This window comes from Betta splendens, chromosome 6 (genome assembly GCF_900634795.4).
Source record: "Betta splendens chromosome 6, fBetSpl5.4, whole genome shotgun sequence".
NCBI lineage: Eukaryota > Metazoa > Chordata > Actinopteri > Anabantiformes > Osphronemidae > Betta > Betta splendens.
Window position 1 is genome coordinate 19113134 of NC_040886.2, and position 127458 is coordinate 19240591.

General features: G+C 49.6%; 17 protein-coding genes and 3 non-coding genes across 45 annotated transcripts in view; 7 read left to right on the forward strand and 13 right to left on the reverse strand.

Annotated features, from left to right (window-relative positions):
- Positions 1 to 9880: 9880 nt before the first annotated feature.
- On the forward strand, positions 9881 to 11562 carry rxfp3.3b (relaxin family peptide receptor 3.3b). Its single transcript, XM_029154866.3, has one exon. It carries the CDS (start codon positions 10028 to 10030, stop codon positions 11249 to 11251), a length of 1224 nt encoding a protein of 407 aa, XP_029010699.1. The 5' UTR covers positions 9881 to 10027; the 3' UTR covers positions 11252 to 11562.
- A 2012-nt stretch (positions 11563 to 13574) lies between these two features.
- Positions 13575 to 22330, reverse strand: calml4b (calmodulin-like 4b). The gene is given in 8 exon segments (XM_041071356.2): positions 13575 to 13742; positions 13745 to 13783; positions 13968 to 14156; positions 15538 to 15681; positions 16101 to 16131; positions 16212 to 20090; positions 20271 to 20561; positions 22190 to 22330. Coding segments are annotated over 6 exon segments (462 nt in total). The 5' UTR covers positions 16215 to 20090; positions 20271 to 20561; positions 22190 to 22330; the 3' UTR covers positions 13575 to 13686.
- fem1b (fem-1 homolog b) lies at positions 22320 to 26069 on the forward strand. Its single transcript, XM_029153952.3, has 2 exons — positions 22320 to 23004; positions 23276 to 26069. Exons 1-2 carry the CDS (start codon positions 22757 to 22759, stop codon positions 24909 to 24911), a joined length of 1884 nt encoding a protein of 627 aa, XP_029009785.1. The 5' UTR covers positions 22320 to 22756; the 3' UTR covers positions 24912 to 26069.
- A 414-nt stretch (positions 26070 to 26483) lies between these two features.
- itga11b (integrin, alpha 11b) lies at positions 26484 to 41084 on the reverse strand. Of its 4 annotated transcripts, none has more exons than XM_029153948.3 (30): positions 39994 to 41084; positions 38017 to 38128; positions 36476 to 36585; positions 36251 to 36342; positions 36019 to 36133; positions 35395 to 35522; positions 34849 to 34997; positions 34630 to 34774; positions 34384 to 34549; positions 34051 to 34121; positions 32570 to 32714; positions 32344 to 32492; positions 32128 to 32271; positions 31808 to 32011; positions 31581 to 31711; positions 31339 to 31511; positions 30357 to 30496; positions 30162 to 30272; positions 29498 to 29583; positions 29224 to 29428; positions 29052 to 29150; positions 28864 to 28940; positions 28593 to 28676; positions 28441 to 28519; positions 28144 to 28257; positions 27974 to 28057; positions 27781 to 27891; positions 27594 to 27689; positions 27206 to 27319; positions 26484 to 27038 (listed from the first exon to the last, which is right to left on the reverse strand). In XM_029153948.3, the coding sequence occupies exons 1-30, from the start codon at positions 40040 to 40042 to the stop codon at positions 26961 to 26963; spliced, it is 3561 nt and encodes a 1186-aa protein (XP_029009781.1). In that variant the 5' UTR covers positions 40043 to 41084; the 3' UTR covers positions 26484 to 26960. The 4 variants fall into 4 exon arrangements, with proteins under 4 accessions (XP_029009781.1, XP_029009779.1, XP_055365963.1 ...); XM_029153946.3 differs by having other exon boundaries at positions 27974 to 28060; XM_055509988.1 differs by lacking the exon at positions 38017 to 38128 and having other exon boundaries at positions 27974 to 28060.
- Positions 41085 to 41217: 133 nt separating this feature from the next.
- si:ch211-284k5.2 (uncharacterized protein CFAP97D2) lies at positions 41218 to 42881 on the reverse strand. The gene is made up of 5 exons (XM_029153953.3): positions 42694 to 42881; positions 42371 to 42451; positions 42182 to 42300; positions 41495 to 41678; positions 41218 to 41423 (listed from the first exon to the last, which is right to left on the reverse strand). Exons 1-5 carry the CDS (start codon positions 42784 to 42786, stop codon positions 41352 to 41354), a joined length of 549 nt encoding a protein of 182 aa, XP_029009786.1. The 5' UTR covers positions 42787 to 42881; the 3' UTR covers positions 41218 to 41351.
- A 6182-nt stretch (positions 42882 to 49063) lies between these two features.
- On the forward strand, positions 49064 to 67195 carry znf609a (zinc finger protein 609a). 4 transcript variants are annotated; one of them, XM_029152455.3, is made up of 11 exons: positions 49064 to 49440; positions 50735 to 50786; positions 50861 to 51104; positions 58311 to 59141; positions 61321 to 61534; positions 62074 to 62161; positions 62452 to 64597; positions 64832 to 65207; positions 65402 to 65734; positions 65816 to 65894; positions 66463 to 67195. In XM_029152455.3, exons 4-10 carry the CDS (start codon positions 58431 to 58433, stop codon positions 65887 to 65889), a joined length of 3942 nt encoding a protein of 1313 aa, XP_029008288.1. In that variant the 5' UTR covers positions 49064 to 49440; positions 50735 to 50786; positions 50861 to 51104; positions 58311 to 58430; the 3' UTR covers positions 65890 to 65894; positions 66463 to 67195. The 4 variants fall into 4 exon arrangements, with proteins under 4 accessions (XP_029008288.1, XP_029008286.1, XP_029008289.1 ...); XM_029152453.3 differs by having other exon boundaries at positions 49064 to 50786; positions 50861 to 51009; XM_029152456.3 differs by lacking the exon at positions 50735 to 50786.
- Positions 67196 to 67340: 145 nt separating this feature from the next.
- On the forward strand, positions 67341 to 78093 carry LOC114856765 (GRAM domain-containing protein 2A). 6 transcript variants are annotated; one of them, XM_041071055.2, is made up of 12 exons: positions 67341 to 67938; positions 68834 to 68932; positions 72955 to 73012; positions 73648 to 73720; positions 73792 to 73895; positions 74091 to 74189; positions 74265 to 74336; positions 74411 to 74470; positions 75688 to 75823; positions 75890 to 75983; positions 76488 to 76613; positions 76692 to 78093. In XM_041071055.2, exons 2-12 carry the CDS (start codon positions 68844 to 68846, stop codon positions 76738 to 76740), a joined length of 960 nt encoding a protein of 319 aa, XP_040926989.1. In that variant the 5' UTR covers positions 67341 to 67938; positions 68834 to 68843; the 3' UTR covers positions 76741 to 78093. The 6 variants fall into 6 exon arrangements, with proteins under 6 accessions (XP_040926989.1, XP_029008294.1, XP_029008292.1 ...); XM_029152461.3 differs by having other exon boundaries at positions 67341 to 67934; XM_029152459.3 differs by having other exon boundaries at positions 67341 to 67638.
- A 1-nt stretch (position 78094) lies between these two features.
- On the reverse strand, positions 78095 to 87066 carry LOC114856767 (proline-rich protein 5-like). Of its 6 annotated transcripts, none has more exons than XM_029152463.2 (9): positions 86572 to 87066; positions 83826 to 83956; positions 81901 to 81981; positions 80480 to 80528; positions 79913 to 79967; positions 79680 to 79774; positions 79391 to 79528; positions 79121 to 79238; positions 78095 to 78631 (listed from the first exon to the last, which is right to left on the reverse strand). In XM_029152463.2, exons 2-9 carry the CDS (start codon positions 83945 to 83947, stop codon positions 78270 to 78272), a joined length of 1020 nt encoding a protein of 339 aa, XP_029008296.1. In that variant the 5' UTR covers positions 83948 to 83956; positions 86572 to 87066; the 3' UTR covers positions 78095 to 78269. The 6 variants fall into 6 exon arrangements, with proteins under 6 accessions (XP_029008296.1, XP_029008295.1, XP_029008297.1 ...); XM_029152462.2 differs by having other exon boundaries at positions 83826 to 83959; XM_029152464.3 differs by having other exon boundaries at positions 79680 to 79771; positions 83826 to 83959; positions 86572 to 87065.
- Positions 87067 to 88735: 1669 nt separating this feature from the next.
- On the reverse strand, positions 88736 to 94179 carry glsl (glutaminase like). Of its 2 annotated transcripts, XM_029152565.1 has the most exons (22): positions 94035 to 94179; positions 93506 to 93676; positions 92816 to 92916; positions 92454 to 92503; positions 92286 to 92370; positions 92081 to 92213; positions 91923 to 91989; positions 91740 to 91852; positions 91492 to 91621; positions 91192 to 91259; positions 90959 to 91122; positions 90833 to 90891; positions 90714 to 90755; positions 90578 to 90636; positions 90451 to 90508; positions 90314 to 90364; positions 90070 to 90246; positions 89870 to 90001; positions 89601 to 89693; positions 89471 to 89532; positions 89224 to 89364; positions 88736 to 89106 (listed from the first exon to the last, which is right to left on the reverse strand). In XM_029152565.1, the coding sequence occupies exons 2-22, from the start codon at positions 93544 to 93546 to the stop codon at positions 89034 to 89036; spliced, it is 1899 nt and encodes a 632-aa protein (XP_029008398.1). In that variant the 5' UTR covers positions 93547 to 93676; positions 94035 to 94179; the 3' UTR covers positions 88736 to 89033. The 2 variants fall into 2 exon arrangements, 1 of the variants encoding a protein (XP_029008398.1); XR_003786135.3 differs by lacking the exons at positions 88736 to 89106; positions 89224 to 89364 and having other exon boundaries at positions 89493 to 89532; positions 89785 to 90001.
- c6h15orf40 (chromosome 6 C15orf40 homolog) lies at positions 93951 to 95361 on the forward strand. The gene is made up of 4 exons (XM_029152573.3): positions 93951 to 94195; positions 94360 to 94492; positions 94587 to 94714; positions 95066 to 95361. The coding sequence occupies exons 1-4, from the start codon at positions 94019 to 94021 to the stop codon at positions 95162 to 95164; spliced, it is 537 nt and encodes a 178-aa protein (XP_029008406.1). The 5' UTR covers positions 93951 to 94018; the 3' UTR covers positions 95165 to 95361.
- Positions 95362 to 98321: 2960 nt separating this feature from the next.
- Positions 98322 to 101043, reverse strand: zgc:114188 (40S ribosomal protein S17-like). 2 transcript variants are annotated; one of them, XM_029152575.3, is made up of 5 exons: positions 100928 to 101043; positions 100139 to 100290; positions 99762 to 99867; positions 99183 to 99248; positions 98322 to 98530 (listed from the first exon to the last, which is right to left on the reverse strand). In XM_029152575.3, the coding sequence occupies exons 1-5, from the start codon at positions 100928 to 100930 to the stop codon at positions 98453 to 98455; spliced, it is 405 nt and encodes a 134-aa protein (XP_029008408.1). In that variant the 5' UTR covers positions 100931 to 101043; the 3' UTR covers positions 98322 to 98452. The 2 variants fall into 2 exon arrangements, with proteins under 2 accessions (XP_029008408.1, XP_029008407.1); XM_029152574.3 differs by lacking the exon at positions 100928 to 101043 and adding an exon at positions 100437 to 100502.
- On the reverse strand, positions 98606 to 98725 carry LOC114858016 (small nucleolar RNA SNORA71). Its single transcript, XR_003786316.1, has one exon. It is a non-coding gene; the product is annotated as a small nucleolar RNA SNORA71 (small nucleolar RNA).
- Positions 99513 to 99640, reverse strand: LOC114858015 (small nucleolar RNA SNORA71). Its single transcript, XR_003786315.1, has one exon. It is a non-coding gene; the product is annotated as a small nucleolar RNA SNORA71 (small nucleolar RNA).
- Positions 99984 to 100108, reverse strand: LOC114858014 (small nucleolar RNA SNORA71). The gene has a single exon (XR_003786314.1). It is a non-coding gene; the product is annotated as a small nucleolar RNA SNORA71 (small nucleolar RNA).
- Positions 100157 to 104846, reverse strand: sh3gl3b (SH3-domain GRB2-like 3b). Of its 5 annotated transcripts, none has more exons than XR_005897786.2 (12): positions 104712 to 104846; positions 104149 to 104217; positions 103997 to 104069; positions 103757 to 103900; positions 103560 to 103693; positions 103332 to 103490; positions 102895 to 103010; positions 102556 to 102671; positions 102430 to 102468; positions 101968 to 102105; positions 100928 to 101043; positions 100157 to 100290 (listed from the first exon to the last, which is right to left on the reverse strand). XR_005897786.2 is itself a non-coding variant. In XM_029152569.3 (10 exons), the coding sequence occupies exons 1-10, from the start codon at positions 104754 to 104756 to the stop codon at positions 101894 to 101896; spliced, it is 1095 nt and encodes a 364-aa protein (XP_029008402.1). In that variant the 5' UTR covers positions 104757 to 104846; the 3' UTR covers positions 101241 to 101893. The 5 variants fall into 5 exon arrangements, 2 of the variants coding, with proteins under 2 accessions (XP_029008402.1, XP_029008400.1); XR_008694895.1 differs by having other exon boundaries at positions 100882 to 101043; positions 101886 to 102105; XM_029152569.3 differs by lacking the exons at positions 100157 to 100290; positions 100928 to 101043 and having other exon boundaries at positions 101241 to 102105; positions 102895 to 102998.
- Positions 104701 to 106725, forward strand: commd9 (COMM domain containing 9). 2 transcript variants are annotated; one of them, XM_029152571.3, is made up of 8 exons: positions 104701 to 104840; positions 105130 to 105256; positions 105371 to 105487; positions 105665 to 105804; positions 105913 to 105947; positions 106116 to 106219; positions 106303 to 106390; positions 106475 to 106725. In XM_029152571.3, exons 2-8 carry the CDS (start codon positions 105203 to 105205, stop codon positions 106504 to 106506), a joined length of 570 nt encoding a protein of 189 aa, XP_029008404.1. In that variant the 5' UTR covers positions 104701 to 104840; positions 105130 to 105202; the 3' UTR covers positions 106507 to 106725. The 2 variants fall into 2 exon arrangements, with proteins under 2 accessions (XP_029008404.1, XP_029008403.1); XM_029152570.3 differs by lacking the exon at positions 106303 to 106390.
- Positions 106726 to 106771: 46 nt separating this feature from the next.
- LOC114856805 (L-fucose kinase) lies at positions 106772 to 112291 on the reverse strand. 2 transcript variants are annotated; one of them, XM_055509433.1, is made up of 23 exons: positions 112009 to 112291; positions 111786 to 111937; positions 111671 to 111721; positions 111476 to 111601; positions 111276 to 111348; positions 111086 to 111183; positions 110907 to 110987; positions 110717 to 110836; positions 110442 to 110613; positions 110255 to 110361; positions 110081 to 110182; positions 109838 to 110011; positions 109678 to 109751; positions 109210 to 109565; positions 108892 to 109120; positions 108645 to 108811; positions 108226 to 108500; positions 108055 to 108142; positions 107864 to 107983; positions 107599 to 107786; positions 107420 to 107519; positions 107119 to 107342; positions 106772 to 107027 (listed from the first exon to the last, which is right to left on the reverse strand). In XM_055509433.1, exons 1-23 carry the CDS (start codon positions 112082 to 112084, stop codon positions 106956 to 106958), a joined length of 3225 nt encoding a protein of 1074 aa, XP_055365408.1. In that variant the 5' UTR covers positions 112085 to 112291; the 3' UTR covers positions 106772 to 106955. The 2 variants fall into 2 exon arrangements, with proteins under 2 accessions (XP_055365408.1, XP_029008395.1); XM_029152562.3 differs by having other exon boundaries at positions 108055 to 108198; positions 108273 to 108500; positions 112009 to 112282.
- Positions 112292 to 112676: 385 nt separating this feature from the next.
- On the reverse strand, positions 112677 to 114477 carry pclaf (PCNA clamp associated factor). The gene is made up of 4 exons (XM_029152576.3): positions 114270 to 114477; positions 113613 to 113696; positions 113340 to 113520; positions 112677 to 112838 (listed from the first exon to the last, which is right to left on the reverse strand). Exons 1-4 carry the CDS (start codon positions 114313 to 114315, stop codon positions 112799 to 112801), a joined length of 351 nt encoding a protein of 116 aa, XP_029008409.1. The 5' UTR covers positions 114316 to 114477; the 3' UTR covers positions 112677 to 112798.
- Positions 114478 to 115060: 583 nt separating this feature from the next.
- Positions 115061 to 121683, forward strand: nedd1 (NEDD1 gamma-tubulin ring complex targeting factor). Its single transcript, XM_029152564.3, has 16 exons — positions 115061 to 115274; positions 115733 to 115876; positions 116279 to 116373; positions 116777 to 116893; positions 117231 to 117371; positions 117573 to 117802; positions 118126 to 118327; positions 118694 to 118817; positions 118934 to 119062; positions 119505 to 119555; positions 119635 to 119724; positions 119852 to 120018; positions 120163 to 120358; positions 120792 to 120933; positions 121005 to 121071; positions 121150 to 121683. The coding sequence occupies exons 2-16, from the start codon at positions 115741 to 115743 to the stop codon at positions 121252 to 121254; spliced, it is 1992 nt and encodes a 663-aa protein (XP_029008397.1). The 5' UTR covers positions 115061 to 115274; positions 115733 to 115740; the 3' UTR covers positions 121255 to 121683.
- Positions 121684 to 124150: 2467 nt separating this feature from the next.
- Positions 124151 to 127458, reverse strand: part of si:ch211-59o9.10 (uncharacterized protein LOC561841 homolog) — a 3949-nt gene continuing 641 nt past the window's right edge. The window contains exons 2-11 of one of the 2 annotated variants that reach the window (XM_029154026.3): positions 127313 to 127449; positions 127062 to 127119; positions 126595 to 126979; positions 126265 to 126353; positions 126101 to 126190; positions 125875 to 125950; positions 125471 to 125562; positions 124945 to 125063; positions 124744 to 124843; positions 124151 to 124369 (exon numbers count right to left, since the gene is read on the reverse strand). In XM_029154026.3, the coding sequence (XP_029009859.1) occupies positions 124298 to 124369; positions 124744 to 124843; positions 124945 to 125063; positions 125471 to 125562; positions 125875 to 125950; positions 126101 to 126190; positions 126265 to 126353; positions 126595 to 126979; positions 127062 to 127119; positions 127313 to 127449 (1218 nt within the window). In that variant the 3' untranslated portion in view covers positions 124151 to 124297. Of the gene's footprint in view, positions 124370 to 124743; positions 124844 to 124944; positions 125064 to 125470; positions 125563 to 125874; positions 125951 to 126100; positions 126191 to 126264; positions 126357 to 126594; positions 126980 to 127061; positions 127120 to 127312; positions 127450 to 127458 lie in introns of both variants that reach the window. The other variant, XM_029154025.3, reaches the window with a different exon arrangement.

Genomic DNA, 127458 nt, shown 5'->3' on the forward strand with positions numbered 1-127458 from the left:
CTCTATGAAGCTGTTCAGTCAGTCTTGAAAAGAGACTGTGGTTAAAGCTACCTTGAAATTAACTTTTCTCCTACAAACAAAGATGCAATTAACTGAAAAGATGCTGAAGCTGCAGGGATTAAGTTTGAAGCTGATTGTTCACAGAAAACCATGCAGTGACAAGGTCAGTACAGTGATACGAAGCAACTGCAGGTTTTCAGACTTAATGTGATAAAGCTTGCTTTTTACCTACAGAAGATCTAATGTACTTTAAAAGCGTGATTGTCCCAAATGAGTCGTTTGCATTTTCACCCTTGTCACAAAGCTAATTAAAAGTAGCATCAACTATTGGCTGGTTTATTGTTCCTTCTGGGAAATGACTGGAGCTAAATAAGTGTCACAACCTCCGTAAACACACTGCTCCTGTAACGAGTCATTTCCTCCGCTCCGCTTCATTTCCCTCCAGCTTTATCACCTGGACACTAAGAAAGGAAACCAGCAGGTGTGTCGACAGCGTCTGCGTCAGTCTGCATGTTTTCTAATCACTTCATGAGTCCAACATCCAGGTGGATGTTTGTGTCAGGTGTCCCAACTCTGAACTCCAGGTCCGTGAGGCTGCATTGATGGTGTCCTTTGTGTTTCAGGTCCTGTGAACCATTTTGAATGGATTAAAACTAGGATTAATAACTTGCGTACACAGGGCATCTGAATCTGACAGACTGAAGGATTATGATGAACGTAGCTCTGAGTGCCTTTGTCTGAGGCTGTCTCCAGCGTTAGTTAAAGCTCCGCTGTGTGAACCTGTGTGGTCACAAGCATAAAAACGTGAAGGCGCGTAACCGTCACTGGGAGCAGCTCCTCATAAACCCAACAACAATAAACAGAACTAATTTAAACCCAGGCTGCCCTAGATTTACCTTCATGCTCATAAAATGCCCTCAGTGCCAAAAATAACAACGAGGCCCTGACAGAACACAGAGTCTGTGCAGGAAGGACTGAGCTGAACTTTATCTGACCCATTCGTTTCACCTTCAGGGCAGACGCGACGTCCGCATCCACCCCCAAGTCAGAGAAAGTGGATTTCACAGAATGGAATAGAATAGAATGTTATTGTCATTTTACAAGTACAACGAAACGAAACAGTTCACAGTAGAGAAATATAGAATAAATAAAAAGAAAAAGGAAAAATACACACATCTCCATACAACACCATATGTGAGGTCTAGGCCCAGCCTCAGGTCAGCTATGTAAATGCACAGTGAAACGAAGCGCACACACGGCTGAATGAGCTATTGAAATTGCACATATATTGCATATCTGAATGAGGTAGTGACTGAAATGTGGGGACAGCTTTCATCCGTTCTCTGTTTATGATGAGTGGGGCATGGACCTGTCCATGTTTCCTGAAGTCCATGTTCAGTCCTTTAGTTTTATGGAAATTCCGTGACAGATTGTTCTGTGAGCACCAGGCAGGCAGGTTCTCTACCTCAGCCCTGCATGCTGCCTCCTCCCCTCCAGATAATAGTCCCTTTAAAAGCCGGTGGAACCTCTTAGGAAGGAAACATCAGTGACATTGAAATGATGATGGTCCACTGATGATACTCAGAACTTTCACTAACGGACTTTGGATTTTTAAAAATCTTTACAGTGATATAAGTCACGCTTCCTCTGTCATCTGATAAAACCACTGGAGCTGGATGGAGTCCAACCTCAGCATGTTAGATATTCAGGTGCAGGTTATGGGCCTGGGGCAAACTGTCTGCTGGTCTGTGTGTTTCAGTTCAAGTCACAGCAAATCTCATCCCAGTCAAAGCAGATGTGAGACCAGATAACGATGGGACGTAGAAGGTTTGTGCTGGGATGCTGACTGGACCAGCCCAGCAACGGACTGGCTGAACCCAGGTCAACGCAGTGAACGTGTCTGAAGGTAAACAGGACGTACCAGAGCTGGAGCAGCTCAGCGTTGTCCTAGTAACGGCCGCTGTTTCTGCTGTGAGGAGCTGGAAATGCTGGTGAATGTTCCCGTTGCAGACGGTAATGCTCTGTTAGCTACGAGAAAGATCCAAATCCGACCCTGTTCAGGCTGGTTCTAAGGACAAACCACGCTTCTGGTCATGTGAGCGGGTTGTGACTTTGACCACGTTGGGACACGTCCAGGTTTTGGAACCGGTTTTGGTTCTGATACACAGAACGATGCTGCTCTATTCTCCAGTTCAAAGCCAGAAGCCGCTTTGAGTTCTTGCAAAGTTCTTGGCAGCATGAGTGAAAAACTCCCCCTGCAGCAGAACAGCGCTGACGGTAATACAGTGTAAGTCAGCACTGAACAGTGTGGGATCGGTTCTGACCCATGCTGCTCCTTCCTTTCATTTCATTATCTGTTGTGAACCACTGTCTTCCACACACAGAGCCTTGGCAAGATGAGGATGGTGGCGTTCGGGTCGAGAAATCGATGGACCTGATTCAATTCGTGTCCCTCAGATCTGCCTGGCCCATATTAACAGAGCTGCATCACAGACAGATGGTTCAGTGTAACACAGAACCGTGGTGGTAACTGTCAGGTCCAGTGGAGTAAAGTACTGCTGGGCCTGGGTGTTGGTGGACAGTGTTTCTCCACCTCCACCTGAAGCAGCTTCATGTGAAGCATTTAACAGCAGATTTAGAATTCAAGATTCAAAAAACGTTATTAATCCGAGAGGGAAATTGCTTTAAGGGAAATTTGAAAATAGTAAAAAGTATCAGTACAGACATGTGATTAATGTATACACATATACCCACATACACAAACAGTATTAAATCTGGTTACTTTGTATACACATACAACTCCTATAGACTGCTGCAGACAAACATGTGTATGAACTCTGCTGCACAGATACAGGTGGGCCCTTGCAGAGGGAGGAGGAGTTGTCCAGGCTGATGGCACCGGAAGGAAGGATCTCTGGTGGCGTTCTGTGGAGCACGTTGGCTCCACGTTGGGTCCTGAGCAGAGTGTTCTGATCCGGCTCCATTCTCAGTACTTCATCTTCTTTAAACATCACACTGAGGCTCAGTAAATACGTTATTTAACGGCTGTGCTGTTGTCTGTTTGAGCTGCACACAAACACACTCAGGAAGAAAGATGAATCAAGTCTGATGCTGCACAGACGCGATGTTCTGCTCATCGTAGACCAGAACCCGGATTCTCGGTTTAGCTTTGATGGTTGCTACTGAAAGAAGGAAGAAAACATCACCCCGACAGGAGCGTATTGATCCACACCCACCACTTCTCCAGAGATTAATGCCACTCAGCAATTAGTCATTCAGCCATGGCTGCAGGTGCTTAGATGTGGATTGAACCGGTAGCCACCACAAGCTTCCTGTGCTGAACGGATCAGAGGTGGATCAGGACAGAATCCTGTGCTGTACTTTGTTCAATGCTTCATGAATAAAAGCTGTGTCTGTGGACCAACTGTGTCTGTCACAGATGTGTCCACTTTGTGTCCCTCTGTCTCATTATGTCTAATGCTGCAGACAAACCGTGAACTTCACTAAAAAGCCTTCATTATTCAGAAGACGAAGAAGCAAGCAGCGACTCCTCAGACAGACACAAATCTCCAGCTGAGTTTGATTCATGTACAGGTGTAGTCATGCTCTACAGTAGCTCTGTGTTCAGGTGTAGTCATGCTCTAGTTCTGTGTTCAGTTGTAGCCATGCTCTACAGTAGCTCTGTGTTCAGGTGTAGTTATGCTCTACAGTAACTCTGTGTTCAGGTGTAGTTATGCTCTAGTTCTGTGTTCAGTTGTAGCCATGCTCTACAGTAGCTCTGTGTTCAGGTGTAGTCATGCTCTAGTTCCGTGTTCAGGTGTAGTCATGCTCTAGTTCCGTGTTCAGGTGTAGTCATGCTCTAGTTCCGTGTTCAGGTGTAGTCATGCTCTAGTTCCGTGTTCAGTTGTAGCCATGCTCTAGTTCTGTGTTCAGTTGTAGCCATGCTCTACAGTAGCTCTGTGTTCAGGTGTAGTCATGCTCTAGTTCCGTGTTCAGGTGTAGTCATGCTCTAGTTCCGTGTTCAGGTGTAGTTATGCTCGTCTCTAGCCTCAAAACGTCGTGCCAACACATTATACAGGAAATGTAATAAAAATCCAATCAAAGACACTCTCCCAGGGAATGAATCTCATTAAGCGAGTCCCAGCATGAGATTGATGCTGGCAGCTGCACACGCCTGAACCCGATTGGCGCTGGTTCTGCCTGCCTCTTTTGGTTTGGGTCAAGATTGAGTGCAGTGGTGGCACCATCATTCCGACCAGCTCAAGCTCTTCTCAGATGAAGCGGTTCTGTGAATAGTTTGTTTGTGGTGGTTGCCATGGCAACATTTGTTGAAATGCAATGGTCTGACTTGGCTAATACGTAACAGGTCCATGCACCGTTTTGTCCGATCAGCTCTGTCGCTGCTGCTGTTCAATCGCCTGCTCTAATGAGCAGCAGCTGGAGATTTGAGTTCACGTTTCTGGAGCTTCAGAAAAGCTCTGAGAAGAGCTGAGCACAGGTGGTTTAACGTGTGGAAGCAGGTGAACAGATGCAAAAGGCTTATGACATATAATCACGTCCAAAAAACAAAAAGGATCCGGTGCTTATAATTGACTTCAGATTAGGAAAATAAATACATGTGTCCAGTAGAGAAGACGCAGGTTTGGCACTGTGTGATAGTGAGCGATAATCCGGCCTGAAGCAACAATCTCTTTTCTTTTCAGAGCCGGTCAATAAGACTCCTAGAATCATAGCTGCACGACTCCACCAATGACTTGTGACTTTGAGAGCAGCTTCCATTAGTGCAGCTGGAACCGGACCCAGACATCAGGCAGACAGAAACTAACATCAACCCACACACCTCCAAAGACCAACAGGAGCATGTCCGACCCCTGACCCCCGAGGAGGAGCTCAGCCGGTGCTCCTGTTTTTTTACTTTTCATTGATGTTAAGCGTCAGTTTGTCTTTGCTGATCCTAGTTCACAGTGATCAGCTAAAGCTTAACCTGCTTGACCTCAGCTACAGTTTGCTTTTCCATCTATCTTTGGCAACTCAGGGTTTTTCCTGAACAAGAAAGCCGGTGTAATCAGCAGCTGTTGGAGCAACGGGGAGTCACAGGCTCGTGTTTGTTGAATGTGGGTGGAAGCTCAGAGCCTGAACAAAGAGCACGACAGGAAAAAGGTCGATTTCATCTTCGGCTCGTGCATCATTCCAGAACAGAATAATCTGGACCTGCTGAGGTCATCACTTGTGCTGTCCTGACCTTCAGACCCTTTTTCCCGTTGGCTGTATGAGCCTTTAATTGGCTACATCAAGATTCAAGATTCAAGATCCAAAAAACTTTATTAATCCAAGAGGGAAATTATTTTGCACACTTTGCTGTCGCAATTAGAGGTACACACAAGACACACAAGTACCAGTGCCACGTTGTGACCGATTCTTTTCTTTCTGAAAATAGCAGGTCACAAGTAATGGACTCGTCCTAACTCTCTTCCTGTTTGTTCCAGCTCACACAAAACCTGTACAGTAGTTAGTTTTTCTAGTGTATGAGGTCCAGAAACAGGAAGTGACATCACCGTCAGTGAGGGAACATGTGTGTGCCTCGCCGGCCAGACTGTCACGGCCTGTTCTGCTGCTGGGTCCAGTTCAGTTCGTTCAGGTCCGCAGTAGCTCAGTAGTGATGGCAGAAGCATCTGTTGTGGAGCAGCGGTTCTGGTTGCTCTGTTCTTACTGAGATCTTCATGTCGGATCCGGTTGTTGGACATGTTGGACCCTGACAGGCTGCAGCCTGGGTGGACCAGAACAGACCCGCTCCACTGTTCCATGCGTTAAGCATCTGCTGTAAATATGACATTAGTCATGTAGTGTGAAGCAGTGACAGAGGAACCAGCGAAGGACACACACAGGCACACACACACACACACACACACACACACACACACACACACACACACACACACACACACACACACACACACACACACACACACACACACACACGAATGTGTCTGATAACGAACCCCGCTCACGCTTCAGTGACAGCAGCCTGAGGAGGATCTTCGTCTCATCACATACGGCCTTTGCCCCGAAGCAGACGACTGTTAAAGTCACAACAAACAGGTCACAAACAAGGAAGCAAGTCGACAACACGCCGGTGACAGAACCAACAGAACCAAGCTCCTAAAGCAGCTCCATTCTGTTTGTTCTGATTCACAGAACTTAAGTTGACGTACAAGTTTGTTTCTTCACACTCCTGATGACATCACTTCCTGTTTGTCTGGGAATAATCACATAACACACCATCCTTTACTCAAAGACACCTGCAGGAATGTTTGTGGGTACGTTCCAGGCTTTGTCACTCGGTCGGAACCGGACCAAAGCACATCAGTCCTCATTTTTCTGGGCCCGGCCTCTTCAACTGAAGCTAACAATACATCAGAACCGTTTTGAAACTGGACCTGCAGCTCCTCCAGGCAGAAAACTCGTTGGAGTTTCCATGGTGTCCATCATCCATCATGTTGGTTTTCTTTATTTCAGCGCTGAGCTTGACTCAGACGCCGCGGCTCCGTCAGCTGGCGTGTGTTTGTCTTTAATAACTCAACATGTTTTGCCTTTATCGTCCCACAGTTGTATGACACAAGCTGCCACTTTATTGTTTTACCACGTTATTACTCTAAAAATCGTATCTGACCTAGAATGGGTGGAATGGGCTGCTCATCAATCTCTGCTCTCGGCCCTGCTGCGTTCATGGTCCTGCTGGGTTTTACTGTGGTCCTGCTGGGTTTCACTGTGGTCCTGCTGCGTTCATGGTCCTGCTGGGTTTTACTGTGGTCCTGCTGGGTTTCACTGTGGTCCTGCTGCGTTCATGGTCCTGCTGGGTTTCACTGTGGTCCTGCTGCGTTCATGGTCCTGCTTGGGTTCATGGTCCTGCTGGGTTCATGGTCCTGCTGGGTTCATGGTCCTGCTGGGTTTCACTGTGGTCCTGCTGGGTTTCACTGTGGTCCTGCTGCGTTCATGGTCCTGCTGGGTTTTGCTGTGGTCCTGCTGGGTTTGCTGTGGTCCTGCTGCGTTCATGGTCCTGCTGGGTTCATGGTCCTGCTGGGTTTCACTGTGGTCCTGCTGGGTTTCACTGTGGTCCTGCTGGGTTTCACTGTGGTCCTGCTGCGTTCATGGTCCTGCTGAGTTTTGCTGTGGTCCTGCTGGGTTTCACTGTGGTCCTGCTGCGTTCATGGTCCTGCTGGGTTTTGCTGTGGTCCTGCTGGGTTTGCTGTGGTCCTGCTGCGTTCATGGTCCTGCTGGGTTCATGGTCCTGCTGGGTTTCACTGTGGTCCTGCTGGGTTTCACTGTGGTCCTGCTGCGTTCATGGTCCTGCTGGGTTTTGCTGTGGTCCTGCTGGGTTTGCTGTGGTCCTGCTGCGTTCATGGTCCTGCTGGGTTTCACTGTGGTCCTGCTGCGTTCATGGTCCTGCTGGGTTTTGCTGTGGTCCTGCTGGGTTTCGCTGTGGTCCTGCTGGGTTCATGGTCCTGCTGGGTTTCGCTGTGGTCCTGCTGCGTTCATGATCCTGCTGGATTTCGCTGTGGTCCTGCTGGGTTTCGCTGTGGTCCTGCTGCGTTCATGGTCCTGCTGGGTTTCGCTGTGGTCCTGCTGGGTTTCGCTGTGGTCCTGCTGCGTTCATGGTCCTGCTGGTTTCGCTGTGGTCCTGCTGGTTTCGCTGTGGTCCTGCTGGGTTTTGCTGTGGCCCTGCTGGGTTTCACTGTGGTCCTGCCGGGTTTCACTGTGGTCCTGCTGCGTTCATGGTCCTGCTGGGTTCATGGTCCTGCTGGGTTTCGCTGTGGTCCTGGTGGGTTTCGCTGTGGTCCTGCTGGGTTTCACTGTGGTCCTGCTGCGTTCATGGTCCTGCTGGGTTTCGCTGTGGTCCTGCTGGTTTCGCTGTGGTCCTGCTGGGTTTCGCTGTGGCCCTGCTGGGTTTCACTGTGGTCCTGCTGCGTTCATGGTCCTGCTGGTTTCGCTGTGGTCCTGCTGGTTTCGCTGTGGTCCTGCTGGGTTTCGCTGTGGCCCTGCTGGGTTTCGCTGTGGCCCTGCTGGGTTTCACTGTGGTCCTGCTGCGTTCATGGTCCTGCTGGGTTTCACTGTGGTCCTGCCGGGTTTCACTGTGGTCCTGCTGCGTTCATGGTCCTGCTGGGTTCATGGTCCTGCTGGGTTTCGCTGTGGTCCTGGTGGGTTTCGCTGTGGTCCTGCTGGGTTTCACTGTGGTCCTGCTGCGTTCATGGTCCTGCTGGGTTTCGCTGTGGTCCAGTTGTCCCGTCAATGCTGCACCTGTTGGGCTCTGATTTGTGTGACTCTGTTATTTTACTTCTGCTTTGCATTATGTTTCATTATTTCAGTTGTCATTATTTGGGTCTATGGTTGTTGGATGTTCGTATTGTCACAGGACAGAAGCTGCAGCTCGAAGAGAAAATGACAAGACGAGCAGATGTCGTTACTGTCTCTGTGGTCTTTATTTCTCTGTTGGTTTCACATCCATTCAGCTCGTCTTTATTCAGCTGAAGGGCGTCAGAGTCGTGGATGGTGAACATGTGCTGGAGATTTGGTGCTTGGTGCAATGTTCTGCTTTTGTCTGTCTGGACTGAGCAGAACCTCTCCTTACGTGTGAAGACAGAATTTCAGCAGAACCTCACGGCCTCTCGTTGGGAGACGCTTGTCCGACACACTTGTCCTTGTTGCTTTAAGGGCCTGGACTTCTGCAGGGACCATCAGGCTCTGACTCGGTGTCGTATCAGAGACTTTCTGATCATCAGAACCGCAGCGTTGGCATTAACCTCATTTAAAGCTGCCTCCCTGATCCGTTGCTGAGTCAGATGCCTCCAGCGCTGCACTGTCCTCAGGTTCCCTTCACTGTGAATCTTTAACTCCTTTATAAAATTAAATGTTTGTTCAGATGTTAGATGGGAAATGAAATAAGATTCTTTGGATTTACATTCAAAAGCCTTTAATTATGCCATAATTCAGACACAATGACTTTATCCCTGCGGCCGTGTTGTAAGGATTCACGACGTGTCACGGTGTTAAAATCCTGTACAGCAAGTTGAACAGAAAGCGCTGGACTGAGACCAGAGACCAGAGGAGCCATGGATCACCCTCAGGGGACCGTGAACCACCAGCCAACAGACTTGAAGAGGTAAAGAAGCGTCACGAGAAGCAGCGTCCAGATGATCCCTGTTGGTCACGTGCTCCGAGTCTGGAGGCGCGGCTCCAGGTCAGTGACTTGCTTTGCTCTGATATTAAAACAGCTGTTTTGTATCAACCTGCTCACAGACGCAGCAGCTCGTCAGATTAAAGACTGTTCTACAGATCCACAGGCACAAGCTTCTGATCTGAGGCTCTGAGACGCTGACTCTGTGACGTCAGATTCAATAAGTCAAAGTTCATTTAATTAACAATTATTAACAATTATTGAGTGAAAGTCGGCCTAAATGGAGCTGTGTGTCCTCTCATGACTGAATGTCAGTCTGGAAGGAGCAAACAGCTGACGGGTTCTGACCTGCTTTCCCTGAACAGTGAAGTATGTAACTCTGTTTGCAGACTGGTGCCCAGTAACTGACACATACTGGTTATAGCGGAAGCACTGCTGCCATTTTAATGCCTTCTGCCTAAAGAGCAAACGGTCCTGAACGGCAGCTCTTCTCCAAGAGTCTGAGCATCTGCTTTTATAGCGTTGCAGACAGATGCATTTTTTATTCATTCCTGTGTGAATAAGTCACTTTGAACGCCTCGGTTGCTGCTGCATGTTGAACTCGCAGAGGTTCCTCTGCTGCTTCACTGTGGCCCTGAAAGCTCTGGCACCGGCCCTGCACAGTCGTTCTGATACGTCGGCCGCGCGCTTTCGCGGGCACCAGCAGGACATAACGCGAGCTGCACGCGCACAGGGCTCAGTGGTGACGAGCAGCTCCGGTTGCCGGACACAAAGTGCACAGGTTAATATGAGCAATAATATGGGCTTCGCGCACCAGTCCGCGCTACGAGCTTTTGTCCGCGCGCGCAGGAGGTGATGCGCCCCGCAGGACTCCCCCTGGCTCTGTTCCCGGAGAGGATGGCGCAGCTGTGGACGCACAACAGCACGTCTTCCTGCAACCGGTCCGCTCAGCACGAGGACCGGTTCAGCACCCTGGACGACATCGAGCTGTCGGCGGACGGCTCCCCGAGCCTGCGCGTCCTCATCTCCGTCGTGTACGCAGTGGTTTGCGCCGCCGGGCTGCTCGGGAACCTGCTGGTGCTCGTCCTGATGAAGGCGCGCGGGGGCACAAGGAAACGCTCCAGCATCAACCTGTTCGTTCTCAACCTGGCCGTGACGGACTTCCAGTTCGTGCTGACCCTCCCGTTTTGGGCGGTGGACATGGCTCTGGACTTCAGCTGGCCGTTTGGAAGCGCCATGTGCAAAATCGTCCTCTCCGCAACGGTGATGAACATGTACGCCAGCGTCTTTTTCCTCACCGCCATGAGCGTCACGCGCTACTGGTCCGTGGCCTCCGCGCTGAAGGACCGGACGCGGAGGCGCGTGTGCCCCGTGCGCTGGGTGGTCGTCGGGCTGTGGCTCTCGGCCACGGCGGCTTCTCTGCCCACCGCCGTCTTCTCCACGGTGAAGGACGTGGCCGGAGAGAGGCTGTGCCTGCTGAGCTTCCCGGACGGCCCGTCGTGGCTGGCGCTGTACCACCTGCAGAAGATCCTGGTGGCCTTCGTGCTCCCCATGCTCATCGTCACCGTGTGTTACCTGCTGCTGCTGCGCTTTGTGCGCCGGCGCAGCATGAACCACCAGCAGGTGAAGCGGAGGTCCCGCGTGACCCGCTCGGTCACCATCGTCGTCCTGTCGTTCTTCATCTGCTGGATGCCCAACCAAGCCATCACCTTCTGGGGCGTGTTGGTGAAGTTCAACGTGGTCAACTGGGATCAGACGTACTACATGGCGCACACGTTCGTTTACCCGGTGACTGTGTGCCTGGCGCACACCAACAGCTGCCTCAACCCGGTTCTGTACTGCCTGATGCGCCGGGAGTTCAGGAAGAAGATAAAGGACCTGTTCTGGAGGATGTCCTCGCCCACGGGGGCGAACGCGTGCCACCTGAGGCCGTTTTCCGGGACGGGGAGAGCGGAGCCGGACGACACGCAGATTGCGCTGCGGATGAACAACGTGGAGACGGAGAACTGCAGACTGTCCTTCTTAACGGACCAGTGCGACACGGACGCTCCGCGGGAGCAGAGGACGGGGCTCTGCTGAACCCAACAAGGAGGGGACGAGGTGCACTGCACATAAATCACACACCATGACGCGTCGTGCGTAAAACCGTCCTGACTGCGTTCCAGCGTCACGCTTTACAGCGACACTGCGTTCGCTCTCTGCGCACATATTTTGCTCCCAGCAGAAGAATTACAGCCTGCTGCAGCTTCAAGCATCATCCTGTGGAGTGTTGGACATTTGTTGTTAGTTGAACGTGAAAACTTTAGTAACTGAACGTAAAAAAGGCCAAATGAACCCTAGAACCATGTTTTGAGAACCAAGAGAATAAAATACTTCAGGCGTCGTCATCAGTTTAAGCGTCATCGCTGTTTGAGCTGCTTCTGAGCTCTGGGGAGAGTTTAAAGCCAGCGGTTGTTGTAAAGACGGAACAAGGGGGAGTTTTATTTGGAAAAATCCAGCATTAAATATTTTAAGACATGTTTCTAACTGCAGCAGAGCTTTTCAGGGCAAATGGAAACGTCTGTGTTTAACTTAGCCATTTTATAGATTGGATTTTGTTTGGCAGGTTGACTTTAAAAACACATTTTGCTTTTTTTGTGCACGCAAAGAAGACTCTGACTAGAAACCTGCCAGTTTCACTAAACCTTCACCTGTTTCACTTCATATCAATGGATACATTTGGTCCATTAATGAAATAATCAGCATCCGACGCTACTATAAAGTTTATTAATAAGCTGTTCTGCTTTTAATCATCACATCTTATTTATTTAGAAAAAGCCTTCTAGCTCATGTTTGAGGCAGGAACTGTTTAAGGGTCATTCTTCTTGACCAGATGAGTGAACAACAAACAAGGTCACTTGTTCATCTGTCAGTTCTTTTAAATGAAGCCATGTGAATCTGATGTCAGACGAATCAGTTACTATTCTGGATGTAAGAAAAATCAATAGATTCTTGTGCAAATAAACACAAAACCAAAGGTTCTGACTGCAAAGATGATAATAACCAGGCTGCAGATTCTCTGAATGCACTGAAAGAACTGAAGATGAAACAGCTGATGGGACTAGGTTTTTAAACTTCTGACTCACTACTCGTCTAATGTAATGAGAACCAGGCGGAAACACTGGAAGTAAAAGAGGACCACAGGAACAGGCCCGCGGCGCATGCGGCCCATAAACAGCTGGACTTTGCTCCTCAGAGCTGGAGGCTCCTTCAAGCTCAGAAACAAATCCAACAGATTTCTGTGGGGAGACGTTCAAGGTTCAGTAGTTTAACGAGGGGCCGAGCTTTGACTTTACAGCCGGCGTCAGCAGGAGCTGCTCCGTTTGCTGATAAACAGCCATGGAGCCATGTTTTTATCTGTGGGAAGGGTTTCCTCTGTCCCACCAGCCACCAGGCCTCTGGGAGGCAGTGTTCAGTAGGGGAGCCCATGAATGGATGAATTATTGATCCTTCTGCCTTATTGATTATTCTTCATTTGACAGAGTTGGCACTCATTAATAACAAGCATAGCCCCACCCCCGTCCAACTCTGGCAGCTGGTGGCACCAGTGAGGACGTTGCATCATTAGCACAGAGACTGACTGCTTCATGGACGACGTTAGTCCTGGCATTAAATGCGCGTGGGGTTTTAGTTTCTTTTCAGTCACTGTGAGGAGACACACGAGGCTGAAAATAGACCAACAATCGCTGATGTTTGTGCAAAAACAGCGTGGTGTCGCCCCCCGGTGGCTGTACTGGTACTGCAGCTCAGACTGGCCCTCATGCGCTGGAAGGAGGCGTGAGCATGTAATGGGTGGGAAAGTGGGCCACGTTCTCGTCCATCACTAGAACCAAAGCTCTCACTGGAGCTCGTCGTTCATTCATACTGTCAGATTTTATGTTAAGTGATGCAGGAGTGTGGACAGAGATAATGGGGAGCAAAGTCCCAGAGGGTGAACTGGGCCCAGGGTGGGGGGCCGTCTGCCTCCACCGGTCAGTCGCCACATTTTCATTTCATTCTTTATGTTTTGTCCATTATTTATCTTCTTCCCTTCGAGCTTCTCGAAGATGAAAAGCTCAGTTCCAGGCGTTAAACCTCTCTCATCCCTCTGCTTCCTCACATCCTGCGGCGCCGGTTCAAGTCCTCCTCCACCAGCAGCTCTCTGTTGCCACCTGTGAATTTGTCTGCTTCATTTATCTCACCTCACGTCCATGCATTGTGCTCCTCTCTCACTCCCTCTCGCTCTCTCTCGCTCTCTCTCTTTACTATTGCAGAGTCTGCGTCATTTTTTCATTGTCTTCTTCCTTCACTCTTGTAAACGTATAAACATTCAACATTCAGTCTTTAATGATGCATTTTCTTCAGGAGGTCTTTTTTTGTCTTTTTTATTTGAGTGAATGAAATGGCAGAGGCTCAATCACGTCACTGTGCTTTTATTGTGCTGCTATAGCTTTGGTTTATAGCAGAGGGCCCAAAGTGCTGGACCTGGAGCCGGGTCAGCACTTGGCACCAGAACGTGTTACAGCTTTAGCGAAATGCTCACAGTGGACCGGCCATCGGCTCCGACACCAGTCTCCTTCAACAGCTCGTCCACTGGAAACAGATGCAGCCTCGACTTAATGAAGCGACGCTACATGAGCTGCGTTCACTCAACACTCACATGTATTAGGGATTAAACTGTGTGGTAATAATGTCTGAAGATGTTTCTTACAGAAAGCATGTAAAACGTGTCAAACATCAAAACGGTGATGACTGCTGGGGCTGAAGCTGCTCTCACCCTCCTTGTCGGTCAGTTTCTCTCCGAGCCGAGTGAGCTTGGCTCGCAGCTCCGAGGCCGTGATGAAGCCTTTGTGCTCCTTGTCAGCCATGCGCATGGCCTCCAGGATCTCCACCTCCGGCGCCTCCTGCTGGAGCTGCTGGTGCATGATGCTCAGGAAGGTGGAGAAGTCGAGCTCTCCACCCGGACCTGCAGGAGACAAAGAGTCTAACAGGGAGCCGGTCTCTCAGAACCAGAATCTACATGTAGACAAGACATGTGGACACATGAACAAACAGACAGACAGAAACATGTACAGACAGACAGACCGACAGACAGACAGACAGACAGACACATGTACAAACAGACAGACATATGTATAGACTCAGACAGACACGTAGACACATGTACAGACAGACAGACAGACATGTAGACACATGTACAGACAGACAGACATGTAGACACATGTACAGACAGACAGACATATGTATAGACTCAGACAGACATGTAGACACATGTACAGTACAGACAGACAGACAGACAGACATGTAGACACATGTACAGACAGACAGACATATGTATAGACTCAGACAGACATGTAGACACATGTACAGTACAGACAGACACACGAACAGACAGACAGACATGTAGACACAGACAGACAGACAGACAGACACATGAACAGACAGACAGGCAGACATATGTATAGACTCAGACAGACATGTAGACACATGTACAGACAGACATGTAGACAGACAGACACGTAGACACATGTACAGACAGACAGACAGACATGTAGACACATGTACAGACAGACAGACATGTAGACACATGTACAGACAGACAGACATATGTATAGACTCAGACAGACATGTAGACACATGTACAGTACAGACAGACAGACAGACATGTAGACACATGTACAGACAGACAGACATATGTATAGACTCAGACAGACATGTAGACACATGTACAGTACAGACAGACACACGAACAGACAGACAGACATGTAGACACAGACAGACAGACACATGAACAGACAGACAGACAGACATGTAGACAGACAGACATGTAGACACATGTACAGACAGACAGACAGACATGTAGACACATGTACAGACAGACATGTAGACACATGTACAGACAGACAGACAGACATGTAGACACATGTAAAGTACAGACAGACAGACATGTAGACACATGTACAGACAGACAGACAGACATGTAGACACAAGTACAGACAGACATGTAGACAGAGAGACATGTAGACACATGTACAGGCAGACAGACAGACATGTAGACACATGTACAGTACAGACAGACAGACATGTAGACACATGTACAGACAGACATGTAGACACATGTACAAACAGACAGACAGACATGTAGACACATGTACAGACAGACATATGTACAGACAGACATTTAGACACATGTACAGTACAGACAGACAGACATGTAGACACATGTACAGACAGACAGACAGACATGTAGACACATGTACAGACAGACAGACATATGTTTAGACTTAGACAGACAGACATGTAAACACATGTACAGACACACAGACAGACAAACAGACAGGTCCTACCTTTCACGCTGTGGCTCAGCAGGTGCCTCTGAACCTCGGAGGGGGTGGGATTGGACCCGAGGCATCGCATCACCACTATCAGGTCCTGGGCTTTGATCTTTGCCTTCCTCTTACGGTCGTACAGAGAGAAACATTCCTTAAACTCTGAAACACACAGTCGTACTTGCATCATTCAAACCATGGGACCTGCCTCTTCACAGTTGAGATTTGTTCAATAAAGTTAAATCAGCTTTCACCGTTGACCTTCAGGTCAAATGCAGGCATATTATCTGGTTGCATTATACATTTTGTGCTCTTAATCACTTTAACTCACTGTAGAACTCTGTGCTGCCAAATTAGAGACTAACTGGAGCAAGTGTTGATCACATCAGGCAATAATGCGAACGCTCATTAAAATAGCAGCAAAGCCTCAGTAGCTGCCAACACACAACGTGCTGAACTCAACGAGTCCTCTGTTCTGTCACGCAGACTCTGGATGTCATGTCTCCTCGCTCTAACAGTACCAAACCTTTGTACTCGGTCCCATTAGAGGTGAGCAGGTCACTGTTCTGGAAAAGACTTACCGCTGATCTGCTCCTGTGTCAGGAACTTAGCCTGCAATGAAAGAGAGAACAGTGTGAGTGAAGCTGGAAACGCAGGACACGACTGAATCTGGATAAGCGTCGTTCCCTCACCATCAGGGCTCAGTGTGTGAAACCGATACAGGCCAGTGTAAGACGAGCAACGGGCTGGAAGTGGATGGAGGCAGGACACATTATCTCATGGCTGCTGGGATTGGACACGCGTAGTTCGGGGGCAGGGCTGATTTTGCTTTTTCCAATCCAAACTATGAACATTTTGAGGTAAATGTTGTTTCTGCCATGGAGGAAACAATGGTTGTGGCTGTTGTGGTGATGTGATGCCATATGAACAGCAGCTTGGTGCCACTAATTCACACGCCATCCACATGACCTTCACTCTCAGCTGTATCACGCCTTACGTTTAGGCCACTGAGTGGACATGGGTTAGAGTTAGTGCTGTGGGAGGCTTTACGACGCGTCCAACAATGACAACCTTTCACCTTGGACTGAGCTCCGGCTGCTGCAGGTCGGTCTGTTTCCACTGCTCTGACTCCACCTCCTTCACACCTGATCCTTATTGTCCAGTGCTCCATCTTATAGGAATCGTCCTTGGGTTTACTTTACTTCACATTTTAAAAAACTTCATTAGTTTGTGGTTTTTGCTGAAGAAACTTAGGCGGTTTTGAAGCGAAGGCAACAAACAAGCTGGATGGAGGAAAAACTGAGCAGCTACAGATTTTCAGTCGTTGTTCAGAAGCTGTTTATAGATTCTGATTCGTAGGAATCAAATATTTCACATTAAAATAAAACATAGAAACACACTGTCATTTTTACGGCGCATTATTATTGCTCTGTCTGAACTAATTCCAGACCGATCAGGTGAGAGCCATTTGTTTCCCATCATTCCCTGGGGTTTTGTAGCTCCACGCACTGACTAAACTGAAAACTAGGTCTCCTCTGCTTCACTCAGCAGCAACAGAATGTGGTCAGAACATGCTAACACCATAGAATAGAATAGAATAGAATAGAATAGAATAGAATAGAATAGAATAGAATAGAATAGCTATTGATCCTCAAGGGTAAATTACTTTTGTCCCAGATGTTCCATGCAAGATAAGAAAGAGATAAGAAATTGCATCAATATGGTTATGAATGAATGAATTGACGAACTCCATCCCTACCAGTTTGCTGGCTCTTCTGATGAGTTTGTTTAGTCTATTCCTGTCTGCAGCTCTCAGGCCACTGCTCCAGATCACAACAGCAAACTGAATCGCACCGGCGACCACACACTCATAAAACAACCTCAGCATGGTTGGACAGATATTGAAGGACCTGTGCCTCCTCAGAAAAAGGAGGCTGCTCTGGGCCTTCTTATACAGCACTTCAGTGTTCTTAGCCCAGTTTAATTGATTATCAATAAATACTCCCAGATATTTATAGTCCTCCACAACCTCCACCCTGTGTCCCTGGCTAGAAACTGGAGCCACTGGTGCCTTGGTCCTCCTCAGGTCCACTACTAATTCCTTTGTCTTCACCACATTAAGCTGTATGTGGTTCTGTTCACACCAACTGACAAAGACAACTGACATCAACCACAGCCCTGTATTCAGACTCATCACCCTAACTAATACATCCAACTATAGCAGAATCATCAGTAAACTTCTGAAGGGGGCAAAAGTCTGTCAAGTAACTAAAGTCCATGGTATAAAGGGTGGAGCGAAAAGGAGAGAGGACTGTCCGAGCCCCAGAGTTAAACACAACACAACTGAGACCGTACGAAGTGTGGTCTGCCGGTCAGACAGTCGACAATACAGGACACATGCATCGACATCAGTTTCTTGCCCAGAAGGGCTGGCCTGATAGTATTAAAAGCACTGCAGGAGTCAGAGAACATTATCCTCACAGTGCTCACTGGCGTTTCCAGATTCAACAAGTAAATGATGGCATCCTCAGCTCCCAACCGTTGGTGGTAGGCAAACTGGAGACAGTTCAGCTGGGACCTAACAATAGGTCGGAGCTGCTCCAGGATCAGTCTCCCAAAGGTCTTCATAATATGTGTTGTAAGTGCCACGGTCGGTAATCCGAGGATCCCCTGGGACGTGATGTCTTTGGCAAAGAAACTAGGCACGATGTTTTCCAAAGCACTGGCAGCCTCGTGAGACTCAGACTCAGGCCAAATAAACGGGGAAACACTCCACAAAGCTGGGCAGCACAGACTTTGAGAACCTGTGGACTGACGCCATCAGGGTCAGCAGCCTTATTTTTGGGGAATTTACTCAGCTGTCTTCTTACACGAAGGGGTGTAAAAAGTGCGGATTGGGAGGGGGGGAAGCTGGGATCATAACTCCCATTCCGAAAAACGCTGGAAGAGCTATCAGGAGAGAGAGATGGAGGACCCCTACAGTTGCTGGAAGCATTATCTGGAGGTAGAAGCAGGGGAAGTGATCGCAGGCAGGAGTCAGGAGAACCGTTAGATGTTCCAACATGAAACCTGTTAAAAAACAGGTTCAACTCATTGTTCTCACATTGCTAACTCACTGTTAGCTGGTCTGAAACGAGTGATGGTCTTCATACCCTCCAGACCTCTTTCATTTTGTTCTGCTGAAATTTCAACTCCAGCTTCTTCCTGTAGCAGCCCTTAGCCTCACAGATATTCACCTTCAAGTCCTTCTGGATAGCTATCAGCTCCCCTTTATTTCCACCTCCAAAAGCCCTCTTCTTTTCATTCAGGATTCTTTTGATGTCCTTTGTAACCCAAGGCTTATTGTTTGAAAAATGTGAGAACCCACGGGGTAAATAATAAGGACTAAGACCCACAGCTACAGATACAGTCCTTGACTATAATGTGGCCAAAGTATAGATATCGACACACAGCTGGGATTCACAATCGTCCAGTTTGTTCTGATAAAAAGAACAAAACACAACCCACACCACAGTAAAATCTGCCCTCTCTCCTATACTCTCCAACCGGAGTCATGACAGAAAGGGACAAGACAGCATCATACTGCAACGTGAATTACAAAAATGCATAAAATAAATTAAACACGTTCACAAACCAGTCTGCAAACCCCAGTCAATACAAAGATTCAGAGTTAATGCAAAGATCCAGAGTCAACGCAAAGATCCAGAGTCAACGCAAAGATCCAGAGTCAATGCAAAGATCCAGAGTCAAGCAAAGATCCAAAGTCAACGCAAAGATCCAGAGTCAACGCAAAGATCCAGATTCAATGCAAAGATCCAGAGTCAGCAGAAAGACCCAGAGTCAACGCAAAGATCCAGAGTCAACGCAAAGATCCAGATTCAACGCAAAGATCCAGAGTCAACGCAAAGAAGATACAGATTGTTGTCTTGCTTTTGATCCTGTTGGGTTTCCTTTGCTGAGTAATGTAATTAGTTACCTGAGAAGTCTGCTGATCAATTATTAGCAACACTCATACGTGCACGCACACACACGCACACTTGGTGCTGGTGTGTTGTTGCTGCCTGCTGAGGAAAACATAGGTTTGTTTCAGCTCTGCAGACGATGGCTGCTCTCGTCTGGATGCAGCTGAATGAACATTGCTTCCTGTTATTCAGACCGAGTCTAGATTCATGCACCTGTAGCTACTGATGGTGTTGGTCATGTTTCCCTCTGTGACTTTGTTGATGACATAGCATCAAACACAATACGTGTTAGTGAACATCAACTCTGAAAAGCACAGAACCAGGTCAGTTCTGGACAGTTTAGACCGGGTCGACAGTGCTACAATCTGACCAGTGTGTCAGAGTGTAGCAGAGCAGTATCCAGGCTGCTGATGGCGTCGTCTCCTGTTGATTCCTTTGGCAGAAACAGCCACTAAAGAAGAAGAGGAGCATGAGGAAGAGAGGACCGTACCTGCAGCAGACAGAGCCGTAAACATGAAACCTCATCAGTGTTCAGTCATGTAAAGCTTCTTATCACATCAGATGACCAAGAGTGTTGTTATAGTAAAACAGAAGCTCCACTGCATCGATCTGCAAAAGGAAATGACTTTCATTACTGTCACGGGCCTCCAAAGACACACGTGACACAAAGACAGTTGCTTTCAAGTGTGGAGCATTCGTCAACACACATACATGACATACAAATAAACACTTTCAGTTAAAACAGGGCAAAACCGAACCAGTACGAGCAGGTTCTGATCCGGTAGCTACCAGCTCTGGTGGCTCAGGTTCCTCATGACTGCATTCTGTCTGACTGGCAGGTGGTGCTGGTAGCCAATCAGCATCAGCCGTCAGGTGGAGACTGGTTCCCATGACGTGGCGTCCCAGGTGGACGGCAGAGCGCGGCAGCATCCTGAGGTCGCTGGGATCTGAAACGCCACCTTGAGTTTCTTGCTCTGAGTGTGTGAGTTACTCCGAGCAGGAAGAGCGGAGCCGTGATGTAGTACAGCACTCTGCAGCACCTTCTGGGTTCAGGGGAAACCAGTCCACAGGGAGGGCGAGCTGCAAAAAGGGGGAGCAGAGAGAAACATTCCTGCTTCAAAACAGTCCGTCCTCATTCAAATCATTTTAATTGACATCAGCATGAAACTGATTCTGTCAGGAAGACTCATCGTCTGACTCAGTCTGAGCAGAGACGTTGCCCCAGAAAAGTCAGTTCAATAAATCAGATTCAAATGAAGAAGTCAAACCTAAACCAACGTTTGCATATGTGACAAACAAACTTATTAATATTAATATTCAGTTTGAAAATATCAACTGTAATCAAACATAAACGGGAATTCTCAGGTTTACTTTCATCCTTCTTAACCTAAAATACTGTATGTCCATAATGCTGCAGCACTAGGCCCCACTGAATGATCCTGTTACCATGACAACAGTTCGGTCCACATCCAGGATCCGGTTCTGAGCAGTGAAGCTGAGCCAGATGTGACCTGTGACAGGCGGCCTCTGTCTTTGCCGAACAGGCCAAGCAGCTGCAGAGGGCACAAAGTGTCTTTCCTGATTTTGTTCTGGTTCACTGAAGCTGCTATTAGTTGGACCCTTGGCGGTTCTGACTGCCTTTACGAGGGTTTGTGAAGTCAAAGAGCCTTTAGGGCGTAAAATGATGGGAAGCCTGAGAACAAACCCAGTGAAAGAAGAAAGCACTTAGTGAACATTAAGGTTCTGCTGTGTGGTTTTGATGCTGATGTGCTTGTCTGTCATTTCAGCTTCATGTTTCAACCAGCTGCTGCCACCAGGCGAGCGCCGACTCCCTCCCGCCCAGGTAAACACGTCTCACGTTCAGCCAACACTTCTCTTTTTTTACATTTCAACGTTTTAAACTTTTACATGTTTCTAACTTTAGGTCTGTATTTTTTGTGATTCTGTGACAGAAAACCCAACCCACCCAGTGAGCAGCACCAGAGGGCGAAGCCTGCAGCAGAACCTGAAAAAAAGTTTGAAATGAGGAACACTGGGTGAAACGCTGTCAAACTTCAAGCCTCCAGATCAGAGAGTGAGTTAAACAGACGAAAGGTAACAGAAATAAAATCGGCTCCTCGCACTGAGTGTGACAACAATATGAAGGGCGAAACTGTTTTCCACACAGAATCCTGACGACGCTGTGTCTTCATCCTCTTCATCCAGGTTCAACTATGAGACATTTCTGACTCACTACCTAACTCTGACAATCACAAGAGGTGCGATGTTCTGCCACACAAGACAACATGGGTCATCCTAGAATCAATCCAGGACCTTCTTGCTGTGGGGCAAACGGTCCAATCACCACATGTTCTCATGAAAAACATGTCTCTGCCGTTAGAGAGCCTTAAGGGAGTCTCACACAGCAGCTGGGTGAAAACAACAGGACAGGACATCTGAAAGCTGTGATCTCAGGCAGGAGAGATGAAACCTGCAGCTCCATTAACACAGATAGAAGCACTCCTGAGTCACCGTGTTCCTGTAGCTCCACCACTTAGAGACCCTTCAGCCTCTTTCCTAACAGGCTAAACTCATTTTCTAAGTGGAGGCTGCCTTTAACCAAACTGCAATGGATCAATAAATAAGCAGAGTTTGATTTTTGTGTCATTCACCATCATTGAAATTCCTCATAACAGATCATATTAAACATTAGAGAAAACATTTCTTACCGTGCAACAGGTACGCATCATATATGTTATGCTGGAAATGCTTTTTTTCGTTTTCTTTTATCCACTGTTGACACCAGGAACGTTTATCCCTTGCAGAAGGTTCCGGACGGAGGGATTTCATGGTTGAACCGCAACTTCCGGCAGTGACTAACTAGCCAAAGGTGAAAGTGCTTGTGCTTGTTTGGGAACTCTTTCTCGCTCTGTTGTATTTTTAGTAAGACGCTCCACCAGGAGGCATTTTTTACAGCAAACAACATAAACACTGAGTTAAGTTTTAAAGAGTTTGGCGCAGAGCAGCACTTCGCGACCGTTAGCAGAGCAGCTAGCCGGCTAGCTCTTCACCTACTGGTGCTCAGCGTCCGGAGTCAGACTCCAGAATCTAGACGCTCATGTTCGGTTCCCCTGAAAATGCAGCGTTTCTCTCGCGGTCTTGGGGGATGGAGCCTTTTCGAGTGAGCGCGGGGCTTGCGGCGACATTTTAATGGGAGGCGGCTTGCGGTGCCGGACTGGACATTGCGGGCGACACTTGCGAAAAAAGCGGAGGTCCTGGCGAGCTGTCGGGGTCAGATGGAGTCTCTGGCCGGATACGTTTACAAGGCAGCCAGCGAGGGCCGAGTCCTGACCCTGGCCGCGCTGCTGCTCAACCACTCCGAGGCGGAGACCCAGTATCTGCTGAGCTACGTGACCCAGCTGGCCGGACAGAGGTCCACTCCGCTGATCATCGCAGCCCGCAACGGACACGACAAAGTGGTCCGGTTACTCCTGGACCATTACAGAGTGGACACGGAACAGACCGGCACGGTTAGGTTCGACGGGTAAGACCTGGAGTCTGTAGATGGCTTAGCATTGTGGTCTACGAGAGCTGAGCAGAGGCTGCCTGGACCCAGTCCTACACAACCCTATGAGGCATCTGGGTCCCACTGGGGCCACAAGTGGAGTTTTGTCACCACATTTATTTGCAGACTATTCACTAAAGCCAGTTTTTGGGTCTTTCTGTGGTTATTTATATGTAAATACTGATAGCTGGTTTTGGGTTCCTGAGTTCTGAGCCTGTCTGTGGACTAATGGCGTGTCTCCACCCTGCAGCTACGTCATCGATGGGGCCACGGCGCTGTGGTGTGCAGCAGGAGCTGGGCACTTCGAGGTGGTGCGTCTGCTGGTGAGTCACCAGGCCAACGTCAACCACACCACCATCACCAACTCCACTCCTCTGCGAGCCGCCTGCTTCGATGGCCGTCTGGACATCGTTCAATACCTGGTGGAACATAAGGCTGACATCAGCATCACCAACAAGTACAACAACACCTGTCTGATGATCGCTGCTTACAAGGGCCACACAGACGTAGTCACATTCCTGCTGGGGCAGGGTGCAGACCCCAACGCCAAGGCCCACTGCGGTGCCACTGCCCTGCACTTCGCAGCAGAGGCAGGGCATCTGGAGATTGTAAAAGAGCTGGTGCGCTGTCAGGCGGCGATGGTGGTGAACGGACATGGGATGACGCCTCTGAAGGTGGCTGCGGAGAGCTGTAAAGCTGAGGTGGTGGAGCTGCTGCTGACACACGCTGACTGTGACCCTCGCAGCCGCATCGAGGCCCTGGAACTGTTGGGCGCCTCGTTCGCCAACGACCGAGAGAACTACGACATCCAGAGAACGTACCAGTACCTGCACACGGCCATGACGGAGCGCTATCGAGATGCGGAGAGCGTCATCTCCAAGGAGCTGCTGCCGCCCATCGAGGCCTACGGGGGGCGCTGCGAGTGTCGGACGCTTCAAGATTTGGAGGCCATACGGGTGGACAGAGATGCTCTGCACATGGAGGGACTAATGATCCGAGAGCGGATCCTGGGCTCGGACAACATTGACGTATCACACCCCATCATCTACCGCGGTGCTGTGTACGCTGATAACATGGAGTTTGAGCAGTGCATCAAACTGTGGCTTCATGCACTTCACCTGCGGCAGAAAGGAAACAGGAACACGCACAAGGACCTGCTGCGTTTCGCTCAGGTGTTCTCGCAGATGGTTCACCTGAAGGAACAGGTGTTGGCCTCAGCTGTGGAACAGGTGCTGAGCTGCAGCGTGTTGGAGATTCAGCGCAGCCTGGCTCGAGTTGAGGCGGCGACTGAATCTGAGCTACAGCAGGCCATGGACAATTACGAGTCCAATATTTTTACTTTTCTGTACCTGGGCTGCATCTCCACCAAAACCACGTGCAGCGACGAGGAGCGCGCCCTCATCAACAAGCACATCTACCACCTGATCCAGCTGGACCCGCGGTCACGCGACGGCTCCTCTCTGCTCCACCTGGCCATCAGCTCCACGACCCCGGTCGATGACTTCCACACAAACGATGTCTGTAGCTTCCCCAACGCCCAGGTCACCAAGCTGCTGCTGGACTGCGGCGCGCAGGTCAATGCCGTCGACCACGAGGGCAACACCCCTCTACATGTCATTGTCCAGTACAACCGGCCCATCAGCGACTTCCTCACGCTGCACGCAATCATTATCAACCTGGTGGAGGCCGGGGCCCACACGGACATGACCAACAAGCAGAAGAAGACGCCGCTGGACAAGAGCACAACAGGAGTGTCGGAGATCCTGCTGAAGACGCAGATGAAGATGAGCCTCAAGTGCCTGGCTGCGCGTGCCGTCCGGCAGCACCAGATCACCTACCGCAACCAGATCCCCAAAACTCTGGAGGAGTTTGTGGAGTTTCACTAACAGATTGAACACAACTGGTTTTAATGAATTCCTTCATGTGGTGCTGAGGACGATGGCGATCCAGTACTAAATGTTGTTGAGCATTTTTATAAAAAAGTGGGTTTTTCTATTTAAGTATTTAAACTGCTAATTCCCAGCAGCCTTGTCTGATCACAGATGCTGCTCGTTTGTGCAGCAGGCTTGTGTTGTGATGTCGCCACGATGCTTCTTGTTTTGCCTTATGTTCACGTTACTGTGACTCTGAAACCTGTGAGACGCAAAACAGAAGGAATGTAGGAGCCATCAAACGACCAAGCTTACCCACAGTCTGCATCCATACATGAAGACTAACACTGATGACAGGTTCAAACTGCTGAAGATGATTCTAATCAGGTTATTACTTGTGTTTTAAGGGAGGTCATTTTAAAGGTTTTTTTTGTTCAATTGTGTTTTTTGCCTTGTTTCTGTAAAACTGCTGCAGAGTTGAACCACTCACGATCGTACAGTTAAACCCTTTATTGATCTGACACTACATGCTGAGCTGTTTGTTAGGTTTTTTAAAGCTCAGGAACCATCAAACCCAACAATTAAATGTAGACAGATATTTTCTCTAATGATATCAATCATGGTGACACTTTAAATATTGCTTTTTAACATTTGGACCTGTCAGAGATTAGCGCTCCACGACAAATTTCTATTTCTAAACGTATTCAGCCAGTTGGAAATCAAAGCTTCTGTTTGATACGTTCCACAACAGTGTCCGCACTCTTTAGCACTGTTGGTAGATTTACCCAGAACCTGGTACCGAGACTTGAGTGTCTGCAGATGCTTGTAGATGAGTTTTATTGTCAGAGTTTGGCTTCCCACGATTCTACTGCAGCGCTGCCGCCACTCTTTTGTTCAGATAATCTGTAAAACAAACATTAGATGAGAATAAGTTCAGCCGCGTTGAAATGTTCTTTGTGCAGCTCCCAGCAGAGCTGAGTCGTCGTGTGATGGGACTTTTAAGATGGTTCTGGTTCCCTCGTGTGTGTGTGAAAGGTGCCAAACAGGAAGCTCAGCTGCTTTTGTTTAAAGAGAGCTGACAACCAACAGCTTTTTGTGGATGAAGCCAAAGAGTCAGCTGTGTTGTACTTCCTGCTGATTGAATGCTGTCAAATTAAAAGTCTCTGCACTCACTGCAGTTGTCCAGTTTTTCCTTAGCTGGAAGTTTCTGGTTCAGGACTGCATAAGAATCTGAACAATGACGTATCTTTTTAGTTTTTATACGTTTACTTGTTTGTTTTAAATATTTATTGTAAGTTTTGTTCTGACTTTTACTCAAGCATTAGTTGTCCTTTTATTTTAAGTCGATAGGAGACATCTGTTTATGCCTCTGACCGTGATGATCTGACCTGTCAATTTATCATCTACAAAGACAAATCCAATCTTAAATCCAAAGACAAACCTCCTGGTTCACTGTGTAATAAATCTATGGTGAATAAGTCTGTCAACTGTGTCAAGTAAAAGAAACATGAGACTCTGCTTTTGAACTCTACTTCAGCTCCAACACAAACTCTGCTCAGTGCTGCATCAACCAGTGGCACCATCGTCCTCAGTCGCACACTTTATTTACACTTCAAGTTTGACTTTATACAACAAAAGTGCATCAGCTATAAATCAGAAAGTGACGTATCCGTGGATACGCTGGTGTGAAAGGAAAGTCGAGCAGCCATCACAACTGAACTCAGCTCATCAGACGGGTTTCCTGAACCGCTCACAGGTGCCTTCTGGGTTTCCGGTAGGTGCAGCCTGGTTCTGTGGTGGGCAGAACCCCAGGCTGAGCAGTGACCCTGATTGAGCCTCTGCTGTGTGCTTTTCCATCATCCCTCATTTAATTTTGCTGCATTCAAACAGTGAAAACCCACTTCATGTCTGTAATGGGATTTAACTTCCACACGTGACATCTGAAGATGGAAACAGGTTGTGTGGTAGCAAAGACAAAGCTGATGGCTGAACATGGCCGGACCAGGTTTGTCAGGGTCCCTGAGTGACAGGTTCAGCCCGTCTACGTTCCAGCAAGATAAGCAGTCACAGCTCCTCTGCTGCTGCTCCATTGGCTACTGGCTCCTCCTCCTCCCGTCGCCTCCGTCTGTTGAAGAAGCCAAGCTGACAGACAAACGGTCAGCAACTATAGCCTGGTGGTTGTTCATGGATTAAACTTTAAATTACTTTACTTACATTACTTCAACTAAGATAAGTGTGTGAGCTAATATTATGTTTCTTTTGTAATAATTTCAGGCCCCTGATGATCAGTGACGTTAAACATTGCTTACCTTCCACAGGGCCAGCACCAGTAAGGCCAGGAGCAGCAGGCCTCCCAGCGAGCTTCCCAGTATGATCCAGACGGGGATGCTGAGATCATCCTGCTTCCTCAGCTCTAGTACGATCTGCACACAGTCAACACACTGAATGAGCTCATGATGACGGCGCTGACCCGTAATGTGCAGGAACCACACAGCGACGTTCATGGTAACAACCTGAGTGTAGTGACGGTGTTTAACAGCAGAGAGCAGCACCGACCTGAGTGAGACTCAACAAATACGCTGGAGTCAAATCTGCCGAAGTGATTCGGACCTCATTTTAGATTTGTATCATTTATGATGCTATGAAATCCAATAAAAGATGCGGATGTTGTGCCCATCAGCGACAGCAGGGACCCACCTGGCGGACGGGCCGGTTCTCCTGCAGGAACAGAGGACTGACAGCGTCCAGCTGGATGGAGGCAGCGCTGAGTAGCTGCAGAGACCGGAAGCTCACCTGAAACACGGCGGAACCTGTTAGGTTCTGTTGAGGAGCAAAGCCCTTCGGGCCGTAAGGGCTTGAGACCTGCGGTGCCTGGTGGACTCACTGTGTGCAGAGTCGGCAGGTGAAGTTCTCCCTTCAGGACCAGCCTGAGTTCTGTGCTGCCCGGTAGCTCCAGTCTGCACTGGACTGCTACGCTAACGCTGTTACTCTGGTTCTACACACACAGAACATAAAAACCGGGTTACGCAGCCTACCGGACACCCGCAGGCCTCTGGACGAAACACACAGCGTCTTACCAGCTGTGACAGGTGAGACAGGTCCTCAGCTGTGACCCGGCTGCTGGTTCTGGGGTGAGGCCGTGTGCAGCGAGATCCAACTGTCTGCTGAGAGGACAGAGGACGGATCACGTGGCCTTTGTGGACTGGCACGGACAGTTGAATACATTCAGTCTAGTTTGGCCCGATACCTGTTCGATACAGAAGTCTGTGATGTTCACCAGCTGGTTCTGCTGCACGGTCACGGCCCAGAGATCAGCCCTGAACAGAAGGTCGTGCACAGAGAAGAGGCCCAGGTTCTGGATCTGCATGCAGAGTAAAGACAGAATTAGAAGGCGTGGAATGTCTCACTTTCCTGCAGCTTTTGGGTTTATGGCTTGGGGACGGGTCCAGCAGGTTCTGTTTACCCCGCTGACCTGCTGTGTGTTCAGTTGGAGCAGAATGTCTGGACCTTCAGACACAGGACACCTGGTGTCTCTGAAACTCACGTCATAAGTGAGGTTGAAGGCGGTTGGTTCCCAGGATGAGGAAGAAGAGCTGATGTCAAAGCGATGAATGTTCGGATCCCTGAGATGAGGAAAGCGCTTTGGGTTTAGAAGTGCCCTAGTTCCTTAAAGTGCTGGTGATGGAACAGACTCACCTGGTGAACAGGAGGTCAGTTTGGTACCTCAGCGGGAGGAAGATGTTGTTGACGTTGTCGTCAGGGTAACCTTCCTCTCCCTCGCTGATGAGCACACAGACAGACTCCATCAGACTCAACCCGGGTCTAAACCCTAAAATCCTCCATGACCCGGTTCTGTGAGAAGCTGTGATTCATTTACTGCAGCACCTGTGTAATATTCAGGTACCGTGATCGGTACTGAATATAAAATAAGAAAAAAAAGGGCTGCCACAAACAACAGTAGTCTCACCTGGTGGTTGCCATGACGATCCTTATGTGATCCAGAAGGACAGAGCGGTTAAACTCAAACTCCAGCCTGAAAGATACCTGGAGGGAACACGTGTGAAGGTGAATGAGCCGATCCGCAAACTGCAGCTTGTTGTGGTTCCTCTGGACCTGAAGCAGACTGACCCGTACGAAGCTGGAGGTTCCACCTACCTGGGACAAGGACTTCATGAACGGGGAGCTGATGTTACAGAGCCTCTGATTGGCCGGCGGCTCCTCGTTGTAGCACTCAATCTGCACGTCTGATTGGTCCTGTGGCGAAGGACACGCGCGGATCACATCAAGTGACTTGGTGACGCAGGCAAAAACCAGGTGCACTTCTCACTTTGACTATGAGGCTGGAGAAGAGCAGGTTGGGGGAGGTGGAGATGTGGATGGAGGCTCCATACGCGTTCTCGCCCTGGTTCTCCAGGCGCGAGGACACCACCACCCTTCTCCTCCAGGCCTCCACCACGTAGATGGAGCCGTCCGACGGCCCCCGGCGGCTGCACAGCGACCAGGCGGCCCGGTTCTCCGCGCTGCAGAACTGCCTGCGGTTGAAGCAGAGGAACCTGTCAGCTCCAGCAGCACCGGTGCGTGTCTGAAGGGCGGCTACTCACTGAGCGTCCATGAGGTCGGCCTGACTGTGGAGGACGAGGTCGGGGACGCAGGCGTCCTCCTGCTCACAGCCGTTCCAGAACGGGAGCTGCAGGAAACGGGAGCGTTCACACAGACGCAGAGAGAGAGAGCTGCCGCCGCTCACGTCAGTGGCCTGAGTCTGGACATCGACGACTTCCTCTGCTGCTTCAAAGTGGTGTTCGCTAAAACCTCTTTTTGCTCCGTGCTCTTTTGGGCTTTTCATCTACCGGTCAATGGAATCATCAAATATTTCACTATTGAGCTGCTTCGGCTCCGTTTTACTCTCCCTCCCGTCTGATGCCACTGTTTCACACTCTACATCCTGGCCCCTTCTCACCTCCATGTTACCATGCCAACCACATCCAGGATACTCACTGTCCCTTCTGCCCGACACTCCACCATGGACCTCCGTAAGGTAAACTCTCCTGCTCCTCATGAGGAGACGCCCAACAAACAAACTATTTTGTTTTTATTTGGTAATGTATATGATATTTGTTGTATTTTATGTATGTTTCACATGTACGGTGACCTTGAGTGCCATGAAAGGCACCTATAAATCAAATGTATTATTATTATTATTATTATTATTATTATTATTATTATTATTATTATTATTATTATTATTATTATTAGGCCTTCTTTCACCTCGGCCCTCAGGACGCTCGGCCAGTCAGGGTCCAGCGCTGGCCCCTCATTTGGGTTCTGCATCCCTACCTCCAGAACCACAGCGATTGGGCGCCCATAATCTGTGGTCTCCTGCTCAGAGGAGCGAGAGAAACACAACGTGACTTGCTGGTTTTCCAACTTTAGCATTAGTGCGTTTAAAGTATGAGGTCTGACCTGAACAGAGAAGCCGAGACGCTGGCACCTCTGACCTCCAGTCTGCAGAACCAGGCTCCTGGGCTGCTGTCGGTCTGCTTCATCCAGGACGACCCGAGAGGGAACCCGTCTCTCATCCAGCACCAACGTGTACCAAACAGCTGGCAGGAGGAAAAGAGCAAGAAGAAGTGATGAGAGTAGCTGACTGTCGCCGTTGGAAGCCTGAACATGACGTGCAGCCTCCTGGTGACTCAGAAACACACCAGAACCAGAACCACAGACAGTTAGGTATGTTATATCAATATAATGCAAATTAAACTGAGCTGAACTTCCTAAACCACCTCCTCAGTCTCTTCTCGTCCAACACTCATCATCTATGGAGATGACAAGTCTCGGTCCAGCTTCCTGCTGGTTCTGTTCTCCTGGACTCTTCTGCCACAGATTTCTTCTGCCGTGTCGATCTGATGACCAGCTGTGTCCCTAACGGGTTTAGATGAGGTAACAACTTCTGTCCTTATTAATTACTGCTCATTTTCAACTGGAGATTTGAACAGAGTCCGGCTGAGCTGACCCACATCCGGCTGATGTGGGTCTGTGAATGTGAGTCAGTGAATGTGAGTCTGTGAATGTGAGTCTGTGAATGTGAGTCAGTGAATGTGAGTCTGTGAATGTGAGTCAGTGAATGTGAGTCTGTGAATGTGAGTCAGTGAATGTGAGTCTGTGAATGTGAGTCTGTGAATGTGAGTCAGTGAATGTGAGTCTGTGAATGTGAGTCTGTGAATGTGAGTCAGTGAATGTGAGTCTGTGAATGTGAGTCTGTGAATGTGAGTCAGTGAATGTGAGTCTGTGAATGTGAGTCTGTGAATGTGGGTCTGTGAATGTGAGTCAGTGAATGTGAGTCTGTGAATGTGGGTCGGTGAATGTGAGTCTGTGAATGTGGGTCGTGAATGTGAGTCTGTGAATGTGGGTCTGTGAATGTGAGTCTCTGAGGACGCATACAAACCTGCGTCCGTCCTGCTCTTTGTGCTGCTGCTGGTCCTGGAGTCCAGGCTCAGACACACAGTCACAGACATGCAGGCGACCTCCTTCCCCCCTCGCCTGCAGTCTTTATTAAAGACATTGACCTTCTCTGGCTCAAAAATGAGTTTGGCCTGAATCTGCACCACAGCCCGAGACCTGGAAGGAGGCAGAAGATGAAGCGTTGCACAAGCTTTGTCAGGTTAGACTCACAGTGAAGCGTCTGACCAGATGATGACGGCGGCTCCCAGAGCTCCCACTGCGAGGTCAACCAGCCCGTCTGCGTTGGCGTCCAGAGCACCGTGAAGACTCTGTCCAAAATACTGCAGACCTGGAGCGAGAGCAGCTGCAGACAGACGCTGCAGAGACGAGGCCACACAAAAGCAGAGTGTTTCTGTTTCTGTTTCTGTTTCTGTTTCTGCGTTGATTCAGTGGCGGAAGCTCCGCATCGTTACCTGTCTGTACTGCTGCTGGAGCCTTTTGTGCCAACCAAAGAAGACGTAGATGGCCCCCCTGTGGTCGTCTTCCAGCGGGGCCCCGACCACCAGCTCCCTGAACCCGTCTCCATTCATGTCAGATATCTGGGCTAACGACGAACCGAGCCTGGAGTTCTGAGAGCGGTCGGAGAGCTCAAGCGCCCCCTGCAGGATGAGTGGAGTCTGGCAGCAAGAAGTTCAGTTCAGTTTAGTTTTCCCTGAAGCTGAAATTACATGTAAGCAGATTTAGTGGATACGAGCATTAAAGGCTTGAGCCCGGCGCTGCAGACGTAACGGACCTGTGGAGTGACGGAGTACATGTACACTCTGCCTGTCTCCCAGCCGCGGCTGTAGTACATGGGTGCAGCCACCAGCAGGACGTCGGATCGTCCATCAGCATCAATGTCCATGGACAACAACTCACTGCCGAAATACGACCCAATCTGAGACAGAACGAGCAAAAGTCTGGTCATTGTTTCCCTGAGGCCTGTAGGTTCTGCCGGGTCGGGCGTCACCTGCTCTCCCAGCAGCGCCTGCAGGATGGTCAGCTTTCCACTGTTCTTCAGCGTGAACACGATGACTTTGCCCGTGTGGTTGAACCTCGGCGCTCCGGCCACGTACAGCTGGGAGCTGTGGGTCGGAACCAGCGAACCCACAGAGTAGCCTGAAGCAGAAACAAGCCACCATCACATCCTGGTCCAGAAGGAGCCCAGCATGGTGCCGTTCCCTGTTTACTGTTACCCAGATAGGCTCCGTGGTTCTTTAGCTCCTCTGGAAACTCGTCCTTATAGGAGGATTTGTGGGGGACCACTTTCCCGTGTTTGGTTTCCTTCAGTACGGCCCCGTTCCAGTCGTAGGCGCCGACCGCTCCGAGCAGGACGCCGTCCTGAAGGAACAGTGTAGTAGGTAGCGCATGAGGAGCAGCGGCCTGGTGCCGTAGCAGCTTTACCCGCCTTCCTCGACCTGTGGATCCAGACCTCGACACGTGGGAGGACGCTGATGTGAACGTTAGGAAAGCATTAAGTCACAGACTGGACTGACTCCAGATCTGTTAAATGTCAGAAGCAGGGAGGAGGAGGAGGAGGAGGAGGCCGTGACTGTTGTGACTCGGCTTCCACGCCACCAGGGGCAGCCTGGTTTCACCCTTTTGGTTTTGTGTCCTTGTTTCCTGTCTTGTGTTTCCTGTATTAGTTTGATTGGGTTTACCTGTCTTGTCTGGTATTTAAGGTCTCAGTTTGTGCACAGTCTTTGTTGGTGCATTACTTGTTATTTGTTACTTGTTACTCGTTACCGTGCCATCGTGTTCTGTCCAGGTTTGTGTGTTTGTTTGCTGATTACGTTTGATACTGTTGTTTGCATGTTTTGTGTTTAGGATAGTTATTTAGTTTCCTGCTCTGCAGCGATTTTGAGTTTACCTGTGAGTTTTAGGTGTTAGTTTGCATGTTTTGTTTTTCTGGTTTATCCTGCATACGCAGCGTCCTTAGTTTGTATTGTCCTTTCTGTATGTTTTATTATTAAACCATTTGTCGTCAGTCCTGTCTGTGGGTCGTTGCATTTGGGTCCTCCCAGTTCAGTTTGGTGGCCATTGTAGCCTGTTTCCCACTCGTGGTGAGTGTGTGTTGGAGTATTGTTCAGTCCAGTTTGACCCTCGTCCGTAACAGTGACTCTGTTTTTCACATCAAACTGACGGCGATCTGGTTTCACTTGTTTACCTTTAAAACCTTAAAAACCTGAAACCGAAGAGAAAAGCCATTTTTTGTGTGTGTGTGTGTGTGTGTGTGTGTGTGTGTGTGTGTGTGTGTGTGTGTGTGTGTGTGTGTGTGTGTGTGTGTGTGTGTGTGTGTGTGTGTGTGTGTGTGTGTGTGTGTGTGTGTGTGCGCAGCCTGACACTCAGTAAAACCATCTGCTCTGTGTTACACATGCAAAGCTTCCGCGACACTCTTTCCACTCCAGTTGAATATGATTTTCTCTGGATGAGAAAGAACAGAACTATTTCTGGAAGCTATTTTTTGTTAGCGTCTGACACCAGTCAGAACCAGAACCAGTAGGACAGGAGGAAAGGTGAGCAGAGCTCTGCAGAATTACAACGTGGCAGTTCATGACACACGCTGACGCCAAGCGGCTCCAGACAGAACCCGATTGAGCCCTGGAACTGGAGCATCACCGCTACCAGCACAAAGAGATGTCCAGGTAAACAGCAAGAACGTGGGTCAACTACTTACTTTAACTTGATGTGAGGAGAACCCAGCCTGAGCCATCTGCAGGCCGAAGCCTCGACCCTGGCTGCTGGTTCCTGTGAAAGCAGGAAGAACTTGGCTGAGATCCTTTAAACACAAGTTGTTGTAGCTTCATGACCTTCCCTGCAGCACGTCAGTGTTACTGCTCTGTTCTGTTCTCGCTTCTCTTCCTTCTCACTCTTGGTTAAGGCAGATGGCCGCCCACCCTTAGCCTGGTTCTGCCACTTGTCTCCTGGTAGCTAACTAGCTACTAGCTAAACCCACATCTGTGCACCAGTAGAGTACATAGATGTATATGTGAACATATAACATCTAAACCTTCCAGAGTGAAAATCCTTTCTCCCAAAGCGTCAACGATGTCCTTCAGCGCCGACTCGTCAGTCACATTGAAGAAGTGCTTCTCATCTGGGTCACTGGCGATAAACTTGATTTCTTTGAGGAAGGCCTCAGGGTTGATGCCTCGTCGGTTGTAGTAACCCAGAACCTGCAGGAAGCAGGACATACAGAATGCAGAACCAGGACACAGAGTCCAACTGGACTGAAGGTGCAGATGAATGGACTCACAGCAATAGCGTACATAGTGATGTTGTCAGACTCGCTCTCAGCCACAGCCTGCACCAGCTGAGGACTGTCATGAGATTCACCGTCTGTGATCACGATCATCACCTTTTGAGCTCCGGGCCGTCCACCACGCAGGAACGCCTCCGACCTGCACAGCAACACAACCTGAGTTTGGGTCCCTGTTTCGGTTTGTTGCTCTAGAGCGAGGAGCTCAGGTCGTACCGAGCCACATTGATCCCCAGCGCCGTCCTCGTCTCCTCCCCCCCTCGTTGGTCGATGGACCTGGCAGCCTCCACCACCTCCTCCACCGACTGGTACTCGCTCAGACTGAACTCATGGACCACTGTGGTACCGTACTGAATCACACCCACCTGCAGCAGAGAGCCCAACGTGGCTGAAGCTGACTCACGTTAAAGCAAACCAAAGATCCCACATGGAATGAGATTCAGTGAGGCCATGAAGGCAGCAGCAGTAAATGAGACATGACAACCAGATTGGACCTTTGCCTTTAGTGGCTGTTACACGTCTGGTCTTGGTCGTGCTGTGGGTCACATTCTACCAGTGACCCAACGCTGCCAGTAGCTGAATGACTGACTGTCGTTAGGAACCTGAGAGGACAACACTCAAAATCACTTCAACACCACAGTTTTACCAAACTAAGGATGGGACACAACAACCTCCTCCTTCACAAATACCTAATAATACAAATGTCTTCCTAAAGGAAGAAACGTTAATATAATGTGTCTTTACTGCTCCTGATGAACCAACCTGTGTCTGACCTGGGCCGATGTAAAACTTCTGCAGGATGTTGATAAGAAAATCCTGGACATCGTACCACGGGTAGATAGAGTTAGAACCGTCTAGAACAATTACAATGTCCATGAACGTCTCACACCCTGCAAGATAGGAATAGTGGATAAAGAGGTGGATGGACGGATGAATAGACCGACGTGTAGACAGATGGACGGACGGACGGACGGACGGACGGACGGGCGGGCGGGCGGGCGGGCGGATGGATGGATGGATGGATGGGTGGGTGGGTCGATGGATGGATGGATGGATGGATGGATGGATGGATGGATGGACGGATGGATGGATGGATGAATTAACGCATGGATGGATGGATGGATGGATGGATGGATGGATGGATGGATGGATGGATGGATGGATGGATAGGTGGGTGGGTGGATGGATGGATGGATGGATAGGTGGGTGGGTGGGTGGATGGATGGACGGACGGACGGATGGATAGGTAAAGGTCCGTACGGACGGACGGACGGACGGACGGACGGACGGACGGGTGGATGGGTGGGTGGGTGGATGGATGGATGGATGGATGGATTAACGCATGGATGGACGGACGGACGGACGGACGGACGGATGGATGATTACTCTGCAGAGCGGGGGAGATGGCTTGGGAGAGCTTGAAGTTGCGTCCGACTCTGGAGCAGATTCCAGTGCTGTACAGGGAGCTTCCACACTGGTGGGACCAGAGAGGACCACAGGCCTGAGGACAAAAATAAACTGTTAGTTAACTCCAGGCCTGGTAGAAATAGTCTAACATGCTAACGCTAAGGCTCTGCGCCCCATTAGGATGACCTGACCTCAGCATCGTGTGACTCACCACAAAGCTGCTGTCTCTGGGGCTTGAGGTCAGAGACATTCCCAGTTTCATCCCATCTTTCCTCTCCGACACGTTGTCCAGAGACACCTTCCCTGCTCACAGCAAAATACAGCAGTTAAAGGAGAAGCTTCTTCAGTCTGTGAACACGATGCAGATTGGAATCTTTACAATGGAATTCAGGTGTAACAGTAATATGAAGGGGTTCTGTTCAGTTCTGGCTCTCACCCAGGTTGAGTCGACTGCAGTTCGCTGAGTTCCTGTCGTCCAGAGGACATCTGTACACGTCGCCTGTCTGCTGCTTCCCCGTGGCTTCGAAGGGGGCTCCAACCAGCAACCTGCAACACACAGAGGAGTCACTGGCCCTTTGAGAAGCCCAGATGGAACCAACTGGGCCTCACCCAAGGGGTTCTGTCAGAGTGGCCCGGAACCAGCTGCTTCTCTCAGTTTATCTTTGGTCTGTGTCTCAGGTCAGTTCTGGTTCCTGCAGCAGCAGCTGCTGTAGCGGTTGGGGGGTGCGAGCGGGTCATTACTGTCAACCAGAGTAAACAGCACCACATGTGGCTTGGACGGTGGTTCTGGGAACAAGGCTGAGTCACATTCCAGAGCAGATGCCATAGTAGAGCTCTAACCCTCCATGTGCCCCACATCAAACGGGACAAACCACAACCAGCGGCAGGCGGAGCCGAGTGGGTCCAGATCCGGCAGCCTGACAGCAGCTAGTTACTGACCAAAATGAAACCCAGCAGGTGAGCTGTTGAATTCACATATTAACATGGTACCAAAGGCTGTTGGTTCTGAGCTGGACCAGAACCACAGACGCATTATGGTTATGGTTATGTCCGTGGCATGTGTGCTACCTGAAGGAACTGTCAGCAGGGTAACGACAGGAACCCCTTATAAACAGGCTGAGGGGCTGCATCATAATTAACCACAACGCATAGTTTCCAGGTCCGACTCACTGCCTCGGGAGGAAGCAGAACCGAACGCGAGACACATTCTTTCCACTTATTTACCTGAGACTTCAAACGCTGAGATTTAGTAATGCTGGAAAACTGTGAGGTATTCAGCTCAGGTTCCAAAGGGAATAACGCAGAGCTGGAGCACCTGCATCTTCAGACACACGTCTGGACTCCGGGACCAACAGGCTCCGGTGTCTGATTCTGGTTCTGTCACACGTTGTGCGGTCTGAACAGATGATTCCTGAAGTTTATGACCAAGATTCAGTCAAAATGAGATTAACATCTCTAGGTTTTTCTGTCTCGCTGATTGCATCACAAACCATAAAGCTGTGAGGCTGACCCTGATTTACAGCAGATCAAGCCTGAGATGTTCCATCAGACACCTTAATGGAAAAAAGCTGTTCATCACGGAGCCTCTGCACTGGGAGGACAGGAACCAACAGCCAACTTTCCTGGAAGAGGTTTTTCAACTCGTTTTCCCAGGATGTGAAATGTGACGGTCTGATCTCTGTTCACGTGTGTGGTATGTATAACTGGTCCACAGATTTCACGGGTTCACAGCCATCAATGGACCTCCTGGGCCAAATTAGGAAAAAGCCAGTGTGCACTGGTATCATTCTCCAGAACCTAAATTCCAAACACTGGTAACAAATTGAAATATAATGCTCAGAAAATAGATACAAAGGTTTCTGGGTTCTACAGGTGGGAGCAGACCAGTACAGTATGGACCAGTACAGACCAGCATGGAGCACTACAGCCCAGTACGGACCAGTATGGACTGGTTCCTTCACTCGGCAGGTCTCTCACCACTGGCGTCCTCCTGCCTCGTGCTGTTGGACCGTGTATCCAAACTGAGTTGCTTTGGATCCGGAGAAGATTTTGAAGTTCTTTACGTCAAAGTTGAAGCCGAGGATCAGATCTAAAACAGAGAGTTCAGACAGAGTTCTGGTTAAGCTGCATGTGTGTGATGAACTGCTTTCAGGATTTGTGCTCCTTGACTCAACACTGTCTCTGCACACCAGAACCAGTACCAGAAGCTGATTCCTTCTCCAGCCTCCTCTGGAGTTTCCTCTGGTTTCTATCAGGCCTCATTTGGCAGATGGTGGTGGTGGGACTGAACGAATGATAAAGAATGATGAATGAGGCCAGGAGAAGACATGACATCACCCTGTGTCAGAACCATCAGAGGCATCTGAGCTCTTGGTCCTCTACTGGATCTGATTTTGACCCAATATCCAGCAACCGTCTTCAGGTTTGCCTCCAGGGACCTTCCGACTGTTTCAGCTCCTTTTCATTTCGGCAGATTCCTGCTGGAAAAACAGACGACGCGTCTCCTTCTGACATTCAGGAGGTTCAGTGGCAGAGTCTGACCCGGGAAGGAACCCACCCTCACTGAGCCTGGTTGTCGTGGTAAGCATGGGGACCTGTAAGGTCAAAGTTTGCTTCATCTCTCCGTGTCCTCTTCAGTGTTTCTTTCATCGTTTTGACGGTAGCTTGAATCATCTGTGATCTACTTTATGTCACTTTTCCATCTCTGCTCTGTTTTAATCTTCTTTCTACTCGCTACTGAACTAAACTAAACTGATCCAGGGACCACGATCTGCTTCAGCCTTAGTGTCTTGGAGCCTGGTGTTCTTCTCTGACCCTGCCGTGACCTTTGCGTTCGGTGGTCTTTGCCTGGGGTGAAGATCCTCCAGATGTGGAGCTGTGCAGCTGTGCTGGTTTCCTCCCCGGCTGCTGGACCGAGCCAAGCATCGGCTCTATTTATCTGATTACTTGGCTCATGACAGAAAAAGAACGAGCTCCAAGTTTTGGCTCCTTGTCTCTGCCACTGGATGATCTGACAGATGTGAAAGATTGTCTCTGGAACCAGTGGCACATTTTTACCATTTCTCAGACTTTGTGACTGCTCGTGTGTCCACGTGTTCATATTCAGGCCACTTTTCCAGATGTGTCTTAGCTGCTCTCAAAATTGAAAACAGATAATGATTCAGCTGCAGTGTCTGCAGCTACAGGGAACTTTTTTTTTTGCTAAACCTCTAGTCTTCAAATCCACAGCAGCGGGCGAAAGGTTTAATCAGGTCAAACCTGGAACTGATTTAGTGAAGTGCGGAGCCAGATGTGGTCAGAGCCGCCGTCACCCTAGACATGGCACACACCTACAGTCCATCAGATTAGCTCAGCTCACGCCAATGAATTGATGATTCTGAGGCCTCTTCTTGAAATGCAAACTGAGAAGCTGGTTCTGAATTATCATCATGTGTCCGTTGTCAAACTGAGGCGTGGAGGAAACGTTTAGGATAGAAGACGACACAGAGTCAGTTGTGTGTAAGTCTGTGGCCAAAGCCAGAGGATCATCAGACATCGGTTCTTGGTTTCAGCAGTCAGAACCCCAGAACTGAACCAGGTCTGGTCAGTTTGGGATTTAAAGCAAAATAAACCTTTTTTCTCCTCCATATTTTAGATGGGTCAATAAATCATGTGAAAGAATAAAAAGTCATAGAAATAGCATTTGTTACCGACAGCCGTTGCTTGGACTCATCCCATCCCACATCCCATCACTATAGGTGAAGTCTGAACCTCGTCCCACAGAGGCTCAGCTGACGATCCACCCACATACCCTTATTAAAAACAGTTCACCGGATGAAACAAACGTGACCTGATGTGAGCGACCAGGCTCAAAACACAGTACCTTTGTTCCGTTACTAAGCTTCACTTGCTGACACGTGAACATCTAAACTATCATCAGCGTGTCTCCATGGCAACGCATGTGCTGCTACTCACCTGACAGGAGGCTGCAGGTCCACAGCAGCAGGATGTGGTGAGAATCCATGGCTGCAGGTGAGACGGGTCCAGGTGGAGTGTGTTGGTAGAGTTGACTCCTCACTCTGCTGCTGTCATGTGTGAAGGAGACGAAGAGAGAGGAGGAGGGGGAGGAGGAGGAGGAGGAGCAGTGCAGGAAAAACACACCTCCTCCACCTCGTGTGTTGGCTCCAGCGCACACACCTTGTCAGAAGCAGAGCTTTAATGTCGTGCACAAACAGGAAATGCCTTCATTCTTGTCTGTGATCACACACACGGTGCTAAAAGCCAGATGTGAGCATCTGTCCAGTAATCTTGGAGAAAGGCTGACTGGGAAGCACCAGGAACGTTGGCTTTGGGTGTGGATGACTGGGCCATATCTGACCCGCATAGCTAACACAAAGTAAACTAGTCAGAAGAGACTGAATTAACACACTTCTTCCCTTTGGCACAGTCACATGGACTCCTCTCATTGATGTTTGTTGTAAACGTCATTTGGGTAGAATCACAATCAGTGTAGCAGAGTTCCTGCAGCCTGTTGGCAAGGAGCTGCAGAAACTCTGCTAGGAACAAGTGGAAAGTCGGCGTCAGTGAACACCTCACACTGCTACTGTGTGTTCAAGGTCACAGGTCACAGCTCAGCTTCCATCAGATCAGGTCTAGTCCCAACATTCAGACAGGACCACCAAAGTCCAATAATCAGGCAATTTATTTCTCTGAGATCCACAGTTTGTGGCCTTTCCCACCAGCCAATGTGACGTTAGTGGATCATAACCTTCTGTTTCTTTGTTGTTGTGAAAGTGTGGACACTGAGAAAAACCCAGACTTCAGCTGGGATAGTTCTGGGTGTTGGATGGGACGCACACCATGAAACTCACCAACACTGTTTTCTGACTTTGATGAGTCTCTGCTGCATCACGTGTTATATAAGCTCCTTCTGTAACGTCACAGAAATGGACCCGGTACCACAGTCAAAGCCCACTGGTCCTTCTGTGTGCTGCCCCCTGGTGGAGACTAACGCTACCCTATTCACTGTTCCTGTGGCTTTGACTGTTGTGTCTCAGCAAAGTTAATGATTCCAAACTACACTTTTCTTTCACAGCTTTAGTTTCTAACTGCACCAGAGTTCATGGTTCCATAGGATGTACCAGTACACGCGTTACCTTTAATGATTAGAACTGCTGGTGGGAGTGAATCAGAGCAGACCTAGGTCATGGTGTTTAATGGAAGACAGGTTATATGCACGTGCACAAACAAAGCAGCGCAGCTTCTAACTCCGCCTCAGAGCTGGGGTTCGCCTGGTGTGGGTCTATGGGCCTGGACCTGGGCCGTCTGTGGACTCAGGGCCGGTCAGCGCTGCTCGCCCGCTCCTTGTCCTCCACGGCGGCAAACTTCACCTTCCTGTGCGACCTCTGCGGACACAGACAGCGTCACTGGAACCTCCCGCTCTGCGCGAACGCCAGGTCTTACGTCTTTCTTTCACCTGTTTCTCCGCGGGCCTTCTGGGACGGCGGGAGACGTCTTCCCGCCGGCGCTCCGCCCGTTCCCAGTCATCCCACCACAGCTGGCGGCGGTACTCTGATTGACGGGCCGTGAGCCGCTGGTACAGGGCCTGGTTCTGACGGCTGACCCACAGAAGTTCCTCCCTTCTTTTGTCAGCGTTTAGACTGAGCAAAGGGGTTAGGTTATTAGGCTTAAAGGGTGAGGTTAATGAGGCGAGCAGAAGCAGTCCAGTCACCGCTGAAAGCACAGGTAAGCGTGAGTGTGTTTAACCCAACGTCTGATAGAACGGTGCTCCTCTGACGGATCTACTTCTGTATTTCATGCTATAAAGACCAGCTCAGCTAGTTTCAGAGACGCTTACAGCTCGTGCAGATCAGACCCAGAGACGTCATCAGCATCTCACCCACATCAATAATTCAGCACCATAACAGAGCTGCTCACATCTATTATTTACAGGATCATCTACATAAAGTTTGAAGCAGCATCATCACCGACAGCCTGGCTTCAGCTCTGGTACTGGTTGTGCTGATCACTACTGGTATGTTATTGGGCAGATTAATACATTTTCAACCCACTGTGACCTCAATAATAAATATTTCGCCTTTCTGACAGCTTCAACTTGAACAATTCTAAAAGAAGAAAAGATACCACCCTCCGTCCAGCTCACCTCCTCAGGTGGTACTGGTTCCAGTGGTCCACCAGGCCCTTAGAGCCAACGATGTCAGCCAGCTTGGAGGCCAGGAGCCGGTTGTCTCTGTCGATGATCGACAGCCTCTCATCCTGCAGCTGTTTGCAGAAACCAGGAGTTAAGGCCGACCTCGGGTCGTCACGTGAAAGCTGAGCACTGTGCTCTGACCTGCAGCTTCTTGAGTTTGAGCTGAACATGAGCTGGTGTCCTGGTTCCCTTCGTGTCCACTACAGGCAGGGCAGAGCTCACCTGACGTAAACACAGGTGAGCGCAGTGAGCCTTGCTCGGCTCACAGCCCTGTGGAGCCCCTCGTCCCAGGCTGCTTCTCTTCACACTGTTGTTATACTTACTTTAATGTTTAGCATACCTGCAACCTGCCACCCTAATGTGAGCTGCATTGTGACTGTGGTGCTAGTCTGCCATTACCAGGAGCATCTCTGAACCACCTGAACCTCCGCCCAGCGTCCCCCCCTCGCGCTCCCACCTCCTACCTTCCTGCGGTGGTGTTCGTAGTCGTCCTGGTCCCATCGCTGCTGCAGGTAGCGGTTGGTGACGGGCTTTAGCGGCTGGAATGATCTGTGCATGCTGCACGTCTGAGCGCCAACACACAGCCTCAGTGTGTTGTGTTGTGTTGTGTTGTGTTGTGTTTGCAGCCCTGGGGGTCGTCACCATGGTGACGTACCCCTATTTATCTCATTGCAGCCAGCTAAGGTTCCTTTCAATTATTACTGAGATGAATGTGTGACGACACACATCGACGTTCATTTATTCCTTTATTTATATAACATTTCTACGCTAAACACATTCAACGATTTACTACAGAAACATCTTTCTTCTAGAAAGAAGCATAAGAATGGTGTTATTATTTATTTGTTGTCACAGTGGTTGGTTCTGATGGATTCACCACATTAATTAGATGTTTCTTGTCAGGCTTGGGGCAGGCGGCGGACCCACATGCACAGCACGGAGGCAGGATAGTGGTTAAACAGAGGTTTATTTCCCACGGCAGGGTCAGACGGTCCAGGTCATACACGAAAGGTTCACGGCAGAAATACAGGCAGGGATCAGGCAAAACTCACGGTCAGTTAGTTAGTCCAGGTTCGGTAACAGATGGCGGTTACAGAGGATCAGGCATAGGTGCACGAAACAAAGAACACGAACGAAACTCGAGGAGCACGAAACACGGGAAGCACGGAACTCTGAAGAAACACGCGACACTGATGAAACACGACAATCTGGCAACTGGAGTCTGTGAGAGGTGGAGGTTATATACTGATACTAATTACTGATTGGCAACAGGTGTGGGTAATGAGAACCGGAGAGTGACAGGAAGTTAACAAAATAAAACAGGATGTGCCAGATGACATGAATCATGACAAACAGGACATGGCGTGAAACATGACAGTACCCCCCCCCCCTATGGCGCCTTCCACGGCGCCCACGGAAGCCCCCCCCCCAAACCAGGGCGGGCGGAGGGTGGCCCCAGGAGGAGGGACCGAACCCCTACCCCACAAGGCACACGAGCAGGGTGGGTGGAGGGAGGACCGGAGGAGGGTCAAGGCAAGAGTCCATATAACAAAGTCCACGAACGGGGAAGAACACGAAGTCCAGGGATTCCGTCACGGAGGGTGACGGCGTGGCGAGATCCTGCTCAGCAGCCGCTGAGCCAGGGTGGCACTCTTAGTGCCCTTGAACTGGGCCGATGTCCCCGGGGGCCACCCCGAATGGCAACGTCCTCCAGGCGGACGCTGATCCGATGGGCTGAGGAGTCGAGGCGGGCGTCGCCGCAGGAGGCAGCGCCATCCAGGCAGCAGGAGGCGCCGAGGGCGAGGCCACCAGTCCGGCAGCCGAGACAAGGACGAGGCAGGAACCAGCGGCGTCCTCCTTGGACCACCGCGACGAGAGACGGGAACCAGCGGCGTCCTCCTTGGACCACCGCGACGAGAGACGGGAACCAGCGGCGTCCTCCTTGGACCACCGCGACGAGAGACGGGAACCAGCGGCGTCCTCCTTGGACCACCGCGACGAGACACGGGAACCAGCGGCGTCCTCCTTGGACCACCGCGACGAGACACGGGAACCAGCGGCGTCCTCCTTGGACCACCGCGACGAGACACGGGAACCAGCGGCGTCCTCCTTGGACCACCGCGACGAGACACGGGTGCAGGAGCGGCCGGAGCCGGGCCGCCAGGAACCGATGCAGGAGCGGCCGGAGCCGGGCCGCCAGGAACCGATGCAGGAGCGGCCGGAGCCGCGACGGGAACGACACCCTCCTGGGGGTCGGCAGGAACTATGACGGGCGCGACCCCCTCCAGGGAGTCCGCCGGGACTGCGACGGGCGCGACCCCCTCCAGGGAGTCCGCCGGGACTGCGACGGGCGCGACCCCCTCCAGGGAGTCCGCCGGGACTGCGACGGGCGCGACCCCCTCCAGGGAGTCCGCCGGGACTGCGGCGGGCGCGACCCCCTCCAGGGAGTCCGCCGGACCTGCGGCGGGCGCGACCCCCTCCAGGGAGTCCGCCGGACCTGCGGCTGGCGCGACCCCCTCCTGGAGGTCCGCCGGACCTGCGGCTGGCGCGACCCCCTCCTGGAGGTCCGCCGGACCTGCGGCTGGCGCGACCTCCTCCTGGAGGTGCGCAGGAACTGCGGCTGGCGCGGCCTCCTCCTGGAGGTGCGCAGGAACTGCGGCTGGCGCGGCCTCCTCCTGGAGGCCGGCGGGCGCTGCGGCTCCGAGGGTGACAGGGACTGGAACGACCGCTACAGGGCCGACAGGAGCGGGGCCTGGGGCGACCTCTACTTGGCCGACGGGAACGCCCTCTACTTGGCCGACGGGAACGCCCTCTACTTGGCCGACGGGAACGCCCTCTACTTGGCCGACGGGAACGCCCTCTACTTGGCCGACGGGAACGCCCTCAACTTGGCCGACAGGGACAGGAGCAGGAACTGGAACGACCTCAACTTGGCCGACAGGGACTGGAACGACCTCAACTTGGCCGACAGGGACTGGAACGACCTCTACTTGGCCGACAGGGACTGGAACGACCTCTACTTGGCCGACAGGGACTGGAACGACCTCTACTTGGCCGACAGGGACTGGAACGACCTCTACTTGGCCGACAGGGACAGGGACAGGAACTGGAACGACCTCAACATGGCCGACAGGGACAGGAACGGCATCTACTTGGCCGACAGGGACAGGAACGGCATCTACTTGGCCGACAGGGACAGGAACGGCATCTACTTGGCCGACAGGGACAGGAACGGCATCTACTTGGCCGACAGGGACAGGAACGGCATCTACTTGGCCGACAGGAACAGGAACGGCATCTACTTGGCCGACAGGAACAGGAACGGCATCTACTTGGCCGACAGGAACAGGAGCGACCTCAACATGGCCGACAGGAACTGGAGCGACCTCAACATGGCCGACAGGAACTGGAGCGACCTCAACATGGCCGACAGGAACTGGAGCGACCTCAACATGGCCGACAGGAACTGGAGCGACCTCAACATGGCCGACAGGGACAGGAACGGCATCTACTTGGCCGACAGGGACAGGAACGGGGACTGGAACGGCCGCAACATGGCCGACAGGAACGGCCGCAACATGGCCGACAGGAACGGCCGCAACATGGCCGACAGGAACAAGAACGACCCCTAACGGATCGACAGGAACTGGAACGGCGTCCCCTCCGGAGCTGGCATGACAGCTTACAGCTGCCGAGCTCGACGGGGGAGACGTCGGGCCTGATTGGGTGGAACTAACAGTTGTCAGACGGACGGTGCCCTCTGACTGAGACAAGGACTGAGCGTGACTCGACTGGACTGGAACATGGGCTAGACTCGGCTGGACCAGGGCGTGACTCGACTGAACTGGGACCTGGACTGGGCTCGACTGGACTGGGACCTGGACTGGGCTCGACTGGACTGGGACCTGGGCTGGGCTCGACTGGACTGAGACCTGGGCTGGGCTCGACTGGGCTGAGACCGGGGCTGGGCTCGACTGGGCTGAGACCGGGGCTGGGCTCGGCTGGACTGGAGGCTGAACAGGGCTCGGCTGGACTGGAGGCTGAACAGGGCTCGGCTGGACTGGAGGCTGAACAGGGCTCGGCTGGACTGGAGGCTGAACAGGGCTCGGCTGGACTGGGCAACACACGGCTGAACTGGGGACTGGGCAACACACGGCTGAACTGGGGACTGGGCAACACACGGCTGAACTGGGGACTGGGCAACACACGGCTGAACTGGGGACTGGGCAACACACGGCTGAACTGGGGACTGGGCAACACACGGCTGAACTGGGGACTGGGCAACACACGGCTGAACTGGGGACTGGGCAACACACGGCTGAGCTGGGGACTGGGCAACACACGGCTGAGCTGGAGACTGGGCAACACACGGCTGAGCTGGAGACTGGGCAACACACGGCTGAGCTGGGGACTGGGCAACACACGGCTGAGCTGGAGACTGGGCAACACACGACTGAGCTGGAGACTGGGCAACACACGACTGAGCTGGAGACTGGGCAACACACGACTGAGCTGGAGACTGGGCAAAACACGACTGAGCTGGAGACTGGGCAAAACACGACTGAGCTGGAGACTGGGCAAAACACGACTGAGCTGGAGACTGGGCAAAACACGACTGAGCTGGAGACTGGGCAAAACACGACTGAGCTGGAGACTGGGCAAAACACGACTGAGCTGGAGACTGGGCAAAACACGACTGAGCTGGAGACTGGGCAACACACGACTGAGCTGGAGACTGGGCAACACACGACTGAGCTGGAGACTGAACAGCGCGCGGCTGAACTGGAGACTGGGAACCGCGTGAGTGCAGGAAATCCTCCCAGCGGAACAACCATGGAGCTGGGCAGGTTGGTGCAGACACGACGGTCCGACGGGGCTGGGAGGAGGAAACCGAAACCATCGGCGGTGCGACCGGCGCTGGCGTGGTGCGGAGCGCGTCGCTTAACTCCTCGTACCTCGCGCACAGCCGCTCATAGAGGCGACGAACGCTGGGGCGCTCTAACGCGCTGTCATCGTCCTCCAGCGTCAATATCGCCACCTCAACGGCGCTACGCTGGTTCTCCGGGTTAATCGCCCGTCGGTAATCCTCCGCGAGGATCTTGAAATAATCACGTAGGTCGCTGGGTAGCTCGGCGCAGGTGAATTCCATGCTCCCTCGGGAGAAGAATATTCGCCGTACGAACACAAGGGAAAAAAAAAACAGTCACTGACCTGACCGGAGGCTAAGTGCTGGCTGGGTCCAAGTGTGGCCAGATTGTTCTGTCAGGCTTGGGGCAGGCGGCGGACCCACATGCACAGCACGGAGGCAGGATAGTGGTTAAACAGAGGTTTATTTCCCACGGCAGGGTCAGACGGTCCAGGTCATACACGAAAGGTTCACGGCAGAAATACAGGCAGGGATCAGGCAAAACTCACGGTCAGTTAGTTAGTCCAGGTTCGGTAACAGATGGCGGTTACAGAGGATCAGGCATAGGTGCACGAAACAAAGAACACGAACGAAACTCGAGGAGCACGAAACACGGGAAGCACGGAACTCTGAAGAAACACGCGACACTGATGAAACACGACAATCTGGCAACTGGAGTCTGTGAGAGGTGGAGGTTATATACTGATACTAATTACTGATTGGCAACAGGTGTGGGTAATGAGAACCGGAGAGTGACAGGAAGTTAACAAAATAAAACAGGATGTGCCAGATGACATGAATCATGACAAACAGGACATGGCGTGAAACATGACATTTCTAAGCAGATGCCATTACCAAGTTTATGTATCACTAGACCTTCATGAGGATCCAGTGGTTCTGGACAGCCAAGGTTAATTTTATCATAATTCCTTCCAGGGTTTTGGCATCTGGGGGAATTTATGACACCAGACTATGAATCATATGAGAAATAATTCTCCCCAAGAATGAGTACAGTAAAAATAACAGTCGATTAATGAGAGTTTTCTTCTTTACTGCTTCTAAATGGCAGAATGGACTTTCACACGGTAAACAGTGACGTGTTACAGCCCCACTGCAACACTCTAGTTCTGAACCACAAAGAGCAGAGCTGAGGCAAACTGTCTGAGGACAGAGCGTGTTAAACAGGATGACGACAACAGACAAGCTCACCCCAACCGCTCTGTACGTTATGAAGCATCAGCTGTAGTTAAACCAAGGAGGAACTGAGTGGTGAGCTGGGCCTCTGTGGCAGATGTAGCTCCTGTGAAAGCAGAACTTCAGTCACTTAGTCAGTGAAGCTCAAATCAAAAGAGAGATACGAACTGGGGCAGGACATCTGCACATCCAACACTGACAGGCTGGTTCAACCCCATGAACCAAGTGGATTTAACAACGTTTAATTAGACCAAACCATCAAACGGACAGATTCTGGTGCATCTCTGATTTCCTCCACGTGCTCTGATTACACCATGTGTGTTTGTCCAGGGGCACAGTAAACACAGAGTGCTGCACGTCTGCCCTGCTACAGTATCTCAACACGTTAGTATGATGCAATGGCAGCCGTGCGCCCCAGACAGGCAGAGTGGTGGAAATGTGCACCGTGTTAGAGGTTTAAAGTCTGACAGCAGCAGGAAGGAAAGACGCGTGGGATCTCTCAGTCAGATGCAGGAAATGCACCGGGGACATTCCCAGGCTGATGCTACCAGGCCACAGTCTAATACAGTAGTGCAGTAAAACATTTCCACTTTAATCTACACCCAGGCTTCTGATCCAGATCCAGTGAGTCCGTGGATCCAGGCTCCACACCAACCAGTCGCGTCCAGATCCAGTGAGTCCGTGGATCCAGGCTCCACACCAGCCAGTCGCGTCCAGATCCAGTGAGTCCGTGGATCCAGGCTCCAGGCTTTGCTGCCTTGTACCCAACAGCCATTTAGCCCTCGGTGCTGTTTATCTGTCTGTCGCCGTCCGTGCCCCTGTTGTCGGGGACAACGCGGATCCGGAATATCTGGGAGTACTACGCGCAGTCATGGAATACCTGGTATTAGGCGTTCTTTGGTCCAGGCCCGAGCAGTGACTCCGGAATGCCGGAGATCCCCGCTGTTCTGTTTTCTGCGGGATGTGAGCGTGTGATGGCTGCGGTCCAGTGAGCTGGGAGCACGTTGACTGGTCTCTGCCTGCTCGGTTTAGGAGCCTTGGCTGTTTTACTGGGATTACTGGAACCTATGGAGTGCACATGAACCTTGGTCGGATAGGGATTCTAGACGGGGTAAGTGGACTCGAGGAACTCGGCCTTGTTTGCGAGTTTTGGATTCAATTTGTGAAACGCGGGCTCGCCTGCTGCTATCCCTGGGTTAGCTCAGTAGGCTAGCTGCCGTCTTTGTCTGGAGAGACCGGGGAGCTAAGAGGCGTGGGTCCATCATCGGACACGTCCCCGTCTGACCTGTGGTTTTTGGTCGCCTGCAGAGACTGGTCGACCGCGTCCGCGCCGTTTAACCGATTTAAAGCCCGTTGGCCGACGCGCTTCGTCGGTTCTGTGGCGCTGATCTCGTGACGTGTAGTCGTGTTAGCCGTTACATGTCCGTTTAAACGGGCGCTGGTTCGTTCAGTGTGTTTTTAGGACGTTTCGGCGTATTTTAATATTCCCTGGCCGTTATTTCCATAAATCCTCGGGGTCTCTTGTGGTGTAATGTCTGGTATTGTGTAAAAAGCAGAAAAGGTACACAAACAACCACAAAAGAAGAATAGAACCCCTGTCCGATAATGGATGTATGCCGTTGACAGGAGGTTGGAGAGCGCCGCATCGTTAATTGTCCACACGACATGTAGGACGTCGGGTCAGCATCGGTAAAAGCCCCCTATGAGCCGCGGTACTGGGGCGTTTAGCTCGGTGTTGACGTCTGTAGCCTCTCCCCTAAATGTCACTGCGTCTGTCGTGGAGCTGATCGCTTTTTCTCCGTTTAACTGTGGGTTCTTCAAAATACTAGCAGGACGACTAAGCAGCGTAGCGTCCGATAATGGGTCTCGCTAGCCTTGTAGCGGGCCCCGCTGGGCCTCGGCGTAGCCACACAAGTTCCGCTCAGCAGTTACATTTTCCTCGTTGTTGATGTTTTGTTTCTTTGAAACAAATGTTGTGCGTGTAAAGTAACTGCTCGACTTTATTTGTGTGTGTTAGCTTGCGCTAAAGGGCAGCTAACGAGCTAGCCACAAGCAGCTAGCCTACCGTAGATTGTGCTAACGGTAGCTAGGCTAGTTAGCTTCGAGGAACCGGTGCGTTCAAGGCAGATTTCTGCTCCTGAGCGCTTAGTTAGTGTGTAACTCTCACTAGCAGCACTAGCACCTTCACTAATCTCACCTAAACAGGCGAAGGCCTGGTGGTCAGGATCCAGGCTAATGGCAATGCTATCTAATCACGTCCTGTAAGATAGGCTTCGAAGTTGCCTTTAATTTGTAATTGGTACCACAACGTTTGAAAGTGGAGAAAAGAAGATTCAGTTAATAAACCAATGCACTATAAATCTGACCTAATATAACGCTGCTGTGGTTGCATAACGCTCAATGAGGCACTGAAGGCCTCCAACGGTAGTAACTGGGACCAGAAGTTCCTTCATGAAGGTAAGTGATAGCCATCCAGCAGCTAACTGGTTGGACTGGGATGAAGACCACAGACCATTGTGTTCTCTTGACAGTAAACCTGGTGGTGATCCGGGAGCAGCTGTTTAGTGTGTCCTGCTCGCTGAGTAACCTGAAAACAAGCTGATCAGTGCCTGCCAAGGTGGACAGTTCCCAGACGGTGGCTGCCGGTGTCTGAGTCTGAGAGGAGCTCGGGTACCAGCAGGTAGATGAGGCGAAGCTGCTGAGGACAGGAGGAATTCCTTTGACAGTCATGTGAGCAGGCGACTGCTTGAGACAAGGGCACCTGTTGAGAAGTTGGTGAGAGAAAGGACACAAACTTCCAACTGTTGATATGGAAGAGTAGTGACTCTGCCGTATCAACACAATACACTACAGATGAGTAACTTTCTTGTGTCAGCGTGTGCACATGCTGCTGTGTTTTATCTGATCCATCTCTCTCAGCTGATCGTGATGTGGTGAGTCTATGCAGCACAGGGCTGATTCCGGTTTGGACACATTCATTTTGTTCATCTGTTCGTTGCATTTCCTCCTGGTTGTACATTAGTAGTCACAGCTCTTCCAAATAATATCAGACATGTGCTAGATTTAATTTAGTTTATTACAAATATTTTTCATGACTCTTCTTACTACTAACAGTAGTGAGGTGTGCCTTAGTTGAACTTAGCAGCACATTCTCATTAGATCAAGGTCTGTGCTCTACAATAGAAACATTGTTGGCCTTAATTAATGTATTTGTAAAAAGAAAAGAAAAAAGACTTAATTTTTGTAGACTCTCTGAAGCCTTGTTTTGGCAGGTGAGGGGGGATCATTCCTGGTAACCCTCAGCAACTATGTTGAGCAGAACCCAGACAGATCTGTTATGTTGGGTCTGGAGAAATCGCGTTGCTGGTTCAATGCACTGTCGCCTGTAGGAGCTGGGCTATCAGCGCTTAGTCCTTTGCTCATTCACACACTCAACAAACACGCAAATAAACAAATTGATATTCTAATGTTATAATTAAATGTTTAAATATCTTAATATTTGGGTCCAGCCCCACACTCATCTGTCAGCTCGGTACTGATCAATAGCGCCCCCTGTTGGTCACCGACGTGATTGTGTCATACGAGCAAACAAACAACTCTCATCAACCATGTTATAGTTTACACTTGGGCTTCAGTTTATATATTGTAAGTACCAATGTTATCGCACATCAGAGCAGTTCTACGTAACGTCTTGTGCTGTGATCACCAACCCAGTCTGCCCTGGGGGAGGACACCTTCAGGAGGGCCAAAAGGGCCAATCTGTCTGCTCATCTGGGGAGGCCAGCCAAAAGGCAGATGGATACCTATTTCACAGTTTAACAGTATTAATGCATATTGAGATGTTGCAGGCTGCCAGATAAATAAGTGTCAATGTGTCTGATCCCAGAGCAGTTTCTCCTGGAGTTGCTACAACGCAGATGCTTTGTAGATGCTGTGATGGATAAGGTGGAGCGTCCTAGTGTATGTGGCTACTGATACAGGTTCTAGTCACTCCTCATTATTCACGTTTACATTTTTTACTGCTCTATAAAACAATTCATTGAAAGCTCGAGAGTGATTGGCTTCGTATCTCTCCACAGCTTTAAACACATGTAATACACGTTTATTACCAGTGTTTTAGAAACTTGCCCTGCCTGCTTGAGCTGCTGAGGTACAGTGAACAAAGGGCTGCTGTGTTTGCAACAGTACAATCTTTACAGCTTTACTCCATTCAGGTTCACCAGTTCAGCCCTAATGACTCATTTGTCATATCACATATTTCCATCTGTGGTTAATACTACTTCTGTTTATTAATGAAATAATTTCTGAGTTATGCTTTTTTTCATTCTGTGTTGGAAGCTTTAGCATTTAGGATATAGCAGTATTTTGCACCTACATAACATGTCATGGTGCTAGGAAAGAGATGCGTGACCCAAGTGTGCGTGGATGTGAGGCCCGGCCGGTGTCCTTCCAGAGGGCCTCTGGGTGAGACACATAGACCATTTCTTATTTCTGACAACACTTACGCCAACTCTGGTATTTTCTTATTCCACACAAATTCAGTCTATGGGAAATAAATATAGAATAGAATGCCTTTATTAGTCCCACAGCAAGGAAAATATGGTAGAGTTTCTTTGCTGTTTAGTGGATAATGGTCATCTCTCATTGTGTTGCTACGACTGTTACCTGTACAGGTGTGCCTAATTTTAGAATCAGCTTTATTGCAAAGTTCATACAGGACAAGCCCGGAATTTGAGTTGGTCCAGCTCTGTCAGTTCGTACTCTCTACTTATTAATGTGTACTATGTGTAATGTGTAATTATTTACACTATATCACATTCACAGTTTTTGGACATTTATGGTTAGTGCACTGACTCATTGTTCTGTTTCCCCACAGTCTGGGGGAAGATGATGAATCTGTGTCTGGTGCTCCTGGTGGCTATAGCTCTGTGAAATCTGCCACAGGGGAGGAGCTTAAATAGTTTGTGTGTGGGGTCAGAAGTGATGCTTACTTTCTGAGCCTGGATCTGTACAGGTGTTGGATGGAAGGAAGCTCAGTCCCTATTGTTTCACACTCCTGTAAGCGTTGCTCTGTACATATTGGATTAGAGTTGTCACTGTTGACAAATGACATGAGTAGCTGAACAGGTCAACAGGCTGACCCAGCAGAGACGGGGCGACACCAAACACTGGCATGCAAAGGTTCTGTGCTTTGGTTGTGCCCCATGCCTTTTACTAAAGGTCTTGTGGTGCTTTTTTGCCTACTAAGGGTTGTTTCTGTGAAGTAGAAAGTAACAACATGATCACATGGACGTTTTCAGCGTGAAGCCACATTTGAACAGCACCGTTGTTGTTGGCTGTTTTTGTGGAAATGTGTATTGAACATTCACAAAACTAGGCTTCTGATCATTGTCATAGGCGCTAATCACGTTTCCAGTCTTGTGTGAGGACACGTGTACTTCTCACATTTGTGCTGAAACAGGATGCGGGTTTTTCCCACCACTGGCAGAATCAGTTGCATGAGACAATTCTGCAGGTGATTGTTTTGCGCCCACAACATGGAGGACGTCCCCTTTTGTTCAAAGCCTGAACAATGTGATTCATGTGCTCAGATGTTGAGGTTTAACTTTCACTTCCTCCAGTCCTCAAGTGTCATGTTGTAAACAAATAGCTGTAAGTGTTAATAAGGTGTTTGGAGATCATCCAGCTCTGAAAAAACAGTTATACCTTAATTAACGTTATGAGGTTAACTTGATGCTGAATCTGGTCTTAATCACCTTGTGTTTAAGTCTGTAAACATGGATGGTACTAATCAATGTTGGATCGTTCAATAATCTGCCTGCTGTCACTGAGCTACTGTTCGTATCCTGAGCGTGGCAGACATCATGAATGTGGTCCAGTGTATCCTTGGGTTCACAGACCACCTTGCTGTGGTTGAGATGCTGCAGCAGAAGTTCCAACAGCGAGTTAATGGGAGGAAACCACTTCATGTGGCTGTTCTTCAATTTTTTTAGTTGAGAGACTGATACGAACTGTGTATTCACTGGTTTGTGTGTGAAGTTGCAGTGTTGCTCAGGTGTCGGCCTCCATCAGACTGACACTGTAGTAGTGTAGCAGTAGTGTAGTTTGGCTGACAGGTCTTCCTCTAACTGACTCCCGTTTAGACAAGCAGCTAATCCTCTGCAGGCACATCAAGGAGTCGTTGTGGTCTTAGACCCAAAGTGTGGCTTTGAGAGCTCTGCCTCGTCACATTCGTCTAAACCATGGCCTGGTTTCCTTTTAATCGGTACAATACATGTAGCATTTATAGAGATTGGTCCTTTCTCCTCGACGAGTGCTTCAGCCGTTTTTGATCTTGTACTTGGTGCGTTGGCAGCCTCTATCAAAGTTAAACAGCAGTGAGTAAACATCCAAGCTGACACTTGGGTGGACTGGGCCTTTTAAAACCAAACCAAACTGACGCTGTGTCAGTGTCCTGAGTTAGTTTGTGCCATTGCTGAATGAAGTATATTGTCCCAGCATGCCTTTCCAGTTTCAGTCTACAGCAGAGGGCTGGTGGCATGTAACAACCAATCCGCTTTACTGGGGTCTTTCCATTAACCTTGAATTTCAACTCATGGCGGCAAACCGGTATGACATGGGCATTCTAAAACTGCCACAGCCTCTTCAAAGATGCATTGAATGAAATGGCGATTATGTAGGAGAATGAATAATATGCCTACCTTTTTAAAATGATGTAAATATCATACATAATGATTGTTTTTTTGTATTTCTAAACCTTAAGTTTGGGATTGCCCTCATAAGCAAATTTATTGGAAACTCTACCAAAGCAAATGGAATAAGATGAAGCAGCTCTATAATTGTGTTGTTCAGAGTCATAATTTTCCATTCAAGCCAGGAGCTCCTGATATTTGACACAACACACTAGCAGAACAGGGTAAACAGAACCTTTGTGTGTTTCAGTGGACTTATTATCTTGAGATTGTCAAAGTGCTGATTAGTCTGTGCAACTGTCATTCACAGTGAAGTTGTGTCATCTGCTGCAAAATTAAATAATGCTGGAGTCAACCACCGCCTTTTCTCAGTGTCAGTTTTCTCATGATGTTGGCTTTAAAATGATGGCATGACATTTAGAAGTGTTTGTTTTCAGGCCACTTACTGGCATTAAGTTACATTCAGTTACAGGAGTGGGACCTACAGACATGTTTATCATTCAGAACGTAGGTGGTTTAATGTTACTTTGACATCGGTTGTTTCCACTTTGTGGTTGTTTTGCAGTAAATACAGACACATCCTGTGAGTAGCTACCTAAAGAACTGACGTGTATACTGGGGCTTTATCTGTGTAGAGACTTTAAGGCACAATATAGTGAGAATCAATAAGTGAATCCAGATACCGTTTCCTGGGATTTTTTATTATTAGTTAGTTGCATAAACAAATGTACATTCTAATAATTGACCAGTTTTACCAAAAACCGGTTTACCAGAGGTGCATGCGGAGCCAGGGCAGCAGGACCTACTCAGCCAGAGCTGGCGTTGTCGCAGAACTATAGTCTCCCTGTAGCGAAGCAAAGCCTGGTGTAAATCATGGGCAGCCAGACAGCCTGTTAATATCTGGCCCTGTCTGGATGCGTGGTTTATAGCCCAGTCAGAAGATGCTCACTAGCGTTCAGACTCATCTGCATTGAGTTGTGGAGTGGTCCCAGCCAAGTTTCCATCAGAGCAGCCTGGATGATTTGTCTTGCTGTGGGTGAGGCCTGGCTGGATCGCCGGGCCGCAGTGTCTCAGGCTCATTTCCATATAAAGAGGCAGTTCTCCGGCCGGTGTTAGAGGCAGTTGAGCAGGAAGGCTGATCTGAGAACAGCTCGGCAGTCTGAATGCCACAAGCTAATCCACTCAGTCATTTTACCACAAGCAGCTTAGGAGGTAATGTGCAGGTCTGCACCCAGCAGCTCAGCACAGGAGAAGCAGCGGCCTGCACTACGTCTGTAGACCTGTGCTGTCGTTGTCTGGTCATCAGCATTGGAGCTGTCTGTCATAGAATGTCGCCCTACAATAATAATCTAAACGTTCCAATTTTTTGTGTTGTCATCTGTTGTTTTCTCTACTGAATGGGTGAATAGGCATCAACATGCCTTTCTGTGCTCCCAGTGGTCTGCAGACGTCTAAGCAACAGAGGATTAGTGTTTCACCTCCTGTCTGACCATCTGCTCCTCAGCTGCTCAGGTGCAGTTGAAGGAGACTCCAGTGCCTGATTGGTAGCATGTTATGTACTTATATTAACAACGGGTTTACAAGGATGTTGATCTCGATGAGGAGCAGGAAGTACGAACAACCCAACTCATACTGTGCCTTTATTTGAGCTTTGTCGTCCTACACTTTACTGCAGAGTAAAGGATAAAATGGGAGCCTCCATCTTGGCTAAATTCCACCCCTGCAGACATGGAACAGATCCCCAGCTCGCTGATGGGCCTGAATGCGTCATTAGAGTCACTTCATTTTAGAAAAAGAGCTGTTGTCTCTGTAAGTGTCCCCTTAGAAGTACAACCAGCTTCTAAAAACAAATAATCAATGAAGCAAAACAAAATATAAATAGGCCCAAAAAAATAAAGATACACCTTTTGTAACCAATTAACACATTACTAAGTAAATAATTGCAGTATTGTTGTTAATGGTTAAATTAATAGGAATCCTACTAAGAATGTTAAGGTGTGTGCGTACATAAATACATTCATATACATGAATGCGCGAGTCACCCACATAGAACCTCCCAGGCAGAACCACAGCACCCGCAGAGACAACACCTAAGGTCAGAACGGACCACTGTTGGGTCAACGCCGTCCACCCCAGGAGAACTAGAGGCAAACACTCCGCCCAGTGGTAGGGTCAGCCCACAGAATGGAGCCGAGGACCCACAGCCCGTAGGGAGCTCACCAGGAGAACGAATAGACCACCCAGGCAGCAGATCCTCCCCCCACCCCCTCATACACCAACCACACCGCACACACTCCCACAAGCATCTACTCAGTCATATGTGAACCCACGCACTCTGACATATATGCTCACACGCACACCATTCACTTGTTCTCATCCATGGGGGGGTTGGCATTTGGCCTCCCTCCCCAACTAGGGAGAGGAACCCCGCGGCCCAGCTTGAACGTGAGTGTGTGGAACTACAGTGCATTAAAAGTCCAGGAGCACGACCGCTGGCTGACAGTGAACACATGCTGTATTTTTTGTGGCTGTAGTACAATGGTTTAAGCTCACTTGATATGTTTATTCAAGGACTCTTGACACGTTTATGTCAATCAAGAAAACTCAACTTTTACTCATGATTAATGTTTAAACCTGTTATTTAAAGCAACATTGTGTGATGAGCACAAAATCAAAGGCACTTTCCTCAGATGGGAAGCATTATGTAGATGTGTCTGTTCGTGCTGTTTCCAGTCCATTGTGCGTGTTTCCCTTACTCCTGTGTCGTCAGAGGTCGGGGGTCACCCCGCGCTGTGCATATGCTAATTGACCTGAGCAGGGATGCGTGTGTCTGTCTGTACGGCCTTTACATCGTCAGCGCCAGCCTGTGTTTACCCAGAAACACGCTTCAAAGCCGATTAGTCTGAAGCATAAAGGATGTTTTCCCATTTTGGAATGACAGGAGCCCAGAGCTGAGAAGCTTTCTGCTGCTCGTCTACACAAACACACATTAGAATAGCTACTATTGCTGCTTTGCATCCTTTCTTTGGACAGTGTGAACATGAAATTCTTGCATATTTCTCCTTGTTTTATAGGAGTTGATCTTAAACCTGATAGAGGAAGCTGCAGCTTCATGAAACCTGGCTGTGGTTGTTGTTCATGTTCCCGTTTCTCTTCCTTTTCGTGATGTTTAATTCCAGCCAAGTGCAGCTTCTTGTGATTGGTTCCGACCTGAGCTGTGATGAACATCAGAGACCAGTATCCAACCTGTCATTGGCTGACAGTTGATTCTGTCTTTTTCTGTGTGCAGGACACGATGTGGGGAGCAGGCAGGAGGCGCGGGGTCCAGCCTTGAGGAGGCGTCCTGCGGCTGGGAGGAGCGCGGCCCTCCTGTGGCCCTCCTGCGTCGCTCCGGGGCGCTCCCACTAAGATGTCCCTCAGCAGCGGCCCTGCAGGCGGGAAAGGTGTGGACTCTAACGCGGTGGACACATACGACAGTGGCGATGAGTGGGATATCGGTGTTGGCAATTTGATCATTGACTTGGAGGCCGACTTGGAGAAGGACAAACTAGAGATGTCAAGCAGTAAAGAGGGAGGCGGCATGGCTGCCCCTCCCAGCGCCACGGCTGCTTTACCGGAAAATATTAAGTTTGTTAGTCCAGTAGCTGCCGTGCAGAGCAAAGAAAGCAAATCCAAATCCAAACGTAGTAAAAACTCTAAGGACAGTGTAAAGGGCCCAGCTTTGGACGGAGCCAAAAAGGAGGTTCAGGGTCGGGCTCCTGGGGAACCGCCGCCCCACAACCCTAACTCAACCCCTTCAAAAGGAAGTGACAAGTCAAGTAAACCCTCCCGTAGCATCCCTGCTGTGAAAAAGGACAAGGATGGGGTGTCTGGGAAAACCAAGAAAGATAAAATGGAGGTTGGGGCCGGAGGAATAGGGAACACTGAGAAAGAACCCGCGGCCCCTCGGGGTGGAACATTTGACGGGCAACAAAATCCTGATTTGACTGCAGCCGAGCATCTTGGGAATTTGACATTGGACTCAACAGGGATTGGCCAGCCTGTTGCTATGACGATAGAGCAGGACGACGTGGATGGCAGTGACTCACGGAACCTGAAGAAAGTTGTCGGTGGGGAGAAGGTAAGAGGAAGCAGGTGGGCGTCCCACCGCTGCGTGCTACATGTTTAATTAAGTGAACACAGACTCAGTGACAACAAAATGGCAATAACTTTGGTTCTTCACTTAAATATAAAGCTTTGAGCTTTGCTCCAGCTCTAAATTAGATCACACTGATTAAAGGTAAATATTATTTCATTGCTATTTCTCTTGTATCTTCATTCAGTATAAAATGAATATTATTGGTTCGTACATAATAAATGGAGGCTTTGGTTGTTGGTCCAAACATTAAAGCTTCCATCTGTCACTTTCCTTTGTGGTTTATGTGCAGACCTGGTTTTGGTAGTTTCATGTGTCTTTTTCTTACTTTGAGTGTAGTTTGTATTATTTTATTCCACCACAGTCCCGCTTTTCCTCTAGCCTGGATGGTATGAAGGCATGAGCAGCTCTGGTCCAGGCCGCGTCTCCACCTGCGGCACAGCAAACAGCTCCTCCTCTCTGGGGGTTGTTGCATGCTAGCAGGTCAGCAGACTACTCTGCATTCTGGAGTCGGCTGCTGGGAAAAGTGCTTTAGCTGAAAAGCAAATTGAAGTAAAGCCCTCGGAGAAGCTAATGAGCCCCCTGACTGCTTAACTCTGCAGCCATCGTCCTAGAAACATAGTGAGCAGAACAGGTCAACCTGAACATGGCTGAACCCTGGGACAGCTCGCCCTGCTCACTTTCTCCCATTGATGTTTTGGACGGTGCTTAGCTTCAGCTACAGTCGCCTGTATAACAGTTGTGCCTTGTTTTCACCCAGCCCCCTTACGCTGTCATGGTGGGCGTCCTCCAAAGAGCCCCCCCCCCTCAGGCATTCCACTGTCCTCCTGACTAGTCCCAGCCTTTGGGTCCTGGCAGGATGGACTGTACATATTGCTTGCATCGGGTCCTTGGAGACAGACTCTAGGTCTTTGAGGACTGTTTCAGGGGGTTGTGACAGATTTCAGCCTGGCTTCAATGCGACCTCTCAAGTTCAACGTATATTTAACATGGACTCACCCAAAGCAAACAGGACGAGGCCCAAATTGTTTCAGACGCAGCTGTAGGATCTGTGGACCGACAGATTGCTGTGGAGTCTGCAGCATACGAGTCTGCAGAGCTGCTCAAATCTGCAACTGAGCGACCTTGGAAGGAATGTGGCCTGTTGCTGAGACTGAATGAGGCAGGCCACGGTGTTTCCCAGTCCTGGAGGTGAAAGTTGTCAGCCAATGGCAGGAGATCGAGCATCCCCGCCCCCCCATTTAGTCAGAGCAGCGAGAGATTTCGGGGATTTCCAGCATTCCACGCAGCCATGTTGTTGTTCTTAGCAGCTTGATGACGGGTTCTTCATTTAGCCTGTCGGTGAACCCTGCGGCGTGAAGCGTGTCAGTCTGTAGAACGAGGTCAAACAGGTCAACGACGGCACAGTGGACCTGCAACATGGGTCCACACCGCCGTACGTACAGTGTAGGGATGAGCCTCCAGCAACCACAAGCCCAAGTTTTGTGGAGGCAGCATGAGACCACTTTTCCAGCTCAGACTGTTGATCTCCCCATTCCTTCTTACCACCTAGAGACGTGCTTGACCAGCTGCTGAGCCTTCCAGGCTCTTCCACCCACCCCCATCCGCTTGTCTTAGTTGGGAGGATGTTGAGGAACTCAGAAACACAAGCTTTCTCACTTGCGGTTCTCCATCAAACTGTGTGTTTTATTCTACTTGGTGCTGCACACGTAACGACCTTCCCGGCACCCCCTGACTGGGCCTAATGCCAGCTGCTTCCCTCCTGTTTGCTAAGAGTTAACTCACCTGTGCTCACACAGGAAGCTGGTGTCGTCCACTGACAGTGGATCCTTGTGATGTCACAGCTTGTGTTCACCACTTTGTGGCATGTGTGTAACTGTAATGTCTCTTGTTGAAGTCCAGGATACTCAAACATATTATACAGAGAAGTCCAGGGTTAGGTCAGAATAAGGACACATGCCTGATGGAAAAGGTAACGAACAAACAAGAACTTCTGTCAATGTCCAACAAAGCTGTTAAAAAAAACACCTTTTGAAATATGCAGGCTCCAGATGGACGGCTGGTGTCATTTCTACGTCCTGGATTGTGAGCTAAGTCCAGTGGTGTAGCTCAGCATGTTTATTCCTTTCAGCTGCCCGTCACCGATCCTCTCTGTGTCCTCCAGATGGAGTCCCCGGTCTCCACCCCAGCTCCTCCTCTCCACCTCCTCTCCAACAGCGACATCTCGTCTCCGTGTGAGCAGATCATGGTGCGCACGCGTTCTGTAGCAGTCAACACGGCGGATGCTTCGCTGGCAACCGAGCCCGAGTGCCTGGGACCCTGCGAGCCGGGTACCAGCGTCAACCTGGAGGGCATCGTGTGGCAGGAGACCGAGGACGGTGAGATCAACACAACCAGTAAAACGCATCATGAAGCCTCCTTGACATGAACCATGTTCTTGTTAGCTTCATGTAAGACGATGACAGTTATGCTAAAGCTAATACATAGCAGTGGAACCAGCTGCTTTTTTATCAGATGTCAGCAGCTCATCTAAACACCAGCATCATCTTATTCCAGGAGCAGCGTAGTAATGCTTTTAAACATGTGAGCCCAGCGTTGGCTCAAGTGCAGGCTCGGCTGGGGAAGGCTGCCAGCCACAAACCTACATACTAAACCCAGGCACGCCACTAAAGTCCAGAGAGAACGGCCAGTGGTTCAAAACATGTCCCCCCAGAGGTTCCCTGTCACTGCTCTAAGTAAGGAAATGGACAGATGTCTGCATTCGTGCACACAGATCCTCTAACAATGTCTAGAAAACACGTCAACCGTTCCACTAAAATATAGAATTCACTTTACAGATAGAAAGAAGACACGTCTGTTTCCTGGTGCAGGGTTTCTGTTTCTGAGCTGTGCAGTAAACTGTGTCTGCCTGTCATAGGCATGCTGGTCGTCAACGTCACCTGGAGGAACAAGACGTATGTAGGAACGTTGCTGGACTGCACGAGACATGACTGGGCGCCACCAAGGTACAGAAACACAAACAACTACATGGTACGCATGAAACAATGAGCGTCTGGGGAAAGTGCTTTTTCACACTGACGCTGCTACCAGCTAACGGCTACAGGTGTTCCCAACAGCCGGTGCCTCGGTAGAACGGCTTCAGCGACATCTGCTTGTTAAAATTTCTGCCTCATTACATTCAAAGCTCTGGGTGCTGTCAGCGATGCTGGTGGTAATGTGGCTCCGGCTGCTCCACTCAATACACAGTTAAAGCCAAATGTCCTATTTGGTGTTCAGTCTCCCTGTCTCTTCTCAGGTTCTGCGAGTCTCCAACCAGCGACGTAGAGATGAGAAGCGGTCGTGGTCGAGGGAAGAGAATGCGTCCAAGCGGCAACACGCCCATCAACGACAACAGCAATTCCTCTGACAACAAAGGCAGCGGCAGCAGCAAGACACGGGGAGCTGCTGCCAACAGTAAAGGCCGGCGAGGCAGCCAGACGGCCGGCGGCGTGGAGGACGTGAAGGCCAGCCCGTCCTCCGCCAAGAGGAAGACCAAGCCAGCCTCGGACATGGAGCCCACCTCCAGCTCTGAGGACACCAAGGCTTCCAAACGCATGAGAACCAACTCCACGGGCACTGCCACCCCCCTGCCCGGGGGTAAACCCGAGCCTCTGCCCCCACCACAGGTGGACCGGACCTGCCCCTCACCCATACTCATCGACTGTCCCCACCCCAACTGCAACAAGAAGTACAAGCACATCAACGGCCTGAAGTATCACCAGGCTCACGCCCACAATGACGAGGACGTGCGACTGGACCAGGATGGAGACAGTGAATACGGGGACGACCCCACCTCACTTCCTGACCCCACATCCTGCAACGGTGCCGCCATCTCCCCCGCCCGCTCCACCACACCTAAAGGACGGGGCTTTGATGCGCCCTCTCCTTCATCAGGGAGGCTGACCTCCAAGGGGAGGAAGAAGGGTGGGGATGCTGAGCCCGAGGTGACGGACGGTGGGGAGGAGGGGGGGTTGACTGATGATGCCAGCAACGATGGGTTGGATGACAGGAAGGCCAAGAAGACAGCGGCAGGGGGAAAATCTGATAAAGTGACTCAGAAGAGCTTAAAGCCAACCCGTCCTGGGCCCCCGTCTGCTCCAGGAGCCCCCTCACCATACGCCCCCATGCAAGCCTCCTCGCCTGCTTTGGGCTCAGTGGTACAGTCTGTACCTAAGAGCCCCCAGCTGAAGGGCATCCAACCCAAACCGCCCCCCCCAGCTGATCCAGCCTCCAGCCCTGTGGTCACCAAGGATAAGAAAAAGAAAGACAAGAAGAGGAGGGAGGGAGGGAGAGAGGGGGACAGCCCAAAGGCCATGGGTAAGGGGGGGAGACCAGAGGAGGCCACGTATACTGAGGTGTCAGACGCTTTGCTCAATGGGTCCACGGAAGCCCAACAGAGCCGGCTGGCCAGCATTAAGGCGGAGGCCGACAAGGTTTACAGCTTCTCAGACAACGCCCCCAGCCCGTCCATCGGCGTGGCCAGCAGGATGGAGGCCGGCCTCGCGCCCCCCCTCCACCTCAACCAGAACGGAGCAGACAATGCCTCCGTCAAAACCAGCAGCCCGGCCTACTCTGACATATCTGACGCAGGGGAGGACGGCGAGGGGAGGGAGGCGGCGAAGGTCAAAGCTGAGCCTGACCAGGGCCCTCGTGAAGCTGCCAAGAAGACGTTGTTTCCTCCACAGGCTCCGAGTAAGGAGTCGCCCTACTACCCCATCTACGACGCCTACTACTCCCCCAGTTACCCCAACCCCAGCCCAGGGACTGTGCCAACAGCCCCTCCTCATGTGGAGGCTGCTCAGGGGAAGGTTAAGAAGGAGGAGGAGCCGGAGGTACTGGAAGAAGGCAAAGTGAAGGTGGAGCCTCAGGAGGAGAGGAAGGTGGAGCCAGGGCCTCCGCAGCCATCGGTCATCCAGCAACGCTCCAATATGTACACCCAGCCTCTGTACTACAGCCAGTACTACGTCCCCCCGTACCCGTACCCGGCCGACCAGGCGTACCACGCCCACCTGCTGGCCTCTAATCCTGCCTTACGGCAGCAGTACGAGGACAGGCAGCGGCAGGCTGATAAGAAGGCCGAGGCCAAGGAGCGAGACATGGGAGGGAAGGAGGAGTGGAAACAGAAAGCCTCTGTCCCCCCCAACCTGTCCAGAGCTCCCAGCCTCACAGACCTGCCCACCAAAGGAGGGCTGAACGCTGCCAAGGCCAAGGAGCCGCTGCCAGCATCGGAGCAGACCAAGTCAGTCATCATGGCCAAGGGGGAGGACCCCAAGGCTGCAAACACTCAACCTGAGGGTCTGAAGATGAAGCTGAGTGAAGCAGGACATCACGTGAAGGAGGAGGCCAAAGCGATGGAGCCCGGCCGGCCAGCCGGTTTGGAGCCCGCCGTGTGGTACAGACAGGTACGTTCAGACAGTCCTGGCAGCGTGTTTTCCATCATCATCTTATTAATGATGTCAAACATATAAATGAGCGCACAAATTCACAAAAATGTCACAAATAATTTAATCACATTTTTAGAAGAGGAAGTGCTTAAACCAATAACTACAAACGTTTAAATAAGTCTCTTATTGTTAGAGCTGTGGGAAGAAGAACAGCATCAGTCCGAAATGACTGCATTTGTGTTGCTGCTGCAGGAGGACTCGCGCTCGTGGCCATACGTGTACCCCAGCAAGTACTCAGAACCGGCCAAACTGCAGGAGGACGACAGGTGGAAGGACGACAGGGAGCGAGACAGAGACCGAAAAGGGAAAGAGGAGAGATTGCGGCCTAAAGACGGCCTCCAGAGAGACGAGGTGAAGGAGGGGGCGGAGGGCAGGACGCAGCCTTCAGAGGAGCACCGAGGGCCAGTGAAGGAGGCGCGGCCGACCCACATGCAGTTCTCCTCTCCCCTGGCCCAGCACCAGGGCTACATGCCCTACATGCACGGGCCCTACGGCTACAGCCCTGGCTACGAAGCCAGCCACCCCGGCTACAGGGGCATGCCGTCGGTCATGATGCAGAACTACCCTGGTAAGGAGCGCAGGCCTCAGTGTCTGAGCTTGTGTGGCAGCGGTTCCGAGTCCACCGGAGGCTCAGCGTTAAGACCTTCCTGTCATACTTTGCCTGTACATTTATGATCCCACCTGCTCACTGCCCCTCTGTAGCTTTTGGTTTTTGTGTAGGAATCATGGTCATCTAAGTATATGGTTCTGCTTGCTCTCCAGGGTCGTACCTTTCCGCCAGTTACCCCTTCACCTATGGAGGGAAGGTGGCGTCGGGGGAGGAGGGCGAGAAGGCCTCCAGGTCCAGTCCCACGGTGAAGCCTCCCAGCGAGGCCAAAGCTCTGGACCTGCTTCAGCAGCACGCCAGCCAGTACAAGAGCAAGTCCCCGTCCATGCAGGACAGCAAGACGCCACACGAGCGGGAGCGAGACCGGGAACGGGAGAGGGAGGGCGACCGGCCGCGATCCTCCCCCTCCCAGCGCATCCTGCCCTCCCACCATCACCTGGGCCCGTACCCGCTGCTGTCGGGACAGTACGACCTGTCCTACGCCTCAGGTGAGACAGGAACACACACACTGTCCACACGTCTCTATAGGAACGCGCCTAAACGCTGCTGATGCCTTGTCTTGGTCCCAGGCCTCTCTTCATCAGCCATCGTTGCCAGCCAACATGCGTCCGCCCCGTCCATGTACCCCCCCCCACGGAGGTGAGACCGGTAAGTGTTTGTTACATGTGATTCGTCATCATGTGCAGCATCAGCTCAGGTGCTGACTCGGTTTAAGTCCAGACCTGGTCCTGCTTTAACCACAAAGAGTGGTGAGTAGTGTGAGTTTATTACTTGAATCAGATGATTGAAACACATCAAATACTCAACGCGATACTTGCTGTCCTGAAACTGTCCCTGGGGCTGGAATGGGGTGCTGTAGGGGTCAGGCCATGTGCTCCAGACAGACGCATTCAGGTGTAAAGCCCTAAGGTTGTGTATATGCCACTACCCGGCTCTGTCTGCAGCACCACCTAGTGTTTAGCCACCTGTTGCATAGGTGCTCGGCTCAGCTCACTTTGGTTTCACTTTGGCCACTCTGAATCTCCAAGCAAATATTGGCCTGCACAGTAACGGAGTGAATCACATCACCATGATCCAGGAATTAATATATGTCCTGAGCAGAAATGACAGTGACCGTGAATGGTTCATTGTTTTATATTATTTAATGTTGTAAATTGTGACGTCATATACATAATGTGAATGTGTAAAAGGTAGCTGCCCTCTCACCTGTCTGCAGGCACACCTGACTGGCCGACCTCTGCCCAGCCTGGAGTCATGTGACTGGATCACCTGACGTTTCTGTTTCATCATCAGTCCAGTGGCGTTTGAACGTTTGATTTCCCCGCCTGGGGCTCCAGCTGGCTGTCCTGCTGGACCGGGCTGACTGTCCTGCTGGGTCCAGACAGCACCACCAGTTCTCTGGGAGGAGGCAGCAGACTCAGGACACAAATCACGCTGAGATGCTGCTGTTGTTGTCTTTAAGGGGGGACGATTCAAATGGAGGGGACAGTCACAGCAGAGCCTTCATTTCTGTGGCGTTTCACAGCCTGTCTCACATTTCACCGGTTTTATATTTTCCATTTCACCAATGTCTTCTAACCCTCAGTCGTTGTGTGTGTAACCTCTGACCCCTCTGAACCAGAATCAGCTGTCTGGAGCTTAACTGAAAATATAAATGCTGTGGGCGGAGGAGGATGGACCAGTAGGAGGGCAGAGTGTGAATTGAAGCTGCAATGGACTGACAGGAAGTGGGCAGCTCCTTCCCCTCATCCTCCTCCTCCTCCTCAGAGTGTAGCTGTACTGTACTGTGTATGTGTGTGTGCGCGTGTGTGTAAATACTGTACAGAGGAATTATTTTAAAGAGCCTGTTGGATGCTGTTGAATTTCCTACTCTTTTTTTGTCTAGTAGCCTCTGCTTCTGTTTTTCTACTGTTGTTGATCTGATATTAAACCTGTAGCTGGTGGAACGACCTTCGTGTCTCATTTTCTCCACAAAGAGCAAAAGGATCCAGCGCGGCCACATGGGGGCGCTGCTGGTCACGGTTGAAAAACAAGCTTGCAAAGCCCCGCGAGGCAACATCCACGTTTTTGCTGCGCTCCCAAACGCAAAAGCTAGATTCTGTATATTAAACACTCCAAACAGAAGAATTTGAGCCCGTTAACAGCGGAAGCAGCAGAACCTGTTTCTGCTACTCAGCGGCATACCTTTTATTCTGAAGGCGAACTCCCCTCACTCACTTCCTGTTGCGTCTCTACGACGCGTGCAACTTGACCCTCCGGGTCCAGCGGAACGGACCTTGCCTCGGTTCTGCTCCGCCTGTTGGAGTTGCGAGACGGACGGACCGGATCCGTGCAGGACGCCAGCGGATCGGACTGAAGACGGAACCCGCGGAGCAGGTTGGAGGCAGAGACGGTAATGATGGAGCCACTCCGTACTGCGGTACCTGATGTATCAGTAACGGCCTGAACACAAGCTTCCATTGAAACTGAACCACTAATACTGGACTTGTCTCGTGTTTATCTGACGGCTTTAATGAACTGGATAAGAGTATAAAACTGAGGACTTATGAAGACTTTCGCGTTTTGCGCCGCACGTTTTAGTTTTTTCTGCGTTTTCTCCGCTTACTTACTTCGGTGCTTCGTGAATATTGTATCAACTGTAAGATGAGAAAGTTCACCGGAACCGACAGCAAAGTGCAGTAATTACGTGTAGGTAAACATATTTATTACTTGTATTGTCAAACACTCTGCTGGTGGTGTCGATGGTGTTTCCTTCAATGAGCTGCAGCATCAGTAACTTTAGCTCCTGCCTCCATCCAGAGAGGGGCACTCCCATGGTCTCTCTCTCGTGTGGGTGAGAAAGCGAGAGGTCCGATCAAGTTTGTGTTTCCCTCAGATCAGACCAGTCGGTGACTCAGTGGAACCTCAGCTGTTGAATCGGCCTAAAGGTCCCTTCTTCATGCCGCCTGTGGCTGTTGTTTTGAAAACATGTAGTCAAATCCCTCTTTGATGATCAGGTGTTGGGATGATGTCATCTGAATTCACACAGCCAGAGATGCTCTTAACTGTAACGTCTGACACTTTTGTCCTAATGGCTGTTTTCCTTGTGTCGAGCTGGTCATTTGATTCTGATTTGCATAAACAGGGACGTTGGAGCGGTGGAGATGATTTTCAGCTCCGAATGAAGGTGACTGAAGGACTGTTTCTAGCCACAGAGTCAAATATCAGTTGATCTGAGCTGGTGGAGTCAGTGGTGGAGGTGGAAGCTGCATGGAGACTAGTTTTAATGCAGTGGTCTGAGCAGTAGGTGGCCTTTCTATGGTCCAGACAGGGTCCGGCTATGATCCAGTTACAAAACCAACTCAGGTCACAGCAAGAAACCAGGTCAGCACCACCCACACCAACACTTTGCCTCGTTTGGGCTCTAATCACTGTGTTCTCTGTAATCTTGTTGATGTGCTCCACATTTGAGAGCAACCCTCTATGCTCAGCAACCTTTTTCATCCTGTTGCTATGGTAACAGGGGAAGAGTCTCTTCCTGTGACGTGTTTGGGTCTGAGCCCCGATCCCAGCTCTCGCGTTCTTGTTTGTCCCTCATTCCCTCTCAGGCTGACGGTGATGATGACGGACAATTTGGAGCAGACTGACGACCCCCAGGAGGCGGAGCCGCCCAGAGAGGAGGATGGACACGGCCCCCTCCCGTTCAGGTGAGGAGAGCTGCAGGATGCAACTACAGCCGCCCTGAGCCCGTCTCAGTTAGCATGAAGTAGCAAACAGGTGTGAGGACAGAAAAGAGCTGGATGAGGGCGGATCCAGGTCCAGGTCCGGGTCCAGTTCACAACAGGATGTGCTTCATGGCCTCTGGTACCCTCGGGTGCAGGTGGGAGCCTCCGTCCGCTCATCAGCATCGCCCAGCCCTCGTTGTTCTGACAGAGCACTGGTGTTTGTGTGGGGGAGGGGAGGCAGCGTTTGGCAGGCGATGAAAGCTGAGGGGACAATACAGCGAGAGGGAAAAGCTCCTCGTCTCTGCTCTGTTAGTCCTGTCACGTAGGAAACGAGCTCCAGGCTCCGTGTTCTGCAGCACGTGCGTCTGGCTCACGTTGTCAGGAGGAGGATGGAAGAAGGCAACGCCAGGTTAGCCAGTAAACAGAACCAGCACCAGGGTAAACCCAACCAGCACCAGTTTAATCAGCAAACAGAACCAGCACCAGGTTAATCAGTAAACAGAACCAGCACCAGGTTAACCTGTAAATAGAACCAGCACCAGGTTAAACCCAACCAGCACCAGGTTAGCCAGTAAACAGAACCAGCACCGGGGTAAACCCAACCAGCACCAGGTTAATCAGTAAACAGAACCAGCACCAGGTTAGACCCAAACAGCACCAGGTTAACCTGTAAATAGAACCAGCACCAGGTTAAACCCAACCAGCACCAGGTTAGCCAGTAAACAGAACCAGCACCAGGTTAATCAGTAAACAGAACCAGCACCGGGTTAAACCCAACCAGCACCAGGTTAATCAGTAAACAGAACCAGCACCAGGTTAGACCCAAACAGAACCAGCACCAGGGTAAACCCAACCAGCACCAGGTTAATCAGTAAACAAAACCAGCACCAGGTTAAACCCAACCAGCACCAGGTTAATCAGTAAACAGAACCAGCACCAGGTTAACCTGCAAATAGAACCAGCACCAGGGTAAACCCAACCAGCACCAGTTTAATCAGTAAACAGAACCAGCACCAGGTTAATCAGTAAACAGAACCAGCACCAGGTTAACCTGTAAATAGAACCAGCACCAGGTTAAACCCAACCAGCACCAGGTTAGCCAGTAAACAGAACCAGCACCGGGGTAAACCCAACCAGCACCAGGTTAATCAGTAAACAGAACCAGCACCAGGTTAGACCCAAACAGAACCAGCACCAGGTTAAACCCAACCAGCACCATGTTAATCAGTAAACAGAACCAGCACCAGGTTAACCTGTAAATAGAACCAGCACCAGGGTAAACCCAACCAGCACCAGGTTAATCAGTAAACAGAACCAGCACCAGGGTAAACCCAACCAGCACCAGGTTAATCAGTAAACAGAACCAGCACCAGGTTAACCTGTAAATAGAACCAGCACCAGGTTAAACCCAACCAGCACCAGGTTAGCCAGTAAACAGAACCAGCACCGGGTTAAACCCAACCAGCACCAGGTTAATCAGTAAACAGAACCAACACCAGGTTAAACCCAACCAGCACCAGGTTAATCAGTAAACAGAACCAGCACCAGGTTAACCTGTAAATAGAACCAGCACCAGGTTACACCCAACCAGCACCAGGTTAACCTGTTCACAGAACCAGCACCAGGTTAAACCCAACCAGCACCAGGTTAGACCCAAACAGCACCAAGTTAGCCAGTAAACAGAACCAGCACCAGGTTAGCCAGTAAACAGAACCAGCACCATGTTAGCCAGTTAACAAAACCAGCACCAGGTTAAACCCAACCAGCACCAGGGTAATCATTAAACAGAACCAGCACCAGGTTAATCAGTAAACAGAACCAGCACCAGGTTAGACCCAAACAGCACCAGGTTAACCTGTAAATAGAACCAGCACCAGGTTAGCCAGTAAACAGAACCAGCACCAGGTTAATCAGTAAACAGAACCAGCACCAGGGTAAACCCAACCAGCACCAGGTTAACCAGTAAACAGAACCAGCACCAGGTTAATCAGTAAACAGAACCAGCACCAGGTTAACCTGTAAATAGAACCAGCACCGGGGTAAACCCAACCAGCACCAGGTTAATCAGTAAACAGAACCAGCACCAGGTTAGACCCAAACAGAACCAGCACCAGGTTAAACCCAACCAGCACCAGGTTAATCAGTAAACAGAACCAGCACCAGGTTAACCTGTAAATAGAACCAGCACCAGGGTAAACCCAACCAGCACCAGGTTAATCAGTAAACAGAACCAGCACCAGGTTAATCAGTAAACAGAACCAGCACCAGGGTAAACCCAACCAGCACCAGGTTAATCAGTAAACAGAACCAGCACCAGGTTAACCTGTAAATAGAACCAGCACCAGGTTAAACCCAACCAGCACCAGGTTAGCCAGTAAACAGAACCAGCACCGGGTTAAACCCAACCAGCACCAGGTTAATCAGTAAACAGAACCAACACCAGGTTAAACCCAACCAGCACCAGGTTAATCAGTAAACAGAACCAGCACCAGGTTAACCTGTAAATAGAACCAGCACCAGGTTACACCCAACCAGCACCAGGTTAACCTGTTCACAGAACCAGCACCAGGTTAAACCCAACCAGCACCAGGTTAGACCCAAACAGCACCAGGTTAGCCAGTAAACAGAACCAGCACCAGGTTAGCCAGTTAACAAAACCAGCACCAGGTTAAACCCAACCAGCACCAGGTTAATCAGTAAACAGAACCAGCACCAGGTTAACCTGTAAATAGAACCAGCACCAGGTTAAACCCAACCAGCACCAGGTTAAACCCAACCAGCACCAGGTTAGCCAGTAAACAGAACCAGCACCAGGTTAAACCCAACCAGCACCAGGTTAATCAGTAAACAGAACCAGCACCAGGTTAACCTGTAAATAGAACCAGCACCAGGTTAAACCCAACCAGCACCAGGTTAGCCAGTAAACAGGACCAGCACTAGGACAAACCCAATCAGCACAACGTTAGCCAGTAAATAGAACCAGCACCAGGTCAACCAGTAAACAGAACCAGCACCAGGTTAAACCCAAACAGCACCAGGTTAACCAGTAAACAGAACCAGAACCAGGTTAACCTCTAAATAGAACCAGCACCAGGTTACACCCAACCAGCACCAGGTTAAACCCAACCAGCACCAGGTTAACCTGTTAACAGAACCAGCCCCAGGTTAAACCTAACCAGCACCAGGTTAGACCCAAACAGCACCAGGTTAGCCAGTAAACAGAACCAGCACCAGGTTAGCCAGTAAACAGAACCAGCACCAGGTTAAACCCAAACAGCACCAGGTTAACCTGTAAATAGAACCAGCACCAGGTTAGCCAGTAAACAGGACCAGCACCAGGACAAACCCAATCAGCACAACGTTAGCCAGTAAATAGAACCAGCACCAGGTTAACCAGTAAACAGAACCAGCACCAGGTTAAACCCAAACAGCACCAGGTTAACCAGTAAACAGAACCAGCAACAGGTTAACCAGTAAACCCAACCAGCACCAGGTTAAACCCAACCAGCACCAGGTTAACCAGTAAACAGAACCAGCACCAGGTTAAACCCAAACAGCACCAGGTTAACCAGTAAACAGAACTAGCAACAGGTTAACCAGTAAACCCAACCAGCACCAGGTTAAACCCAACCAGCACCAGGTTAGCCAGTAAACAGAACCAGCACCAAGGTAAACCCAACTAGCACAAGGATAGCCAATAAACATAACCAGCACCAGGTTAAACCCAACCACCACCAGGTTAACCTGTAAATAGAACCAGCACCAGGTTAAACCCAACCAGCACCAGGTTAGCCAGTAAACAGAACCAGCACCAGGTAAACCCAACCAGCACCAGTTTAATCAGTAAATAGAACCAGCACCAGGTTATACATAACCGGCACCAGGTTAATCCGACGCACTTGAAACTCTTTGTTTTTATCTTCAGAGCCAATGGAACCGACTCCAAGGATTGTTTAAGTTGCACATTCTTCACTCTTGTGACTTTCTCCAACTTTGTCCTTTAGGCTGCAGCTAATCGATGACTTGTCTTACGAAGATGTGAAGAAGTGCTACAGAGGATCAGTAAGTCAACAAGCAACTCAGCAGGACATTAAATCCTGCTGAGGTTTGCGGCATCTGTCTCATCTCCATTGCTACAGCTGGGCCAGAAACAGCTTCTGGCCTCCAGAGCTGTCTGTCACCCAGTGAAGGGTCCTGGTCCGGTCCAGGTCCACATGAGCTGACTTTTCACTGGGTTTTTACTGACCAATAAACAAATTAGGTCAAAGAAAGAAAGACCAGAAGTCACAGGAGAACACAATGAAAAGAACAAAACAAAGTAAACTATAAATGTACAGAGAAAAAACAAAACACAGTAGCTGTGGAGGCAACAGCCTGACGTTTTCTGTTGTTTTATTCTTTGTTGCATTAGACAGGAACAGGAAACCAGGAAGCTCCGTCTGGCTCCAACAATAACCACACGCAGGTGTATTCATTGTGTCTGACCCAAATATCAGGATCCAAAACAACACACAGGCCCGCTTCAACAGAACTGACAAAGCAAAGCCAGTTTCACTTCATGATTTAGAGTCTGGTTCATGGAATCACTGATCAGGTAGCAGAACCACCCACGGAGGTTCGGCACCAAAGGTCCGAGTCAGTCAGTCTGACTTACTCTGAACAACTGATTCAACTGATGTTTCTCCTCTCGCCTGCAGACTGTCAGCAAGTACAACTCTCAGTACCACAAACTATTCCAGACGGTTCCCAGGGAGGAGATCCTGATGAAAGGTACCCACGGTTCGGACTGGGACGTAAGGATGCTTGTTGCTATGGAGATAACCCACTGCTCTCGTCTGCAGTGTATTCGTGTGCTCTGCTGAGGGACATCCTGCTGCAGGGTCGGCTCTACATCTCCAGGAACTGGTTGTGTTTCTACGCAAACCTGTTTGGAAAAGATATTAAGGTTAGCGAGCTCAGACAACCCGGGCCCACGCCTGGTCCAAGTTGCCTTAGGAGCACACTAAAGCTCCAACATGCTGAGTCCTGGGATCCCTCAGCTGATCGCCTGGACCGGGTGGATGTGGCTCACATTCAAATCTCTGCTGTTGTAGCTTTTTGTCTTTCCTCTGCCTTCTGAACTGAACTGTCTTGTTGACAGGTTTGTGTACCAGTGCTGTCGGTCCGGCTGGTCAAGAAGCACAAGACGGCGGGTCTGGTGCCGAATGGTCTGGCTATCACCATGGACACGGGCCAGAAGGTACAGACGCACGCAGCACTAACTAGCTCCGGTTGACAGCCTTACTCACGGGGGTGCTCTGCTTGTTGGGTCCAGTACGTGTTCGTGTCGCTGCTGTCCAGAGACAGCGCCTACGACGTGCTCCGGAGGATCTGCACTCACCTGCAGGTTGGGCTCTTGATCCAGTTTCAGCAGGTGTCGCTCAGTCCTGTTGGCGTCACTGACTGTGGACCCATTTCCAGGTGAACGGGAAGAGTCTGAGTCTGAAACAGTACCTGGAGGAGCCCAGCTCTCTGTCCATGGTAACGGCAGCTCTTCTTGGGCCTCAACATCTAGAGACAGGGAACGTTCATCATGTTCCTTTTAAGAAGCTCTCAGGGGTCGGATCAGGTTCCAAGCTGACAACCCAAATTCTGATGAGGGGAAAAAAAAGTGATGACAACAAGCCCACAACTTAAACTATAAATTAAACAGTCTTGATGTAATTACATTTAAATTCGTGACAATTGTAACTTTAACACCACAAAACGTCTGTTAGTTTCCATTTGCGTCCAAACAGTGAACTATTATAATGCTGATCTTTATCGTTACATTCCAGTAGATACAGATTCACGGAGACTTGAAACGTAGTGAACACGGAGCCGGTTAAAGAAAGAACAAAGCCTTTATTGATTTACCGATTGCGATGTTACCACGCAATTCGTCCTCTGCGTCTGACGCGCCCCTGAGGAGCAGGGAGCCGCCGCGCACACACACACAGACGTTAAATCATGGACGTGAAGCGAAGTTTACCACCAAAGCGTCACTAAAACAGAAGAAGACACAGTGTTCAGCTATTAATAGGAATTCTCTACATTAAACCACGGACTAAAGCTGATGCTGAAGACAGGATGTACTTTGGTTGCGCGCAGGTTCTATTTGCAACAGGAATTAATAATAGGGCCGTTTAATTATTTATTTATAATCATTTACTGAGCAAGAAGCCACCGAACCCTGTGGTCAACAGCGCGGTCCAGGAACGGGCACCTCCACCAGATTCTAATAGAACCTCTATTAGATCCTCTAACAGATCATCTAACAGAGCTGTAGAATATATGTTTGCACCGTTCTGCACATATTTTATATCATCTCATCTAACTGTATATTAATTGTTTTTCTCCGTTGTGACTAATGGTCGGTTTTACGTGATTAAATTTCACAGTTTCGCCTCTTCGTGTCGCTAACGGACCCATAGCTGTAGAAAAGTACCTACACCGACCAGCGAGCTTGCTTAAATTAGCTTTTTAAATTTCGACGTTTAGTTTTTCTTGATACATCTGACCTCAGGCGTAAATGCGTGTTTACGCCAGGATTTCGTGCGTCAGTACCGTTCGTACATGAGGCCCCTGGTGGGCTTGAATGTTCGCTTCCCAAGCCAATATGAGCCGATAACAGATGATAAACAGTAAATGAAAGAGCCGTTTTGTTAGGTTCGGACGTTTCTCTTCATTATCTCTAACGTCAGCTTTGTGTGAGTCAGGACGAGTTTCCCGAGGTGCTGAAGTGGAGAAGACAGCCGTCGCTTCCGGCCGTCTCCTCGTCCCTCCCAGATCTTCTGGGAAGCTCCGCCCCCGGGCTCGCCCCCGACACGCCCTTCAGCGCGCACACGCTCACAGGTAGGCGACGCGCCTGTCGGTCACCGAGACGCGGACGACGAGACGCTAAATGGCCTGTGTGTGTAGACAGTAGCCTGGAGCCCGAGAAGATCCTCCTGACGGAACCGGTACCTGAACTGGGCCAAGTGGAGTTTCAGCTGCTGAAGCTCTTCATCCTGCTGTGAGTCCCGTCCCGCAAAGCACAGACGTACAGCGTGAGCCCAGCACGGCCCCAGAACAGTATAGTCAACAGGACAGAACATCTGCAAAGCGTCCTTTAGCTCATTAGTGGGAGCTCGTGTCGTGTGGGTGGTGTCCGCTGCCCCCTGGAGGCTGGTTTTGGACGTGTTCACCAACACAAACACTGCTGTCCAGTGAGAAAGTAGATAAGAATAGACACCAAAACCAACGACTCATAACTCAAGTGAAGATATTTGAAATACACATTACAAATGTAAATACATGTTGGAAATAGACACATTCAGGTTTGAATACACACAAAGTAACCACAAATACACATGCAAAATGACCAAGACATGCAAAATATGAAACATGCAGCCGCTCGTTCACGTCTCCGCCTCCTTATGTCTGCAGCAGGATGTGTGCAGGACGTAAACCAGTGGCTCACGTCACGTGGGACTATATAAAGTGACGCTTTCACACCACAATCATCTGTGTGATGTAGATTCAGTGTGCGTCTCTGTCTCAGCGTCTTCCTGCTGGTCCTGTCCTCCTGCTATCTGGCCTTCAGAGTCTGTCGTCTGGAGCAGCAGCTGAGCTTCCTGAGCAGCCAGCCTGCTCTCAGACAGAGGTACGCACACACGAGACACTCCGTCCTGCATGAAACCTGGACCACAGCTTCGCAGCTCATCTTTGCATCCTTCCCCAGGTGTGGAGAGGTGCCCTGCTGGCTGGCCAATCAGAGGACGGGAACCTGACCCTGCAGCCAATCAGAGGACAGGAACCTGACCCTGCAGTAATGTGCACTTACATAGGCTTGCCTTTAGGGGGCAACTGGTTAAGGGTGAAGAGACAATAGTAGCAGCTGTCAGCAGCCTGACCTCTGACACCAGAGACCCGGTTGCCATAGCGACACATCACAGTAGTCACCAGAAGCAAAGCCTGACTCCTGATGGAGAAGCATTGTTCTCAAGATGAATACAGAGAAGATCGTCTGAGGAAGTGAATCAATGACCTCCACCTGCCGGAGCAGACGAGGGGACCAGAGATAGAGAAGAGCAGAGGTTACAGGCTTGACACTAACATACAGTTTAACCTTAAAATGACATCAGCGACTCCTGTGATGAAGTGAACTCAGTCACAAGGCTCGAAGATGCTGACGCCAGTGCTGGTGTTTCTAGTGGGAACAAAGACCTTCAGGTTGCTCGCTGATGCCTTCGTCCCATAATGAACGAAGCTGCGCTGTTTGTTATTAATATTTTTGTGCCAAACTGAATGTGTGTGGCTGGTAGAGACTGGTTTTCACTGGTTGGTGTTGGTCTGGTTAAGCTCATGCAGCGTCGGCTGCGTTCACTTCCACTGCAGCGCTAGGATCTGCAGACTACAGGACGGCAGAAACTAGACGTCGTCTGAAGCAGCAGCTGATTGTGTGTGATGGATGGTGGCAGTCTTCATACAGGAGGTCTTCCACTTAGTTAAAGGCTAGATTGGCTGTGGGCCTCCAGCTGCTAGTTCTCTAGATGATTCCATCAAGCTTAGACTGTGGGAACATTAAAACCTGTAACTGCTGGAATTTACACCTGAGATATGTATATAGATTATCTACAGAAGAGATTTCACCTTAAACTGTGGACAGATGATGATGAAACAGACCGACACGACGTGTGGCAGCAGACACCACTAACACACAGGCCTGGGGTAAAAACTTAAATCACGGGTGTCTAACTGTGGTCCTCAGGGCCGGTGTCCCTGCTGATCACCTTGATGTGTCAGTCTGCTGAATTTACACCCCTGATCAAGGTAATCAGCAGGCTCTGGGGAAGGAGAGTTGGAAAACCCAAATCAGCAAGGGACTGGTTTAAGTTGACAGCCCTGACTTAAATCAAGTCCCAGAGAGCTCCCAATAATCTGGGCATCCAGTAGGTGGCGCTGTGACGTCTTAGCGTCTGACCAGAGGATTCATGAACAACTTACATGAGCCAGAGATGTTCAGATGGAGTATGAAGCCTCCACATCACTGCAGACCTGTAACCTGTTTGAACAGCTTGAACCTTACAGAGCTGCACCAGGTTCTAATGCAGCTACCGCCTAATAAACAACACAACCCAGAACTCCCTTCATATTTGAGTTTTATTATTCAGTAACAATCCTAAAACAGCAGCTGGTTCTGGATCAGTCCCAGCTGCTGGGGCTCATGAAGGACGTAGGTCCATGAACGATGATACGTTAACTAACTTCTCGCGTCCGTCTCATTTCCTCCGTCTGCTGCTTGTCAGATTTATGTTTCCTAGCTGTTTGAAGGACACATGACCCCGACTGTCGTACACGCCGCCAAGTTCCGCTGGCTCGGGAACAACCTGGAACTCATCTGCCTGACCCCCACCAAAAACCCCACTGCCCCCTCTCCTGCTGCCATGCCATCGTCCTTCTTCCCAGCATGCATCCTGCCCGCCACCGTCAGCAACCGCACGTCAGAGTGCGCGTTGGCCACCGTGTGGCGTCGCACTCCGCCCGCCTTCTCCAGGTAGGCCTCCCCCTCCTGCTCCACCAGCGGAGCCAGCGAAGTGTCCGAGGCAGTGTGATGCTGACTGATGGTGATCTCAGGTTGGTTGCTTAGCAACAAGCCAGACGAACAGCGACGACAGGAGTCTGAAATAAAAAAGGATGGTTGTTAGTGAAGCAGTGAGGTTACACATGCTTCATCCTTACACATGGTCAGTGGTTCACCAAGACAGCACTAAACCAGAGTCCAAACCCAATCCACCTGCATAGGGAACAATGGCGCTGGAAGTTAAGTCTGATGTGTCTAAACTGGAGCAAAGGCCTGATGGTGTCCTGCGGTGAACCCAGCAGAACTCCTCTAATCTAACCAGGCTTTGGCTGCACTGCTGCTCCTGAGGTTTTTCTCTGCCGGACTTGTTAATGTGCTTCATTAACTGAAGATGATGAAATCTACATTTAGTAGACTATGTATGTGAGCCTCCATCGGTTCACAATGTGTTTTCCTTTTGTCAAACCAGAATATTGTGAATCAACAATCATGAAAACTAAACCCTTTCATTAACTGGATTAAAATATTGAGAACCAATGCTTAGTCCAGTACAGGACACAGACAGCATCAGTGTCAGCGCTACTGACCCGACAGCTGCTTGCTTCGGTTCCGAAGAACGTTGCTGAGATAAGGAGACACGACGACCTCGACCAGACGCTCCAACCTGTCATACTCTAGACTGGGACCTCCGGACTCATGGATCCCCTGAGAAGCAGACAACCCGGCTGATCAGAAACAGATGATTTGATCAGGTCCAGATGGTTCTGTATCATATGCGCTACAGAAGCATCTTAAAACCTGACCTGAAGCTTCCTCCAGCCGGGCTGGACACCTAGTGGTTCTGTGGTTCTGTTTACCTGTAGCACCAGCAGCATCTGTGTGACAGCTGGAGGCACTGAGGCTGCAGTTCCCAGACTCTCCTCCAGGTGAAGCTTCAGCAGCACAAGGTCCCTGAAGGCCAACAGGGCCATCTGCCTGACAGTGAGCTCCTGACCCTGAACACAGACAGTCAGGCCCGGTTCAGCATGAGATTCGCAACTTACATTAAGTAGCAACATCAGCTCAGTATTCAATTAGTCAGTGAGCCAAGCTAAATCGGGCTCATTATGAAACTCTATGAACACATATGAAGACGAGCATTAGCACCTGCACGGGGTAGAAGATCGCCTGCAGGGTGGGAAGAGTCTCAGTGAAAAACTGGACCCACATGTCAGCGAGGACAGCCAGCTGTTCCTCACCTGCTGGGACACAGAACATGTGGTTACCGTGGCAACACACATTTAAACTGCATGTTTCAGACTGACTGAAGTACTGACACAGAAAAGTAGTAGCAGAAAGGCTGTGTGAAGGCGTCTGTGCTATGGCAGAACCCGTCTCACCTGAATGAAGGATCTGATTTAAAACCTCAGATAGACCTCGGACCAACAGCTGGTTCTGCAATAAAAACAAACGTAGTCAATGTACTTGATTGTCACAGAAGAGTTACTGCTGAAGTGGACAAACAGCATAAAGGAGACAATGTCAGGACACTAGGTGACCCTGAGGGCAGCAAGGTCAGAAAAGATGCATTGGATATGAGACAAGTCAGGCTTTGAGCAGAGAGATGGGACAGGAGGAACAGGAATAGGGCATCTAGCTCTACGCTATGTTCCTATAAGTAGCTCAGCAAAGAAACCCAGGAAGGGTGCCTCCCACCTGCCCAATGGTGGTCCATTAGTATTAAACACATCTCCACCACTAGAGGCAGAATTCTCACACTAAACCTAAGGATGGACCTGCAGGAACTAGACCCAACACAAGGTCACTACTTCACAGGTCAAACCCACCAACAGACCTGACTGCTGCTGGACAGCTGGTTGGTCCTTACTCTGACGCCAACCATATGATCTCATGTAGCAAAACATCTTTAATAGGGGACAATAAACAGATAATGTCCTCTAAAGTACCTGGAAGTATTCTGTAATAAAGGAGCCCATCTCCGTTTTAAGGAGCCACCTGCAAAGACACAAAGGTCATCAGGAAGGAAGAGTTTCATTCATATCTTCAACACACACAAAGGAAATGAAGCACTGGGAACATTCAAAGATTAACTATGAACTTGTTTGACGCTGTGGCTCCTGATAATTTAACTATCGCCTGTAGCCTCAGATTTGAAAGATCAATTCATAGAGCCTTGAGCACAACCACGGTTTGGCTAACGGGGAGGCCGCCCGCTTCTGGGTCAGGGCTAAGTGGCCGTTGGCTCCTGGGTCAGGCCTAGGCTAACGGGGAGGCCGCCGGCTCCTGGGTCAGGGCTAAGTGGCCGCCGGCTCCTGGGTCAGGGCTAAGTGGCCGCCGGCTCCTGGGTCAGGGCTAAGTGGCCGTTGGCTCCTGGGTCAGGGCTAAGAATCAGAATCAGAAAAGCTTTTTGCCAGGTCCTGTAGAGGGCACTTTAGGGCAGGTGGTGTATCTCAGCATAAAAAAGTACAAACAATACAACATACAACATGACATGGTAACTTGAATAGTGCAATTAAGGATAAATTAAAATAGAGTTATGAACGGACTATCTACAGTGGAGTCAAGTGGATGCACAGGTGGTCTGGGATGGTGGGACCTGTAAGTGGCAGCAATAGTCCTTTGGTTGGGGGGGGTCAACTGGGGGCAGTTGGGACACTGTTCAATAGACTAACTGCAGTTGAGAAAAAGCTGTTTTTGTGGCGCAAGGTCCTAGTCCTGATGGACCGGAGCCTAATACCAGAGGAGAGGGGCTGAAAGTTTTCATGTCCTGGATGAGAGGGGTCGGCTACAATCCTGGCTGTCCGTCTCCGGGATGTGCAGCTCCTGGAGAGACGGGAGGTGGCAGCCGATCACCTTCACCGCTGAGTGGATGACACGTTGGTTGGCACAGTGCTTCAGGGTGGAGGGGGAGACGGAGTCCTGGGCTCCTGGGTCAGGGCTAAGCGGCCATTGGCTCCTGGGTCAGGGTTAAGTCAACGCAGAGGCCGTTGGCTCCTGGGTGGTTGTGGGTTCCTGGGCCGTTCCGACCCAGGAGCCAACGGCCGCTTGGCCCTGACCCAGGGCTAAACAAACGGGGAGGCCGTTGGCTCCTGGGTCAGGGCCAAGCGAAAGGGGAGGCCGTTGGCTCCTGGGTCAGGGCCAAGCGAAAGGGGAGGCCGTTGGCTCCTGGGTCAGGGCCAAGCAAAATTGGGAGGCCGTTGGCTCCTGGGTCAGGGCCAAGCAAAATGGGGAGGCCGTTGGCTCCTGGGTCATGGCTAGGCTAACAGGGAGGCCATTAGCTTCTGGTTTAGGCTTAGCTCCTGTCTGATTACAGATCAGAGCACTGACTAGCTGAATGCTGGTTGTTGCTTTTTGTGGGTGGTCTCACCTGATGCTCTCGTTAAGGGTGAACAGCTCATTAGTCTGCAGAGCTCCGCCCTGAAACACCTTCATCACAGCTGATTGAACGCTGGGACAAACAAACACACACGGTTAAAGGTCAGAGGTCAACCTGATGACAACTGGGTGGGTTTAGAGGTAAGGTTCATTCTACGTCCAGTGTGGCGCTCGTCAATGCGTGTTTGTCTGGCTGAACCTGACACTTCATCCCAGCAGATGGGATGGGGATACCACTAAAACTGTCAAAAAGGACCAGGGGCTTCATGTACAAAGACTTGCGTAGATTTTATACTAAAATTGGCGCAAGTTCAAATCAAGAAATCTGCGTAAGAAACAAAAAGATAAAAGTGGTCTGACATGAAGGCTTACGTGAAGCGAAGTTTACCACCAAAGCGTCACTAAAACAAGCGGACGTGAAGGAGAAGACACAGTGTTCAGCTACTAATAGATATCTATACATTAAACCACAACTAATATTGAAGATAGGATGTACTTTGGTTGCGCGCAGGTTCTATGCGAAACAGGAATTAATATTAAGCCTGTTAAATTATTTACTGACCAAGAAGACAAGAAATCTGATACAATGCATGGATCATCATTAAACCAGGCACCTCGCTACAATGTTGCTGACTGTAGCTGCATTTGTGCGTCACAGATTATTTGTACATGTACGACAATGAAACAAAAATGTTTCCTGTTGACTCATGTTTCATCCTGTGACGGTGATTTTAGAGCGATGTGTCCAGTCCATGAGTCCAGTCACATCAGGTAAACCTGCTCTCGATGCAAACTGCGCTTTAATGTTCCCCCGATCAACCGTTCTATGGGAACTTGATGCCTTGCTGACATACGGATGATTGCGTCCCACTGAGCTGGCATGACCCAACTCAGTTTAGTAAAACAGTTTCCCAGTTTCACCTCTTGGTGTCACTAACAAACCAATAGCTGTAGAAAAGCATCTACACCAGCCAGCGAGCTACTGTAGATCTGCGCACGTTTCTATTTTACGTAGTTTCTGATACATCTGACCTTAGGCGTAGATTCGTGCTTACGGCAGATTTTCGTGCATAACTACCCTTCGTACATGAGGCCCCTGGATGTGCTGGTCTGAGGACCGGTGAGGTTTGGGGATTTTTAGGATCCATCTCTGTCATCAGACATTCCTCCGTCAGCTAGTTGCCAGGACATGACCCAGCTGCCACCTCTGCTTCCCACTAAACATCCTGTTCAGAGCAGGAAACGAGCCCAAGACTTTTAGTACCAGACCTGAAATTGTCTCAACACATGGAAAAACTGTTGAACATGCAAACGTTTACATTAGCTTAACCTAAATTAGATAGACCTAAAACTGCTAAAGCACTAAAGCTGCTTCATGGAATTGGAAAACATCATCACCAGCACCACCTGCCTAAGGCTGCACTGGTTCCTCTGGACTCCTCTGGAACCTGAAGCTGTCTGGTACCAGATATCAGCTTTGAGGATCCCATCATTCTGGAGTCAGCACTGAAACACTGATCCCAGTCAGGAGCATCACAATGCTTTTCTAAGTTGACATTAAACAGTCGGATGGGACTACAAACGATCAGGTCTGGGCGTCATGTCATCGCACCATCCATGTTTCTAAGCTGATGTTTAGACCCATAACTATGATATTTACACAACCATTCGCACTGGTTTCCTAAACACACAAGAGGTAACAGTGTCCTAGAGTCAAGTTACATACAGACCTGACAGACCCAGGACCAGGGGTCATTTAAGGTCCTAAGTGAATCTGCTGCTGAAGCTGTGAACAGGCTTCAAGTGGCTGACAGGAAAAATGTGGTTTTCAGCGACTGTTCTACAGCTCGGCCAGAACCTGGACTTTTGAGTTGGTATCATTTCAAAACAAGTCATGTTTACTTCTCTGCTGCTCACCTGTTCCACACGCTGGTGTTGGAGATCTGAAGAGCAGGTGAGCTGGCGTGGAACCGAGCAAGGTCTGACAGAACCGGAGAACTCATGAACCGAGGCCTGGGACGCCTGAAGGATCCCATCATGGAGCCCGGCTGCTGTGGGTGGAGAAGAGAGCGCAACACCTGCGAGTCTGAGACGGGTCGAGGATCAAACTGAGGCCACAGACGACTGGACCCTGGATGGAGCTTCAGACACCTACCAGCCTTCATGCTTTGTTTACTGCTTCATGCAGAACTAATATGAGCTGAAATCAATCGCATGGTCCGGAACCAAAACCTGACCTGAAAACCCACCAGAACCAAACTAGAACTAGTCTACATGAATGAAAGCATCAGTCACGACACAGTTCCTCACAACGTGCAGCTTAGTCTGTAGAAAGGTGTTTTAAGACTGGATTCTGAGGAATTCCATGCTAATCCATCCAGGAGCCGAAGTCTTTCAGCCACTCGGCTGCTGAGAAACACAATTCGTCTGTTTGTGGACGTTCAACCGTCAGCGCACAGACAGACTTCCTGTTGACTGCAGCGAAGCAGATTCAGCAGCGTCTGATTCATTTAGAAACTAGAAATATCAACCACGGTTTCCTGTGCGTCTGCGCTGACCCAGGACCAGCCCGTGAGTCAGGCTGCTCCCAGGTCCAGCTCTGCACCACAGCTGCTAACACACGTTGGTCCTGAGGTGAAGTTCACTGTGTGGGAGCGTTGAGCCACTTCCTCCTGCGTGTTCTGTCTCTGACCTGCTCAGGGATGCTCTGTGTGCTGTAGCAATGTCACCACCACACGTCAGCAGCCACGCGCACTCAGATCAAAGCATTTACAGTAACACTGTGAGCGCTGATGAGAGATGCGCCTCCAACAGAAACCAACAGCAGGGAGCACGAGTGTGTAGATCACAATAATATGGAGACCTGGACCCGACTGACACCCAACCAGAACCAGCAGCCTGTCGTGGGCTTAATGGTCCAGCTCTAGGCCTCAACGTATCAAGGTGTAACTTTTACCCCAGAGCCGAACATCTACTTCTGTATCACAGTCAACTGACGAGTGCAGTCAGAGGCCTCCACTGGACCTGATCACCTGTGGGACAGGGAGCTCCACGACCAGCTGAACAAACGCTGGTCATCCTCCTGGGTGGACCCAGGCTCCGCCCTCTCCAGGTGGCTGATGGGACGCCAAGGGCCTTGCTGTGCCGTCTCCTCTGATCTCAGCCAACGCGAGGCTTCGTGCTGAGCATCAACACAAGCACCCTATTGTTTATTTGGCGTCGTCGTACCAAAACCCAGACGACCTCAGTCACAACTGACGCAGACTCTGTCTCCGAGGCAGCAGCTGCAGAATCGAGTTCCTGTGGCGGATCCTTGTAGTTTGTCCATTTTTATAGGCTTAAATTATTGCTTCTTTTTTGGCGTTGGATTAAGTAAAACCTGTCTCCATCCTCTCGCCACACAAGCATCACAATCCGTCAGACGGATGCCATAAAAGCAGCTGAGTTACGTGAGGCCGAGATGGGATTTACAGTAAACACAGCCTGTGTCAGTTTACACTCAACTCACACCAAGGACACAGTGGAGGAGATGAGAGCATGAAGATGTGATGGAGAGAGACCTCAGCCACCGACACGAGTCAGGAACGTCAACAGTGTGAATGTTGGTCAGGAACATGGACAATGTGAGCGGTTGGTTCCGCATGGACTCGTCCTGGACACGTTCAGTGAATATGAACTTTCTGTCTAAAGAAAAGACACGATAGTTAGTTAAACTAGAGACTAGTGTCTGTCATCAGCCTGATGACACACACACACACACACACACACACACACACACACACACACACATGTCGAGTCACAACATCTGCTGCTCTGATCCAAACAGCATCTGAAAACATGATTCACTCAGGAAGAAAACCTTGTGTGTCACCTTCTGCATTAGCTAATAGTGGGCATAGGCGTCACCATGGCAACCCATCTGGTACCCACAAAGCCCATCATTACACAAAGGTCACCAACCTCCCCCCACTTCCAGGTCATCCTCCAATGAAGGTTGACCACAAAGTCACCACCCGCTTGCAACAAGACTCGCATTGCCATGGGAGCTAAACCAGCCTTCCTCAGGTCCAAACACCACGGTACCAGAACACGGACGACGTGATGGAAGCACAGAGCAGAGCTGGTGCTGTGGTAACTAATCCTCCACCAGAAGCCGCCTGTCATGGGAAACGACTCAGACACACTAATGCAATTACAGGCGGAGTGTTTAGTCCTCAACCAGCTGGACTCCGGTTCGGCTCATACCGCTTGTGAGACCGTTTACAGGTTCTGGACTGCCGGACTACCATCTCAACCGGTACGGTGCATTAAGGTCCACCAACAAAACCCAAACCTGAGGCCCGAGAGGTCTGACTACAGAATCCAACTCACAGCAGTGTAGGACAGCTTGGCTCCATGACTAGAGCCAGTATCATTAGAGACATTCAAACGTGGTCAGAACAAGAATCAACCACAGAAACCAGAAACTGAATACGGAGTAAACTGAATACCAGTACTAGTGCCGAGTCCCCACCAGAACCGCTACCCGACTACCTGTTGTTTGCTTCCTAGTAACTTTTGAGTTTGAGTTTCACTTTGAATCTGCAGGTTCTGTGCAGACTGAGCACGTGGAGCGAGTGGAAGCGGTCCCGGTCCGCCTCGTGGTGTGGGTTAGTGGACTCACCTCGGTCCCGTCGCTCCTCACAGCGGGCGGTAAACGCGGCAGCTCAGCGCCGCCCGCGGCTGCTCATTAGCGGCTGTTCTTATTTCCAACGTATCGGTGTCGTTTACAGCGAGCGAAACCACCACCCCAGAGTAAAAGTTCAGAACCAGAACCGGGCCGCCACAGTCCACCGCGTCTAACTGGACCCGAGGGATCTGCCGCATCTCTTCGTAAACTTGCGACAAACAAGTTAACCGGGCGAGCTACTGCTTTTCCGGCTGGTCCCTACACAATAAAAGCTGTTATGGTGCGTTTGTGAACTCGGTCTAAAGCTCAACGATCGAATTGGATGTGTGGTTAAGTGCAGCTTCTACCAGACAGCAGATTTGAATCCATGCTTCCTGCACTGGGTGCTTTACGGCTGCTTCACAACGCTGCTGCCCGGCTTTTAACGGGTGCAAAAGAACGAGAGCGCCTGACAGCGACCTGGGCAGGTGTTCACTGGATCCCGGTGCGTTTCCGGATCTTTTTAAATGCCTGCACGGCCTTTATCCGACCTGACCAATTAGAGGAGACTGAGCATTTTCTGTGATTGGCCCAAAACTGTGGAATGAAACAAATTAAGCAGGCCAACTCTCCTGATATTTTTAAATCTCTCTTGTTTAATTTGTATTTCACTGTCTGCTTCTTTAGATGCTCTCTCTATATATTGATGTATATTTATTTTAAGTGTGTACTGCGTCGAGTGTATATATAGTGTTCCTATAAATAAAGTTGAATTGAATCGATGAACTTTATTTTGTATATGCATCCAGTTACAGATCTACTGAAAAGAACGTTTATTTTCTTTTTACAAACGTAATAAACAAATCTATCTAACTAAACATAATAAAACTAAATAAGCAAACCTCACTACTTTATAATTAAATATAGAAGAATCACACATTATCTAAACCACTCTCATGGTGATGTATGATCACAGCATCAGCCTCGTTGATGTGGAGCTTTTCACTAATGATGTTTGTTTTGATTATTGTTCGCACTAGGCCCTGGATATTTGTGTTTGTCTTTGTTTTCATAGATTAACAGATTTATTTGAATCTTTTTTTCACATTTAATGATTTACAAAATGGACAAAATAACTGCTCTTCATCGTTGATTCATCACCAACACTTTTATTCTGACAGGCAATCCCTATACTTCCAGGATTGCATAATTTGTAACTTGATAGAGGGCTGTTTATATTCTCAAACTTCATGAAACCTGAAGAGAAGACAGACCTGTCTGTCTGTCTGTGTGTTCTGTCTGTCTGTTTGTTTCTGTCTGTCTGTTTGTTTCTGTCTGTCTGTTTGTTTCTGTCTGTCTGTCTGTCTGTCTGTCTGTCTGTCTCCTTTTCACAAAATGTAAATCAGCTCAAGATAATGGTGCAGTTGTCCTGATGTACAGGAAACCCTCACGTGACGCGGATCAGTTTCTTGTCACACTCATCACTGCACTGCTGTGTAAACACCACAGGCTGAGTCTCTCCTGCTGATTAAAGGTTCTTGTTCTTGTGGGTCTAAGCTGAGGCCCGATGTATACGTTTTCATCTCGGAGCCCATTCAGAAACTCATCTCTGAGTCTCAAGAATCAACGTAAACATGGTGTAAAACAATAAGGTGTCAAACATCAAAAGTACCTATTTTAGAGTTTGTTCATGGCTCTGTGAGTTTTTGGTGCCGTTTACGCAAAGCTGTAAAATGCATCAGAATTCACTGTTTGAATGTCAACGTTTCAATGTTTATTCCATGACAACCATCAGGTTTTGCTCTACAGGTTCTCGCTTCTTCTCCACTGTCACAAAGTCAAACCTGCTTTAGTGAAGCCACAGCGGCCTTTACTCATCAGTAGAACAGAAGGCACCGTGAGCAGAATACTAATTAACCCCTCAGTGGGTTTGAGCCAGAGCTGCTTTCAGTGCATGGACCAAAGTCAAACCGAGCCTCCAGCTTCAGTGTAGACAGGTCATACTGAAGCTGAGGTTTATATCATTCAGCCTTTTCTGAATCGCTTCCCGAAGATGCTCTAAATGTGTGATGTTCATCTGCTCTCTAAACGGATCAGACTTCGTCCTCTGAAACGTTCGAGTTCAGTGGCAGGTCGAAACTTCTTTGTTTTATTTTAATAACACAAGTGGGAAAAAAAATCTGTTTAATTCAGTTTTATTCATTAAGCACCAATTCACAACAGAAGTTATCTCAAAGCACTTTAGCTAGCTAGAAAACCTGTTAAAAAGACAAAACATCCAAGGGATCACTGACCCCAGATCAGCAGAACTGGTGTGTGGTTCGATATTAGAAATAGCACAGTCATCTCTCAGAAATAAAACCGAACAAATAATGCTTATTATTGTCAAAATACCTGGTGGTTAATTAGGTTCTTGTATTAATCCTCTGTCGAACTGAATTTTTCTATAATCATTCCATGAACTGATCAGGGATCAGTTATTCCTGCAGCAGCTGAACTGCAGCTTCCTTGTTGTGCCTGCGCGCCTCCTGCAGCGGAGAGCTCCCCCACCTGGTGGAGAGACGCAACTGCATCAAACTCTACTCGGTAAGAAGCAGGTCAGGTGGAGCTCAAACGTGAGGTATCGCTGGAGGTCAAAGGTCACTTTCCCAGCAGGTGTGGTCTTACCTGTCCTTGAGGGCAGGATTTGCGCCAGCGTTCTCTAGCAGGAAGCGGATGACCTCAGTGTGACCTTCAGCCGCCGCCACGTGCAGAGCCGACCGGCCATCGTAGTCCACGGCGTTTACATCCAGTCCAGACAGGAAGTACCTGCGGAAGCAAAAAGGATTAAACAGCTGCCGTCAGTTGCTCCAGTTTTCCCCAGCGTGTAAATGAGGCTCTGTTACGCAGGGACGTTAAATCCAGACGGTTTTACCTCCTCAGGGACCGAACGTCGCCTTTGAAAGCTGCAAGCAGAACGTTCATGATCTGATAGCCCTGTACAGGAGACAAGATGTTAGGCAGGTGTGGAGCCGGAGTTCAACTGTTCTGGGATTGTGACTGACCTCGGATTCAGCCTTCCACTGTCTGTAGGCCAGAATCTGCCTGAACGGAGTCCTGATGTCAAACATGTGCAGCTGAAAGACAGAAACCAGCTCCTGCAAAAATCAGAGAGGATGGAAGTAGTCACGACCAGATGAGCAACAGGACGCACAGATCACAACACCGGAGGATCCCACGGATGCTCACAGGTTACACCAAGACTGACGACTTCTTAAACCCAGAGCAATGTCACAGCAGGTCCAGTGAGGTAGTAGCTAGTGACAGACGCTACCTGGCAGAAGTGAACCGCCCTCCAGGGGTTTCCACAGGCATCGAGCTCTGGAGAAAACGCCATCAGGCCCAAAACGCCAGGGACCACAGCGAGCAGGGAGCCGTGGCTGCTGGACACGGCAGGCACGGACGCCTGCAGCACAGTTACTGGATCAGTACTAGCACCTGTGCTTCTGCGAGCTCATAGAATCTATGGTGGACCTTGTAGTGGAAGGCGCTGGAGTAATCCTTCAGCCCCGCCACCTGCATCATGGACAGCATGCTCCGAGTGGATGCCGGGGACAGCACCTGGTCTCCTGACAGCGGACACAGACCCCCGTTGGCCAGAGACGCAGCCATGGCGGCGCCGCACTCACAGCTCACCTCCGCTGAGCAGCACTGTGGCCGGAGAGGTTGGTTAGAGCTGGGCTCAATGAGTGTCACCATGAGACAGAGGATCCGCTACCTGCAGCAGCAGGTCCACAGCAGCAGTGACGTCCACCTTCTCTGGAAAACACTGAAGCAGGAGTGTGGTTAGAGGCGGGCGCCGCACGCGGACGCCAGCGCCAGCGCCAGCGCCAGCGCCAGCGCCCCGGACCTTACCTTCCTCTCCTGCAGGTAGAAGGACAGCGCGTGGAGCCTGGACAGAGCGCTCCGGGAGCTGCGGGACAAAGAGGGACACGGTCTGTGGCCGCGAGCAGGAAGCGCGTGTGAGCGGCAGCATCAGTACCTGGTGCCGTTCAGGCTCACGTGCTCTTTGTTGCAAAGTCTTCGGATCACGTTCAGCAACTGCAGTGAAAATAAAGCGACGGTGGTTGAGTTTGTTCTGACCCGATGTCTGGTGACCCGTTGCCCTCCTCACTTACAGAGTCAAACTTCTCCTCCTCCGCACACATCCTGCCCCCCAGCTGCAAACAGGAAGCAGTGGACGGATTAGCTGCTTCACGTGGTCGGAGTTCGACCCGCGTCACGGACAACACGCTACCTGCAGCAGAGACGCAGCAACGACGGCTCCCGTCTCGGTCAGAGGGCTGTGAGGGATGCCTGCAGCGAGTCAACACGCACACGTTAGCAGTGGCCTCCACAGCAGCCACCGACAGAGAGCTCACACCTGCTTTACTGAGGCTGAAGGGAGACTGGTGTCTGGAGAACTCCTCCATGCCGACGTATCTGTGGACCAGGTCCGAACCCAGCAGGTCCACGGCCACGCCGTACACCAGCGGCCACGACAACTCACCCAGAACCACAGGCCCGGCCCAGTCCCCCAGAGACAGCCTGGCCCAGAGACGCTGTGTTAAGGCCTCAGAAGCATCTGATGGTTTGAATGAACTGTGACACACCCACCTCTGTCCGTCCACGGTGCAGATGGACACGCCCCACTTAGTGCCGACCACGTCGTCTCGCTCGGTATCCTGTGTGGACAGAAAGAACAGTGAGAATGGACTCGCCTGTGACCCGTCTGGGACTTTGCTTTGGGTCTTTGAATCCAGCCACGGTGTCTGTCACCCTGGGAATCAAAGCTTCTCTCGATATTTACTGATCTGCCTCTTCCATAAACTATCCAACCGGGTCGTCAGCCTTCTTCATGGACCCCGGCCCCAGAACACGACCTTCTCTGAACTACAAGATAAGAGCAGAACTTACCTGCACAGAAGACAGCTGCCGACACCTGGAGAACAACTTCTGAGTCTCCTCAGTGAAGGTGGCGAAATCTGGAATCACAAACCGTCCCTGCAGAGCTTTCAGCACGAGGGAAACGAATCCTGTCACACATCTACAGAAAGAAAAACGTGAATCCGATCCACTCCAGAACCTCCACGTACAAGAGTAATTAAAAGGCACAAAGTCCAAAATAATCCGCATCAGAGATGTGGATGATGTGGATGACGGACCTGTGGAAGGTGCTTCTGTCCACGGATCCCTCGGCGTCCTGCAGCTTCCTCAGATGGAAGAAACACTCCCTGAGCCGAGGGTCGGACCGGTGCAGACCCGAGCTCCAGATGCTCTGACAGAGACATTTCCATGAGGAAAACTGCCCAGCGATGCTTGGTTATGAATCTGCTGGTGGGAAATACCTCAAAGAAGCGGTTGACTCTGAGTCGTCCGTCGGAGGCGAAGCTGTCAAACAGCACATCAGCAGCTCTGAAACACATCAGAAGGTCCACACGCTTGTTGTGGTTCTGCTGCTCTGGCCACATTGGTCCTACCAGTGAGAGTGTTAGCGTAGACTTACGCCCTGCGTTTGGACGGACTCTGCTGAGGTGGGGCCCAGGGCTGGGGGGGGGGGCAGCTCCTGTCCTCTGGCCGGACCACGGCCTGAGGCAGTGGAGGCTTCAGACACCCGTTGATGACCGACACTGGGAGCGCTGCACACAGGACCGGTAACAAGATGAAACTAGGGGCTGTGGTCTGATCCGAACCTGCGGCTCCAGACGTACCTGCAGGTCCTGGGCTGACCAGGCTGACGGGCTTCTGGACTGGGCTCTGGATCAGACTCCTGGGAGCCGGAAGGGGAGCCGCCTCCTTAGGACGCCACCAGCAGAGAGCAACGTTAGCTGTGATGCTACCGGGTCAAAACATGTTTGCGCACGTTCAGACAGGTCTACCTGGTTCTCTGGGTTCCTCGGCTGAGTCTGGGCTGATACCCGTCCATCATCTGCCAGAAGAAGGAGAAGAAGCTCACATCAGCATTAGTGACGTGACTTTGGTCCCAGTTAGAGTCTGGGCAGCAGAACCAGGTGGGCTGTTCCCTTCCACGGCCCAGGACGGGTTCGAGTCAGGGCTGAAGTTCGTAATTGTGAGACAGAGGACTTTGTCTGTGTCTATTTGTGGCCTGTGATGTGATGGCTGCACATCTGGAGCAGCTGTGTGCTGTGTTCTGCTCCTTCCTGACGGGTGGAGCAGCAGCTGGATTTAGACTCTAACTCTGACGCCACCCACCACTAATCACAGGGTGCTCCACACAAACCTTTCACGTCAGCATCTTCACTGGGCTCCAGCAGCTTGTTGCCGTCCAGGCCGCCGTAACGTTTCCTCCATTTACGTCGGAGAGAAGGAGTTCTGTGAAAACTGCACAAGGCCAGAACCAGCATTCATCATCACAGTCGGGACCGAAACACACGACAAGCGATCAATAGAACAGAGAATCATGAAGGAAGAAACCATGTTCACGTGAAAACAATCTGAGTTGAGTGCATTAGCTGTTCTCGGGGAGCATGAGTCAGTGTAACATCTGGGTCCTGTGCTTCCACCTGCTGCTGATCCAACTAAATCCATGAACTGGCTGATTGAAATAATCAGCACGCTGAGTTTGTACTGTGGTAAACGAATGAAGACTTTCACCAATCAAAGGATTATCTGAACATGACGTTCTGCTCATGACGACATTTGACATGTGTGAACCTCTATGAACGTTCGGCTGTTGGTGCCGTGTCATCTTTCTCTCCATCCTGGACGAAGACCAGCCCTGAATCTTTCTCCGGCCGTGGCCTCTTTGTGCTGCTGCTGCCACGTCTCAGCCTGTCTCGCACCAGCACCTCAGGAATGTCAGGCTGGAGGCCTTCCAGCTTTATGGCAGTTTCACTACATGGAAAAAGCCTGAGCGTTGTTCAGATCACAGACTAAGCTGGAGCCGAACGTGAAGCAACTGTTTTCTCACCACATCTCGTCCTCTGCCTCCTGGTTCCGGCTCATCTCCATGGAAAGTTTCCGGTGTTAGTCCAGATGTTGAGGAAGACGAGGCAGCTGCTGAAGTGGCTTCTGTAATGAATGGGATGTTTGGGAGAGGAGGGGAAAGCTCTTCTGACTGCAGACACTCCCTCTGCTTCATCTACACAGGTTGTTTAGGGAGGGACACAAAAACACACACAACAAATATTTACAGGTTTGTGTGAGATTAAAAGTGTTTTTTATAATAAATGTTATTTAGGAAGGTTGACAAAGGAGGCTCAAAAATGACGACTTACTTAACCATTGTTCCTAAATCATATTAATGTGTTTAATCATACAGGAGCAGTTTACAACTCTCGCACACCTTTAATATATTGACTAATACACCAAAAAGATTATTTCTTTTACTTCGAAAAACGCCGAAAATGTTTTTGTTGACAGGCGGAAATGACGCCGTTTTCACGTTAGCACTTCGGCTAAGCTAGTCAGCCACGGCAGGTCCATGTCCCTGCACTCACTGCGAGTGGAAGTGGTGAAGCGCGTGTCCGGCGGCCTCCCGGGGTCCAACCGTGCGTTCGGCGGCAGACGAGCTGCTCCGGCCGGTGCCGGTGCCGGTGCCGGTGCCGGTGTCTGGGTCAGAACAGGCACAAACACGCAGATGCCGAAGAAGGAGAAAACGGTGCGTTGTTCCAAAAGCAGCTCAAAAGCGCGCGTGGCTCCTCCAACAAATGTGTGTTGTTGTTGTTTACTGTTATTGTCCCTGTGTGAGTCTGAACCAGAGCTGGGTCCGTCCGCCCTCTGGATAAACCCATGGATGTGACAGCTGCTGTTCTGTGGGTCCAGGTGAAGGCGGCGGCGGCTGAGCGGCCTGGAGCGGCCCAGACTGGAGCCTCTGGCCCGGTGTCTCGTGACAAAGGCGGCTGTGTGACCGTGACAGTGCGCGCCAAGCCCGGTTCCAGGCACAGCGCCATCACAGGTGAGCGGCTGCCGCGTCCGCCGCGCCGCGTCCGCCGCGCACGACGCGCACGCCGCGCACGCCGCTAACCGCCTCCCTCCTGCCGCTTCCACAGACGTGTCCGCGGAGGCCGTGGGCGTCGCGATCGCAGCGCCTCCTGCTGACGGAGAGGCCAATGCGGAGCTCGTCCGGTACTTGGCCGAAGTCCTGGAGCTGAAGCGGAGCCGCGTATCTCTGGACAAGGTTCCGCAAATAATTCCCAGCAGGTCGTCAGTTTCGCAGCAGCGTCACAGGCTCGAGTGAACGTGTCACTGAGGCTTCACAGCCAAGACTCTGCATGGAACGTGTTCTATATGTAAATGCTTGGCAGAAATGTTTCCTCAGCTGAACGTTCATAGCTCACTCTTCACTGTTCCTGATATTTATAACAGGTCAGACTGAACCTCTAAATAAGCGCAACAAATAAATCTATTTTGAATCAATGTGGTGTTTGTGGCACGGAGCTGCTGCTAATGTGACTGTGATGAAGATTTGTTCTTGTTTCACATTAATTGTATGACCCTGAAATAAAACCCTCCCTTTTTTCCCCTCCAGGGCTCCAGGTCCAGAGATAAGCTCATCAGAGTGGACTCGTGCCTCAGTCCAGAGGAGGTTCTGAGTCGCCTCAGACAGGCGGCAGACGGGCCGGGTTAGTAGTGGGTCATTCATTTAGCCTAATGTGCCTATTAGCCGGACCGGCACCACGGGTGAGAGAGAGAGAAGAAATGGACTAGATGTGTTTTCTGAGCAAATCCCTGTTCAAACAGACGCATGATGACCTGGAATCAAACAGAATCCAGTGTTTGTGCCAATAAAACATCAGTCGCGTCAGATGGCGCATCACAGGTTAATGTGAGTCACAGCAGCTGTTTTAAAGTCTTTGTACATGCAGCAAAACCTTTGCAGTAGCTTCTGTAACACGGGCTCAACGTTTGGATTCGTTTTTGGCTCCTTTGGATTTTCGCAGTTCGCTTCTTCTGGATCCAGTCTGACCTCTCCGTACGGATGTTTGTTAATCTTCTAATCACAATCTGATCATTTTTTTTTCTAATAAATCATCACTGGACGGAACCAGATTAGCTCAGCAGCGATGGCCGACGGCGTGAACCACACTCACGTCTCCTGTTGAGGTGCTTTTCATCTGAGTCGTGATTGTGATCAAACATCAAAAGCTCCTTAGCATCAGTCACCAGCTCCTGAAGGATTGTTGCTAATAAGTGGAGCGGTAATGAGCTCGGTTCTGCTGGATCATGAGGATCAAAGCCTGGACCCGTAATGACTCCAACATCACAGCTTCCATCGTCCTCAAACCGCTGACTCTCATCTTCCAGCAAACTTTCTGCTGCCAGCGCCAAACTTCCTTGCATCCTGTAACGGTTCCATACGGGTTTGTTCCGGGGCTTCTGGACCAGTCACTTTTCATGGATCAGCGGCTTTAAGCAGCGTTACGCCTCTGAGGCTGGATGGACTTGATTGGCTTCTAAGCAGTTAACATGAAGCAGCGATGATGTGGATTCGGCTCTGCTCGCGTTTGTCGTCTCCGTTCTGTTTTTATGTGTTCAGTGTCTCGTAGCTAAATTGATTTGATATTGTTCCGTTCATTCGGTCTGGTGTTATTTCCCTCACTCTATTCTGTGGAGATAGAAGCGGTCACCAGGCGGCGCAGCCTGCAGCAGGATTCACGCTGATTCCTTCAGGATGCGATTGAAGCGGGTCACGGCTTTAAACCTCTTACCTCACGCCTCGCACCAACTTTATTTCCAACCAACTGCAGTCAGTGGGCAGCAGCTGCCATGACAGCACCTTCTACTGACTGGACTGAGCGAGGCCACATCAGCACAAGCCTCACTGACGCCAGCAGGATTTGGAGGCTGCGCCTGTGACGCCGCAGGTTCCATGTTGACCCGCTGCAATCGTCTCAGAACCCTCAAGTCCAGGATCATCCTAAAGCCTCACGAAACCGCTATCCAGTTTTTTGTTAGTTTGTTAGCTGAGTTACACCAACAAACATACACAGATCCCATCATGCGTCTATTGCTGTGCTGGTTCTGCTGACCCGTGGTGCTGTGGGCTCCATTACAACCTGAAGCTGGGCTGTGTAGTAACATTTCAGAACCAGGGAGCGGCGTCCTGCCGAAGGGGCCCATTCTGGAACGCGCTGAGGTGGTGGTACTGGTCACAGCAGCCTCCACATGACTTGACCCGAGGTTTCCCAGCAGAACACGACCCAGAGCATCAGTTCGCCGCTTCCCATAGAACACCTGATGCCGCGGGTCAGTCAGGTGATGGACATCCACGATCTATCAGAACCAGTCCAGATCCAATCTCTGTGAACGGCTGCTGGTTGCTATGATGAACACACCTCTCAGTGCGTCATGGCCGTGACGTCACGTGGAGACTAAGTGGCTCCGTCCAAACATCCCGCACTGGGCTCCTGGCGCCAGAATCTCCTGGAGCTGAAGCAGCTCGCGCGCTCTCGGAACTTTCCTACTCGACATCATGTGGACGCGAGCTGTGCTGTGTGCGGCGCTGCTGTCTGCGCTCTGTCCGGAGGGGGGGCGGAGACCGACCGGGGCGAGAGGGGGGTCCAGGACTACCGGTACCACTCGAACAGACTGGTGGGTCCGGCTTTGGTGCTTTTTTTTTCATTAATTGTAATTAAGGTACAAATATATGTTTTCTGACTGGAAAAAAATAACAAGCCGATACAATGATGTGTCTATTCCATATAAATCGTAAAAGTTTTCAATATATTTTATTAATTCATGTTAAATAGATAATTTTCATCAATGTGATGTCATGTAAATTTAGCCTGGTAATGATCGGTTCTTCACAGCTCGTGTCTGGTTTCTGTTACTTTCAGTAATGATGTATTTTCTGAGCAGCTGTTGATTAACCGTAGTACTGACGCTGAGCTGTGATATGACGCTCGTAAAAGTGGTTCTAATCAAAGAGTTATTGCGTTAATAATTCAGTAGAACCGTTCGAGCCCATGTTCAGTCAGTAAGGCTGGTTCTGGAGGCAATGACGTCATGCCCGCCTGTGTTTAAGCTCGGAGCTCTGCACGAGGTGCTGGAGAAGCTACAAACCAAGAGGAGAAACCCGTCTGAGTCTCACACAGCACATGAGGCTTCTAAGTTTCAACATTTGATTGAGAGACACCAGCTTTTGACCTAAACATAGTGATGAGACCCGTGTTACTGGTGTCATGCGTAAAATAGCATGGGAAGCCTGGTGCTCGTGCCCGGTGCTGGACCGGGTCCTCCGATGTTACACCAGTCTTGGACCAATGCTAACCTGCGACTTGTCTCCTCCTCCTCCTGTGATCTCGGCGAACACTGCGCCGTCAGGAAAGGATCTCGGATCGGAAAGATGTGCGACTGTCCCCGCAGGGCTTTCTGCAACTTCCTGCTCAAGTGCTTATGAGCAAGTCACACTGAGCAAGAGCTTCTATTTTCCACTAATCGCTGTAAATAAGAGGTCACGATGACTGTCCACCTGCTTCATTAAACAGGATTTCTCGCTTTTTCCATTAATGTGTCTGTTTGTGGTTGATGCAAAGGCTCGGTTCTATTTCCAGAACCAATGACACTGCGAGATGTTTCACAACACGCTTTTACAGTCAGTCAGAAACCAAACATGACTTTTTAATTTCACAGACTTAACAACCAGCAGCTAATTTTGCTGCAAAGGCTCAACATTTAATTTGCTTCTAGTTTGTTCTAAAACACTGTTGAAATTGGTGTGTTTTTGTTTGCATCAACATCTTGAAGCTGATGAGGTTCAATAAAACAAAACCAACAAGCAGCAATGTTATCTTCAGTTTTCTCCTCATTTATTCTCCAAATTACAGAAAAGTTCCTTTAATTTCTAAATCGGAATCACCAGTCCTGCACAGCAGAAGTTTGTCCCAAAGGGTTTTATTAGAAGATACTTTACAGACTAGACTCCTCGGGGCTGCTTGAAGTTCATGCCGACGGTGGGCTGGGTCACCTGCAGGTTGGATAGGCTGCCGAAGTCCTGGAGGACGATAAAACGGGTCTGAGAACAGCAGTATGCAACACAAAGCAACGGGTGCAGATTAGAGTAAACTGCTGTCTGTGAGCACCAGGGTCCGACAGGAACCGAGGTCCTGCAGACACGGGAAAGGCCCACATGTTCATGTACCATCGGTGACCTGGCGACAGACACACCATGGCCACTTTCAATACAGGGTGGAGGAAGCCAGACAGCTGCACAGCTGGAGGCGGTTCCACAGCTCACTGACCAGATTAAAGTAGGGTGGTGTTAGAAATCCTACAGACAAGTGATAGTGCTAAGTCTATGTTGATTGTTAAAAGCAGGACACTGATCATTATAGCTCCATCAGAGGTCAAGGAACAGGTCCAAAGTGAACTACAGAACACGACTAAAAGGTTTCCTCTGTTGGTTGGTCCTGATTTGGGCCACAAAGCAGCAGGTTCACCAACTACAGTCAACAGAACTTAATCCCTTAAGTAACACAGATTTACAGACGGTGAAGCATAAACCTTTTGAACACGATTCAAGAGGTGGTTCTAATGATCTCAACACTTGGACCTCTGGTCTGGGTCCACATTCGTCTGCCTTTTTACTAATCAAGTACCAGTGGTGAATGTATTATTTTGATGTTTGTAATGTTGCAGCTACTTACCAGCAGCTTCAGCATCTCCTTGGTGTCAGGATCAACTTCAATCAGCTCCTGGTCCAGAGCAGAAACCTGCACAGCAAACAGGAAGCAGTTACACAACAGGATCCAACATTCTGTCTGGTAGAAACACATCTCTTATGTTCTTCAACAGAGCAGCAGGTGATCAAATGCTGCAGCGATTTTCATTTCTTACATGAACCATATCTGCTTTCAAACTAGTCGAGCATTGTTGTGACAGAGCATAGCTTGTCATTAGACAAAGGGAATTCAATAATTCAGTGACGTTCAGTAGACAAGACGTTTGAACAAAGAACAGCCTCACACAGTCGTATCTGTCTGAGAGAACCAGGGTTCAGAAGGAACAGAGAATCCTCCAAACACAGGGAAAAAGCTCTCGCGTTGTTCTTCCTGTACCCTCGATGACCTGGCTACACAGAAGCCACGTCACTTTCGATACAGGGAAAACTGAGCAGACATGACACGTCTCATCACCCGATACAGACATGGCGACACCATCCATCACAAATCAGTGGCTTCACAAACTACACCAACACCCAGCTGCAACATCAAACATTCACCGACCTCTGGTACATAGTTGTCCCTTCGCTCTCTCTCCTCCTCCTGCAGTTTGATGGAAATTCCTCTGACCGGACCCCTCTGGATCCTCTTCATCAAATGTGTCACATATCTGCGGGATCAGACAAATGTACAGGCATCAGATCAGAGTCATCACATCAGGGCTGTTTCAGCTGACGGCTGAAAAGAGCCTCATTTAACAGGCGTCTATAAAACGCCCATGAGGCCTGTCTGAGAGCACCAGGGTCTGAGAGGAATAGGTTCCTTCAGACACGGGAAAGGCCCACACGTTCATCTTCCTGTACCATCGATGATCCGGCGACAGACACACCGTGATCATTTTCTATACAGGGTGGAGGAGGCCCAGCTCCTGCCGGACTCACCCAGCGATCTTGTTGCGGAGCTTCTTGCTGGGAATGATGGCGATCTCCTCACACACCCTCTTGTTGGTGTGGAAATCGTTTCCCAGCCGGGTGTAGTATTTCTCGATGATGACCCTGGCGGCCTTCTTCACCGTCTTGGTCCTGACTCGTCCCTGCAGACACACCGTAGACATCACAAACAAAATCCATGGAAATGTTTGCAGCTCTTATAACAGCAGGGGAAGGACTCATTTCATCCCAACAGTAGTTTAAGCCTCAGACATAGAAAATAAACTAATTTATACCAATCTAACGACACCTGCTGATGTCTAACTTTGTGGGAAGAAGGTGGGTTGACTTTAGACCACATCCCATCAAAACACTCGACTTAAACATCCAGTTATTTCCGTGTCAGTTCTGCTGGACTGAACGTTTGTCCGGCTCTCGTTTTCATTAGCAAACGCTTGAATTTCACAGATTTCTTCAATGAAGTTAAAATGAGACGGTTTTCAGCAAGTAACGTTAGGATTTTGCCGTGAACGCGAAGCGGACACTGGTTTATGACAATACGTCAGACTTTCAGGAGCTTTCACACAAACGTAGGAGAGCTACTGGTGTAATTCATTAGCATCAGCCCTGCGCAACAACACAAAAATAAACCGCTCTGTTTGTATCATTTACCGTCAATACCTCAGCTATCACACTACACGCACGCTACGCTGTACAACGGCATAATCAGCGTGGACCAAAACTCGTCAATTTACCAGGATTACTTTAGATAGCCCGGCTAAAGAGATAAAAACCACCCACCATGTTGGATCGGCCTGGTAGAAGAGGACAAGCACACTTCCGGTGGAAGCTTAAATGCTTAAACGGAAGTCAGACCCTCGCGCGGCTACAGCGGCGCCGCTGGTGGGAGGCCTTAACTATAACAACACGAGTGGAGGCACAAAGGTGAACAGAAATGAAATAATCGAAGGCATCAGCGCTTCTCACGTTGCTGCCAGTGTGTGTCAGCATGAAACGTAAACCTCTTGTCATGAGGATTTATTCATTAATAAACACTCAAACACTAGGATTTTATTGATGTGGTGTTTTATAGATAAATTATTGCATAAATACATTCAGTGATTCCTGTTTATTTACAACAAACAGCTCAGCTCTTTGAATAACAGCACTGGGACATTTCTGTGACTCGTGAAGTCATAAACGTTCAAACCACACAGTCAGCACACACATTTCATTAAATGTAAGCAAACTGATTTAAAATGTAAAGCTACTAGTTGTATGTAGAGTCTATGCTTTATTATATTTGTGCACTTAGTCTGTGGGGAGTCATTTTAATTAAAGAGGCAGTTCAACCCTTTTGGTAAATATATTCCAGAAATGGAACAGGAAAAACTAATGAAACACAAGACGCGTGTGTTGAGTCAGTGTAGCTTCCGTCCATCTACATCACATGTTCTTTTTTGCAGGTGGGACCTTCATTCTACCAATTCATTCATTCATTCTGTTGAAACTGACTCTGTTTCTTCTGCTAATGTGCAAAATTGGAAAACATCAACAATGCATCTAAAGCTTTGAAGAGAAAAAACACTTGGGCGCGAGACTCTGAATTCAGAAGCTAAAGTTCTCCACAGTGGAGACTGTGGCCTTCCTGTCCATGTTTAACGCAGCCAGATCTACAGGCCCCAGATCTGATCAGCAGCAGCTCAGGGCTTCACCTCTGTCACTGTCCCAAATACTTACAAGTCAGGCTGTGTCTGACCTGTGTTGTTATGGTAACGGCAGAGGAACCAGCACGTCCACATAGCTGACAGGAAAGAGTCCGGATCGACCATGGAGCTCACCCTGGTACCAGTTAGCGTCCACCTGACAACTGAGCACGATGACGTCACCCTCACTGAAGCTCAGCTCACTGTCCTGGTTCGGGCGGAAGGAGTACAAGGCTCTGCAGCAGGGCTGGTCCAGGATCAGCTGACTGTCAGCTGGATGAACAAACCATCATGTTAAGTATTTCCTATTCTAGAAATGTATTAGCTGTAAAATAGCTTTAGTCAGACTATCAGTCAGCGATAAGACGATGATCAGAACGAGTTATAGTTTTCTGAGGTTCATTATTCTGAGGACATTATTTTAAGCTTTTCAAGTTACAAATGACAGATTTGTGTAACTGTGTGAGTAAATAAGAGCCTTTGTGTGTTCAGGTTGATGTTTCACCGCAGTTGCTCAGAAAACAGAGGGTTTGTTTGAGCATTTACTAATAAAATCTCAAAACAAATGCAAAAGCAAAAAAGAAATCAGCTCCTTACGGTGGACGGAGACAGGGCTGCCTGGTCTGGACGGCACCACTGCCAAACAGCAAACAAATCTGCATCATTCAGTGTTTTACGACCGTGAAAAGTGAGAGTCAGTTTTAAAGTGAAACTTCAAACGACCTGAGGACGAAGCAGGCGGCGGCTGGAGGAACCTGACGCCGCTGGTCCACTCGCCTCTGACTCGGATCTTTCTGCGTCTGAACCCTTGCTCTGCTTTGTTACTGGCAGCCGTCAGCCTATTTACAACATATACAACACGACAAAATGTCCACGGTTACGTCTGAGCTGCTAAAACCTACGCTCAGTATTTAATCACATCAGATCACAGTTTTTGACCAATTCCTACAGAACAAAAGACAACGTTCATTTACAAGTGATGCTGAGTCTAATGATCAAAAGGAGCTTAGTTGCACACGAGGAGAGGTCTGAGGGGAAAGAACAGGTTCTGGACGGACTCACCGGGCCTGCAGGTGGTCCTGGAGGTCCAGCAGGGTGCGATGGGCGTCGCGGGGGAAGTTGAGCAGAGCTGAGACCAGAGCAGCCAGACAACAGATCAGATCCATCTGCAGAGGAAGCTTCAGTCAGAGAGGAAGCTTTTAAAATACAGCCAAATGGGACTTGCCGTGATTGTCTGGGTCAGAACCAGCCTCTCTAGATGTGCACAGCACTATCATGTCTCCCCTCGAACAGGTGGACAGTTGCACTAATAAACCTCATGGAACAACAAGCAACGGCTACTATGAAGACTAAAGACATGCAATAGACAGAACAAAAGCAAATGAAGAATGGACCCATAGACCACCGTCAACAAGGACAGTGAACAGGCTTCACAGGCAAGAGGTCCAACAGCCACAGGACCAGCTCAGAGACCAGAGATGGTGATGCCCGTGACTCACATCATTGTGCAGCAGGACGAACATGCTCCTCTCTGCCTGCTCCTTGGAAGTGACCAGCTTGTCCCAGGCCCGTCGGACCTCCTCCGCTGGCATGGACCCTCGCTGTCTCTTCTTGTAGTCGAAGTCCAGCCGCCGGCTGTGCAGCTTTTTCAGCTGAAACTGAAACATGTGAACTGGGATGTGAGCAGCCTGACTCTTCTACCCTATTATAAAGACTATATCACAGACCCTGTTGTCCCTCAGCTGTGTGCTGTGGAGGTCCTGCAGGGGGTCAACGAAGTTGCACTGGACATTAGTGTCCATCGCGTCCCTGGCCCGGCCCACCTGCTGCAGAGCTTCCCCCACTCGGGCCAGAGCTGCACCTGCACTGCAGAAAAGAACAGTCAGGTCTGAGCCAGAAACAAACCCAACCAGCTGCGTCGTACCAAACTCAGACGCGGGTCCAAACCGCTGGCTGGACAGCACCATTCGTCCTCCCAGCACCTCCTCTGCCTGCGGGTAACCTGCGGACGTCCCCTGGCCTCGAATCCTGGACACGGTGTTGAGCATGCTCGGTTTGGCTCGGTGCGCTGTGGAACACAGAGACATCAGAAGCACCACGTGCTCCCAATTTATTACTTTTGCTTTGCAGTGAATCCAGCTGTGATGCAGCTGCTGTTCTGTACCTGGGTTTGGTTGCAGGAACTGGGTGGTTCTGGACAGCAGCTCCAGCAGGAGGGTCTGGATCGCAGAAACACTCTGACAGAGAGAAACAGGGCCGTCAGTTCTGATAGGACCGACCCGCTGAGGCTCGCGCTCCTGAACGCTCACACTTTACCTTCTCCATCCTCACAAAGTCCTCGTCCATCTTGGTTCCTTCAGCTCCCATCAGCCTCTCGTTCAGCAGCTGCACAAACACAGTGGGGTCCGTAAGTATTTGGGCACCGGATTTAAAAGAGACCATGAAGACAGACAGAAGTACTGGATGAAGATTGTAGGTGGCCAAGCTGGCTCTGAAATCACATGCATCGGTGACATAGTCCATACAGATGGACCTGACTGTAATATATATATAGATAGATAGATATAGTACTACTATTATTTATATATATAGATAGATATATATAGATATAGATATATATATATATATATATATAAATAATAGTAGTGCTAGGTTGAATAAATACGTGTGTAACGTTGAGATATTTGTACCTTTTGTATGTTTATATGTCTATACTTCCTCTACTTCTGTTCAGCATAAGTGACTGTAGTAGCCGTAGTACTTTTTGTAGTTATGAGCTAAACGCGATGACACAGCAGCAGAAAGTACGGATGACACGAGGCCGCATGATGCAGTGAACGCAGCATTTACCGCGGCACGGCTCGGTTCGACCCGTTTACCTGGCTGGCTTTGTGCAGCTGCTTCTTCATACCGGACACCGACATCTTGGACGTACGGATCGGACACGACGTATCGTGGATCAGCCGAACCGTCCCCGGGTTCCGACAGCCTCCATCACGTGTGAAGTGGTCTGTTATTATTATTATTATTATTATTATTATTATTATTATTATTATTATTATTAGTAGTAGTAGTAGTAGTAGTAGTAGTAGTAGTAGTAGTAGTAGTAGTAGTAGTAGTAGTAATAGTAGTAGTAGTAGAACTAGTAGTACTAGAACTTGTAGTACTAGTAGTGTCGTTGACGTTGTTTTGTATATATATTTATTTTGTGTCCAATATGTTTAATGTATGTTTTATTTTAACGTTTTACATTTAAGATTCTGTTCATCACAGTCAATAAAGATTTATTGTTCAAAGGGTTGACTTCACTTCCCGTGAGCAACAGCGACATAGTTCCATCACATGACTTGTAGCTCCGTCACGTGCCAACATGGCCGCCACCGTCTCCAACGAAGATTTCGCCAACCTACAGCTGCTTCTGAAGGTAAAGATCGTTCATGTCCGGGCTTAAAAAAATGGACCCGCAGTTAACGCGCTCGTTATTTTGTTTTTGTCGTGGATCCAGTTCTGACTGCGTTCTGCTCTTCTTTGTCTCCAGGCTCCGTCTAAAGGCGCCGTGAGAGACGTTTGCGTCCAGAGTCACAGAGGCTCGAGTCTCCGGCTGGTGGAGTCCACAGCAGCGACGCTCGGCATCGCAGCGGCCCAGGCTGCTCAGGTGAGGCGAGCCTGAGGCTCAAGGTTCGGAGTGCGGACGATCATCTCAAGGTCCATGTGTACACGATAGACTTGAATTAAACGACTGTTTTACGCCTCACATTATGGTGTTGACCAGGGTCCAAACCCGTAGAATAGCGCTGACAGGACGGACCTGACCCTGAGCTTTCTCCTCCAGCTGGTCCAGTCGCTCCACGCTCTGTGCCGCCACGTCCTCTTCCACAACCTCAGCTCCCCAGAGCAGATCCTGCCTCTCTTCCCTGAGTCGTTCCACTCCAGCCTGAAGAACCTCCTCACTAAGATCCTGCTGGAGAACTGGTGAGCTACACAGAAAACCCACGTAACCGCTGTGGTTCTGGTACTTCAGCGGTCCATATCTGACCTCAGCTCTGTGGCGTCGCTGATCTGACCTCTGCTGTTTTTCAGCCCTGTGTGGAGGACGGAAGCGCTCGGCAATCAGAGTAAGTACATGTACATCAGTGCCTTCACAAACTGCTTTATAGTTGTCTGTACCCTGCTCCCAGGGGCGGATCTAACTGCACTGCTGGGATAAATAGTTTCAATTATTATTATTATTATTATTATTATTATTGGGATAAACCTGTGTGTGTGTGTGTGTGTGTGTTTAGTTTCGCTCCCTCAGCTGAAGGAGCTGAACTGGAGAGTGGACGTGGTGACTGGCTCAGACTCAGTCAGTCGAATGTCCATCCCGACCTGCCTGGTTCAATTCAAGGTGAGTCCAAATCCAGGTGCTGGATAACTGGCAGCAGTAGTGGGAGCGACTCAGGTTCTGAGCTCTGATGCCCACCTCCACAGAACCTGGTCCAGGTCTTCATTTTGTCTCTGAACAAACGGCGTCTGGTCCCATTAACGAGCTTCGACCCAGGAATGAAACAGTCTCTATGTAAAGTGTGGCTGAGAAACGAGAAAGGCAAGTCTGAATCCTGTACACAATCTAACTGTAGTCTCTTATGTATGTTTGCTTTAGGTGGAGGATCCGTGTTCGTCAGCAGTAAATGAGTTGGTTTCCACGGTTACGGTGGAGCTGAGCAGGGAGTCTCTGGACACCATACTGGACGGACTGGGACGCATCAGAGACCAGTTGTCTGTGGTCGCTGCGAAATAAAGACTCTTGTTTTATAGATGATATGAAAATAAAGGATTCACCTACAAACCACCAGCAGATAATGGACCAGTGTTGGTATTTGGTCTAATTAAATGTGTCTGTGATCAAGATGATGCAGGTCTTTTCCTTCATTGAGTGTGTCAAGTGAATCAGTCCTGGTCACAGTGGCACCGAGCCTTTATTAACAAAGACCTTAATGAAAAACCAAACATTTGTCTCCTGATGCTGAAGTCTTGAACCATCACACAGCATGTCATGCGTGCTCTCAGTCCAGAATGATTCAGGTCAGTACCGCCTGACACCAATGACTGCTGGGTCACCGAGCAGGCTTCTGCCAGGAGCCTCAGGACGGTGGGAGGACTGAGATCCCGTCCATGTCCAGCTCCACGGAGTGAACGCTGAAGTCTCCCAGACCCTGAAACGAAGCGTCACGTTCATCTGGTTCTGAGCAGCAGGAGCTCACAGCGCTCCACACAGTAAATACTAGAAGCAGTGCGGTTGCTCACCGCCGTGCCGTGGAGGACCTGCAGCACCGCCTGTCGCTGTCCGGGCTCTCGGGTCAGCAGGTAAAGGAATCCCCCGCCGCCGGCTCCAGCCAGGCTCTGACCCAGGACCAGCGGCCTCAGGGCCTCCATCATGGCCCTCACCGAGGCTGGTTCACAGCCCGGAGCCATCAGCTTCTTCTGCTGCCACGAACGGTCCAGACACTGGCCGAGCGCTGACAGACAGCCTGAGGGGAAAGAGACCGAGGTCTTCAGACCGCGTCTGAAGGTCCTGGACTGACTCTTAGTGGTTCTGCAGCCTCACCCTCTGAGCAGGCTCTGGCACATTGCTCTGAGTTGGCCACCAACTGCTGGGCGTTCTGGACCATGGAGGGCAGACGGCTGTACCAGCTACGGACCACATCCTGCACACAAAAGCCAGGGTGGTCGTGGTCACCGTCACCGGGCCTCGAACTACGAGCCCATGTGGGCGGAGGCGCTGACCTGCAGCAGGTTTCGTGCCAAGCGGGTTTTGCCGGTGTACACCAACAGCAGGTGCTGCTCTAGAGAAGCCAGGAAGTCCGCTGGAGGTTGGAGGCGTTCCACTGTGACCTGCAGGGGCAGAGAAGCTGTGGAACGGCCAACTTTAACTCCGCCCACCAAGCCTCCAACTTGATCCTGCCAGCCTCCACCTGGACAGAGAAGGAGCAGACGGAGTTCACAGAGACCACGGGGACACGCTGCAGCGTCGGCGTCCAGAGGCACCGACCTGTGGTGAGGACCTGCTCCAGATACAGCACGCCATGGATCAGGGAGTCTGTGTCGTAGCTTCGACCTGTACATCTGTAGACCGCGGCCAGCAGCGCCCCCGCCAGGATGCTGCTGGTACCTGCAAGAGGAGCCGTCACTAACCACAAGGCCATCAGCCACAACGGGCCAAGTGAAGGTTAGGTTTCTCACCCAGACCGGATCCGGTGGGCAGCTCTGACCAGCTATGCAGCTCCACACCTCCTCCCCACTTCTGCTCCAGCTGGCGCCCCAGAGGATGCTGGGAGGAGAAGGATATCAGACCGCTGCACACACACACAGCCTTCAGCAGGGCCCCTGGAAAACACACAGCTGGTCACTCACAGCTGCCAAACTTCCCAAGCCGGCAGAGTCCGGCTGCGGCCTCCTACCGGGAGCGTGAGGCTGATTGTAGTCCCTCAGGTCCTCCAGGCTGCAGCACAGCGTTTGAGTTGAGACCCCACTGTGCTTCCCTCCAGAGCAGCTCACCAGCAGGAGGTGAGGCTCCGACACGCGACGAGCTCTGGCCCCAATGGGACGTTTCCCGTCGATGGTCACGGCGACGTTGGTCACGGATCCGCCGTGCTCAAAGGCGATGGGAGGAGTATCACTCCACCCGCCTGCAACCCAACACACCCTTGTTCAACCGATCTGCGGTGGAAGTTAAATCCTCCAAAGGCCGTGAGTCAGTACGACTCATCAATCATCAGATACACTTGATGGATCACTGCCTCCGTTCTGAAGCTTGATCTGCATGGACTCACCTGCCAGGTCCAGTCTGGCGGGGCACGCCACCTCCTGCCACTGCCCTAGTGGTGGGACGGCGCCCTGACCGATGGACATGAACCTGTGTGATGACATCACCGCCTTCCGGATCAGCACCTGTGCGGCCCCCTCGTAGTGGCGCGCTGCCCGAACCAGCAGGTCCGGCCTGTGGAGCGGAGGAGGGTTCACTGATTCAGCTCAGTTCGCACCGACTGGAACAGAACCAGAGGCAGCGGCGGAGCTCACCGGCCGAGCCAGCGCTCCCTCTCTGCCGCCAGCGCGTGGACTCCTGCGCTCAGGTTTCCCTCCTCCAGCAGGCGGTAGGCGGCGCTCCACGCCTCGTTAGCAGCAGGTCCGCTCCTCAGACCCCCCCTCCCCCCAGCCATGAGCACCAGCACGTCAGCGATGCAGGAGAGGCAGCGCGCGGCGACGCCCAGGTCCGAGTCCAGGCCCTGCTGCCGGGTCTCTGCTGCTACTGAATACACGATGTTACGCCATCACAATGCATCAAGCCGTAGCTATCAGTTACCTCGTCACTCAGTGTGAAAACCAACACAGACTCACGGTTGTCCAGAGTCTCCAGCAGCGCCTCCTGCTGACCTCCCAACACTGCAGCCCTGAACATCGGCAGCAGGCAGACGTCCGCCCCCCGGGTCAGCACCTCACACGCCGTCCTGCTCCCTGCCAGGAGCAGCAGCGCCTCCCTCCACTGCAGCTCCCCCTCCTGGTGGGTCAGCGCCAGCACCTCCCTGAGAGAGAGCCTCCATGCCTCCCTCCACCTCCACAGACAGCCGGCTCCGCCCAGCAGCCAGCCCACTCCTGCCTCCAAACCCACTGCACCTTCTCTGGGGTGGAGCACCGGGAAGAGACGGGCCTCCAGGAGGGAGCGCTTTTCTCCTCCGGCCCACAACTCGTCTGGCCTGTGAGGAGAAGAAGAGGAGGGGGGAAGGAGGAAAGAGGAGAGGAGGCAGCACAGGTAAACACAAGCCACTGATGTGAACCTTGAGTGAAGGTCAAAGGTCATTGTCCTACTGAATTCCCGTCCTGCTGTGGAAGAGGCTCCACCTCTGGTTGAGGAAGGAGGCGTTGGCGCCGTCCCAGGAGGCCTGAGGAGCAGGAGCGCGGTTACATCGTCTCCAGCCGCACAGTGATGCGACCAGAGCTTTTCCTCTCGACCACCTGCTGCTTTTACCTCCAGGTCGTCATCTGCTCCCACGGCGCTGTAGACGCTCAGCTTCAAGCGGCCCAGCTCGATCCGATGTCCCTGGACGATGAGGTGGTCCGACAGGTTCAGCCGCCTCACGTGTGGCGAAGCTGAAGACTCCAGCCCCGACAGCAAACAGCCCGCCGGGACGCTCAGGGGACCCTGGTGCAGGAGTCACGGCGTGAGTCAAAGCCTCAAAGCTGCTCCCCCAGTCTGTGTCACACTCCTGACCTGTAGGTGGCAGTGTTGCACCACCGCTCCCATCGCCACGGCAACGTCTCCCTCCATAACACTGTTGATGACCTGAGCCCCGTCACTCACTAAACTCTGCCTCTGAGGAGAAACAGGAAGCCAGTTGGTGTTACCCGACGTCCGAGGCAGGACGCTGATCAGCCGCAGCCTCACCTGGATGTGAGAGAGCACGCTGGTGCTGGTCTGCTCACGGGTCAGCCGGCTGATGTGCTGCTTCCCGGACAGAGTCAGGTAGTCATAGCGACCGGCGGACACGTAGGCTGAGAAGAAGGCACACCGGTGCCCGGTTACAGATGGAGGTCACGTGTTTCCATGTCATCCATGTGGATGAGACACCCACCCAGTCTGAGAGGAGTCCCTCTGAGGAGCCTCCACAGCTGGGCTCTGCCGCTCCTCACCAGCGCCCCCTGCGGACCTACAACGGAGCTACAGCCGACTCTCTCCTCACTCACAAAATGATCCCGAGTCACGTCTGAGCACAGACACTTCAACACGTCCAGGAACAGAGAGACCTGCGAGAGGCAGTCAACACTGTTTCTCATTCACAGAACTCCGGGCCGGGCCTCCGCAGGTTCCAGCTTATAGCGTGAGGGCATATCAGATGGGTGCAGGTACCTGGAGCGGTGGAGCTCCAGAGTCCAGGCCCAGGTAGGTGCAGCCGTCCAGAGGAGGAGCGACGTGAGCCTGCAACAGCTTCTCTGAAACAGACCTGCTGAAGAAGACCGGACCTGATACCTTCACACACAGACACACACAGGTTACGTCAGACCCACACACCAAGCGGGAAGAGACACGAGACACACACCAGTGGAACCTTCCCATCGGGCATCACAGCTTCACCAATCTGCTCCTCGGTTCCTTTGTAGATGATGTCCCTGACCTGACCCTGTAGCCCAAAACAAACACACCTTCAGTCTGTTCGATCCAGTTATTAACAAGCAACAGGGAATACATTTCAAGTATGAGTCGAGGATGAGCAAACACCTGTGGGTCGGCCAGGTACACCCCGTGGTCGGCTGCGTAGGAGATATCACCAGGTAGAGCCAGAACCCGAACCCCAGAGAACCCGTCCCAGGACAGAACTAATCGAGACACACAGCAGACGTATGGGGTCAAACAGTAGTAGGGCTGAGGAACACAGGTTCTGCAAGCCAGTACCAGTGGTGACACTAACCAAAGTCAGGGGGCACCGTCAGGACCACGTCGGTGCTGCAGACCCAAACGCCAGGAGGAGAACCGGGGCAGATCTGGGCCGCAAGAAGAGAAACTTCACTTTCACCAGGGCCATGAAATAAATGAGGTGGAAACACAAACACGACGCACGTTCAGACAAACAAGCAGGTACCACAATGTGCTACATCATCATCATCTGACCCGGTCGCTGAGGCCGTCCAGCAGCAGGTCCAGGCAGCAGACCGGAGCCTGGACCCTCTGACCGGGCTTCTCCTGAGGCAACCAGCAGAACGCCCTGCTGCACGAGCTCCAAGGGAAATCCCGGCCCTGCAGAAGCCAATGCGTCAGTCCAAGCTGCCGAACACCCGGCGCGAGACCTGCTGCCGCCGCACTCACCGCGTGGAGGATGAGGATGTGAGCTCCATCCAGGACGTCCGCCGTCACCACCTGTCAACACCAAAGCCCTGTCACCCTGCACAGTGCATCAGCGCGGTGTCACGTGGCCACTCACGGTGTGTCCCGCTCTGGAGCTCAGGTGCTCTGCAGCGACCAGCAGCGCGTTCAGCGTGGCCCCGCCGCTGCCCGGCGGCTCCTGGCGGTCCTGCACGGTCAAAACCAACGTCCCCTGGAAGAGGCCGCCCCGCTGCTGCCGCAGCTCCAGCTCTGCGACACGAGAGCAGGGTCAGAGAAAGGCGTTCAGCGGCAGCCGCGACGCGAAGCGCGCGCGTGATCACCTCTCTGGAAGGCGTAGACGCTGTCTTTGTGCTGGCAGCTCAGAACCAGCACCGTCCACCTGAAGCTGTCGGACATCTTCTGTTCCGACGACCCACCACTAACAGAACACACTCAGAGACGTTCGGCGCCACCTTCACAACGGCAACGATGAGTTTAGGAGGAAGACGGAAGTTAATGCGCGGACGAACGGGACGCGGCGGCGCGAGCGCCTGTTTGGTCTGTGTAACAGGTTGGGCCGCGCGGGCTGCCTTAGGCTGAACGGGGCGCGCTCGGTTTTAGTCTTCAGACGTCTCAGGGGAGCGGGGAGCAAATGAGCAAGCGATTATAAAGTTGGCCAATACAAAATGGCAAACACGTCAACGGTTGCGTTTTGTTGATGGAAACCAAGTTCACCGCCGGATTCTCAGCCATGATGTGAAATCGTTCCCGGTACATCTGGCGGAGAACAAAAGAATTTCCCCATTGTGGGATAAATAAGTTTTATCTACCGAAAGTATCAGTGATAAAAACCTGTTCAATAACTGACCTTCTGATGCATCCTGATGCATGAATGGAAATCAAAGTGTAATAAAGCCAAAGCTTTGCCTTGAAGTGTACAAAGTTTGAAATATGAAATACTCAGGTCGCTACAGTGGTTTACAGACACAAAGACACTCACAACATTAAAAACATTTAAAAGCAGTTTAATGGACTATACAAATGAATTCATCAGGACGTATATACAGATGTACATTAAAATGTCTGCGAGTGGCAGCAAACAGGACCAGCAGTCAGACAGACGCCTTCGCCTCAGTCATCATCCTCCTCATCCTCAGGCAGCGGCCGGGATCTGAAGAGCACAAATTAAGAACCTGCATCAGGAGAGATCAGTCTGTGCAGTCTGGTTAAAGCCAGCAGCTCCAGCTTTGGGTTTGTTGCTGCCACAGCATCAGATGACGCCTTCCTCCTCCGGGGGTGGCCACTTTAAGATGCATCTGAAAACACTGCTTTTGCCTGGCAACATTGGGGTCATACATTTGATTTTAAATAAAAGTATGTATGTGTAATAAAATGGAATTCAGAAATAGTGTAGCCGTTACACCTAAAACTAATATCTTTCTTTTTAACCACCAAACATGTATCTGCTCCATGAACTGCTCAATCAGCTCACTTCCAGATGTATTACTACTTGGCACTCCATTTTTACTCTGTAGCACTCTTTCCTGGAGGTTCTCCCTTTGCTCATACTACTGAACAAGCATGAGGTTCAGTAACAGAAATGGGACTGTATTTAAAAAGGAGAACAGATGTTTAATACTTTGAATAAAACTCCGCTACTTCTGCCACATACTTCCTGCTGGCTTTGGAGATTCCACTGCCTCCAGCCTCTTCGTCGTCCTCCACCACATGGGGTATCTGGTTCTCCTTCTCGGGCTTCCTTGGAGGCCCACCAAAAAAGTCCCCGATGCCCTTTTGCCAGGTGGGAGTGGGACGGGGGCACACTGGGTTACCACCCCCGTATTTGTTCTTGGCTGTGAAATAGAAATACACCATGACCTCAGCCTTGCATCAAGGAACACGCTTCCTATTTGAGAACATACTGGGCTGCAGTCGAGTTGCTCACCAGGTGTGGAAGACTGGCTGTTGCAGGAAGGGGAGTTTGCTGAGCTCGAGCCCAGAGACTTCCGTGGGGCAGAAGCTGCAACAGCTGCAAACACGAATCAAACAATGATGGACTCAACACACCTCCACGTGTCTGTGTGCACAATGACCTCATGCGTGAAACAATGAAAGTCACGTCACCTTATACGAAAATATTCATTCTTAATCAGTTGCTGCGGGCTTCATTAAACTAATAACATGGTTTATGTGTTGGATCGGTGACGGACGCGCTTCGCCCACAGAAGCCGCTCAAAACTGGCGCCAGTTCCAAAATAAGCGAGCTGGCATAAACAACGCGAGGCTAAGCACAAACGGAACCAGAACAGAACCCCAGCGTGTTACTGAACTCGCCTTAATACGAGCCAACGGCCTGGTTTTGGCTTGGCGGGAGGTTGACGAGACGTTCGGTTCGGAATGAACGATTTACGCTTAGCTGCTACAGGAACACGTCAACATGTAGCTAACTTAAATGACGTGACAGAAAGGTTCCGCAGGTCCGACGGACAGTTCGGTGTGTCAGAACCGCGGTACTGGGTTGCACCAGGACGCCACAAGCCCGCCAGACTAGGCTCCGGAGCAGAGCACTGACGGTAGCAGAAATCCGAACGCCTTACTGTACCTTTTCTGTATGACGCAGGGACGTTGTCGGCCTTGGTCCTCACCATCTTAGCGGCAACGGACAAAGTTAAATGATGCTCAAAATGCAAGAACACGGAGCCAAGTAGACAAACGAAGCCTCCCGCCTCGGTTTAAAAAGAACAGCGGATGGGGCGGGAGAATTCTGTCTTCCTCTTGTGTTTTATTGGCGGTTGGCAAACTGTGTAGTGCATTACCGCCACCTTCTGTATTGGAGTATGCATTATTTAAAAAACACCTAAATAAATAAATCCTGTATCCACTCCACTACAAACCTAAGCACCGCTCTGTTTCCTATACCCCTGTAATCTAACAACATCTTCAAAGTCTATCCCTCTCTTTCCCCTTTCATCCTCCATCTTTTCTGTATGTAAAATGGACAGTGTATCAGAACATGCTCCACTGTTTCCACCACTCCACACTCACATCTTCCTGTCTCACCCGTTCCTAATATTCTTTTAGTACTGTTTAACCCAGTACGCCCGAATCTCATCCTACTGAACACGTCATCGGGAGAATTCTTCCTCAGGATCTGCTACTGTGACGACGACGCAGTGACCACACGACACTGCCCCCTGCGGACAAGCAGTGCAATTGCAACACTACTAGTAACTGATATACAGAGTAGAGATACCTCAGAACATTGTCCTAGTAAATGCCATAACTTCTTTTACAACACGATATTAACTAACGTTTCAACTGCCAGAGTGGTAAAGGCACAAAAGGTGTAGTAAATGTACTTTCACGCTGTACTGAAGAACCGTGAAGCTACGTTTTGCCTTTTTGTCCTTCCCGGCTTCCCGTCGTGGCGGTTTCTTGCCTGTGGGAGCGTCACAAACAAAACGTCTTTAAAACTTCTTAGTGGTTTATTTTCTTGCAGGATAATTTTGATGCGTCGGGTGCAATCGTTTTAATAAGTAATTAGTTTCCTGTAGCGTAAGGCCACTTTCAGATTGTTTAGGCTCTGTTTGACCGACTTTACATCCTGGTAAGTGTTTTGCTGCTAACGCTAGCTCCGCTTAGCGCTAATGGCCCCAGCTGCTCTCAGCTCGTTACCCGCTGAAAGAGAGTGTTTGCTTAGTTTGAAACAAACCGGCACGATTATTAAACGGAGTACAACACCGGTTCTTACTACACGTACAACAACCACGATTGACGTGTTAAAAAGTAACATACTCTGATAAATGAATGTAGCGCAATTAAAGTAGTGGTAGTAATATAGTTTACTTATGTTATCGGTGTTTTATCCATTTATCGATTGTGAGAAACCTAATAGGTTTCACTCTAGAGGCTTTTTATTGCTAAATGTGAAAAACAGTAGAATCAAGTAAGAAAAGAGGATGAAGTAGTTGTTGGACACATAGTTAAGGTTAAATCAATCAAGTCTTTGCTTACACCATCTGACTGCGACTGTTTAAGCAGCTGGGAAGGTGTGTTTCTTTCCAGGTGGTGCCATGGAGGAGGGGACCCGCCTGGTGTCAACAGGAGACTGTGTGAAGATCTGGGATGCGGTTTCCATGGCGCCGCTGGAGCAATTTAACCCACACAGCGTCAGCCACCCTGTGGCCCAGGCGTGCTGGAGCTCAAACAGTATCCTGATGCATACAGGGAACTATGCATGTTCAGTAGCAATGTAGTCAAATCATCTGTTAACAAAAATTGTCTGTGACCAACATGCTTGTCCCAATTCAGGGTTCAACATTAGCCATGTATGAAGATGGTCTGGGATTGTCTACTCTTTTTCTACCTGAAGTGACAGGAGGAGTCAGGCATTAACCTGCCAACAACACAAGTGGCGAATGATTGAATCATCCACAGCCACCCTGTGTGTTTTTTCAAGCCCAATAATTAAATCTGGTGAATGAATGATATAGTTCTGGTTTTACTAACTGTAGACAGTAAAAAGGTTGATCTATATACATATACAAGTTCTTTAGTATAAATCTAGGGCAGATATTCAGTGTAAACAATGACCTTGACCATTTGATTCAGACCAGTACTTGGCCAGTGCCAGTAGTAGTGGTGACAAACTGGTGGTTTCCAGTCTCAAGCTGGCTCCTACTTCAGTGGTGGAACTGGCTGAAGGGGTTAGTACGGTTTCAATCAATAAATATATGGATAGTTTCAATCTCTCTCTCGCTCCTCTCGCGCTCGCTCTCTCGCGCGCGCTCGCTCTCGCGCGCGCGCGCGCGCTCGAGAAGAGAGAGAGCGAGAGAAGAGAAGAGGAGAGAGGCGAGAGAGAGATAGAGAGAGAGCGAGAGAGAGAGATATAGAGAGGAGATAGGAGAGAGAGAGCAGGAGATAGAGAGGAGAGAGATAGTATATATATATTATTATATATATATATATATATATGAGTTTTTATCATATATATATATATATATATATATATATATATATATATATATATATATATATAGATATATATATATATATATAGATATATATATATATATATATAATGAGATAAAAACTCTACTCTCCATTCAGAAAAAACAGACTCGTGTTTGTCTGAGCTCCTCGTCCCAGTTTCTGGTCAGCGGGGGTCTGGACCACTGCGTTCACATCTGGGACCTGAAGACCAGGCGACTTCACCGCTCCCTCAAGGTAAGACCTCAGATAAAGCAGTACAGGAGGTGAACACCTAAACTCAGAATGTGAGTAATGAGTTTAAGCTCAGTTAAATGAAGGCTTAACATCTGTTTTTTACATTTCATTACAAAATGATGATAATTCATTTATGCATTGATATTAACACAACAGCCATAAGAAGTCATAAGTTCTCAACTGAAAACTCATTTCTCCTAATTTAGCTTTTTACTGAAGCTCATTTGTCTTCAATCTTAATATATTTAGAGCTTCCAGTTCTATTAAATGTCTAAAAGCATTGCACAACTGAGTCTCGATTCAAGCTTGTTTCACTCTCTGTCTTTCCATCTGCCAGGATCATAAAGAAGAGGTGACCTGTGTGTCCTTCAACACCAATGACAGCTGCATCGCCTCTGGCTCCACCAGCGGAGATCTGGTCCTGCACAGTCTCACCACCACCGTGTCCAGTAAAGCCTTCGGCCATGGCAGCAACCAGGTCAGAGTTCTTAAGTTGTGCTTAATTAAATAGTTCAAACTTACTGATATTCCTAATTATGAATTCGGATTCTAACAAATGCATCACTCGTTTTACTTGAATATGATCCTGGAAATAGGAACAGTTTTTCTCCGATGAACACTGAGGCGGGTTTGTACATCAAGCCGAGTCCTGATAACAGAACTTCTGTTCTATCTTCAGCCCATACATGACCTGAGGCTGTCCATGCTGAAGCGCTCGCTGTTGGGCAGTGTTTCGGATAGTGGCACTGTGGTGCTGTGGGATTCCAACACTCAGAAAGAGCTCCACGTTTTTGACTGTGCTCACAAAGCCCCGGGCTCTGGCCTGGCTTTTTCTCCTGCTAGTGAGCTGCTGGTGGTCAGCGTTGGCTTGGACAAGAAGATCATCTGCTATGACACAGCCAGCAAGATGTAAGACGGGACCCTCCTCTGTGGCCTTTACCATGTCTCTGCCTACAGAGAAAACCTTTCCTACTTCACCTGTTTTTCACAGTATATTTACTCTGGTCTGGTTCTGACTGACCGTTCGCCTAATCTAATTAAAACTCTACCTCCTTTAGGTTATTAACATGATTTTCTGATAGTGAGCAACATGTTGAATAACATGAACACAGTTACTGTGTGAGTGATGCCACTTTTGAAAACAGTCTGGATCAAAGACTACTAAAAAATGGCAAACACCCATTCAGGTAAAACATATCTCTGGTTTTAACCTGTCACCATTTCCCCCCTAGCGTCCTAAGATCGATCCGAGTAGACAGCCCTCTGACCTCTGTGGACTTCACACTGGATGGAACCAGTCTGGTGGTCGGATCCACTCAGGGGAAAATCTACCAGTATGACCTGAGGAACTCTAGCGCCCCCAGTAGGATCACTGTGGCACATAAAACCTCAGTCACGTGCCTGCGTTTCCAAAGCAACATCAGCAGACACAAGGTACCAACAGATGGAAACTAACACTGGGCTTGTTACTAGAAGATCAGTGAAATATCAGTTACTTTCCCAGTTTCACCGGACATTCATAGCTTACATCGATGTAGCTACTGTGAAATGTAATTTGATGCAATGTAACAGATTACGCTGTTTAAAAAAATGCACATTTCTAATAATTTGAACAGAAAAATTTGGTCCGGTGTAAAAAGCCTCTGTTGGCCCCTCGTTCTTCAGCATAGCTCCTCCAGAGACAACATTCTGCTGCACTGATGCGTCAAATATCAGATAATTGTCTTAATGTTGTAACACACTGGCTCTGTCTCACTTGTTCAGCTTTGCTGCGTCTCTTCCTTCTGTTTTTTAAACAAGTCCAGTAAATTGGGCTCCAGCAAGGTTGCCAATACCAAAAGGTCCTCAAATAAATTGTCCAGCAACCAGCAAGACCCTGCCCCCAGCACAGGGCCCATCCCACACAGACAGGTGACAGGCACAGGTGGGTTCATCACTGCTTCTGTCTATATTATCACACTACACCCTGTGACGAGGTGCAAGTGATCCACTGAGTTAATTAAGATAATCAAGCATTAAGCCCAGCTTTGTGACCAGCAGCAGGGGCTGGGATGGAGGGCTTGTCCCGTGAAGCTGAGGGTCAGCAGGGGACAGAGCAACATCCTGTTGCAGAGAAGTTCACAAGTGTTGGACGAAACAGTCTGGACATCTTCTCTCCTGCTCGCGAAGGTCAGATGAGCTACTGTCCCACACACAGAAGCCCAGAACAGACAAACCCAACAATGTCTCCGCTTCCATTAAGGAGAGGCTCAAACGTGCTTACTTAAAGGAGCTCGGAAGGTTTAGTCTACTGCTCAGATTCCAGCTTCATCGATGTACAAACACTAATCTAAAGCAGACATTCAACTGAAGTCTGTTATTGAGGAGAATAAATGTGTCTTCAGCAGAGAGTCATGAAGTATTTTAGAGTAATTGTGATATGCTCATGGACCATCAAGGAGGTTAAACGTCAGGTGCTTGATGTTCAGTTCTGGTAGAAAAAGCACTTATTAATGATAATTCCATGAGTTAGTAGGATTCTTTTACCTACTAAAATTGCCTGTCAGCCTCATCTTTGACGGAGTTTGGGGCTTAACCTCAGTCTGATCCTCAGACTTTTTTTCTGTCCCAGACCTTAGGACAACGGGGGCGGCTGGAGACGCCCTGTTTGGAAAGACGCACGGTACGTTGGCCCATCTGACAGATGTTATTTGGATGCTGCTGCTGCTTCTTCTCAACTCACTTTGTCTTGGTGTTTTCAGTTGCCAGTGGGGAGATGTTGTCTGGGGAGGGGGAGGGCCATCAGGTCGTAGGTCGGGCCAGTCTGGACATCTTCTCACCTGTCAGAGAAGGTCAGATGTTTAATGCTCATAAATAAGCTTTAGATGTAAGTGTTGTGGCAGGTTCAGGTTTTATTTTGGTAACAGAGCTGCTCGCTTTGTATCCCTGCTACATCACTCATGGTGAATAATGTTTCAGACTCTCATTCAGGTGCCAGTTCTTATCGTAAGACCCCCCTGGGAACCCCGTTGGTGTCCTCCGCGGGTCGATGCTACAGCCCGCTGTCAGTCTTCCAGACCCCCCCACCGATCAAAGAGGAGGAGCCGCACCTCGCTGCAGCTGCTGAACTGTGCGACTATAGAAAGGTGCTTAACTCTGGTCAGAACTAAAACAGCACAACTTCATTTTTGCCCTTTAGACATTGATCCGAAAACTCTAGTTCAGAGTTTCAGATATTCCCGTTCATGAGACACAATTCATCACAACTAACTCAGCTTCTTAATCCACAGTTGGATAAAAGCAGCAGTTCTGGTGTGGAGGGCGATGGCCACACCACCCCCACGTCGTCCCAGCAGACCAGCCACAGCCAGGGCGCGCCTCCATTCTTCACACCGGAGCCCAGCCTCAGGAGAGCCAATGGAATACAGGCCCAACTGACCTATGACTCCTGTGTCCTGGGAGCCGCATCGTCAGCCACACCTGCAGGTAGCGCACTAGCTGCATGCTGCAGTTTCATGAGGACGCTGGTGGAAATTTGTGTGGAACTGTAAACGATACAGATGATCTGCTTCTCCACCTCAGGAAGCATCATAACCTCCATAAGGTGGCTGCTTTTTACATACAAACCACAAAAGATTAGACATCCTTAAAGGCAATAGAACTCATTTCAGAACCACATAGACTCACGATATACCTTTGTTCTTGTAGGTCCACTTATGTTCAGTTCTTCCTTCTGTCCTGTTTCTGTCATGTTTTCCCATTTAAGCTGCTGCAGAGTTTTCCATGACTCAATGGTGTAATAGTTTAAATAAGAACTTTTGCTCTGGCTGAATAATTTGTTACATTTTCACTTGGTTGAGTGTCAGTGCTGCACAAAGCGAGACCTCATTGTTCTGGTTCCTAACGGTTGTGTGTTTAGGCGGAGCGCTGTCAGCGGCCGTGTCCTCCTCGCTCTCCCACAACATTGCAGAGGTGGTCGGACAGGGAAGAGCTGCTCCCCTCACCTCCCTGCAGATCCACTTCATCCAGAACATGATCCATGAAACTCTGGAGGACTTCAGGTTTCTGCTTGTTTGAGTTGTTGACCATCTGACACCATAAAGGCTGTGACCCTGATATTTATCTTCCTCAGAGATGCCTGTCACCGAGACATCGTCAACCTGCAGGTCGAAATGGTTCGACAGTTCTACATCCAGCTGGTACGCACAGAGATATTTGAAATGAAATAAACACTGCCAAACATCGGCTCTCACCTCCTGAATCTGTTTATCTTCCAGAATGAGATCCACGGTCTGATAGAGAAATACTCTGTGAACGAGTCTCTGGTGGAGGAGATCGAGAAACTGAAGGAGGAGAACCGCAGGCTGAGGACCAACTACTGATCCAGACGGACCGAGTGCCTGGGTCATGACCAGTCTGTGCTGTGGACCGTCCTCGTGCTTATAGGCGATAGCTACAGGATTGTGCCTCAATGCCCCTGTTTCTGATGTATCATCTGTGATGATGCAGCAGTAGTTTCTCTACATGGACAATGGTTCATGTGATGACAAAGCTGAAGCTGCCAGAAATACGAAATGTCTTTTGTAAACTGTGTAAATTTCATTTTACACTGATGGTTAAACATTTACAACCTCACGTGCCTTTATGTTTTTTGTTTTAAAAAAATATTTTCTCTGAAGACTTCAAATAAATATTAATAATGAGACTTTGCATCCCTGCACTAATATTAACATTGTTGTAATAATGCATAGGAAAACCCCCGTGTTTGTACTCACTCTATAGAACGAATAAAAATCAACCGGTTGTGTTTAGTCTGATCCGATCATGTGACTCCGTTCAGGTTGAGCTGAGAAGCGTCCCAAACCAATTGGTTAACGCCACACTTTGAACTAATTTGTTACGGTTTCCAACCATTAAAGTTGTTTCAGCTGACTCAAAGGCCAACTGAACGCTTACCTTGTGTTTTGTTCAGTTTATTACGAGGAACTGATGATATAATATTCATGCATTTCATGGTTCCATACAAATTACATGGAAACATGGGGATGATATTTATTTAAACACAAAGATCAGATCTGATCTGGGCCTTTTAGAGCAGAAGTGGTTCGACTTTCAAAAATTGTTTAGTTTAGTTAACATGAACAAACTGGAATCTGTTCAACAAATAGGATTTAAACCATTCCAGTGCTGTTCCTTTAATTCTGATGCTATGTTCTAGTGTCTGTAATAGAATGTTATGATCAACTGTATCAAATGCAGCACTAAGATCTAACAGGACAAGGACAGAAACTAGACCATTGTCTGAAGCTAATAGAAGATCATCAGTGACTCTAACCAGAGCTATTTCTGTGCTATGATATTTTCTAAATCCAGACTGAAAATCTTCGTACAGGTTATTCCTACTCAGGTGATCAGATAATTGTTTAGTCACGATTTTCTCAAGAAAAGGGTAAATTTGAAATGGGCCTATAGTTGGCTAGTTCTCCAGGGTCCAGAGTAGGTTTTTTCAATAAAAGTTTGACCACAGCCACCTTAAAAGCCTGTGGTACATAGCCTGGATGTGAAGATTGGTTGATTTAATTTAATATGGACGAGCTGATTAAAGGTAGAACCTCTTTGAGTAATCTGGTTGGGATTGGGTCTAAAAGACAAGTGGACGACTTGGAAGAGTTGATATTTGAGGTTATGAGTTATGGGGAAGAAGCTGTCTAGGTAAGACAGAGGATTTGGTAAATTTATTTGTTGTTGTTGTTGAAACTAGACAGTGATTTCTGTCATTTGGACGAAGACGCTTATCAATGTTTTCTCTAATAGTGATAATTATATTAGTAAAGTAGTTCATAAAGTCATTGCTGCAGAGATTTAAGGGCATAGTAGACTCAACACAGCTATGACTCTTAGTCAGCCTGGCTACAGTGCTGAAAAGAAACCTGGGGTTGTTTTTGTTTTCCTCAATTAGGGAGGAATAATATGTTTTTCTAGCAGCACAAAGTGCTTTTTATATATTATTAGACGTCCTTTCCATGCAATGCAGTTTACATTTATTTTGTTGGAACGCCACTGTCTTTCTAGTTGTCTAGTCCTTTGCTTTAGACTGCGGATCTCTGAGTTATACCACGGAGCTAACCTCCTCTGATTCACTGTCTTCTTCTTCAGAGGAGCCACGGTGTCTAACATTGTACGTAGAGAAGCTGCAGCATCATCTACAAGACAGTCAACCTGTTCATAAGGATTAAGGTGACTGTTCTCTGTGTATCTACAAGACATTGAGGCAAAAGATGATTGAATCATCTGCTTTAATCTGGCAACAGCGTTGTCAGATAAACATCTGCTATAGTAACATTTCTTTCCTGGTGCTGTAAGGTCAATTATGGTAAATTCCAAAGTTAATAAGAAATGGTCAGATAACAAAGGGTTTTGGGGAAGAACTATTAAATTATCAATTTCAACCCCATATGTCAGGACAAGATCTAGGGTGTGGTTAAAACGATGAGTGGGTTCATTTACCTGCTGAGTAAAACCAATAGTGTCTATTAAGGAGTTAAAAGCAGTGCTGAGACAGTTGCTGTCAACATCTACATGAATGTTAAAGTCTCCCACTACAATGACTTTATCTGTGCTAAGAACTAAGTCAGATAAGAATTCAGAGAATTCAGTTAAGAACTCTGAATATGGAGCAGGAGGACGGTAAACAATACAAAACACAACTGGCTTCTGAGTTTTAGAGTCTGGGTGAGAAAGGCTCAGAGTGAGGCTCTCAAATGAGTTATAACTATGTTTAGGTTTAGTTATAATTAATAAATCTGATTTATAAATTGCTGCTACTCCTCCACCTCTATCTGTACTTCTAAGAACATGATAGTTGATGTGACTCATTGGAGTCGACTCATTTAAAGTATATATTAAATATTCATCCTGCTGCAGCCAGGTTTCAGTGAGACAGAACAGATCTATGTGATGGTCACTTATCAAGTCATGTATTAACAAGGATTTAGATGAGAGAGATCTGATATTTAATGAACCACACTTGCCTTGACTTGTATAGTTTAGGTGGTCGGAGAGCAGACACAGTCTCTATGCGATAACTAAGGCTAAGAGTGGGTTGCGGCTGTAGAGAACGTGCAGAGAGGCGTGTAAGACTGCAACTCTGCGTCCTGGGCTCCACTCTGAGATGTCACGGAGTGGGGAGGCTAAGCAACATGGCTATGTTACTACTACAAGAAATGAGTCTCAGTCTGCACTCACCTATTCTTATGAGAGGATGTGAAGAAAACACACTTTAGCATCAGAGGAAAGTTTTATTGAGTGGAATGACAGTTTTAAATAAAAGTATAAAACAGATGAAATGTCCTTCTTCAGGCAATGAACATACTCAACATTGTAGAGCAGCAGCAGGCTGAAGAGTCAGGAGGAGAAACACTGAGGTCAGAGGGTTGGGGGGGCCAAGGTGTCGCCGTCAGCCAGGTTGGCTCTGCAGATTGGACACGTGATGTTGTCCTGTTGGACAAGGTTTAGTTACGACTGCTGATTTGATTGTGAGATGTTTTTCTTTTAGACAAACAAAAATATTCAGAAAATAAATCAATAATAAGCACAAGCCTAAACCACAGCGAATTAATTGATCCGGGCTTTTTCTCTTCTTTTTCTCCTCAACTAATCATCATAAATGTGAGAATAAAAGTAAACATGATCGCAAGACTCGTTTGTTTCTGGGATTAGACTCCAATATTATTAAATTATAATTATCACTTGTTGCCCTGACAACCAACGATTTGACTGAAGTAAACAGTCTAATAAATGTGTGAGTTGACACAAGACCTCGATGAATCCACTGGCAGAAACTTTAGCATGTGCAGCAAGTGAGCAGTTACCTTTAACCATTTGTCTATACACTGCGTGTGGTAGTCATGGAAACACGGCAGCATCCTCAGCTTCTCTCCCTCAGTATAATCGCAGAAACAGATCTGACACCTGTCAATCAATGTAATAATAATTTGGAATCAGATTTGACTGGACACCAGCATTACATCAGTAAACACAAGGTCCCGTTCAGACCACATGTTCAGACTTACTGTGTGTTCCCTGCGCTCTTTGCAGTTTGAAAGAATTTGGTGGGAAACCTCTGTATTTCTCTTCGAGTCAACTTTTTGGTTACAACGGCACCTTGGCGCTCTTCAAACTCCAAAAGAGCCTGAAAGAGGAGCAGATGAGGATTTGTAACGGCTGAAGATGATGATGTGTAAAATGAAAACATTCACAACATCACATAGAGAAGGTCAAGAAATGCAAAAGTGGGTTATTAAAAACTGTGAGAACCTTCTTGAAAACTATGTTTATTAAGAAACTGAGAAATGTGTAAAGGCTTGAGTGTCCTCTGGTCTTACTGAAGGCCTGAGCAGTTATGAATAATGGTTATAAGCCTCAGTTACTAGTTGGTTGCTGCCACTTTGCTTCGCTGTTTGCATTATTGAAGCTGTTTGATATTCTAACATCTCTCAACCAACACAAAGTTGATGTTGTGGAATCAAAAAAGTACGAATACAAGTACACAGCAGGGTACCCGGCCAGATTCAGGTGCCGGTACCAGAGCGTCCCTACCTCATAGTCGTTGCCTTGATGATCTTCTGAAAAGTCAGGCAGAGCGTTCCTACGCCTGCCTCTACCACGTCTTCTGCGCTCACCGTTTGGATCTGTGCAAACACAAGTGTAGCTTGTTAGTGAGTAACGGATCAAAGGCAAGTTCCCCTCTCTGCAGCAGCAATGAAGCTGAAACAACCAAAGTCTGGTATTCAGTGTGGTTATGTACTGTACGGACACCTAATACCAAAAACCCACTATGTGATGTGGACCGTGAAAAACCTCAGCTTTTACAGGATGAACCTTTAAAACCATATTTCAATGTTTTTGTCATCTGATCATGACAAAGATCAGCAGGTCGGTTAGTATTAAAAACTGCAATGGATAATTCAGCGATGAATCGCTTGTTCTGCCTATAAACTCACCATCTTCAAAGGCAACTGAAGGAGAGATGGCTGCGAGCACATGAGACATCCAAGTGGAGTCCACATGTGGATAATACTGCAGAGAACACCACAAGCATTTTACACAACCACACAATATGTCAAAACATAAAAATTATTTCAGCAGAATCTACATTAATGACCAAAATGTGACACGAAAACACTTTCAGTGAATTAATGCTGATTATAAACTAGGTGGTTTTCTCACCCTCGGGTGGTTCTGCTGCAATTGATGAAGATGGTATCGACGCTGCTGTTGTGTGCTGTGAGCCCCGGTCTCCTCTCGGTCAAACTGGGCCTGAATAACAAGCATGTTTTAGATCCTCTACGCAGGAGACATTTGTGCTTAACTCTGCATCTGATGGTTCTCACCTGAAGACTTCGGGCAAATGCCTCGTCTTCCTCCATTTGTGCTGAACGAACTGCGGCCTCATCATCGTCACTGATGATGATCTGTTCTGCTGCTGCGCATAAGAACAGTGATGACCAACCTAAAACTTCTCTCCATTTTCCTTTTTGAGCTGCAGTTGTGTTTAGGTTTAGCCTGAACAGTGTAAAAACACATGTTCATGTGGGTAGTGAAATGGAGGTAAATATAACTTCCTGTGACTTTCTGCTTGTCCCATTGTTGTTGTCTTCAACTACTCTGTGATGTAATTATGAAGACATACAGCAAATACTGACAGCATCTCGCGTCCTCACCTATTGAGGTACTTTCGCCTTCAGCGTTCAGCCATCTCCTCTCCTCTGCAGTCAGAGTTAGAGAGGTAGAGCTGGCTCCTGCAGAAGCTGACGTCAGACAACAGGCTTCTGCTGTAGAGCCCAGCAGAGTAAAAGCCACCACCTCCTCCTCCTCTGATACTGGAGTGCAGTAGGAGGATGAGGATGAGGATGAGCAAGTTGCTGTAGAGAGTGGAGCCTCTAACCAGGTGTGCAGTGGCAAAGTCTTCAGTGATGAAGCAGGAACAAACCCAATGTTCTGCTCTCCCTTCGTTGCTGCCAGACGCCTGCGCTTGCTTTTATGTGAACAACCTTGTTCGTTGCTAGTGGGATGTTTTGGTTGTCCTGGAAACCCTGCAACAGCAACCTTGAGACAGAAAAAGCAGAGGTCATCCTCTATATGCACACATTCATGACACTTGGATGAAGTTTGTGTCTTGCGGACTCACGGGGCTGAAAGGTTCCTCTGGGACCTGAGTGCGTCTCCTCCGCTTCCCGAGCTGTGGACTGGAACAAGCAAACAAGTAAATAACAGTTTATGTGAACTGGTTGATTTTTATTGGCTACTTTAGCTGCAGGTTTTGTTTAATAATGAATTAACAACATATCTATACACAACAGCTTCCGTTTGATATAAGCAGAATAAAGTTCGGTTTGATCTGTGCCAGCTCCAGTCTGCTTTGAATACATTTAGACAGACCTGGGGGTTTCTGGGACGGTGACGGACAGATCGTGGTAGAGCAGGTCCGCTGGGTCGAGCAGGCAGCCTCGGTTCAGACCTCCTGGACTGTCCGGTTCAGACGAACAGGGACTGGCCGCCAGAACTTCGTCCATGGCCTGAACCCA

Excerpts from the sequence above, each read along its gene's own strand:
- rxfp3.3b (XM_029154866.3), top strand. The coding sequence starts at position 10,028 with ATGCGCCCCGCAGGACTCCCCCTGGCTCTGTTCCCGGAGAGGATGGCG.
- fem1b (XM_029153952.3), top strand. The coding sequence starts at position 22,757 with ATGGAGTCTCTGGCCGGATACGTTTACAAGGCAGCCAGCGAGGGCCGA. Across the intron at positions 23,005-23,275 it reads GGCACGGTTAGGTTCGACGG|CTACGTCATCGATGGGGCCA; the intron begins GTAAGACCTGGA and ends TCCACCCTGCAG.
- itga11b (XM_029153946.3), bottom strand. The coding sequence starts at position 40,042 with ATGGATTCTCACCACATCCTGCTGCTGTGGACCTGCAGCCTCCTGTCA. Across the intron at positions 35,523-36,018 it reads CATCTCCCCCGCTCTGCAGA|GGTGTGAGACGTTCATGGAC; the intron begins GTAATCATCCAT and ends CCTATCTTGCAG. Across the intron at positions 29,584-30,161 it reads CGAGCGTCCTGAGGGCCGAG|CTCCCGTTCTGGAACGGCTG; the intron begins GTGAAAGAAGGC and ends CGTTTCCTGCAG.
- si:ch211-284k5.2 (XM_029153953.3), bottom strand. The coding sequence starts at position 42,786 with ATGCACAGATCATTCCAGCCGCTAAAGCCCGTCACCAACCGCTACCTG. Across the intron at positions 42,301-42,370 it reads TCAAACTCAAGAAGCTGCAG|CTGCAGGATGAGAGGCTGTC; the intron begins GTCAGAGCACAG and ends TTCTGCAAACAG. Across the intron at positions 41,679-42,181 it reads AACCAGTACCACCTGAGGAG|TCTAAACGCTGACAAAAGAA; the intron begins GTGAGCTGGACG and ends CCCTTTGCTCAG.
- znf609a (XM_029152453.3), top strand. The coding sequence starts at position 58,431 with ATGTCCCTCAGCAGCGGCCCTGCAGGCGGGAAAGGTGTGGACTCTAAC. Across the intron at positions 62,162-62,451 it reads CATGACTGGGCGCCACCAAG|GTTCTGCGAGTCTCCAACCA; the intron begins GTACAGAAACAC and ends GTCTCTTCTCAG. Across the intron at positions 65,208-65,401 it reads CATGATGCAGAACTACCCTG|GGTCGTACCTTTCCGCCAGT; the intron begins GTAAGGAGCGCA and ends CTTGCTCTCCAG.
- LOC114856765 (XM_029152457.3), top strand. The coding sequence starts at position 68,709 with ATGCTCAGCAACCTTTTTCATCCTGTTGCTATGGTAACAGGGGAAGAG. Across the intron at positions 74,190-74,264 it reads CCATGGACACGGGCCAGAAG|TACGTGTTCGTGTCGCTGCT; the intron begins GTACAGACGCAC and ends TGTTGGGTCCAG. Across the intron at positions 74,471-75,687 it reads AGCCCAGCTCTCTGTCCATG|GACGAGTTTCCCGAGGTGCT; the intron begins GTAACGGCAGCT and ends TGTGTGAGTCAG.
- LOC114856767 (XM_029152463.2), bottom strand. The coding sequence starts at position 83,947 with ATGATGGGATCCTTCAGGCGTCCCAGGCCTCGGTTCATGAGTTCTCCG. Across the intron at positions 81,982-83,825 it reads AACACCAGCGTGTGGAACAG|CGTTCAATCAGCTGTGATGA; the intron begins GTGAGCAGCAGA and ends TGTTTGTCCCAG. Across the intron at positions 78,632-79,120 it reads CCGAAGCAAGCAGCTGTCGG|ACTCCTGTCGTCGCTGTTCG; the intron begins GTCAGTAGCGCT and ends TTTTTATTTCAG.
- glsl (XM_029152565.1), bottom strand. The coding sequence starts at position 93,546 with ATGGAGATGAGCCGGAACCAGGAGGCAGAGGACGAGATGTG. Across the intron at positions 90,002-90,069 it reads CCAGCGCCTTCCACTACAAG|GCGTCCGTGCCTGCCGTGTC; the intron begins GTCCACCATAGA and ends ACTGTGCTGCAG. Across the intron at positions 89,107-89,223 it reads AATCCTGCCCTCAAGGACAG|GTGGGGGAGCTCTCCGCTGC; the intron begins GTAAGACCACAC and ends TCTCTCCACCAG.
- c6h15orf40 (XM_029152573.3), top strand. The coding sequence starts at position 94,019 with ATGTCCCTGCACTCACTGCGAGTGGAAGTGGTGAAGCGCGTGTCCGGC. Across the intron at positions 94,196-94,359 it reads TGCCGAAGAAGGAGAAAACG|GTGAAGGCGGCGGCGGCTGA; the intron begins GTGCGTTGTTCC and ends CTGTGGGTCCAG. Across the intron at positions 94,715-95,065 it reads GCCGCGTATCTCTGGACAAG|GGCTCCAGGTCCAGAGATAA; the intron begins GTTCCGCAAATA and ends TTTCCCCTCCAG.
- zgc:114188 (XM_029152574.3), bottom strand. The coding sequence starts at position 100,487 with ATGTGGTCTAAAGTCAACCCACCTTCTTCCCACAAAGTTAGACATCAG. Across the intron at positions 99,868-100,138 it reads CTCCGCAACAAGATCGCTGG|ATATGTGACACATTTGATGA; the intron begins GTGAGTCCGGCA and ends CTGATCCCGCAG. Across the intron at positions 99,249-99,761 it reads GGGACAACTATGTACCAGAG|GTTTCTGCTCTGGACCAGGA; the intron begins GTCGGTGAATGT and ends TTTGCTGTGCAG.
- sh3gl3b (XM_029152567.3), bottom strand. The coding sequence starts at position 104,756 with ATGTCGGTGTCCGGTATGAAGAAGCAGCTGCACAAAGCCAGCCAG. Across the intron at positions 103,901-103,996 it reads GTTCCTGCAACCAAACCCAG|CGCACCGAGCCAAACCGAGC; the intron begins GTACAGAACAGC and ends TGTGTTCCACAG. Across the intron at positions 102,469-102,555 it reads GCCGCCTGCTTCGTCCTCAG|TGGTGCCGTCCAGACCAGGC; the intron begins GTCGTTTGAAGT and ends GCTGTTTGGCAG.
- commd9 (XM_029152570.3), top strand. The coding sequence starts at position 105,203 with ATGGCCGCCACCGTCTCCAACGAAGATTTCGCCAACCTACAGCTGCTT. Across the intron at positions 105,257-105,370 it reads ACCTACAGCTGCTTCTGAAG|GCTCCGTCTAAAGGCGCCGT; the intron begins GTAAAGATCGTT and ends CTTTGTCTCCAG. Across the intron at positions 105,805-105,912 it reads AAGATCCTGCTGGAGAACTG|CCCTGTGTGGAGGACGGAAG; the intron begins GTGAGCTACACA and ends GCTGTTTTTCAG.
- LOC114856805 (XM_029152562.3), bottom strand. The coding sequence starts at position 112,084 with ATGTCCGACAGCTTCAGGTGGACGGTGCTGGTTCTGAGCTGCCAGCAC. Across the intron at positions 111,938-112,008 it reads CGTCTACGCCTTCCAGAGAG|AGCTGGAGCTGCGGCAGCAG; the intron begins GTGATCACGCGC and ends CTCGTGTCGCAG. Across the intron at positions 111,722-111,785 it reads GCTCCAGAGCGGGACACACC|GTGGTGACGGCGGACGTCCT; the intron begins GTGAGTGGCCAC and ends TGGTGTTGACAG.
- pclaf (XM_029152576.3), bottom strand. The coding sequence starts at position 114,315 with ATGGTGAGGACCAAGGCCGACAACGTCCCTGCGTCATACAGAAAAG. Across the intron at positions 113,697-114,269 it reads CCCTGCGTCATACAGAAAAG|CTGTTGCAGCTTCTGCCCCA; the intron begins GTACAGTAAGGC and ends TCGTGTTTGCAG. Across the intron at positions 112,839-113,339 it reads ATCTCCAAAGCCAGCAGGAA|ATCCCGGCCGCTGCCTGAGG; the intron begins GTATGTGGCAGA and ends TGTGCTCTTCAG.
- nedd1 (XM_029152564.3), top strand. The coding sequence starts at position 115,741 with ATGGAGGAGGGGACCCGCCTGGTGTCAACAGGAGACTGTGTGAAGATC. Across the intron at positions 117,803-118,125 it reads TATGACACAGCCAGCAAGAT|CGTCCTAAGATCGATCCGAG; the intron begins GTAAGACGGGAC and ends TTTCCCCCCTAG. Across the intron at positions 120,019-120,162 it reads AACTGTGCGACTATAGAAAG|TTGGATAAAAGCAGCAGTTC; the intron begins GTGCTTAACTCT and ends CTTAATCCACAG.